General features: G+C 33.5%; 25 protein-coding genes across 40 annotated transcripts; 8 read left to right on the top strand and 17 right to left on the bottom strand.

Annotated features, from left to right (window-relative positions):
* Positions 1-3,736: 3,736 nt before the first annotated feature.
* LOC108858677 (photosystem I chlorophyll a/b-binding protein 2, chloroplastic) lies at positions 3,737-7,644 on the bottom strand (the record flags this gene model as incomplete). The annotated part of the gene is given in 5 exon segments (XM_056985826.1): positions 3,737-6,092; positions 6,186-6,355; positions 6,358-6,660; positions 6,758-6,883; positions 7,605-7,644. Coding segments are annotated over 5 exon segments (657 nt in total), but the record flags the coding sequence as incomplete, so codon positions are not given.
* A 12,110-nt stretch (positions 7,645-19,754) lies between these two features.
* On the top strand, positions 19,755-20,537 carry LOC108863284 (brassinosteroid-responsive RING protein 1). Its single transcript, XM_057010341.1, has one exon. It carries the CDS (start codon positions 19,825-19,827, stop codon positions 20,338-20,340), a length of 516 nt encoding a protein of 171 aa, XP_056866321.1. The 5' UTR covers positions 19,755-19,824; the 3' UTR covers positions 20,341-20,537.
* Positions 20,538-22,621: 2,084 nt separating this feature from the next.
* Positions 22,622-24,621, bottom strand: LOC108860370 (syntaxin-73). The gene is made up of 9 exons (XM_018634259.2): positions 24,272-24,621; positions 24,077-24,202; positions 23,841-23,997; positions 23,528-23,613; positions 23,375-23,443; positions 23,238-23,282; positions 23,099-23,161; positions 22,949-23,025; positions 22,622-22,854 (listed from the first exon to the last, which is right to left on the bottom strand). The coding sequence occupies exons 1-9, from the start codon at positions 24,428-24,430 to the stop codon at positions 22,842-22,844; spliced, it is 795 nt and encodes a 264-aa protein (XP_018489761.1). The 5' UTR covers positions 24,431-24,621; the 3' UTR covers positions 22,622-22,841.
* Positions 24,622-26,694: 2,073 nt separating this feature from the next.
* On the bottom strand, positions 26,695-28,648 carry LOC108863440 (bifunctional L-3-cyanoalanine synthase/cysteine synthase C1, mitochondrial). The gene is given in 8 exon segments (XM_018637862.2): positions 26,695-26,971; positions 27,061-27,145; positions 27,219-27,278; positions 27,370-27,449; positions 27,555-27,909; positions 27,994-28,051; positions 28,121-28,230; positions 28,310-28,648. Coding segments are annotated over 8 exon segments (963 nt in total). The 5' UTR covers positions 28,475-28,648; the 3' UTR covers positions 26,695-26,921.
* A 551-nt stretch (positions 28,649-29,199) lies between these two features.
* On the bottom strand, positions 29,200-30,953 carry LOC108863438 (aquaporin PIP1-1). Its single transcript, XM_018637860.2, has 4 exons — positions 30,545-30,953; positions 29,900-30,195; positions 29,642-29,782; positions 29,200-29,558 (listed from the first exon to the last, which is right to left on the bottom strand). Exons 1-4 carry the CDS (start codon positions 30,870-30,872, stop codon positions 29,463-29,465), a joined length of 861 nt encoding a protein of 286 aa, XP_018493362.1. The 5' UTR covers positions 30,873-30,953; the 3' UTR covers positions 29,200-29,462.
* Positions 30,954-33,160: 2,207 nt separating this feature from the next.
* LOC108856972 (SKP1-like protein 21) lies at positions 33,161-36,296 on the top strand. Of its 5 annotated transcripts, XM_057011416.1 has the most exons (11): positions 33,163-33,520; positions 33,759-34,013; positions 34,219-34,327; positions 34,413-34,443; positions 34,536-34,727; positions 34,815-34,925; positions 35,027-35,096; positions 35,251-35,339; positions 35,421-35,596; positions 35,720-35,835; positions 35,972-36,296. In XM_057011416.1, exons 3-11 carry the CDS (start codon positions 34,305-34,307, stop codon positions 35,992-35,994), a joined length of 831 nt encoding a protein of 276 aa, XP_056867396.1. In that variant the 5' UTR covers positions 33,163-33,520; positions 33,759-34,013; positions 34,219-34,304; the 3' UTR covers positions 35,995-36,296. The 5 variants fall into 5 exon arrangements, with proteins under 5 accessions (XP_018486390.1, XP_018486389.1, XP_056867396.1 ...); XM_018630888.2 differs by having other exon boundaries at positions 33,161-33,520; positions 34,219-34,443; positions 35,923-36,296; XM_018630887.2 differs by having other exon boundaries at positions 33,161-33,520; positions 34,219-34,443; positions 35,917-36,296.
* A 131-nt stretch (positions 36,297-36,427) lies between these two features.
* LOC108856974 (U-box domain-containing protein 33) lies at positions 36,428-38,153 on the bottom strand. Its single transcript, XM_018630890.2, has 6 exons — positions 37,609-38,153; positions 37,411-37,532; positions 37,212-37,333; positions 37,013-37,117; positions 36,677-36,944; positions 36,428-36,562 (listed from the first exon to the last, which is right to left on the bottom strand). The coding sequence occupies exons 1-6, from the start codon at positions 37,799-37,801 to the stop codon at positions 36,467-36,469; spliced, it is 906 nt and encodes a 301-aa protein (XP_018486392.1). The 5' UTR covers positions 37,802-38,153; the 3' UTR covers positions 36,428-36,466.
* A 1,387-nt stretch (positions 38,154-39,540) lies between these two features.
* Positions 39,541-41,829, bottom strand: LOC108860220 (U-box domain-containing protein 36). Its single transcript, XM_018634123.2, has 7 exons — positions 41,499-41,829; positions 41,113-41,207; positions 40,894-41,015; positions 40,708-40,812; positions 40,395-40,614; positions 39,991-40,320; positions 39,541-39,906 (listed from the first exon to the last, which is right to left on the bottom strand). The coding sequence occupies exons 1-7, from the start codon at positions 41,740-41,742 to the stop codon at positions 39,718-39,720; spliced, it is 1,305 nt and encodes a 434-aa protein (XP_018489625.1). The 5' UTR covers positions 41,743-41,829; the 3' UTR covers positions 39,541-39,717.
* A 6,053-nt stretch (positions 41,830-47,882) lies between these two features.
* LOC108862684 (uncharacterized) lies at positions 47,883-50,557 on the top strand. The gene is made up of 4 exons (XM_018636897.2): positions 47,883-48,232; positions 48,308-49,401; positions 49,489-49,666; positions 49,761-50,557. The coding sequence occupies exons 1-4, from the start codon at positions 48,100-48,102 to the stop codon at positions 50,393-50,395; spliced, it is 2,040 nt and encodes a 679-aa protein (XP_018492399.1). The 5' UTR covers positions 47,883-48,099; the 3' UTR covers positions 50,396-50,557.
* A 204-nt stretch (positions 50,558-50,761) lies between these two features.
* Positions 50,762-52,044, bottom strand: LOC108862687 (uncharacterized). Of its 2 annotated transcripts, none has more exons than XM_018636900.2 (4): positions 51,922-52,044; positions 51,433-51,538; positions 51,201-51,280; positions 50,762-51,106 (listed from the first exon to the last, which is right to left on the bottom strand). In XM_018636900.2, the coding sequence occupies exons 2-4, from the start codon at positions 51,499-51,501 to the stop codon at positions 50,869-50,871; spliced, it is 387 nt and encodes a 128-aa protein (XP_018492402.1). In that variant the 5' UTR covers positions 51,502-51,538; positions 51,922-52,044; the 3' UTR covers positions 50,762-50,868. The 2 variants fall into 2 exon arrangements, with proteins under 2 accessions (XP_018492402.1, XP_018492414.1); XM_018636912.2 differs by having other exon boundaries at positions 51,433-51,550; positions 51,922-52,036.
* A 118-nt stretch (positions 52,045-52,162) lies between these two features.
* Positions 52,163-53,861, top strand: LOC108862693 (pentatricopeptide repeat-containing protein At3g61360). The gene has a single exon (XM_018636909.2). It carries the CDS (start codon positions 52,180-52,182, stop codon positions 53,644-53,646), a length of 1,467 nt encoding a protein of 488 aa, XP_018492411.2. The 5' UTR covers positions 52,163-52,179; the 3' UTR covers positions 53,647-53,861.
* LOC108862686 (voltage-dependent chloride channel 1, chloroplastic-like) lies at positions 53,800-55,297 on the bottom strand. Its single transcript, XM_018636910.2, has 4 exons — positions 54,594-55,297; positions 54,350-54,517; positions 54,053-54,259; positions 53,800-53,976 (listed from the first exon to the last, which is right to left on the bottom strand). Exons 1-4 carry the CDS (start codon positions 55,251-55,253, stop codon positions 53,800-53,802), a joined length of 1,212 nt encoding a protein of 403 aa, XP_018492412.2. The 5' UTR covers positions 55,254-55,297.
* A 1,747-nt stretch (positions 55,298-57,044) lies between these two features.
* Positions 57,045-57,275, bottom strand: LOC108858670 (uncharacterized). Its single transcript, XM_018632556.1, has one exon. The coding sequence runs from the start codon at positions 57,273-57,275 to the stop codon at positions 57,045-57,047; it is 231 nt and encodes a 76-aa protein (XP_018488058.1).
* Positions 57,276-60,550: 3,275 nt separating this feature from the next.
* Positions 60,551-62,699, top strand: LOC108856428 (AT-hook motif nuclear-localized protein 11). The gene is made up of 5 exons (XM_018630221.2): positions 60,551-61,314; positions 61,655-61,722; positions 61,812-61,943; positions 62,020-62,181; positions 62,267-62,699. The coding sequence occupies exons 1-5, from the start codon at positions 60,888-60,890 to the stop codon at positions 62,513-62,515; spliced, it is 1,038 nt and encodes a 345-aa protein (XP_018485723.2). The 5' UTR covers positions 60,551-60,887; the 3' UTR covers positions 62,516-62,699.
* Positions 62,658-65,732, bottom strand: LOC108856363 (multiple C2 domain and transmembrane region protein 8). The gene has a single exon (XM_018630142.2). The coding sequence runs from the start codon at positions 65,727-65,729 to the stop codon at positions 62,697-62,699; it is 3,033 nt and encodes a 1,010-aa protein (XP_018485644.2). The 5' UTR covers positions 65,730-65,732; the 3' UTR covers positions 62,658-62,696.
* Positions 65,733-66,113: 381 nt separating this feature from the next.
* Positions 66,114-69,201, bottom strand: LOC108858669 (uncharacterized). Its single transcript, XM_018632555.2, has 6 exons — positions 69,028-69,201; positions 68,086-68,672; positions 67,410-67,605; positions 67,004-67,068; positions 66,704-66,914; positions 66,114-66,496 (listed from the first exon to the last, which is right to left on the bottom strand). Exons 1-6 carry the CDS (start codon positions 69,199-69,201, stop codon positions 66,131-66,133), a joined length of 1,599 nt encoding a protein of 532 aa, XP_018488057.2. The 3' UTR covers positions 66,114-66,130.
* Positions 69,202-70,722: 1,521 nt separating this feature from the next.
* LOC108861529 (uncharacterized) lies at positions 70,723-73,533 on the bottom strand. Its single transcript, XM_018635409.2, has 6 exons — positions 73,198-73,533; positions 72,302-72,879; positions 71,967-72,159; positions 71,710-71,774; positions 71,372-71,582; positions 70,723-71,290 (listed from the first exon to the last, which is right to left on the bottom strand). Exons 1-6 carry the CDS (start codon positions 73,366-73,368, stop codon positions 70,925-70,927), a joined length of 1,584 nt encoding a protein of 527 aa, XP_018490911.2. The 5' UTR covers positions 73,369-73,533; the 3' UTR covers positions 70,723-70,924.
* Positions 73,534-77,100: 3,567 nt separating this feature from the next.
* On the bottom strand, positions 77,101-79,418 carry LOC108858668 (uncharacterized). The gene is made up of 6 exons (XM_056985825.1): positions 79,238-79,418; positions 78,418-78,985; positions 78,082-78,274; positions 77,927-77,991; positions 77,627-77,834; positions 77,101-77,481 (listed from the first exon to the last, which is right to left on the bottom strand). The coding sequence occupies exons 1-6, from the start codon at positions 79,416-79,418 to the stop codon at positions 77,101-77,103; spliced, it is 1,596 nt and encodes a 531-aa protein (XP_056841805.1).
* Positions 79,419-79,949: 531 nt separating this feature from the next.
* LOC108862065 (uncharacterized) lies at positions 79,950-82,399 on the bottom strand. The gene is made up of 6 exons (XM_057011251.1): positions 81,928-82,399; positions 81,291-81,817; positions 81,027-81,219; positions 80,852-80,916; positions 80,554-80,764; positions 79,950-80,473 (listed from the first exon to the last, which is right to left on the bottom strand). The coding sequence occupies exons 1-6, from the start codon at positions 82,078-82,080 to the stop codon at positions 80,111-80,113; spliced, it is 1,512 nt and encodes a 503-aa protein (XP_056867231.1). The 5' UTR covers positions 82,081-82,399; the 3' UTR covers positions 79,950-80,110.
* A 1,398-nt stretch (positions 82,400-83,797) lies between these two features.
* On the top strand, positions 83,798-85,151 carry LOC108862071 (uncharacterized protein At3g61260). Its single transcript, XM_018636097.2, has 5 exons — positions 83,798-84,005; positions 84,300-84,353; positions 84,450-84,537; positions 84,627-84,708; positions 84,793-85,151. Exons 1-5 carry the CDS (start codon positions 83,837-83,839, stop codon positions 84,985-84,987), a joined length of 588 nt encoding a protein of 195 aa, XP_018491599.2. The 5' UTR covers positions 83,798-83,836; the 3' UTR covers positions 84,988-85,151.
* A 496-nt stretch (positions 85,152-85,647) lies between these two features.
* LOC108862124 (transcription factor MYB17-like) lies at positions 85,648-87,008 on the bottom strand. Of its 3 annotated transcripts, none has more exons than XM_018636164.2 (4): positions 86,817-87,008; positions 86,564-86,705; positions 86,334-86,463; positions 85,648-86,262 (listed from the first exon to the last, which is right to left on the bottom strand). In XM_018636164.2, the coding sequence occupies exons 2-4, from the start codon at positions 86,694-86,696 to the stop codon at positions 85,656-85,658; spliced, it is 870 nt and encodes a 289-aa protein (XP_018491666.1). In that variant the 5' UTR covers positions 86,697-86,705; positions 86,817-87,008; the 3' UTR covers positions 85,648-85,655. The 3 variants fall into 3 exon arrangements, with proteins under 3 accessions (XP_018491666.1, XP_018491665.1, XP_056842669.1); XM_018636163.2 differs by having other exon boundaries at positions 86,564-86,710; positions 86,817-87,006; XM_056986689.1 differs by having other exon boundaries at positions 86,564-87,005.
* A 1,514-nt stretch (positions 87,009-88,522) lies between these two features.
* Positions 88,523-89,671, bottom strand: LOC108858667 (DEAD-box ATP-dependent RNA helicase 12-like). The gene is made up of 6 exons (XM_018632552.1): positions 89,633-89,671; positions 89,261-89,360; positions 89,078-89,166; positions 88,920-88,993; positions 88,678-88,825; positions 88,523-88,603 (listed from the first exon to the last, which is right to left on the bottom strand). The coding sequence occupies exons 1-6, from the start codon at positions 89,669-89,671 to the stop codon at positions 88,523-88,525; spliced, it is 531 nt and encodes a 176-aa protein (XP_018488054.1).
* Positions 89,635-91,211, top strand: LOC108862070 (LIM domain-containing protein PLIM2c-like). Its single transcript, XM_018636095.2, has 4 exons — positions 89,635-89,948; positions 90,043-90,142; positions 90,225-90,253; positions 90,336-91,211. The coding sequence occupies exons 1-4, from the start codon at positions 89,814-89,816 to the stop codon at positions 90,717-90,719; spliced, it is 648 nt and encodes a 215-aa protein (XP_018491597.1). The 5' UTR covers positions 89,635-89,813; the 3' UTR covers positions 90,720-91,211.
* On the bottom strand, positions 90,892-92,789 carry LOC108862123 ((+)-neomenthol dehydrogenase). Its single transcript, XM_018636162.2, has 5 exons — positions 92,628-92,789; positions 92,279-92,531; positions 91,797-91,862; positions 91,547-91,717; positions 90,892-91,455 (listed from the first exon to the last, which is right to left on the bottom strand). Exons 1-5 carry the CDS (start codon positions 92,645-92,647, stop codon positions 91,075-91,077), a joined length of 891 nt encoding a protein of 296 aa, XP_018491664.1. The 5' UTR covers positions 92,648-92,789; the 3' UTR covers positions 90,892-91,074.
* A 915-nt stretch (positions 92,790-93,704) lies between these two features.
* Positions 93,705-106,287, top strand: LOC108862068 (uncharacterized). 9 transcript variants are annotated; one of them, XR_008945944.1, is made up of 7 exons: positions 93,705-93,910; positions 95,309-95,935; positions 103,987-105,134; positions 105,222-105,328; positions 105,524-105,583; positions 105,817-105,859; positions 105,959-106,287. XR_008945944.1 is itself a non-coding variant. In XM_018636093.2 (3 exons), exons 1-2 carry the CDS (start codon positions 93,752-93,754, stop codon positions 95,933-95,935), a joined length of 786 nt encoding a protein of 261 aa, XP_018491595.1. In that variant the 5' UTR covers positions 93,705-93,751; the 3' UTR covers positions 98,618-98,777. The 9 variants fall into 9 exon arrangements, 1 of the variants encoding a protein (XP_018491595.1); XR_008945941.1 differs by having other exon boundaries at positions 105,811-105,859; XR_008945942.1 differs by having other exon boundaries at positions 103,987-105,138; positions 105,811-105,859.
* The last annotated feature ends 1,091 nt before the right edge of the window (positions 106,288-107,378 follow it).

The following is a 107,378-nucleotide window of genomic DNA, read 5'->3' as shown; positions in this document are numbered from 1 at the left end:
TATTTCTATAAACATGTTCCAATAGAAATCAAAACAAACATGTTCGTGTGAATTATTATCCAACATTTTGTATATACATAGTTCGGTTCACAACATAAAGAAACAAATTCTGTAAATTCTTAACCATGTAAATACCAATGTCTTGGTTTAGTTTGGTCTGCAAAATTCAAAACAAACGTGTTTCCATATAAAATAATACTCGGTTAAATATTGATCTACAGAATCAAAACCAATATATCATTAGATATTCATCTTATTGGTGCACTAAATCAAAACCAATTTAACTCCTTTGATTCCTAACATTGATAATATTCTTTAAAAAATCCCCTTATTATGCAACCATCTAAGAAGAATACAACCAACACAATCTACATATAAACTTGCAAATCACGTTTGGCTTATTTACAAATAAAAATATTCTGATAATTATGATGATTTAATCTAAAAGGAATGAATATTAATTAATTCAAATTCATATCTCCAGTGAAAATCGATTTGCTTATAGTATTCTATTTAAAATGCTGGGTTTAAAATTTTAATTAATATATAAATAAATAGCTAAATAAACTTTAAAGATATATCAAAAAGTTTTTTTTTATTTTTAAAAAATTGCAAAAAAAAGAAAACTCGGAGAAAACATTATATTTTTTTTTAAATTCATTTGGATAGCATTCCAAAAAATAGGTTTATTTGGAAACATGAATATTAGTTACAAAATAGGTTTCTTTGAAAACATGAATAACAATATAAAAATATATAATATTGTTTGGAAACATAGATAACAGTATATTAAAAAAAATGAATTTATGTTATTAAAAAATAGAAATCTATTATATTATGAGAAACTATCTATTTGTGTCAACTTTAACATATACAAAATGAGCTAATCTAATTATCTAAAAATATCATTCGTCTAAAATAATCATAAAACAAAATTTAAACTTTATATATTTTTTTCAAATCAAAATAATAATTTAAAGTTGATTTATATCAAAAATTGATTTAAAATAACATATATTCAAAAAATTATTTTTAATAAAATATTTTCCAATAACCATTATTAAAAAATATTTTCATTATATGTGATTATTGAAAATATAATATATGTGATTATTTATATGATAGTACGTATAAAATACAATTAATTATATGTTTGATGTGTTTTTAAAGAAAAAAAAGTAGATTGTGAATTAGGGGTGGGCGTTCAAATACACATTCGGGTTCGGTTTAGGTTGTTTGAGTTTCGGGTTTTCAGGTTCAAAGATTTATGTCCCATTCATATATTTCAAAATTTTGGTTCAGATTCGATTTGGATCTTTGCGGGGTTGTTCAGGTTCGGATAACCCATTTAAAATTGTATACTTTAAATTTCTCAAAATATATAAACAAAATAATGTATTACATATAAACTTGAATAACATATATCAGAGTAACTGAACTTAACATATAAATTGGTTTGATTTAAATATTTGGACAAATAATCAATAATCATGTTAAGTATTTTTGGTGATTTGATTATACTTTAACTATTTTAGATATTTACATTTGACTATTTATATATATTTTCAATTATTTAAATTAACTTATAAGTACCATATATATTCTGGATGTTTTATATACATTAAGTCTTAAAATATAAAATATATATAAGTATATAAATCTATTTCGGATACATTCAAGTATCTAAAATATTTCGGTTTGGATCGGATTCTGTTTCAGTTCTATACATACCAAAATTTTGATATTTTAATCAATTTCAGTTCGGGTATTATACTTCTTTTTAGATCGGGATCGGTTCGATTTCTTAGATTCAGATTTTTTGCCCAACTCTAATATTAACATAAAAACAACATATTTTATAAAAAATATATACCCGCACGGGCGTGCGGGTCAAAATCTAGTTAAGCTTTTATATTTCATGAGAGCTGATTTTTCTTTTGGTTTATATGCAGATACCCTATTATGACGATTTCTCCACTGGAGCTATATATGATTTGATGGTACACCTCTTTGATATATCATTTTGATAACATCTTTGTTCCTCAATCTGGTAAAAAAAATTTCTCAATTTGATAACATCTCTAAGCTATATCATTTCAATACCTTGTTTTTGTGCTGCGAATACTTTTCTTTTTTTATTAGTAGATTTATATTACTGTTTAGAATTATAAGCTTATATATACACATTTTTTAATTTGCTGATTGTAATTTTGTTTTATATTTTTTCTTTGATGATTTGAGGGAAGTGTTCATAATTTACACCTCTAAGAGTTCACCATTCCAATCCTGCAAAAGATGTGCGATTAGAATGGTATTTTCTCTATTGTACAATAAAATTTGAAATATTCTAAATTTTTTTATTATATATAATTCTAAACGAAATTTTCTCTTTAGGAAGTATTTTTTAATATACATTTAATTGACAAATTTTAAAATATAATTTTCGTTAAAATATATGTCTATTAAGTAAATTTCTTGTTCTTTTTTATGTCATTTATTAGGAACTATATACATGTGATATTGCATTAAATGTGTTTGGTGATTTGAAATTTAGAAAAGCCCAAAACTATTATCTTCATTATATATATATATATATATATATATATATATATATATGGATATTAAAAAAAGAATTTACCTTGATGTTTCTAATTAGTTAATTCGCGTAAAATAACTTCTTTTATTTATGATTACTTCCGCAAGTTGATGATGAATCAATGATAGTTTAAATGTAATTTACCTTTATGTTTTTAGTTTATTAATAACCTAACTTATTTTGAACACAGATTACCTGTTCAAGTAATCATATTTATCACATCGTTTTAATGCAATTTACCTTAATGTTTCTAATTTGTTAATTCGTTTTTAAAAACTTACCTTATTTTGAATATGATTTAATTGCACAAGTTTATATCATATTTATTGTAAATCATCTAATTACAATATGACTTTAATATTTTTCTTTGAACTGTTTCGTTATTTATTATGAAAATATCCCCTAATAACACAAGAAAAAAGGAAGGTAGACTATATATAAATAAGACACCTAAGGGATGTGAATAATAACTTATTAGTGTATTTTTATTAGATAAAAAATTAAATTTATAAATTCTTACATTTGTTTGTTTTTTTCTATTAACAGATAAATAACACAGACAAAAGACCAATTGTAGTTGACTACAAACCATTTTCAGTCTGTTTCAATAGCGATATGCAAATTTAATAACAAGGTAAGTCTCAATAAAATTTTGAAATCTATCAAATTATTTTATATTGTACAATTGCTAACAAAATATGACAATTTTTTGCAGGTTTCTATGGGATTTTTTTAATTCATAATTGTTCTTCTTATTTTATATTACTTATGGATTATATTTAAAAGATTTATCACATTTTCTTTTCAGATTTCTATGGGATTGTGATACCTGTGAGATTTTTATCACATTTTTTTAATACATCACTATTTCCTATATATTTTTCTTACATTTGTTTTTATTAGTTAACTTTTATTAAAAACATACTAATGATGTTGATTTTTTTTACTTTAGTTAACATTCATTTGTTTTATTCTTATATACTTTTTGTGACTTTTTTAGTTTTTGTTTCAGTTTTATATTGAATTTAGTTCACATAGTTTATGTGTACATAATTTATGTTTTAAAACATAATTTAGAAAAAAAAAATTAAACGACAAAGAGCCTAATTAAACCGATCAAAAAAAACACCGAACCAAGTATAAACTAAACCGGACATAAACCACACTGAACCAGACTAAATATGGTTTACTTCAGTTGAAAAAAAATATTAAAATCGAACTAAACAAACCAACCGAACCGAAAAAGTAACAAATTCCACACATACTGCATCTTGGAGATTTGCGCAAATCATGTCTCAGCATTGAAACTTTCACGTGTTCCACATTCTCCTACATTTGAACTCAATCGATATTATACAATATTTTTATATCCGCACAGGATGCGGGTCGGTCACCTAGTTATGATTAAACAGTTTCTTTAGTGAGTATTTTCGCCTTCCTACATATATTCAATTTGGAATTTTGAGTGATTTATACTAATATTATTCAAATATTGATTTTAAACTCTTTTCAAAATTTCGTTTAAAATTCAATATTATTGGATTGGTAATTTCAAAAAAAACATCTAAACATCCGATGTTATTACAGATATTTATAATTTAGAAATTCTAGTGATTTTGAAGTATCAAAATCGAATGTTTAGATGTTTAGATATTTATAATTGAAACAACAAACAAATAGAAGCCAGTTTTTAAAAAAAAACAAATTTTAATATGAATTAGTATTTGGGATTTTGTTCATTATTATGTTATAAAATCATATTATATCAGATGAAGAAATTTGTTTAAAATGATATAATTATAAATTATTTTATTTGAGATTATGTATATATACTCTTATATAACTATTTCTTAAGTATATGCATTTTACTTGAATCCAAAAACTAAAATGAAACCAATATGGAAATACATGTTCAGGTCATAGATGAAGTAAAATACCTATTGGGTTTTGTTTTTGGACATGTAGATATCTATTCGAGTCCGGATATCCAAAATATCCGAAATATTTTGTGCATATTACATATATGTGGGTATTTCAGATATGTTTTATGTATTACAAATATATTTTTGGAATTTTGAGTGATTTATACTAATAATTATTCAAATATTGATTTTAAACTCTTTTCAAAATTTTGTTTAAAATTCAATATTATTGGATTGGTAATTTCAAAAAACATCTAAACATCCGATGTTATTACATATATTTATAATTTAGAAATTCTAGTGATTTTGAAGTATCAAAGTCGAATGTTTAGATGTTTAGATATTTATAATTGAAACAACAAACAAATAGAAGCCAGTTTAAAAAAAAAAATTAATATGAATTAGTATTTGGGATTTTGTTCATTATTATGTTATAAAATCATATTATATCAGATGAAGAAAGTTGTTTAAAATTATATAATTATAAATTATTTTATTTGAGATTATGTATATATACTCTTATATAACTATTTCTTAAGTATATGCATTTTACTCGGATCCAAAAACTAAAATGAAACCAATATGGAAATACATGTTCAGGTCATAGATGAAGTAAAATACCTATTGGGTTTTTGTTTTTGGACATGTAAATATCTATTCGAATCCGGATATCCAAAGTATCCGAAATATTTTGTGCATATTACATATATGTGGGTATTTCAGATATGTTTTATGTATTACAATATATTTTTGAAGTTTTGAATTTGAATTTTTGGTTATATTTTAGGTAATATAATCATTTTTATAATTAATGCATAAATGTTGTAAGTCTACATTGAGAATTAAATATGGTGTATATCAATATTGCATAACAACTATAATGTTAGGTGATAAAGTATTTTATAAAAAATTGTATCACATGAAATAAGGAGTAATAAATAATATGATTTATTTAAATATTTAAAATTTTGTATGGTTAGAATAATTAATAATAGGATCAAAAATAATGAATAGTTACACATTGGTCTAACAACTTTTTATTGTATATTTTTAGAATGATTCTTTTTAATAGTATAGATTTCTTAGCTAAAAAGTAAAAACATAAAAATTAAAGTCTCATAGTTTTAAATTATTTTTATAGTAATTTAATTAAAATCAGATAGCTTTCCTATTTTATCAATAATCATCAAAAAATTCCATTGAAAACCAAATCATATCAAATTCATCATTCAATATACCTAAATTAGTCAGGTTGGGTTTTAAAATATTTCTGCATTATAGATTTTGAGTATACTTTTTTTTTGATCAACTGATTTGAGTATCCATATGATATATTATTTTTTGCTTTGTATTGTAAATGGCAGCTGTTACTTGTTAGAACTAGAAATGTGTTTCATTCTCGCAAGATTGATTTAACCAACAATGAATTGAAGACATCCACTCTCATGTAAATGCAAGCTATGAGCATTTTAGTCAGGAAAAGAGCAGTGTTATATTCGACCACTATTTCAATCAGTTAAATACAATACGAACATGATCTTCCCTTTTTTGACGTCTCACTTGGGTGTGAAAGTCTGTTAAAGAAGAAAAAAAGACAGAAGCTAATCAATAAACAACTGTCTAGCTCAGACCATACCAAAACCAAAGTTGATTTGGATCGCACTTACAGCGAAGATAGTGGCGTGGCCAGGATCAGCAAGATGTGCAAAAAGGTTATCAATAGGACCAGTCCTCCGTGTAAATTTGTTTTGGAACCAAGCACCATCACTGCCAACATAGTTGTTCTCTTTTGTCCTCAACTCCTTGAGCTTAGCCGGGCTACCGGATCCCCACCCAGTGGGTCGAACCACAACCCACCCGGGTATCCAACGTCTGTGCCCGTCAATTTGTTGTTTGGGAAGATTGGATCAGTATTGACGCTACGTCCCTCAGCCCATCAGATTAAGATGAGCTCAACGACGAACAATATGGTTTTATCCGTGAAATATTCTTGCTCTCCGGCAGTGTAAAACGACGGCGTGTTGAGGATACCGATCTTGGTTAGAAACTCCGGTGTAAAAATCCTGGCAGCGCCGAGCATTTCCCACCGACAGTGGACTAGCTCTGCTTGTGCGTTCCATTTTAAACTATCCGGGTCAGATGCTGACACATGCATATACGCTTTGTCAATATTAATTAGGTTAAACGAGTTATGAAAATAACCTAATAAAAAGCATATGGAGAAATAAATAACACTCACAAAGACCAAGAGGATCAAACCCGAAGTCACTAGGGAGGCTACCGTTGAGCCACTCTGGAGGAGTGCTTACAGGGAACCAGATTGGTCTATTGGGATCTGCTGCCACAGCGCCCAGACGCAGGCGATCTGGAAACAGCTGGAACACTCGATAAAAGTAATCAATTTCTACTATGAAATTATTGTTTACTTTTTACCAATTTAATCTAGGCCATATTTGTATGTATTTTTGGATAATTAATTGTTAAAATAAATAGTATAGCCCGTTCTTTTAAAAATTATCATATTAACTTTTTATATACAAAATAAATAGTAATTTTAAAACAAAAATATAATACGTTAACATAAAATATTTTGAGAATCCAAACTTTTTATAAAAATAATAGTTTTTTATAATTCATATGAAACTAATTTTAAAATTAAATTATTAATATGGTGTTACATTTTAAATAAATAAAAAATAAGTTTTGAATATATGATTAGTAAAATTTCATCACAAATACATTTCAATATATATACAATTTTCAAAATAATATTTATTTACATTTATCAAAAATTGTTAATATATATATATATATATATATATATATAGTTTATTATATATTTTTAAATATTTTTTTGAAACAAAATATATCCGTAGGAAGTGCAGGTTAAATTTCAGTAAACCGTTGTTCTTAAATGATCAGTATTCTTTTTACATTTCACACATGCATGCACACTCAAATCATAAAAGAGGGACGTCACCGATACAATTTCTACGTTACATGGATCACTATTCTAGCCTTGTAAACTAAATTTTTAAGAAACCTTAAGTTAATTTTATCAGAGAGGAGAGAGCAAATGAGCTTACCTTGGAGAAGAAATGGAGGTGATGGCAGAAGAAGCACAAAGAGATGCCATTATTCCCGACGTTGTTTGACCTTCTTCTTCAAGACTCAAGTGTTAGAAGAAGAAGAAACGAAAGAATGATGTATAAACTATAAAGCTCTATGATGACAGAACTAGGTTATGCATATCTGATCATCGAAGTGAGGTCTCCCATTGGTTATTTATATCTCATGAATTCTAACGCAAAATAAAATAAATGAGTATTTCAAATGTTTAGATATTCTATCAAAAAATGTTTTAAGTATCTCATTTGAAATACTTTTGACGGGATATCTAAATATTTAAGATACTCGTTTACTTTATTTTGTGTTGAGATGCATGAGATACTAAAATATTGAAAACTCATTGATAATTGTGCTCTCAGATTCTCTATATCAAAATAGCTACTATTAACTGAATTTCACCAAAAAAAAAGTGATAAATAGTATTTCAAATGATTGGGCAGAAAATAATACAAAAGCCCCAGTTAAGAGTGTAGGTTCTGATATGGGCAATAGAAAATATGAAAAATTTGCGTCTGTTTAAGGTTACGTTTGCAACGGATTGTTCACAATTGGTAAAAATGGTTTCGGAACCAGAGAAATGACCAGGTTTTACAAGTTATTTGGAAGATATAAAGACCCTCAAAGATGGCTTCATCAACTCAAAGATTATTCATGTACCAAGACAGTAAATATGCAGGTGGATCGTCTACCACGCAGTGTCAGGACACAACCGTCTTTTGTTGTCCACATGGATGCAGAGTTACCGGCATGGTTTTCAGAGACCGGATGAGAATATGTATTTTATGCTGATGACAAAAAAAAAAAGAGTGTTGTTACAAAAAAGGCCATAGTTAAGAGAAAGCTATGGGGCGTCAAGAAAATATCCCAATGGTTTTCACTTTTTATATTTTCAGGACCTGATGTAATACATGTACCTTCTACAAATTCAATGCACTCCATTTTCTCATGAGATTACAAATGAAAACATGGAGTGGTACCATGGTCCAAGGACAAAAATACATGAAGTGGTACCATGCGACGTTTACGATAAAGACAAGACGACACCTGTTACTACAGTTACTAGCAAAATTATTAGGTTTCTATGAAAATCATTGTGTAATTTGACGAAATCTTTTTATAACGATGCATACATATAATTCTTTTTCAAACTACCCTACTTAATAGGAAACAATACAGTGAAACACACATCTGTAAACAAACTGTTTAGCGAACACTGTTTTCTTCTATCATTCACATATAAGGCTGCACTACCTAATTACTTTTATTTCCAACACTACACATGTAAAGCAACACAACAAATCATGTTATTCAGGGAATATATATATGTAATTAAGTAAAATTGCGAACTGAGAAGAAACTTTCTTTTTTTTTTAATTGAAAACTGAGAAGAAACTTACATACATGAACTCCAATAATTAAAGATTTGATCGTACTATTCAATTATAATTGATTTAATCGTGTAATAAAAAAATAAAAAAAAGACAAAAATAGCACTAAACCAGGTTTTTGTCACAAAATAGTATCAGAAAGAAAAAAATGACCAAAATAAGTTTTATTAAAGAGTAAATATGCATTTATAACTCTTGGGTTAATTAATTTACGACTTAGGGCTTAGAGTTAAGGAGTGCGGTTTTAGTAATGTGTTCAAATATTTAAAAATAAAAAAAAAAATATTAAAATTTTCAAAACAAAAAAGTGTTATTTTGGTCATTTTATTTTTTGAGTGATATTTTTATGACAAAAACTTAAAAAGTGCTATTTTAGAGATTTGCCAAATAAAAATCAAGAGGGCCGGAGTAGTGGCATTTGAAAAATAATTCCAATACCGTTGAATTCTCAGTTCGATTTTTATTGGCCACGTGAATATTAACTATTGCTTTCGGTCCATTTGAAAATTCGGTATCCATCAGTAGGTTACATATTTTATCAAAGAATTACGACTGTAATTTCTTTAATAAATATGAGTTTAAATCTTTCTTCAAAAAAATATTGTGTAATAAAATATTTATTGCCGTGACTTTCAGCATCTAAATGTTTTTTTCTGTTGCAAATAAAGTAATGATTGAACCTCAGATTCCACCAAAACATCATTTGAAAAAAATCAAATATTGGATCATGATGTTGGGGATTATCGTATAAATTAGTTTATAAAAGAACAAGAAAAAGAGTCAATCAAGTATAATCGTATCGTTCATGATGGGACTAGAGAAAGAGATGGTGTGAGTAACCAAAAACTAAACAGTGACAGGACAATGAGAAGTGTGGGATAGATTGGAGATGAGATGAAAGGCATAGAAGCGAGAGGGCCATGTGACTGTCTCGGCCTCATTACAACATTTCCTAATCGACACTCGATGATCCATACCTTTCCCTTATCGTTTTAGAGCTTCTTTTTCTTCTTCGTCTGATAAATTGGACCGACTGTAATTGACAAATTCCTTGTGTATTTGTCGTGTAACATACATTAGAACATGCATGTTCGGTGACTCATGACTGGTTATGATCAAGGTTCGGTTTGAAACTCGTTACATTATGTCTGCAAAATTGTTTAATGTGTATTGATATACTGTAATGTGTAAGTGTGTATTACATCTCATTCTCGTGTAAAACTAACTAAATAGTCTTGAAAATATATGATATACAGTGAAATTATATAAATTAATAATGTTAAGACTATAATGATTTAATGATTAAAAAAACAATTTAGATTTATTAATTTCAAAATGTAAATTTTTTTTTAAAATAGTTGGTTTTACTGTATATACATTAATAAAATTTTATAAATTCAAACTATAATTTACATATAATTTTACTAAATATTATTAAAATATATAGAAAATATACAGATAATTGTGAATATAAAATAAATAATTTAATTTTTATCATAGTTATATAGATTATATATATATAAATAATTTTCTATTTTATTGGAATTCTATATTTATATGAGATTTTTTATATATTATTTTATCTATTTGTGTCATATTTTGAATCAGTTTTAACTTTTTTTTTGGTCAACGATTTCATTTCATTTCATTTCATAAACTCTCAAAACAGAGTAAACAAAGAACATAGTCTGGATACAACATTCATAATAAAAGCAACAGCTAAACAACAAGATAGTGAAGTGAAAAGAGTGACAAGGTTCCTGCAAGGAGAACTTGTGATCTTAATCAAATCCAACCATGAACGCATGGCAGAGAAAGGGACAGTGGAGTCCAAAAATAACTGAAGACTTGAGAGTCTATGAGTCATTGCTGATTGAAGAGCTTCAAGCATTGTTAAATCTTCATCACCAAGGGACGAGCCTGCACACAAGCTAATAGAGGAGCTTTGGGAGTCAGGGGCTTCACCCTTTCCACAGATAAACCACCCAAGACCTCCACTTTTTAAGCTTCAAATCACGTTCCATTCACCGAAACAGTCGGCACGATCTTAACATGATAGGTTGGGGACGTTACAACTACAAACTCAGAGGCAATAAAACCCCACTTTATGAAGTCTGAAAGCTGTGAAGAGCACCATCCTCGCCAAATGAGTAACCCTAAAACAATTGAGACCAATACCACCAAGGCAAAGGTCCAAATAACCAATACCACTAAGGCAAAGGTCCAAATAACCTCACACTGAGCTAAAGAACTGGTACACAAAAGTGTAATATCCTCATACTGAGGTAAATAAAGTTTCATAAAAAAACTCACAGAGACTGTAACATCCTCAAACTGAAGTAAAAAGAGCTGCAAAGAAAGCACAACATCCTCATTCCAGAGTAAAAAGAGACTCGAATTGAGAAAATCAAAACCTAACAGAAGGCAAGGTTCTAAGTAGGGGTGGGCACTTCGGTTATTTTATCGGTTCGGTTCGGGTTCGGTTCGGTTTGGTTAATTCGGTTCAATGATTTATCCAACCAAAGTAAACCATAGTTAGTTCGGTTTGGATCGGTTTCGGTTCGGTTTGAACTCAGTTCGGTTTGAATTCGGTTCGGTTTTAAAACACAAACGCATGGTCATAAAATCATCGTGTTGACGATTATAAAAAACTAAATTATGTTGACTAATTTCAATATAAAACCGAAAAAAACTTTTAAAAACACAAAACATTTATAAGAGCACAATCAAATCAAGTTAACTATAATAAATAGAAAATTAAAAAAACATCATTAATAATACCTATACAAATAAACTATGTAAACTAAATATAATGTAAAACTGAAACAAAAACTTTAACAAATTATAAACATCAAACAAAAATTAACTAAAGTAAATAGAAAACTAAAAAAAATCCTTAATAAAATTAACAATAACTTTAGTCTTAGCATTTTAGTATATTGTATATTGTTATATGCACATTGGTTATGGGTTCGGTTTAGTTTGGTTCGGTTCAACGTGGTTCGGTTCGGATCGGGTTTGGTTCGGTTGGTTCGGGTTGGGAAAATCTTAAACCTAACTGTTTGATAATAGACTTTGGTTCGGTTCGAATCGGTTTCGGTTCGGTTGGTTCGGTTCAATCGGTTCGGTTTGGTTTTTTTGCCCACCCCTAGTTCTAAGATATGTGATTTACTCCAATAGACTGAAGAACCCAAACCCGAACGCTAGGTGTAAGGAGTGAAGGGTCCAGTAAAAGGTAACCATGGGTTCTCCCCGAGAATAGTACTAGACTGAGAACTGCACAAAGCAGTAGATAGCTTCACTCCAGAAGACTTAAGAACTGAACCGTTATAGCCAGGACGAGATCTTCGAGAGCCAGTAGAATCTGGAGGTTCTGGAGGTGGAGCCACAACAAGGAGATCTGAGAGGAAGGTGAAAGGCGGATCTGGATCTGGATCTGGATCTGGGACCGGACCCATCGAAGATAAAAACCGAGCAATCACCGTCGTAGCCATGGTAGAAAGAAAAAGGAGGGAGTAAGAAGGTTCTCGTCGGCGGACGTGAGGTCACACCGACGGCGGAAACACTAACGACGAAACCCTAATCGCCTTTAATATCGCATCTCTCTCACTCTCTCTCTTTTTTTGGGGGGGATGCTACTTTTGAATCAGTTTTAACTTTGAAACTAATTTTTAATTAATGTATCGTATTTATTATTATCAAATATTGATTCAGAGGTTTCTATTTGAATATCAATGTTTCAATATAATACACCACTTACTGTCAAAACGACATTGAAAAATTTTAATATAGCAACCCTAAAATGAGCTCAAAGTTGATACTTTATGAGTTTTGCTGAATTTTTGTGCGTTTCCGTGGAAGTTCTTCATAGGCTAGAAACAAAAGCTGAATGCTATAGTACAAAGAATAATCATTTACGGTTTGTGGAATTTATAATAAGACATCATAGATTGCTGGTTTTCAGCGGGGGAAATTGTTAAATTAATTAAGACATCAACTTCAAACAAAAATAAAATAAAAAGAAAATTAAAGTAAGACACACAACTTCATGATTCATGAATATACCAAGAGTATCAAATTTATTTAATTATCTATGGTTCTTATTGTGTCTTAGAGTCTCCTATAACAAGCCATACTTGTATGAAATGCATCTTGTGAGAATGTGTTCATACATCAATATTATTAAAAAATATCATCACCAATTGAGAAAAATTATGTTCAATTATTATCTTCTTTTATTTAAAAATAAAGTTGACTAGAATAGATTTTGATTAATATTTATATATAAATATGACTATAAAAAAATATAAATATTATTACAAAGAAAAAATAAATATAAAAATTAAATTTCAAAAAAGTAAAATAAATATATCTGTCTTTTGAAAGGTGGGTCAGAATTTAATACCCTATTAGATTACAATATCATACGATCACTTGAACATCTAAAATACGATTTTAGTACTGATAAACCTAAAGTGTGGCTAGTTTCGTATCAACTCCGGCTAAAACGACATTTGTCCGATCAAAGTAGAGCCATGAACCATTGCCGGTTGGTGGAAGGATCATTACCACCGACGACTTGTCTCCTATATCTCTCTTCGGCCCACCACTCGGTTAAACAATTGATTTTCTTTCTTTATATCGTTTTCGAAATGGAGAGGGTCTAGATAAAGACTGATTCTTCTTCTTTATTAATCATCTCTATTCCCTCTCTTTTAAGTGTCCATGACCCACCACCACACACCCTTGGCCTTCTCTCGTTTTCTTTACTCTCTTCATTTTTAACTTTTGCTTTTACTCGACTTGATGTTTTCTTCCTTTACAGGATAGATTTCATTCAATTTTTAAACATCTATTGGCATAATATCATGATTTTCAAATTTAAATTAAATATTTTTAACATTCCAGCCTGATACATTCAGCCACATTTTGATGTATATACATATGAAAGTACATTTCTATAAACAAATCTATTCAGCAAAACTATCATAAATTGAACATGCCTACTGCACGTACAAGGTCACAACAAATACGTATAACAAAAAAATCAGCTTATAAATATAGTCTAATTCGTTGATATTTACACTTCGACCGATACCAACACAGAATCACAAGAATAGTCCATATTTTCTGCTGTGTGGAATATCTTCTTAAATGTGTAAACCCGTTTGAAAAACAATACAACCTAACAGTTACAAGACTACCAGATGTGATTATAAAATAAAACTGTTTTTTCCCCATATTCCCTTTTTTAAGATCTTCAAATTATTATTTTTGGTTTTTAAAGAATTACAAGTAGGGGTGGGCGTTCGGATATCCGTTCGGATTCGGATCGGGTATTTCGGATTTTCGGGTATTTCGGTATAGGAGTATAAAACCCGTTCGGGTATTTCTGTACTTCGGTTCGGGTTCGGGTATTTTTAGTTCGGGTTCGGTTATTTCGGGTCGATTTTTCGGATATTTAGATTTTGCAAAAAAAAATTAACTTCTTCATTTCTCAAGTTTTTTTCTTTTAAAAATATAAATTTTACTTAACTGATATTTTATTTTTAATATATTGAATGATTTGAAGATAAAATCTTAAAAATAAAATACACTAATTTGATTATTGTTTTAAAATTTTAGCTGTAGCTTTTGTTAATGCATGAAACTAAAATTTGGACATGCATTTTAAGCATTTTAAGTGAGCAAAAAATCACTTTTCTTGCAATTATATGTATATTATCTAATTTTAAACCATGTGTATAATTAATACACTACAAGAAAACATGGGGATACTGACGGACAAATTCGTCAGAATGTCGTCGGAATAGGCATATTTTGACGAATTTCTGACGAAACCGTCCGTCGGTATCATTTCGTCGGTATTTTCAATTTCGTCCGAATTTTGTCAGACATACCGACGAACTTCTGACGAATACCGAGAAACCATATACTGACGAACTTGCGACCACATTCCGAGAGCATTTTCGACAACATGTTTCATCGGAAATCAGAAAGAACCGACGAACCAAGTCCTCGGAAAATACCGACGACACTTGGTTCGTCAGAAAATACTGACGGACTAAATCCTTGGAAAATACCGACGAACTTGGTTCGTCAGTATTTTCTGACGAACCATATGTCGTCGGTATTTTCAATTAAATAAATAATTAAATTTTTCATTTTTAAATTATTTTTATTAGAATTAAATTTTGCAATTTAAAAAAAAATAATTAAAACAAATCTAAAAGTGAAAATTAATAATATTATAGATGTCAAAATTCATACAAACCGAAATAGAAAAAAAACATTCAGAAAGTTTTAAAATTCAGAAAAAACTAAGAACTGATCGAAGGAAACAAACGGTTTAGCTTCTCCATGATCTCTGCGTGGTCTTCTTTTGCGATGCCAGCTCAGAAGGATGGTTTGGTTCTCGGTAAGGATAGTGGCGTTCTGCTGCTCCAATGCCACAATCCGTTCATCTTTGTCATGCAGCTCCTCGAGAATCATGGGAACGGCATACGGAGCTTGCGAAGAAGATGTCGGATACGAAGAAGCACGGCGGGCCAGCCCAACTAAACGGTCTCCTTTCCTTTTAGGAATGGCCTACAAAAATATTTAAAGTTAGTTATAAACTACCTTATAAAATAAACTTATTAATTTTGAAATTTACCTTTCCAACCATCTCATTGATTTGCAATCGAGACAAGTTGGTTGACGCTCCTGTAGAATCGCCGTCATCAGAGAGAGGCTGAGACTAAGACTGAGATGCTATTTCAGTTTCCACCATCTCAACGACACCTTTGATGACAACGTCTTGGATTTGACCCGTCTTCTTGTTAGTGTGAGTCACCTTGATGAGTTGGAGATTATCAACGGGATTACCCTCATTTGCTTCGATCAAAAAACCGCCATTATTAAACATGATTTATACATATATATGTATAAAAATTATAAAATATTAAAAATTTATATATATATGTGTATAAGAATTATAAAATATTAAAATTTTATATATATATATATATATATGTATAAAATTATAAAAAATTGTTAAATTTTTTATTATACATGATTTATACATATATATGTATAAAACTTTATAAAATATTAAAAAATATATATATATATATATATATATATATATATATATATGTGTGTGTATAAAAATTATAAAGAATTCTATATATACTGTAAACTTGAAAAACGTTTTGAAAAAATCATAAAAACATTTTTAAAAATCATATACACGTTTTTAAAAATAAAAATATATTAAAAAATCAAAAAACGTTTGAAAAAATCAAAAAACGTTTGAAAAAATCATAAAAACGTTTTTATAAATCATATACACGTTTTTAAAAATAAAAAAACGTTTAAAAAATCAAAAAAACATTTTAAAACTTGAAAAACGTTTTGAATTTTAACCAAAACACCAAAAAAATCCAAAAAAATAAACAACAAACCAAACAACAATCCAAACATATATATCCTAAACTATCCATTCAATCCTAGAATTTACAATCAAACAACCTAAAATTCAGGTTTACAATCAAACAACCTAAAATCTAAAAACCAAAACCCTAAAAACTTGAGATTAGATGAGGAGGGGATGATTCTTACATGATTAGGGGTTTGGAGAAGAGATATGAGGATGAGGAGGTGATTCACCGGTGAAGGGAGCTTGAGTTTGGCCGGAATCGCCGTCAGAAGGAGAGGAATCGCGGAGAGGTTTGAGAGAGAGGCGGTGATAACGAAGAAGAAGAAGAAGAAGGGTTTTTTATATTTAATAATTCTGACGGACGAAGTTCGTCAGTATTCCGTCAGAATCATTAAATATATACGAAAAGGCGGTTCGCGAAAATTTTCACGCGGTTTGGTTTTCCCGGGGAAATTAGAATACCGACGGATATATTGTCCGTCAGTATTTTTCGACGGAATACTGACGACCCATTCTGACGGAATTCCGAAGACTTAGTGTTTAGGGGTTGGTTTCAAGTTTTTAAATGTAAAATCCAAATCTTTGATAAGAAATATAGTATTTGCATAAAGATTTAACAATAAATATATTTTTATAACATGATTTAACACAACAACATTTTTTTGTAGTGTAAGATTATAAATATGATTGTATAAGTATATGAATGTTAAGATGAGATGTTGTGAAAACAATGATATGCATACATAAATATTTAAATAAGTTGTTATATTTGAACGGTTGCGATCTAATACTATACTAAAGACTTATTATGTGTTATTTTCATACTTTTGGCATATAAATTTGTAGATTTTTATGTTTAAAATTTTGTAGAAACACATGTCCTCGGTAATCCGTCAGAAAATACCGACGACATTCTGACGGACTGGACATGTCCGTCGGAATGTCGTCGGTATTTTCTGACGGATTACCGAGGACATATCGAAAATTCAATGAAACCATATGTCCTCGGTAATCCGTCAGAAAATTCTGACGGAATTCCGACGACTTAGTGTTTAGGGGTTGGTTTCAAGTTTCTAAATGCAAAATCCAAATCTTTGATAAGAAATATAGTATTTGCATAAAGATTTAACAATAAATATATTTTTATAACATGATTTAACACAACAACATTTTTTTGTAGTGTAAGATTATATATATGATTGTATAAGTATATGAATGTTAAGATGAGATGTTGTGAAAATAATGATATGCATACATAAATATTTAAATGAGTTGTTATATTTGAACGGTTGCGATCTAATACTATACTAAAGACTTATCATGTGTTATTTTCATACTTTTGACATATAAATTTGTAGATTTTCATGTTTGAAATTTTGTAGAAACACATGTCCTCGGTAATCCGTCAGAAAATACCGACGACATTCCGACGGACTGGACTCTGACGGATTACCGAGGACATATCGAAAATTCAATGAAACCATATGTCCTCGGTAATCCGTCAGAAAATACTGACGACATTCCGACGGACATGTCCAGTCCATCAGAATGTCGTCAGTATTTTCTGACGGATTACCGAGGACATATCAAAACTTTTATGAAATCTTATGTCGTCGGTATTCCGTCAGAATACACCGACGAATTTCCGACGACCCCAACGGTTATATATGTTGATCGAAATATCGTCGGTATTCCGTCAGTATATTCTGACGGAATACCGACGAACCATGTTTTATCAGAATGTCGTCGTAATATCGTCGGAATATACCGACAGACCTCTTTTCCTCGGTATTCCGTCAGAATATATTGACGGAATACCGACGACTTCATATTTTTCGTTTTCGTCGGAAATCGGTCTGAAAGTCGTCAAAAACATCCGACGACTTTTGTGTCCGTCGGAACCGCCGTCGGAATTCCGGGTGTTTTCTTGTAGTGATATAAGTATTTTGAATAAAATTAGAGAAGTAAACTATGAATATATGGTTAATAGTACATAAGTTCGGTTATTTTCGGATATCCATTCGGGTTCGGGTATTACCCGTTCGGGTTCGGATATCCAATCTCTTATAATTCAATACCCGTTCGGGTATTTTGCTACTTCGGTTCGGATTTCGGTTCGGATTTTTCGGGTCGGATTCGGGTGCCACCTCGGGTATCGGGTAAAGTGCCCACCCCTAATTACAAGGTACACGTAAGTTTCAATGTTGATTTAAAGTCCTATATTCCATCCTTTGTTGTTTTTTTTGAGAATTATATTCCATCCTTTGTTATGAAGTAAAAGAAAAGAATGAAAGGAACCCTAAGAGGAAAAGCAAAATTCTCGGTAAATGCTAATAGAGACTGGGCATCAGACAGAACTCTTTTGACGTATGATTCACGTAACGTAGCCCAGCCGTTGGATTTTTTTTTCTTCACTAAACTAGTAGTTAACGATGTTGATCATATTAACACACTTTGTTTTCAAATATAACGATGCATTCTTTGTGGTTCGATGAAATAAATGTCCAGATATCGAGGACGTACGTACCCGGTCTTTGATCTTTCTACTGTCTTGGAGTAAACTTCACGTGTAAAATAGCAATATACAACGAATACCAAACCACATCCTGATTCAGCCGAATAGTAATATGCAATGAATTTCATATAAAACAATGAATAATAGGACGAAACCACATCCACATCAACCTCTCCTATCAACCGCACGTACCACGTGTGCCGGTCGTCGTGCAACTTGCCGATGTTTATATTCCTAAACATGGTAACACAGTAGAGACGCACGCAGACGAATAAAATAATCTAATAACGTTGGTGACAGATTCACATCTCACGGACCAATCTTTGTTCCCTTTGTTGCTTTTCCCATTTTAGGGTCTCGTTGGTATTTACTATTCAGAGTATAATAGTGTAAAAAATAGGTGAAAAAAGAGATGTAGTATATGTTTTAAAAGAAATAAGGTTTGAGTGTGTATTTTTCTTGTTTGAATAATAATTAGAGTAATATGATAAAAGGTTATTTCACTTAATTGTTAAAATTTTGGTCAAACCAGAGTAACACAAAATATACTTAAAAAAAAATTAGAATAAATGTTCACTCAGAAAATATTGTGTTCGAAAACAAAAACAAAAGTTCACTCACAAAAAAAATACAGTCAAACTCTTACCTTCCTTTTCCCTTCACGTAAAAACGTCACACTCAGTTAACTTTAGCAAAGCGGTCCTCCCTGACACGACGTCGTTTAATCCCTTCTTCTTCTTCCTTTTCCTCTCACCTGCTCTATAAAAGAAACTCTCTGTATTTTATTAAAAAACTCAACCTTTATTAACCAGAGCTCACTCACCCTCTCTCTCTCTATTCTCCCTCTAGCTCCGATGGGCTTTCCCGTAGGCTACACAGAGGTCTTCATCCCGAAGCTCTTCGTACAAACACTCTCCCTACTCAGTTTCATCAGAACCGTCCTCTTCTCTCTCTTCCGCTTCTTGGGCCTCTCCGACTTCCTCGAAATGGACCAAACCTGGCCCGACCACACATCTCACCCGACCCGAACACCCACCGAACCCCGCTCCCCCTTCTCCGCCCTCCTAATCCGCGAGATCTTACCCGTCATCAAGTTCGAAGACGTCTCCGGCGAGGATCTGCCGGAAAGCTGCGCCGTCTGTCTCTACGAGTTCGAAGGAGAGCAAGAGATCCGGTGGCTGAGAAACTGCAGGCACATATTCCACCGGAGCTGTCTCGACCGTTGGATGGATCACGATCAGAAGACGTGTCCTCTCTGTAGAACGCCGTTTGTTCCGGATGAGATGCAAGAAGAGTTTAATCAACGGCTGTGGGCTGCTTCGGGTGTTCATGACTTCCACAGCGAGTACTGTCCCGTGACGGAACTATAGAGAGAGACGGCTTCTTTTCCCTCCTCCTTGTGTCTTTTTTCTTTTTGACTTTTCACCCCTGTACTTTTAAATTTGCTTTTTTCACCCTTGCTAACATTAGATTTGCCACGCTTTCATGTGTTTGTTAGATATACATATGAATGATATGAGCAATAAACATTACCAAATCAAAAAATGAAATCGAAGTAGTTTGTTTACTTTTTAGTATATAATAGAGATGATTTGTATAAAATCTTATTGCAACCAAAAAAAATTGATATTGAAAATTTAATATATGGGTTGAGTTATCCATTTAGATAAACTGTGCGAACCAAACTCAAAAACTGAAGTAAAATACAAAAAGTATCTGAAAACCTAAAAACAAACTAAAAGCAAAATAAAATATATCTGGATAAACTGATCTGATCCAAGTTTTAGTCTAGTCAAATATATCTGAAATTTAAGTTCATAACTTTCAATCTGCAAATAACACTTGACTAGACTTTTTTTTTTTTTTTGTTGTTCAAAAAAAAGTCTAGTCAAGTGTTATTTGCAGATTGAAAGTTATGAACTTAAATTTCTATTTATGGAAACTTATCCTGTTTTAATTAATTCTGATAGTTTTTTTTTTGTCACAATAAATTTTTTTTTTGTCACCAAAAAAAAATTTATTTCTGATAGTTATCAATACATAAATGGAGTAACATTTAATTTAGTGATAAAATTAACTTTTTAACAGGAGTAGTTAAGATCGTGTCAGTACTTGTTTCTGACCACTGAGCAATGAGTGACCACATCTGTATTATTTTGTAAATTATGGTAATAAATATTTCAAAGTCATTGTGACAAAAAAAATTCAAAGTCAGTCTCACTTGTTATCTTTAGATTTAACCAAAAGTATCTGTGTTACAAAAAAAAAACAAAAGTACTCTAAATTCAATGGATCATGGTAATGTGTAAAGGCTTGGTCTGCAGATCGAAATATGCTTGGTCTGCAGATCGATCAGTCAATTTCAAACGTAATAAACTACTTCTCATTCATTAACTAATCAAACATGTTTTATTTCAACACAAAATATATCAAAAAATCCATATACCTCGAAATCCGACCACTTCTGATTCATTGACTACGAATCTAATCGTGATCCGAAATGAAAACCCTGGTTCAAGGACCAACCTAAAAAGAAATAAATGCATATTTCTATCTGCATAGGTAACTGAAATAAATGGTAACTGAAATAAATGCATATTTTTTGAGTGTGAAAGAGTTTTTAAGTTCAAATATGGTTTAAGTTAAAAGAGTTTTTAACATTAGTACCAAAAAGGTTTGCTTAGAAATTCATATTATATAATATGAAAAACCGTCTCAATGTAGAACAGGGTGATATTATGCTTTTACATGATAAATAAAACCTGAAATTAATAAACATAAAATGAAAGTTAATCCCAGTCTTAATGTTCTGAAATTCATCTTATAACTGAGAATCAGTATACGCAACATTTTACTGCACGTGTGGTTGAAATTTGGCAGAGAGAAGAGAATACTTTGAAATCTTATGTAGAGAAAGACAATTGAAAGTGGGTAGGTTAAACCTGGATCAAGTGGCATTTAACTATTTGGGCAATGATTGAAAAGGTGACTATTACAAATCATCATCATCCTATATCATGGAACTGCTCTAGATTTTATGTACTAGAGAATCTACTTTCTAATCAACCTATCAAACAGCAACAACAAAGCAGTTTGAGTTACCCTAGATGGTAGTAGACTCCTAGTCCATATATGGTGTATATACGCGCACAAACAGTCCCTATAATATGATGACAATATCTCTAGACTCTAGTATAAACAATGGTTGTACAAAAACCTCACCAAAAGTTAGAACCCGTAGCGGAGTGGTTGCCTCCACTTAGGAGTCAATATTAATTACAATATTGCTATCATCTGGATCGCATTACCATCTGGACTTGGCTAAGATTTGAAATGACTCTGCTGGGATAATTATGGGATTTTTTTTTTGCAATCTATGTCAAGTATTCTTTTTTCTCGTAGAGTAGGAGCTCATCCACTTGGATTATGTAATGTATTCTCTCATTCAATTAGTCTACATGAGAACAAGTCCATACACTCAAGCTTGTCTTTGCACATCAATATAATATCTAGAGACTTGCGTAGGAGACGTAGAGACTGCTGATCGGGTTACTCAAAAAGATTTGTCCTCTTTTGGATCATGTTAAATATTAGTGTTTGATGCCTTGGACAAGAAAAATAAAATAACATATCTATATATGTGTTACTATGCTCACAACTGAATAAAATTGAAAACCGAAATAACTGAAGTGAATTGATCATAAGTTGTTAACTGGAATATTATATTTGGTTTAGTTTAGCAGACACCAAAGATAGATTATAATGGCTGTATAATAAGACAGATGAAAACTGAAAGTTCGCTCATTTGAGTCTTAACATGAACATGCTTCTATGCGTGTGCATGCATTGTGTCATGTGGCATTACCAGCTTTCATTTTACCGAGCTGCAAAATCCCAAACAATTATAAGGGAAATGAAGCAAGATTTCAAGTGTCTAACATTCTAGTCTCAAGATCGTTAGCAGAAAGAAGCCGTTACTTGTAAATGAAGGCAGCGATTCCAAGGAGTATGCATAATAGGGTAATGTCTATGCAGAAGTTGCGGCTCGATCTCAGCTAGAATCAAATAGAATACAATGAGAAATTTTGTGAAATACATTTTACTTTGATCTCGATCTTAGGGTATTACCTTAGTTACAGTATCCTTGAGCCTCACATTGGTGCTTTTCAAGTCAGTAGCTGCCCTATCAATCTGAATGGTATACCAAATCAATAAAAAGGAATCTTGTTTGGCAGCGATACTAGATCAAGAAATGTTGTTCACTAACCTTTGAATCTATTTCATCCACGAGTGGTTCTTGTCGATCAAGTTCCTGTAATGTATATATCATTAAGAAAAATCACTACGATATATGATCAATAAAAGGGAACCAAAAACAGCAACAAAATAAACAAAAAAATCAACCTCATTGATGTCTTGAGCCATGTTCTTGAGTGTATCCAACCCTTCAGCTATGAAATCCAATCCTTGATCCTGCTTCCACACTAGTTAGACTCTTGATATATATCATTACACACCAAGTGATGATAACATGCAACACACAGACCACAAACTTGCCTGCTTCACTCTTCTCATCTCGTGTTCTTGTTTAAACTGATCAGACTCTTCAGTGCGCTGGAAATATTCACTATCGACTCTGTCATCTGATACAGTTGAACAAGTCTTTCTTAACTACAGAGACACTTATAAGTTATAAAATACAAGAGAAAACGATATTGTCATGCTCGTTTGCATATGGTATCGCAGGTCGCGTAAATTTTTAATTTCTAGTCCTTATTTTTTCTTTCGCGACAGTAAAACGAACAACAACCTTAAAAAAACTGCAACTGGCCTCAAAGGAATAAGGCCTATATATATATATATGTATTACCAGAGAGATTCGCGTCGAATCTGATGTTAGTGTACGATGTTGAAGCAGTCCAACCATTTGCAGGAACAGAGCCTTCTGGTAAATCCTCAATCTTCTCTCTCAACGACAAAACCAAATCATTTCTAACATCAAGCTCTTCATGTGAGAGCCCTTTAACCTAAAATTAAAAAAAAAACATTCTCATTTAGACGTAACACAAGATTCAAAACTATTAAACTTGTGAAAATGTACGAAACCTTTTTGAGAGCAAGCCTCTGCAGTTTAGGAACACCTTCGAGCAAACGAGCTTTCGTTCTTCGTATCTCCGCGTTCATCGCTACAGCTTTTGCTCTGTTCGTCTCAGACGAGAAGTCCTCCGTTTTCTAACGATTTAACGTTTCATCAGAATCATATGGTTACGAGACAGAAACGTTAACGAGAGAGACAAGAACCTGAAGAAGAGTTTCGAGTGCAGATTCGAAGGAGGAGTAGAGACGAGAGAAAGCATCGTCGTCGCCGGAGATGTTAGCTTCTCTCTGTTTGTCGAGATCGTATTTCTCGTACTTTTTGCAGATTGAGTCAACCCTAGTGATCAAATCAACCAACCCCATTGTTCAGCAAAACGCTTTAAGGATATTCTTCTGCAGACAAAAGAAAAGAAAAAACTCTGTTTTGAATGTGAGCAAAGCAGTTACAGAGTCAATATTTCGTGGCTTCTGTATATGAAGAGAGAACGAGAGATCTTTTCCTGGCCGTTGGATCTATTGCCACGTGGGTATGCTCTGATTCGCTTTTATTTAGTTAGGATTATTTTCCTTTTTTCAAGTCAAAGTGTTTTGATTCTGTAGTGATGCTATTGGTCAATGATCATTTTTTTTGTTAGTGTTCACTTAGTTCTCACTTGTCAAATGAAATAGAATCATTTGTTGTGTATGTAATGGCTGCTCGTGACAGGACATGAGTTATGGACCGGTGCTTAATGTCCTTCCTCAAACTATAAACGTATAGCAATACTGGTAAACAAAATTTATCTTGTGTTTTAACTTATTTGTCCTTTTTGCCTTTAGAATGTATTATAGCCAAAGAGTATGCATATTGCTCCTTTTGGGACAAATCCACACTGGTTGTAGAAGCTATGAACTATGGCTTTGTAATTTACTTGGAATGCAGCTTTACCACGTGGGCGCGCAGGTGTTTATTTTTCATAGTCATGTTTTAATTTTTGAAAATAAGATAGATGTAATTGTTTATACTTAGTATGTTATAGATTAATATGTTATTTAAGTTTGACATTGATGAGTCTTTGTCCAATGTGATTAGCTTTTCATATATAAACTATGAGATTGTGTTATTTTTATTGTATATTTTCATTTAATTTATTTTATAAATTCAACAGTAAAATATTAGAGGTATAAGTATACTTGTGGGTTTTATTAAATCATATTATAAATAATTTTTTTCAAAGAGTTTTTAAAAATTTTAAAAACAAAAATGGTATATAGAGAAACTAAAATAATAATGAAACCAAGTAAAAGAATGCATTCAATCATAAGAAGAGATTAAAAGTAAAAAATATTATAAAAATATTATAAAATCTATTATAAAACAAAATATGTGTTTTGCGTCCATGAATATAAACATTTCGCTTTTGGTTTTCTTTGATATAGTTATAGTTATTATTTATTATCTAGACCATATAGTTATTAAAAGCCCAAACAAATACAAACTTTTATTTCTAATCAAACAGTAGAAATTATGGGTTTCGAAATAAACTGGATTATCAAGTTAATGAAAAACTTATTATTGAATATATTAAAAACAACGTGTTTTAATTAGAGTGGCATGAAATAGTATTTTGTGCAAAATTAAAAGCTAAGTATTATTTATACTTCAGTTTTAATAGATTATATTATTCTAATATCATTAATATGTAAATAAAATATCTCAGAATGATATTAAATTCATATTACTCTTCAAATTTTTCAATTTAGTCTTCACATATTTCAAGAGCTTCCTTATATCAGAATCTTTGTATACAAATTACATATGTTGCTATCCACTTTCTTTCCAATATATACTCCTCACAAGATAAACACAGAATGCAAAACACAATATATTGAATTAGAATTACACCATGTTTATTGTGGACAATATATATCAAAGATGGACAGTCAATTTCCATGGACATAAGAAATAAGATCATAAAACTCTACAACATGTTCCTATTCGTTGAATTGACGTATGCCATAATTAGAGTTTCATTTCTTATTGTGATAGCAAATTAAAATATTAAATATCATATAATATTTCTAATCAATAACCATAATATAATAGGCCAAGAAAGAAAATGATCATTTTGTGCATATTGTTTCATATTGTTATTTCCCTTTCAAATTTTCAATGTGTTTACTCATAAATTTGCACTACAAAATCAATTCAAAATGTAGTTAGACAACATTAAAATGTTCTTCACAATTTGTGTAATATGCTCACATACATCTATACATAGATTTTCATCTAATTCTATATAACATCAAAAACATATCATACAGAAACCAAAACATTCTAAAAACATAAATTCAATAGTCTAGAAAACATAACTGATTAAATATATTGCTGAAGTAAAATAAAAATATAAACATTCAAAATGACGTTATATATGATTCATATAATCATGTTATAATAGAACATTGGAATGTTGCATTTGTAGTTTTGATTTGATTTGATTTATATCTTCCCTTTTTGGGTTTATACAATTATTGGTTTGAATTTTGAACAATACTCTCATTTTCTCCCAAAAAGTATTATAAGTATTGTACTCGCATTACCAACATAAACTCAATGGCTGCATTTTACCAGCACAACAATCTCTATCTGAGCCACAAAATGCTTTTATTTCCAATATTCCTCATCAACATAAATTATTCTTCCAATGTCTATAAAATAAACACAGTACTTATAACACTTTGGTTTTTGGTGGGTTATGTCATAATATTTTGCTCCCAAGATAAGATATTATATAGTGAAGAGTCTCTTCATCAACCAAAACCAAATCAGTCCACCGAAACTGGCTTCATAGCTTCTGCTTCTTTCCTCAGCTCATCAAACAGAACAGACGACAGATATCTCTCCCCAAAGCTCGCATGAACCGTCTGTTCAATACAATACACAAACACAAATAAAACATAACACATATCATAAAAGAACTCAAGAACAGTTGTTTGTTTGTTTCCTCTCTTACCACAATGAGTTTGTTTGCCTTTGTTCTCTGGCATTTTCGCCAGTCTTATTGCTGCCACGGTGTTAGCCTCCGATGATATTCCAACCTACAAGTTATGTTTCCATAGTCAGCACCAGAAAACAAACACAAACAAACTAATCTCCAAAAAGAAAACTCACCATGAGACCTTCTTTCGATGCCAATTGTCTAGCCATTTTTATAGCATCCTCACTACTAACCTGTTCCTCTCGCACATGTATACTCAAACACGTAAGCATTTCACAAGTTGATTAGAACACAAACGCATGGAACCTTATCAGTAACATTTACCTCAAGAACGCTCTCCATAACATCCATATCCAAGATATCTGGTTTAAATCCAACCCCATTGCCTGTGATAGCATGTGGACCTAACTCAAAAGTTTAAAACTCTAACCATCAGCAACCGCATATACTAGGATCTTCCATTAACTTAAATCACAAGCAATCAAAGAGGATAAACAAATAAAATGCACCTGGCTTGCCACCATTGAGTATGTTACTTTCAGCAGGCTCCACTCCATATATCTACATGACCTAATGATCTACTAGAACTCTTTTGAGTACCTGAGTGTTTGCAGGATTAGCAAACTGTTGCAACATATGAGCATCAGGAGTACTCTCAAGAAGATCATAAGCTTTCTTAACGGTTCCACCCATTCCTTTGGTTGGATCAGTGAGAACAAGCTCAGCACCAAAAGATCTCATCGTCACTCTCCTCTCCATGCTGGTGTAAGAAGGCATTGTCATTATAATCTTATATCCTTTCATAGCCGCCACGAAAGCCATACTTATTCCCATGTTTCCTGAAGTTGGCTCTATCAATGTTGTCTGAAAACAAAAACATCACTTATATAATAAGTTAATTCACCATTAAATTTGAGATTTAAGTATGAAATACAAAACGATGATTACTTTTCCAGGAGTGATAAGGTTTTTCTTCTCTGCATCTGCAACCATAGCTAAAGCTGGTCTGGACACAACAGAACCAACCAAAAGTCAACGGTTATTATGTCCTAAGATTATGAGTTCAGAGTCTCACCTGTCTTTGACGCTACAAGTAGGCTGGAAATGTTCTTGCTTGGCCGCAATATAAGCTCCACATCCTTCAGTGACTCTGTTGAGGAACACGAGTGGAGTTCTTCCGATGAGCTACAACACAAGACAGATTTGATCAGTCAACATCGGAAGAAGATCATATTTTCAAGCAACAAAGTTTTTTTTCTTTTACCAGAGAAGCATCGCGTTTGGCTTGAGTTGCAGGGAACTCTTTGGGAAGGTTTCTGAGTCTTTCAGCGAAAGAAGAAGATGCATCGGTGGAGAAGAGCTTCCTCGTGCTTTGCCTGATGCGGGGGATCGTCTCTTTCGTCAGCAGCCTCCTCCAAACAGTAGCCATTGGTGAATAAACAGAGCAGGAAACAAAGTTCGAAGAGAGAGAGAGAGAAGCCAAAAGTCTATAGCAGAGTAGGAGAAGATGAGTCAAAGGTGGAGAAGCAAACCAATCATATAAATGGCTCTAAATACGAGGAATTAAGACAAATATAGTAGAATCGTCCTTTCTTGATGTTTCAGCTAGTTCAACCCACAAAAAAAATCTCTACTTATCAAAATGGGTAGAGACAAAAGTGTAGGCGTTATCATTTACGTGGGTAATACATCATTCACGTGGGTAATACAATGATTCTGTTTGAACTGAATTCTTATTGGGTGTTGAGATTCACTTCTTATCTTGTAAATATATTTTGAAAAGAACACTAACATCGGTGGTAAGTGAAGGGTTGTTAATATTTGTTTTACGGAAAAATATGAATTATCGAGCGATCCTTGTTTCACGTTGAGTGTTATGCAAATGTAATATCGGTGGTAAGTGAAGGGTTCTTGTCAGATATCTATACAAACTAGTCATGCATCTTTCACTTATTATGCTGTCAACTGTTGCAAATTTTAACTTCTTTTCTTATACAGTTAAATTAATTATTTGTCATGGAATCTTCTGGCTTTGTTGTAAAGCATGTGATAAGGGACACCCGGGACCATTTTCCTTGGCGAAGTAGGTGACACTACAGTCTATCACGTTTAAAACGAAAACAATTTGACCTAAAAACCTAAACTAAAACTAAAATAACACTAAATCTGATGAATTTTGAAAACGAACCATTTTGATTCTAAGAAATAAAACATTTCATAACTCTCAAGAATGATTTATGTTGAACTTTTGAGATGTTCTTCTTTGTTTACAAGTTACATTGATTGCCTTAAGCAATAGCAAAGGAGAGGGCACGCACATACGTTCATACATACACACATTTTACACATATGGAATAACAATATAAGCAACTTAGGACACTGGACCAGAACCAGAGGACTTGATGTTTTGTTTTAACTTAGTTTCTGGACTTGAAGGGGATTGCTCTGATGACAATCACATGGTAAAGAGCAGCAAGTGCAGCACCAATGAAGGGTCCAACCCAAAACACCCACTGACATGGCCAAAAAAAATTGAAATTGTCAGAAAAAAATGAATGAGACCTAGTTTGGAATGAGATTGGTATATAAAACTCACGTGGTCGTCCCAGGAATGGTCTTTGTTGTAGATGATTGCAGCTCCAAGACTTCTAGCTGGGTTGATGCCTGTGCCAGTGATTGGGATGGTTGCTAAGTGAACCAAGAAAACCGCAAACCCGATTGGGAGTGGTGCAAGAATCTGCACAAATTGTCACAAACAAGCAGATAAGCAACAATATTTACACTTAAAGCTGTAAAATGTTAAATCATTTCATCTTGTTTATAGGAGCAATGTTCCGTGGACTTGTTTACTTACAGGGACATGAGAGTCACGGGCGTTTCTCTTGGCGTCAGTGGCTGAGAAAACTGTGTAAACGAGGACGAATGTACCGATGATTTCAGCACCAAGACCACTACCTTTGGTGTATCCATGAGCCACAGTGTTGGCTCCTCCTCCTAGAGCCTGGTATTGATTAGGCTGGAAACCTTTAACCACACCAGCTCCGCATATGGCTCCCAAGCACTGCATCACTATGTAGTACAAAGCTCTGGTGAGTGACAGCTTCCTAGCTAAGAACAGACCAAAAGTGACCGCTGGGTTGATGTGTCCACCTGAGAGTGACATAAAAAAACACTCCAAGATCAGGCAAATGGACAAAATACTAATATATACTTTCTATGTTCCAAAATATAAGATGTTTTAGGTGAAATCACACATTTTATGAAAATTACTTTTACCTAAAAATTTCATTAAAAATATAAATTAAATCAATTATAAAATATATTATAAATATAATTGGTTATACAGTTTTTAATAAAATTAACAATTAACTCGAAGACATCTTGTATTTTTAAACATCAATTTTTTTTTGTAGAATTAAACATCGAAAATTGTGTTGAACATATTATATTTTGAAACCGAGGGAGTTTATATCAAACCAAGTTAAGTTGAGTGACTTACCGGAGATACCGGCGGTGCAGTAGACAAGGGCAAAGATCATACCACCGAAGGCCCAAGCGATACCTTGGATTCCGACGGAAGCACACATGTTTGGTGATCTTTTAACTCCCATGACGGTCAAAACAGTGATGTAGAGGAAGAGGAAAGTAGCTATAAACTCAGCAATACCAGCTCGCCAGAAGGACCATGAAGAAAGCTCACCAGGCTCGAACAGAGGAGCCGGTGGTGGCTCGTTGTAGTCCTTGTCGCTCTGAGCTGAAGTCCCGATTGGTTGTCTCTCTGGGAACTTGTTAGCTCCAACTCTAACATCTTCTTCCTTGCCTTCCATCTTTTGTTCGATCTCTCTCAGACAAAAACCAGTAGTTTTGATTTTGGTTTTCTTCTCTGTTTGTGGTGAATTTTGACAAGTGGAGTGGCGAACTTTATAGTTGGAAGATAATGCAAAGAAATGGCAGAAATAAAATAAAGACCATGACAATATTGACAGTAACATTAAAGTTGTTTATGTTATCTGCACAGTAATCAATCATCATGCAAATGACAAAACTCTATTATTGGGTGAGTGATATATTATGCGTTTGGACAGAGTTTTGGGTGTTACATTCCAGCTATTTTCTGGTTTAATAAAATATTTAAACTAAGTATTAAGACAATGTATAGATCAATGTCGATTGTTTTACAAATTTCCCATAGTTGTCACTAAATAATTGCTTAGTTACCAACTGCTACATACAGGCCCACGAACACAACTTGTGTTATTAAAAGAGAATTGAAAACAATAGCGATTGTCCAGCTTAGATGATCTGGCGCTTGCGATTGAGAGGATAATAGCATCTGAATATGGCCTCACCATCATGCATTATGCTTCATTTTCAATACGGATGGTAGTAACTAGTAAATTATCAATTCTGTACTTCTTCCATTCATAAAAAGGGCTCTATGGGTGTTATTATCTTTACAGGGTTGACTAATAAATAAATCTAAGAACAAATACATGTTATTCTGCTCTAAATCATAATCCTAATTTCTATATTAAGATTTCATTATTATTAAAAAAAACATGTGTATAAAATAGAGTGGTAGTGTACTATTTGCCAAATAGGAAAGACAAGGTTGAAGAAAACAAAAGAAAAAGCTAAGTGGTTGCTAATTGCTATATTGTTTTTCAAGTGGGGCTTCAGGGTCAGGGCCATTCTTGGTTACCATTTTATTTCCTCCAAGTTCTTTATCACATTGGCATTAGAAACTAAGATAGTGTTTCAGAATTCAAATCGACATTGGCATAGTACATCCAAATTCTAAACCAAAATTAAAGTTGAAACATTTACCTAAAATTTCTGACCACTAGAAAAACGACCGACCCATTTTTTTTTTGTCAACTGGTCACATTTGGACCTTTTAATCCTTAAACTGAGGTAAGTAGGGGTCGAACCTCCGACGTCAGGGTCCGAAGGCAGAGCTCAGCAGCCACTAGGCTACGAACAACCCGACACGACCGATCCATTAATAAGAAAAAAAGAATGTGTAAAATATGGTTTTGGACTTTTTGTTGGAGAATATAAACTCAATTATTCATAGCCGTCCAGTCAATCGACGATAAGACATGTTACGTAAAGCCGGCGCCTTACATTATCCAAAGCCGTCCATTCACCTAATGCCATTTGTCCTTTCTTTCAATATATTTTATTTTAATAGTTTAGAAAAATATATTTCTCGTTTGCTATTCGATGATTACATGGGCACCTCAGCCAGCCAGCCAGCCACCCCCACTATCCCCGTGTTACGTCGCGGTGCCATTTTCCTAATCAATAAAAAATGAAAATAACTCACTAACCAAAAGAACACAAAAGAACGAGCGACAAATTAGACATACAGAACAATATAGTAGCTAACAGTCTCTTAACAACATATATTAGCCTTGTAGAGCCTCACTGACTCCATTAACCAATCCTAGCTTTTTGTATATCTCCAGTGTTTGTTTTTTAGGCTTAGGGTTTAGCCAGTAGCCTTTATTTTTCATAAGATGAGTTTACATGACCACGTTGTTAGTTAGTTGTTACATCATATATTCTTGTAACACATTGTGTTTTTTATTTTGGTTTGGAATGTTATATTTGTATCTATGTTTGACTGAATAGTTTGATGATGATGAACCTCTTTTATCCTTTTCTGTGGCACATATGAAACACAGATGATGAACTTCTGTTTCTGTATATGGTTTGAAACTGTTCATGTGGACTAATCCAATAAGTGGAACAAGAGGTTTCAATTGTCTGTGCTACTATGGAATAAAAATGTTGGATATAAACATTTTAGAATGGTCTCACCGACAAAAAAAAAAAAGAAAACAGAATGGCCTCACCACCAATGCACATATAATCTGTATCGGCTCCCTTTGGGCTTTTCCCAATTATAATTGTACGTGACGATTTATTTTTGAAAAAGTCGTTAGCTTGGGCTAGTAAATGGGTCAGGTATATACGGGTTAACAAAGCTCATAAAATTCAACCCAAATATAGCATCTTCTTAAAATGGCAGGCCTTGGATAATCTCCTGAAGAATAAATTAAATACCCAATTTTTTTGAAAAAGACAAAACACAAATAATAAAAAAAAAAAAAAGAAGAAAAAGACAGCGACGGAACAAGCACACCACACAGCCTTGCAAAGTTGGAGTTAAGGAGCTTCACAACGACTCCATCAACAACTTAACTAACCCTAAGTTTCTGTTTCCGCGTTTTAACCATCTCGAGCCATGAGCCATTCCAGCTCCTACACGTGGCTTTAATCGCGCCTCTCTCTCTCTCTCTCTCTCTCTCTCTCTCTCTCTCTCTCTCTCTCTCTCTCTCTCTCTCTCTTTTATCATCTCCCGTCTCTTTGGTCTGTTCTACCGCCGTCGTCGCCGTGCTCTCTCCTCCGCCAAGATTCACTTCTCTCTCCTTCACCGCCAGCAATCATTACCTCCTCCGGTTGTAAGGTAACAACGACACGTCCGTATCTCTCCATCCGTCGTCTGCTTCTTCGATTATTATTATTATTATCGTTTAGATATTATCAATCTCTATATTACAACTTTAGACTTTGAAATGAAATTGCCAATTTAGACTTGTGTTAGATGCGCATGTTGATTGATTGATTGATTAGCCAATTTGCCAGATTCAATGTAAAGTTCTCCCAGTGATTAAGTATTGTGACTTTCTTCTCTCTTTTACCAGTTTTGGTGTGAAAGTTTCTGGACACTAACTGCTTCAGCTCAATGCTCATTGACCTGCAAACGTTTTGGCGTGCCAGTTTAAGAGTTGAGAGAAAGCTTCAAGAGAGCAACAAAAGATATATACACTTTGTATTGCGGGAAGTGCCATAAGCGTTCAAAGCTTGGCAGTACTGTAATAAAGATATTAATAGCTCAAGACTAACTAAAAGTCTTCCAATCAATGTCGGAAAGTGATATGGCCATCATTAAACCAGATGTAAGCTTTTTTTAAAAAAAAATTGTGATTAGTCTTTAGTTTTCATCATATGGGTTTAACAACTTAACATGACCTAGTGGTTATGTAATGTATTCTTGCTCTATAATTTTTTTTTTGAATGTCTAGTTGATTTACTTTATACATTGGACTGAGTGAGAGTCTTAATTACTTTTATATTTTCTTTCTGTGGCATATATCAACACAGATGATGAAATCCTATATATGGCTTGAAACATCTGATGGATCAATCCAACAAGTGGAACAAGAGGTTGCCATGTTCTGTCCCATGATATGTCACCAAGTGCTTCAGAAGGGTGCTGGATCTTCTAAGAACTCTGCAATCTCTCTTCCCCATAAAGTCAATCCTCCCATGTTAAGCTTGATTTTTGATTACTGCAGATTCCATCAACTACCTGGACGTTCTAATAAGGTTGGTTCACTCACTCACTGTCTTTCAACTGGAGATCAAAATAATAATCAATCATTTTTGTTCATAGACAGAGTTTGTAATTTACTATTTAGGAACGTAAAGTTTATGATGAGAAATTCATGCGGATGGATACAAAGCGGCTATGCGAGTTGACCTCAGCTGCTGACAGTTTACAGTTGAAGCCTTTGGTTGATCTTACTAGTCGTGCCCTTGCTCGGATTATTGAGGGCAAATCCCCTGAGGAGATTCGTGAAATATTTCATTTGCCTGATGATCTTACTGAGGTATGTTATGTAACCCATCTCTTTTTTAAGGATGTTACATTCTCATCTCCGTCTTTATTTTTTATTTTTTGGTAATGATTTTATCAGGAGGAGAAGTTGGAGCCTCTGAAGAACACCATGGATGATCCACGTATTCGACTCTTGAATAGATTGTATGCTAAGAAAAGAAAGGAGTTGAAAGAAAGAGCAAAACTTAAGGTTTGCTTAGCATTTTTTTACTTGAAAAATTAGTTAGGAACTTGTTTTGTTTAAAGATTGAACTTTAGCTTTATACTTCTTTTTTGGTATTTCCATGGCAGAGTATAGAGGTTGAAGAACGTGTGGACGAGCGTTCTGTGGATGACCTTTTGTCGTTTATTAATGGCAGGGGTACTTCATATCTCTCCATGATAATCTCTTGAACTATTTATTGATCATTTTCCGTGTTAATAATATACTTCTTGATCATTCTCATTCTCACTGTCTTGTTCTGTAATCTCCTTGTTGATGATATCTTGGGTTTATCTTTTTTTTTTTTTTGCAGATCACAAAGGGGTCAATACTTCCAAGAGCAAAAAGAAGAACAAGAAAAGGAAGGAGCATAAAAATGGAACATGCAAAGTTTTCAATAAGGTTTTAAACTAGTTTCTCTCTTGATTGCTCTTGGTTGGTAGTAGTAATCAAAGTATCTGAGTGTGTTCCCTTGTGCTTTAGGATTCACATAATTTGCATTCCAAGCAACGAAGTGTTGAGGAGACTTCTTCGTCTAGCTTGGGAAGGGTATCCAACTTGCATAGTATGGAAGATGATATTTTTTCAAAGAAGGCTGAGTTTGAAGATGGTTATATAGATGATGAAATTGATCCAGCTTTGAAAGAAATGCTTGATAGGTATAAGTTATCACCTTTTTAGTTTAAACTATTCATTGTCTGGTTCAAAGAAATGGCTTTCATTAATCTCCTGCAAGTTTTAGTAGTAATTAATAAATGGTGGAAATTTCATGTAAATTACAGGGAAGTAGAGGAGTTTGCTAGGAGACTCAACTCAAGTTGGGTTTTGTCGGTAGGACAAGAAAGGCAGCCTGTGCACTTCTCCATAAACGGGAACGGTGATACAAGGCGATTGACAGGTACAAACACACACACACACACACATTGCACACACTCTAATGTAACAATGGGAGATATACCATACTGAATCTTGGATATAGCTATAGATGACTGATGGGAGATAGTTTGGTTTTGCCTCCGTTTTAAACATTGAAGGTCCAGCTGCAAGACACAAATGAAGAAGATGTTAACGTTAGCCCAATGGCTGGAACAGTTTTGGTGATCCCCACATTTAGATTTGTAAGCAATTAGAGATAATGGTGTTTGCGTTCCTCCTGTAATGTTTTTTTCTTCCCACAGTATGTTTTCTTTTGTTTCTTCTTCCTTAATCCTAGAGCCTAGGATGCAGTTTTGCTCTTCTTTTTTTCTTAATGATCAATCTTTGTATACCACTTCAGAATGGCTGAGAAAAATCAGCTAGTTGGTTATCTTTCTGTATTTTCTTAAACCAAAGAATAATAATATTAAGTTTCTTTAGTCATCATCATCACAAGCTTTCTTACAAGATGAGAAAGAAAGTAACTCAAAGCAGCTTCACCTCACACGAAAGGGTTTTACAAAGTATATACAGATGTGAAACAAGATCTTTGCAGCTTTTTATGTTCTTTTTTCTTCTTCTGTAAGCTTTCTCAGGTAAGGGATGGGTGAGGGTCACTCACACTGTTTGTGGTTTTGGATTGCACGCTTATGCCAGAGTTTGGTGGAGTGGATCAGGATGCTTATCATGCCTAGTCCCATCCCCGTGCACTGGTGGATCAGCAGCGTAAGCAAACAATTCACGAGTCAGGTGAAATGCAAAAAGAAAGAAAAAGATAATAGAGAAAAAGGACTTGTCTCTTTATTCAGGATCGTAGTGCTTACAGGTAAAGAAGGAGGAGGAGATGAGTGGTTTGATTTCTCATCTGTTATACTTGGTGAAGCCTCAGATCCTCCAGAGTATGACAAGTTACCAACAGACCGAGAAGAGCTGGTTCTTGATGTTCTATCCTCCTCCTCCACCTCCACCTCGCTTTTCCCCTTTAAACTTTCACTCCGCATATCTGAATTGGAGCTGCTTTGCGAGTACACAAGCCTCTGAAAGTCCGATAATAGAGCTGAGAGAGCTCGCACTTCATCCATTCTACCTTCCCTACATTATTAGTTGCATCAGTAACAAAGACATCTACCATTGTCTCTCTCTATTGAAAGGATGACAACCTTGTATGGATGAGATGGCCTTTGCAGATAAACCGAATGCAACAAGTCGCAGATGCGTGTCGGCATACAAAGATGGCCTTCCTCGACCTCAGTTCCTCCATTTTCCTGCAAGTTCACCACCATTCACCACCAATGTCAGATTCAAGATGAATAAAAAAGTAAACAGGTGAAGCAGCAGCAAGCCTAAAGACAACAATACGTTGAATAGTGTTTGTCTGCAGCTGCTCCCATTACAAACTTCCTGACTCTCTTCTCAGATAACATCTGCACTATTCCCTTCTCTATGGAGTCCATCTCAACGCAAAGCTTCTCTGCGTGGACCTGCAAAGAAAAAACAATCTCCTTAGAAAATGGTAAAAGCTTCATATTTCATATGTGTATGTAAAAAAGCTACATACCCCTTTCTTCAGGCAAAATGTAAGGTACTCATCAAGAATCTTGTCTGTTTTCGCCTTTTGTTTCTCTCTATATGCTCTCACTAACTCTTCATCTACCGTCGCAGCATCAAATCTGGTACCCACTGTGGAAGGAAAAACTTTCGTGGCATAGCCATTGACTCTTTTTGGATTTGTAGTGAGGGGAGAAAAAGAACTTACAAACAGGAATCGTATGAGGAGGTTGGTGAACAAGAAGGATGCAGATCTTGTTCCCTTGGGAGTTATCTATTGCCCATGTTAGATTTGACTTGTTCTTCGCAGTTTCTCTCCCTACTGCAACATATATTACCTCCTCCATCACTGCTGCTACTTCCTCCTCCATGTTCTTCTCTTCTGCTCCTTGAAACTCCATATTCTCTCTTTGGGAAACGTGTCTGAAAATCTTTAAGAATGGCTGGTTGGTTTGAGACAAGAAGCTGTTGTTTTCGCAAATGTTCAAATATATATTTGGAATCAAGAAAGAAAAGATCCAATGGATTGGAGGGCATGTGTCATCCCTTTCTTTCTGGTGTTACTCTCTTCTTTCGAATATTCCATCTGGACTTCGTCTGTGTATTATTATTTTCTTGTGTGTTTTTTTAAAATAATGCCATGCCCTTTGAGCGTCAACGACCTAATCAAACTCAAGGAGGTAATCAATGGAAGCCAAGCTCCTTTATATATTTTTCAGCTCTTCGGGACCATTTCGTGCTTGTTTCCCAAAGTCAAATAGTGTCTTATTATATATTCTTCTCTGTTTCAAAATGATCTTTGTTTGAAGAGAATATTCTAAAAAAACATTTTCTTTACATTTTCATTACATTTAATTATTAATAGTGGTACATTGTTAATTTTGAAAAATAATTGTGTTTATTAAAAATTTTATTGGCTAAAAATTGTGAAAATATTTAATCGCAAACATATTTTGTTATAATCAAAATTTAATATACTTTATTAATATACATAAAAATTATAAACACATGAATTACTTTGAAAGGGAGGGAGTATTTTTTTATGAGTTACACTAAATTTTTGATGGTTTAGTTACATTACTAATTTACTACATTCTCCTAATATCAATACTGTCATCTTTCTAGCAAAAGGAAACAATTTCCCATCTTTATTTTTGTTTTAATATGACAAAAAAAAAAGATACACCAAACGTGTATTACTAAAAATAATATTCCCACCAAGTCTAGCCTAGGTTAGGCACGGACATTCGGGGTCCCAATCGGGTTTCGATTTTATCCAATCAGGTTTCGGTTTTTTGGTTTTATCAAAATCAGCTTCATTTGGATTATTTGAAAGTTTGGTTTGGGATCGGTTCGGATCAGGATTAGTAAATCTTCAAAGAACCGGTACAATCCAATGTACTTTCGGATTCGGATCCCAATCGATTCTTCGGTTTGAAAATATCTGATTTGTACCTACTTTGTAACCAAAACATAAATAAACTTAGTTTGTTTTGGTTTGAAATACCTAATTTATACCTTTTTGTAATTAAAATATAAATAAAATCGATTTAAAAATAAGAAACGAACATCAACCATAATCATTCAAAATCAAACGAAAGAAAAACATATTTATTGATAAAAAGAACTAAATGAATGAAATCATAAAACGAAAACTACGACCCCATGAAATGAGAAACATTGTTTAATGAAAACAAATTCTAAATCTAAATATTTCAAAATTCAACAGTCACTTTTAACCATCAACCTTTATGTAATAGAACCACCAACATTTATGTAATACATAAGTATTTTAGATGTTCAATATATCTTAATGTATTTTGAGTACATACTAAGAATTGAGATCATGTTTGGTATAAAATCTTTCTAGGGTTTCGAATGTTTCGGGTTCTATCGAATATCCATTTAGATTCGGGTTCGGTTCGGATAATACTCATAACCCAAAATATCAAAAAACAAGATCCATTCGGTATTTATGACGGGTTCGGATCGGTTCATATTCAATCGGATTCGGTTCGGATTTGGTTCGGATTTTCTGGTTTGGTTTATTTGCCCAACCCTAGTCTAGGCTATATATAACCTGTTAATTTATTTTATATTTGAACAAAATTTATTTATAGTACAAATAAAAAATAGGGATCATGATTTCACAATACAATATCATAATGAAAAAAAGAATATTACAGAAGACTGACTGACTCATACCAAGTACCAACAACAACCGGCCAGTGATAGGAATAGGACACAAATATTACAAAACGTCAAAAGTCAATACCATACCAAAAAAAAAATACAAAAAGTACAGAACAGAGAGGATTCAGGAGCTTGAAGCTTGAAGCCATTCTTGGATTGCAGATCGAAGAGCAAGATTTGGAACCAAGCTTGTGTGAGGAAGCCTTTTGTTTGTCATCGGAGAAGTCTCGTGTCCTCTATTAAACCAACCACGTATGGCCTCTCCTTCATATGTAAAACCATCTGCTGCTACATATGGATCCTCCATCACATCCTACAATCATAACATTGATTTTAAAAAAAAAAAAAAATTCTTATGATTATATAACATTTTGATCATTTACAACGTTTCTTTTACCTGCGTAATGGGACATATGAAGTACTGAGGCGGTTCACGGTCCTTAGAGTTAGAGGGAGACGCTTCCTCTTCCTTGCACTTACTCTTCAGCTTTAATACTTCGCTAAGCTCTCTCTTCAACTCTTCTTGTTCATCTCTAAGTCTCCTCAACACTTTCATTGATAAGCTATACTTTCCTTGGAGGTTTCTAATAACCCTATTAGACTCGGCAGTTCGTGTCTCGGCTTCTGATCTCATCTTCTCAAGCTCTTCTTTCGTTTCCTTCAGTGCTTTCTCTGTTTCTTTCCTACGCTTCAACTCAATGAGATACACATTCTCCGATTCTTTAGCCTACATTTTATGGCCATACATAAGAGTTAGAGAAGGTTATAACAAACATGTCAGATGAACTTAATTTTTAATACCCTTTTGATTGCATCAGATGCAGTTTTTTCAGCTTCTTTACGCTTAGACACCTCTAAGCGTGTTTCCCTATTTGAAGTGGCAGCTTCTATGAGAGCTACTTGGATCTGAACATCATCTTTAGCCACCATACTCGAACTTGCAACACTTTCAGTTCCTTTGGTTGCTTCGGTTTGTGTCAAAGAACTTGACGATGTACCTTTGTATCTTCTTGTAGCTTCTCTGCATCAACATTATACCCAAAAAGGAAACCACTTGTGTAGTGTGAATCACAAGCAAACGTCAAAGACCATAACTAAACGAAATTGGCCAAACCTTGTACATATTAGGTATCCATTGCAGGTAAACCATATATGACAAGTATCTGGCGCTTCTCTGCTGATGCAAATAGCTTTCTTGGAGCGTAGATCTTTCATTGTCCTGCAAGATTGTGAAGTCTTTACTTGATCAAGAAGTCCATACTTAAGATAGCTAAATCTCTATGCTAAGTAAACCACTTACATTGTATAGCGTCTATCAGCTGCTGCTCCCATGACAAGTTTCTTAACTCCACACTGAGAAATCAATTGGAGGATACCTTCCTCTACTGAATCCATTTCTATATATATCTTCTCCGCATTGACCTAAATTAATTCACAAAATTAAACTTGAAGCTCAAGAAATCAAAACATCTCTTGTACAATCATAAAACATATGTGAATGGTAAAGATAAAATCATACGTGCATTTGCCTGCATATGTTAAGGTACTTGTCCAGGTTGTTATGTGCTTTCTCCTTCTCTTTTCTCAGTTTCTGTTCTTGGAACATCGCTCCCGCTTGAAATGAACAAAACAAGAGCAATCATCTTAATCAAAACATATCTATAAACTCTTGCACAATAGAGAATCAATTATACTATACCAAGGAAAATTTGGTGTAGTGGTTAAAACTCTTTTACTAAACCTTGAAAGGTTTAAGGGGTCATAGGTTCGATTTTCGTTAGGAGGAGTCTACTCTCCTAAGAACAGTCAATTTAACATGGTTTCGGTATGAAATGTACGGTCTTTGGATCCAGAATTTCCTAAATATAAAAAAAAAAAAAAATAAGAGAAACTGATTATACTTACAGGCTGAGATGCGCGTCGGTTGATGAACATAGACGATGCAGAACTCTCTAGCTCCGGTGTTCTGTATTGCCCAAACGAGACTAGACTTGCTCTCAAGATCTTTCCCTGTCACTGCTACATAGACCTTCTCGTCTGTCACCATCTCTCTCTTTCTAACCACCACTGGTTCACTCTTATCCCTGCCACACAATCTTAAAGAGCCAACCAATTTCACCGTTTCTTGGATCGGAATCTTTAACGTCATGGTCACTCCTTTCCATATAGAAACACACACAGAACAGAAAAAATAATAATAATACGTTTGATAAAGATTTGATTTAACACATTACTTGATGAGCCAAGCTAGTCCCATACCCATATAAGTTATATAGAGAGAGAAGAGGGAAGGTTTTGGATTATAAATCACAACACGTTACTTAATCACGTATCCGTGTTGACACGTTCCATAGCCTTATCACAGAAGGTGAAATGAATAATCTATATTAGAATAATGGATAATTGTTTTGACTTTCAAACAAGACTATCCACGAATATGATGAATGTGATAGTTTCTGTCTATGTCAAGAGTAATGTCGACATAATGAAAGCGATATCAAAACTTCAAACAAAAGTTAAAGACAATCTCAGGCGTATTCTATAGAACTAATGTCGTCAAAGCTGCGTATGCATGCTTACTTCAGCTCTTCTTCTCTTCATGTGTTTTACGGTTGTGTCCATGACAGTTAAACCGCTTAGTAACGACCTGATCTTCTTTGCCGCGTAAAAATTAGCCTTAATCTTTAAGAACTTAATCAAGCAGACCAAGCTAACTTCCACAATTCTTGATAATTTAAAGAAATGGTTATTTTATTTCATGTGAGAAGGATTGTTTTGATTACTTTACATGTAAAATTTCCAAGAAAAAACAGCATCAGTGAGATCATCATTTCAAAGTTAAATAACTTAGTTTACACGACCAGTGTATAGTATAGACCATGTCTTTGGTATTACAATAGAATCAAGAGAAATTTTTACACACAAATGTACGCGACTAACAATAAGTTAAACGTAAGTGAGATCACCAATTCAAAGTTTACCACGCGACCAATGTACATACAATGTTTTCACACTAGAGAAAATTTTAAACACAAATCTAGTACACAAGTTAAAACTAGCCCTTTAATCACTCTATAAACTTTAATTTAAGTCCCTAAACTTTGTGAGCTTTTTTTGGAACAACGTGAGTTTATTACGTTTAGTCCTCTATTTTGGATTTAAATTATGGTCCCTCCCTAGGCTTTTCTATTTGAAGTTTTAGTCCTATGATTTTTGTTTTGATTTTGATACCGTTAACTTTGGGGATAAGAATGTAGTAAATGGGCCAGGCCTCCAGAGTATGTATATTTCTTTTCTTTTTCTCAGCCCATATATGGGCCGTATGGGACATGCTATTAGTAGCAATAAGCCTTCTGGAGGGACAAAATTGCTACTGAATTTTATGTGTCAACCAAGAAAGACCTTGCATTTCCAGAAGTTTTTTTTTTTTTTTTTTTTTTGAAAAAGGGCTTATTCCAGAAGTATATTTTTATCACGAAGTATTCTTTTTGCGCACAATATTATGGTGTCTTACATTTCAATTGTTGGATTTTCAGTAATTCTTTAAACTTTCTTATGCACAAGCATTATAATTTTCGTGCCAAGCAAAAATAAAAACATAAAAGGATATTTAGTAATCATTTATTTTTATGTTAACCAACAAAAAGATTTACGATAAAGTTAAATATAGGGAAAATCGCATAAAAAACTCTCAAAATGTCACTTACTAGCACTTTAAACCTTGAAGTTTTTTCACTAACACTTTTAATCTTCAAAGTGATTTTTGTATCATAAAAAACCTCCAAATCAAAAAGTTGACCTGTTCAGCAGGTAATTTTTCAAAAATAATTATTTAATTAATAAAATAAACAGAATAAATAAATAAATCCAAATAATAAATAAAAATCGAAACCTTAATAAAATTCACAAAAATGAAAATATAATAAAAAAATTGAATAAATATATTTTTAAAATTAAATAATTTTATAAAATTTTAACAAAATAAAAATAACTAAAATTGTAATAATAAATATGATTAAATTTAAATAGAGAAGAACTAAATACAAAGTTCAATTTTAAAAAAAAAATAGAAAATTCAAAATTGATTTTTTTTTTAATTATAATATTTTTTCAAAAAATATATCATATCATCGTGGACAACAACAATTTCAAATATATCAATAATGACAATGATGGTTTCTGACTTTTATTTAATTATGAGTTTTTATTAAATTTGACGATTTTTGTTTATTTTTTTGATTATTTTACTAATTAAATAATATTTTAAATAAGTAAAATAAACAAAAAAATAAAAAAACCAGAAAATTAAACAAAAATCGTAAAATTTAATAAAAACTCATAAATTAAGTAAAATTAGAAAAAATAGAAAAAATCAGAAATTAATTAATATTTAGAAAATTAAAGTTCAAAAATAAATGAGATAAAACTAAAAAACATAAAAATAAAAAATTCATATATTTCAAAAAAAAATGAAAATTCAAAAGTTTTGAAAAAGATTTTTTGTCATTTTTAACGATGATGTTGGAAACTATCATTGGAGATATGGCAATTATCGCCATTGTTAATGGTTATGTGAGAAACCATCATCGTCACTAGTGAATTTTGAATTTTGAATTTTCTATTTTCCTTTTTTTAAAAAAATTGTGAACTTTTTGTTTTGTTTTTCTCTATTTAAAATTTAATTTTATTTATTATTAATTTTTAGTTATTTTATTTTATTAATACTTTAGAAAATAATTTTAAAAATATTTATTCAATTTTCTAAAATTTTAATTTTTTTTTTAATTTTTTAATTTTTGTAAATTTTATTAAAAGTTTCGATTTTTATTTATTTTTTTGGATTTTTATTTATTTATTTTGTTTATTTTATTAATTAAATAATTATTTTTGAAAAATTACCTGCTGAACCGGTCAACTTTTTGATTTGGAGGTTTTTTATGATACAAATGTCACTTTGAAGGTTAAAAGTGTTAGTGAAAAAACTTCAGGGTTTAAAGTGCTAGTAAGTGACACTTTGAGGGTTTTTTATGCGATTTTCCCGTTAAATATCTAATCTATTAATTTAGGGATTGGTTTTTATCTACTACTTATAGTTGTCATTTAGATTTGGACTCTTTCATAGTTGTTACTAAAATATATCAAGCCTCCTATAAAATGAAACCTACCAACTTAAATTAAACCAAATCTTAACCGACATAGATAAATTGAACTTAACCAATAACATCTTTAAAATATTTTTGGTTATCTCTTAATATTATTAGATCATACAAAACTTAACCACTCTTAAATCAACAAGTTCCAAATCATTCCAAACATAAGAGAAAAAAATGTCTGACTCGCAAATTATAACACCATTCAATTATATATACATTTAATAAAATATTATATATATGATATATATATATATATATATATATTATACAAAAATATAAATAATATTATATATATATATATATATATAAATATTATACAAAAATATAAATAATATTATATACATATATATTAAAATTAAAATTTGACAAATCAATTTCCGCCTTTTAGGGCGGGTCAAAATCTAGTATACAGTTAGAAACATAGTTGGTAAGACTATGATGACCATCTTCTTCCAATTCTAGTATTTGTCTTGTTCGTGGGTTTAAAAATGTTATAGATTTGTTAGTCGACACGTACATTTATTATATTCTATTGCCATCTGGATATAAAAAAGTATTAATGACACTAATAATGTTTTGTGCTACATATTTAATGAGTACTTTATACCTGTTTTAGTAAGAAACATATACATCGCACAAACCTAACTCAATTATTTACGGACTTTTCTCAGTCTTTTAATCTTGTTATGTACAACAGCGGATATATTATAGAGCTATAGGATCGAAACAATATTGAAATAAGCATATATAATTTATATATACTCAGCTAAGTTAGTTGTTAATTAAGTGCCTGTATCAACCACATTATCTGACATATTATAACGAGGATGGCGTTAATTTAATTGTGGGTATGCTTCGAAAACAGCCAATTTCGGAGATTGCGAATAAGATAATTAACAAAAGGTTATATAAAGGAATAATTGATTAGTGGAAACAATATGAAACGGTCCACTAGTGATGTTTTAGTTTCAACAGAAAAAGTATTCACTCTCCGCATTTATATCATTTTCCGGACATATACGCAACCATGTTGGTTGGATCGATTGCATGCTGATGACATATCATTTTTTGTAATGAAATTGTAAGTGCTTATATATTTATCGAAAGTTTAGTCAAATATGAAGACTTTGAAATTTTAATATATCTTCACCCTTTTCTGTTATATATATTGCAAAGTTTAAACCATTATACTAAATTATATCAAAAGTAAACAAACTTAATTCTAGTAAAATTTTAAAGGTTTATATTTGTTGGATACTGTAGCGTTATAATGTGCCTTTAAGACAAATTTAAAAGCAGTCTAAAAAGACAATTTTAAAGGAATTGGGGTTTGGGGGGATCCAATGTGGAAAAAATGATTGGTATATCAATTTTCACAACATAGCTTTGTTTTCTCATATATTTCCTTTTTACTTTGTTTTTCTCTAAAGAAAACACCGTCATTTTTTTTCTAATATGTTGGCTAATGCAAAATAAACCTTCGTAAATCGCATATCAACTTAAAAAGGTACGGATATATTCACTATAATTTAGAAGTGTGGGTTGCGTACGTGTCTGAAACTGTCGGCATATATTTCAGTTTTTTTTTTTGTAAACTCATAATTTCAGATTTTCAATTGATTATAAATGATGTAAGGGTATATCTTTCATTTGATGGGATGATCATTATAAAAGATTATAAATGATATAAGGAGTATTATATTTCACAATGGACATTATAACTAGTAGTGCATATAGTGCGAAATAAAGCTATATACATAAAATATTTGCATTTACATATAAGAAGTATATTAAAAATCAAAGTATATTAACTAGTAGGTGATTAGCTAGTAGTTGTCTAAATTATCAAAGCTGAACATCGTTGAATATTTTCCTTTTCTGCCGATTATAGTATACGTCAAAGTCGTATCATAAATAAAGTTTGGTAAGTGCTATTCAATCGTCTTTTTAAGAATCCGAACTTAATTTATGTGTAGTAATTATAGTACTTTTATCTTAAAAGTGAGAATTAAAATCTAGATAAACTAGGTTTGACAGTTTAAATTTAGATAAACTAGGTTTGGTGAATAAGAGAATTAAGACATTTAAACTATCAACTTCAGCTTACTAACTAATAAAAAGCTTATATATTACGTCCAGAAAGATGAATTGGAATATTACATTTTATCAGCAAAATGTGTTCATAGTGGAAGATACTGGATGTCAATATGTCATCTTTGACTTTTTCTTCATTTAATCTCTTTTTTTCCTAATTTTCTGATAACTATTTTGACTTTGCAATTTCCGTCACGATTGAAATTACTATTCTACTCCCGACATATTCGTGACGTACGTTCCTAGTTGTGAATCCTGTAGAGGACCATAACCTACCTGCTTCAGCTTCACCAAACCTTATCTCTCCTATAGATAATAGTACGTACATATACGTAACACAAATAACACATTCATAACAGTCTCGTGAATGCACTAACACAGTCACATATATATACAATGACAGCGAAAAAGTGTATGCCTATATATATCAAAATACAGTTATTGGTGAGTTCTACGATGGCTGCCGCACCTTGAAGTGAACAAAGACTACTGACATAAAGACTTGATCCTCACTTCGTCATAATCTAAGTTTTTTTTTTTGTAACTGAAATAATCTAAGTTTTGTCCTTTCTATTTTCCAAAAAAAAATTTGTCCTTTTTCTGATATATTAAACTCGTGTGACTTTATACCTAATTCTCTAATTTATACTAATATTTTTTTTAAAAAAATATTGATCTCTTTTTCTTTTTTCCTTTTTTCTTATAAAATCTTCAAGAGTGGTGGTTCCATTTTTCCGGTGAGAGAAAGCAGCAGGGTCTTCTGCTAAATCAAAACACTGTGTTCAACATCTCCCCCTCGTATTTCGAGCATCCGTTACGTCTTAATTTCATCACAATTTTCCAACAAATAAAGCCGCAATTTCAGCTAAAGTCCGGTGAAAAAATAAGTTTTTCTTTTTCTTTTTGTGGAAAACAGCTAAAAAGTTGTAAAATGGATTTTTAGTAATCTTCTTCCAGCAAGCATAGGATCAGATTCTAAAAGGTATACTCTTTAATCTTTCTTCTTCTTTTTGTTTTTTTTTTCTTTTTTTCTTTTTGTTTCCTAAAATGTTCACTTGCAGACCACTCAAAACAGTAATAATAATCACAATGCATTTGTGTGAGTGACTGATGGAAAAAAATCATGAAAACAGAGTTTTAACAGATCACTGCATGATGATTTGAACCATTATAAAAAATATTATTACTCTTCATTATTAATTCAGACATGATTTATTCTTTGCTTCTATCAACAGTTTCTTTTTAGTGTGAACAGTTTTATGGAGAAAAATTGTGGGAGAAGAGAAGGAATAAATCAAATAGGATGTATGTGGATGCTCATCAGCATCTTTGGATCTAACCAGAAACGTCTCTCGATGGATAATAAGAAGCATAGAAGCAAAAGATTTACAGGTTTTGGTTTCATTAAACATAGTGTCTTGAAGACTCTTACCTTACTTTCTGCTAACTAACTAATTGATGATGCAGGTAATAATGAGAGTGTTCAGAAACTTATTGAAGAGGATATAGATGTTTCTGTTGCTGGAGACGAACTTGTGGAGAATAGGGCTTTTAAAGATGAATCTGAAGAAAAGTTCAGCGAGATAATCAAGCGGTTGATAGCTCGGAAACAAGGAGAGATCCAAACGTGTAAGGACTTGTTGGAGGCGTTTCATGTTTTGGATTCTGAAGAAGAAGAATCTCTCCTCAAGAAGAAGAGTTCACATGATGAAGATGATCAAAGCTTGGGAGATTCAAAGAGAGTGGAAGAAGAAGAAGAACAAGACGCTGTGGTATTATTACCGAAGAGGAAATGTAACTTCTTCAGCAAGAAATGGAGATCAGAAGAGAGGAAGAGAAACAGAACATGTCAGGTTTCGAAAACGATTGTTGTTTTGAAACCTGCTGCTCCAAATAGCTTGGATGTTGTTGATTCTTCTTCATCAAGCAACAAGTCCAAAACCGGGAGAACCTTTTCCCGGTTTATTATCGGTTTAATCAAAAGAAGACTGCTACAATCTGCCGTTGGAAAGAAGTCATGTGATGTACATGTTGATAAGAGCCGGGACCTTTGCGTGGAAGAAAAGATACAGAGTAAATACGGGAAGCACGTTTCGGATGAAGAAGAACCGTTATGTAGGGAGACTGATAAAGAGGAGACTGTCCACACAAGCGAAGAAGATTCAAAGAAGATTATGTCTGGTTTGTATATTGCAGCAAGGAAACACTTGTCCGAGATGCTTGCAAATGGAGATATAGATGTGAACTTACCTGATAAGGAAGTACCAAGAATCTTGGGGAAGATTCTTTCTCTCCCTGAGTTCTCATCACCAGGAGATACCCCTATATTGATCCCTTTTAGCCAAACAACCGAGGAACCAGAGATTCTGCAATGCAGTGAAGATTCAGATAAAGATGATGATGAGACATTGTTTACCATCGATGTCTCTGTTCCCATAGATAATTCAATGCTTTCAGACCATGCCAAGGAAACTGGCAAGGCAGAGATAGAGCCATTATCTGAAACTAGCAGCTCTTCCATTTCCAGACAAGACGACGGAGATAAGCAATCATCAAATAAGGTAAAAACAGCTTTGTGTATTATGTGATGAGTGTACACATTCTCTATTTCTGTTGACTGAGGTTTCATGGTTTCTCTTTGTTTCCAGGAAATGATGTTCAGCCAAGTGCATTCAGTATCTTCTTCTCCAGAATCTCCAGTTAAGATGTCTGAATGCAAAGAAACTGCCAGTGATGTCCAGGGAGAGTTAAGTCCAGTATCTGTGCTGGAGCCTCTGTTTACAGATGATGAGAGTAGCCCAACAACAAGCACAAGATTCAGTTCAGGTAATGTTGTATGCATTGCATTGCATTGAATAAGATCGTTGATTCTTCATCAACTTGGTTTCTTACTGCTCTTTTTTTTCTGACTCGCATTCAGCTGAAATGAGGATACAGCCACTCTGCATACGATTCGATGAAGCTGATTCTCCAAAACCAGACAAACCGAACTATCTAAAAACAAGCATGGATGATGATGATGACAAGGAGTTGACACTTGCATACATTGAAGACGTTGTGAAGTCCTCAGGCTTGAGCTGGGAAGAGCTTTTGACGAGACCCTTTTACTCTGAACGGCTTCTTGAGCTAGAAGAATCAACAGATGACATAGCTTTCTGCTCTACGCAGCTCTGCGACGATAAGAATCTCCTCAACGACTGTATCAATGAAGTTCTTATGGACTTTTGTGAGAATGAATTGAATCCAGGGCCTTGGATCTCGTTCGTGAAACCTGAAGTCCAACTAATCTCAGACATGGAAGTTGCAGCTAAAGTGGCACAAGAAGGGGTTTACTGGCATCTCTTACCTTTGCCTTCTCCTCACACTTTAGATCAGATAGTGAAGAAAGACATGGCTAAAGCAGGGAGCTGGATGGATCTCCGGTTTGATATTGGTTGGATTGGTTCCTGCACGAGTGAACTGATCCTTGATGATCTAGTAGAAGAGATCATCAGAAGCTGCACAGACATGGTTCAAGTTGAACCAATGCAAGAACAGAACAGCAACAGCTTGTGACAAGGCCCTTTGTTTTAAGATTTTATCTTGTACAGTTTAACCGCCATTGCAAAGGTCAAAGATCTCTAGTTGACCTTTTAGTGCAATGGCACAACCAGAGCTTTTTTTTTTTTTTAACATTGGCTAATAACTTCTACTTCAGTACTCTGTTTTTGCTTTCCAGTGGCTTCTGTAGTTTACTCAAGCCAAGAGAGCTTTGTATGAGTATAGAGTAGGACTAGGCAAAATAACAAGAACATAAACCGACCCAAAAAATAGTATCAAATCCAAACCAAAATATCCGAACAGATCCAATATTTTAATATATGAATAACCAAAAACCAAAATCTAAAACCAAATCTAACCTGAATAGAAATATTTCAATCATGTTCCAATAGTATTCAAATAAATTATAAGGTTTTTAGCTCTTCACCAACAATGGAACCAAATACAAACAAGCCCATGATTTGAAGTACACACCACATCAGAAAATACTAACGAGGCGTACTTGCGTTTGGTCTTTTCTTTCCAAATGCTTTGCTTTTACTTTCTGATTCGTCATCATCATCCTCGCTGTCATCACCAGCGTTCTTGCTAGAACCAGCAGCCTCTGCCTCAGCTCTTGCATGTTTTCTCCTCCCTGCATCAAACTTGGCCTGTAGTTTTTGGTCAAGAGGGTCGTCTGAGGGTCTACGCTTCATTTGCTTTGACACTTTAGCACCAAGTCCAAGCCTATGCAGTGGGGGTTAAACGATATTTATATTCAGCTTTGTATTCGCAAACGAAATGCAAAATCAACATGTGAAAGAATAAATATTCCTTTCACCTGTGTGGTCGAGCTTCTTGCTGAGCCTCAATAGGATCATCCTCTGCAGGCGTCGTCATGTTGGCGACCCACTTCTCAGCCTGGAAAACGAGCAAAGACAGAGGGATGAGATGAAACCAAAAGATATCAATGCAAGTAAAGACTGCTAATCCAAACATGGTTTTCTAGAGAGATTAAAACTTCAGATTCTTCAATCCCAAAATCTGGTTGCTTAAAAGGAGGAGAAACTTACAAGTCTTAGTGCCGTATCTTTCTTGAGAATCTGTGGAGCTCTCTTCTTCTTTGCCGTTTCCGTTGTCATTGCAACTAGAGTACCACCACCACCAGTAACAAACTTCCTGCTTACATTACTCACAGCAGTAAGAAAAAGAAAAAAAAAAATCATAAGTAAGCTCTTGTTAAATCTTAGTCACACTCACAGAGGGAAATCACTAGTTAAATGCAACAAGTTAACCTAACAAGTTCTTCTTACTCCATGAACCTAGAGCCCTAATAAGAGAATAGTAATAAGAGAAGACTTTTCCAAGTTAAATCCACCTATAACTCTCTTCACACAATTCAATTTCAATCAACCAAGAATCTATATCTCTCACAGGCAAATCGTCAAACAGCTTAGGCGCATACCCTAAATAACTATACTTTAGCTAGAGAAGAGCGCGTAAACACAGCATACACAAACAAGACAGACACACGAATTTTCGCGCGGATTAAACAAACATACCCAATCAAAAAGGAAGAAACTTGATCCAAGGAACTTTCTCTCTCTCACTGATACCGACGGCCACGGGAACGCTCCTGCTTCTCTCTCTGTAAACCCGAATAGACTCCGAGCCGTCGCTTAAATTCTAATAACCAATATAAACCGAATTTGAACTAAATATTATTTGGTTCGGTTCGAATTGATTAAAACGTACCGGGCACACGGTTCCTTTTAGGTTTCGTATTCTCTTCCGATTTATTATTTTCTTTCGTTGGTAAAATGCTGAAGAAGGCCACCTCCGATTCGTATCGTCTCCTCGCTCCGGCGACGTCGATAAACAGAACAGAGATCGAACGCATCACAAGAATCATCAACGACCACCCCTTCCCGAACCATCCGATCCAACCAACTCTCTCCAAACACATCCCTCTATCATCACTATCACCGACCACCGTCTCCGAAGTCCTCGGCCGTCTCTTCGCCGCTCACTCCAACGGCCTCAAAGCTCTCGAGTTCTTCAAGTACTCACTCAAAACACCTCCTCCCCCGACCTCCGACTCCTTCGAGAAAACACTCCACATCCTCGCTCGGATGCGCTACTTCGACCAAGCCTGGGCTCTGATGGCGGAGATGCGAAAGAGCCACCCTTTCCTGCTCACGTCAAAGTCGATGAGCATCCTCCTCTGTAAAGTCGCGAGATTTGGCTCCTACGAGGAGACTTTATCGGCTTTTCGGAGGATGGAGAGAGAGATCTTCAAGAAGAAGTTCGGCGTGGACGAGTTCAACGTCCTTCTCCGAGCGTTCTGCGCGGAGAGGGAGATGAAGGAGGCGAGGTCGGTTTTCGAGAAGATGCATTCGAGGTTTAAGCCGGATGTGAAGACGATGAACATTCTTCTCCTAGGGTTTAAGGAAGCTGGCGATGTAACCGCCACTGAGCTTTTTTATCACGAGATGGTGAAGCGTGGGTTCGAGCCTAACGCCGTTACTTACGGCGTTAGGATCGATGGGTTTTGTAAAAAACGCAACTTTGGGGAAGCGTTGAGGCTCTTCGAAGAGATGGGTCGTTGTGGGAAGGTTGCAGTTACGTTGCAGATAGTTACTACGTTGATACACGGAGCTGGTGTGGTGAGGAATAAGGTGAAAGCGCGCCAGCTGTTCGATGAAATTCCTGAGAGAGGGTTGAAGTGTGATTGCGGAGCTTATAACGCTTTGATGAGTGCTCTCATGAGATGCGGAGACGTGAGTGGTGCGGTTCAGGTGATGAAGGAGATGGAAGAGAATGGGGTTGAGGCTGATAGTGTGACTTTTCACTCCGTGTTTATCGGAATGATGAAGTCTAAAGAGTTTGGGTTCGACGGTGTGTGTGAGCTTTACCAGAAGATGAAGGGAAGGTCTCTGGTTCCGAAAACACCGACCGTGGTTTTGCTGATGAAGCTGTTCTGTCAGAACGGTGAAGTTAACTTGGGACTAGATTTGTGGAAGTATATGCTGGAGAAAGGGTACTGCCCTCATGGCCACGCGTTGGAACTTCTTACAACTGCACTCTGTGCTCGGAGAAGAGCTAACGATGCTTTTGAGTGCTCGAGGCAGACGGTGGAGAGAGGAAGGTGCGTGAGCGAACCAGTGTTCAGAATGTTAGAGACCTCCTTATCAAGCAAAGGCGAACTGGAGAAGCTAGAGGAACTCAAGAGGAAGATACAGAAACTGCATAGCTTTTTGCCGCCTCCTGGAACACAGTTAATTTAGAAGGTAACTTCAGTGTAATCGGTTTTCGTGTATGTGTTCAATTGTATACAACAATGTAGTAATTTTTGATAGAAGATCAAACTTAGCTGATGATGATGATGAAGTGTTGTTTAAAGTGTTGTTTCTATACATTGTATAAACGTCAAAGCTAAACTAAGATCTATACCGACCATTTGGTGAGTGCTTGAATTCATGAAGCTTTATCTTTTCAACGATCCGGTTGCGTATGATAGTCTCAGATTTAACAGCTTCTTGGATGTTACTATGCACAAGATCACAGAGCTCGTCTAAGGCCAGCATAGGGAATGGCTCTTCTATAAGAACACCCACCTGCACAGTCGAAAGGTTTTAACTTTCAAGCAAAAAGATGAAAATATTAACTGTGAGAGTGAGGAATGTTACGTACTTCTTCAATGCAGAAGAGAGAAGCAGCACTGATGAAAGTAGCAGGAACAACAATCCAATGACATTCATCCCAGAGAATGATTGGTAGAGTTAGATGCCAAAACACTAAAAACCTCGAGGTTAAGCGCGTGTAAGCGAGAGGAATAGGTATGCCCATTAGCTGTTCACACACACCAATGCCTTCGTGTAAGTGTAGCATCTTTGATTCCTGCAGTGACCCCCAAGGAACATGTTTTGGATACTAAATACACTCCAAGACTCATAGCAAGAAGAGAGTTTAAGGATTCGAGAAAGCTACCAACAGATCTCTCTTTGTATCCTCCAGTTTAAGCAGCCTAAGGCTCTGAGAAATGAACTCTATCACACAACGTGGACGATGCTTAGATTCAAGAATCAGAGACAAATCATCAGCTTCAACCAAGCTCTGGAGATCTCTCGCGACATCTGAACCATAAGTAACATGACACTGCAGCAGAATCACATATACACAAGTCCCACAAAACCAAAAGCCAACATTAAGAGACACAAACAGATGCTTTTACCTTAAGAGCCACAGGGAAAGCTGCAACGTTACGAAGAAGCAAATCTTTAATAACCAACTCATCACCAGAGCCATCAACAGAACATATCACTTGCCTAGCTAAATCATCAGTGCCAGCAATGATCCCAACCCAAGCTTTCCTCCCTTCTTCATACCTAGAATACGAAGCTTCCGTGCGGAACACGAGAAGCAGAGCTAAAGCAGGAGCCGTGAGCTGATACGGAAGAGAAGAGGATCTGAGGATGGGGAAGATGCCAGGAAGCCAGTCCAAATCCACCGCAGAGTTGTAGCTTGCGATGAAGACGGCGACGGATGTGAAGAAGAAGACAGGAGGGATAAGAGAGAGTATAACGCGCGAAGAGAAGCTGGAGAACAAGTGGTGGACATGACGGAGGGAGCTTCTGTGTTCGACCCATTTCTCGTGAGTGTAGAGAGTGCGTTTCTGCTGCATCCCACGCTCTTTGATCTCGTCGGCCCAGTCAGGGACGGCTCTGAGGAGCGAGATGAGGTTCTCGGTTAGGGTTTTGCTGGCCGAAGCGTCGGATTCAGGGCCTGATGAGACGCGGGGAGGCTTGAGATGGACGGGTTTGCGGAATCTTGATTCGAAGAGGGATCGTTGAGTGAAGTTAGAAGAAACTGATAGGTTCATGGATTGATACATTGGTGGGGAAGAAGATGATGATGATGCAGAGGAAGAGTGATGAAAAGGAGACATGAGGTGGTGCTTAAAGTTAGTTTAAAACGGTTGCTTTCCAGGATTGTTTTGGCTCCGTTTTAAAACGACGCCGTATTTCGCATTCCATTGGGCTTAGTTTCATAAGCTGGTCTTAACCGGTCGATAAAAGTTAATAGTTTGAGAGAAAGGAGAGATCCATTGTATGAAGAGTAGTTCTTGGTCTAGGAGGGTCTGTTTGATTTTGTGTTATCAAGATTGATGGTAGTGAGTGTAAAAAGAAGACACTGAATACGTAATTGATTCTAGCTGGTAAAGTTAAAGCTGTTCATACAATAGGACACTTGACAAAAGATATAGTACACCTTCTTTGGTCACACTCACATATAATAGCACACTAGTTTGCAATTACATCATTAATATGATGTTCCACTAGTCTTGGAAAGCTTATATGTATGGCTCTACCTTAATGTTTATATGTTTAAGATTTTGCTATCACAGAAAGGATTTCCAGATGGCCATTGACACTTGCACACACGTCTTCAACACTAAAACTCATAGGAAGATTCTCACACTTATGTCCATTTTGTGATTTTGTGGCATTTTCTTTGAACAAAGACCATTGATTTTTGACCCCACAGATACCTTCTTCTGAAACGGAAGCCTCTGCTGTTTGCGGTTAGGACAAGCTGAACATTCCTTATATGATGCTCAAGTCTGCAGAGAACTAAAACCTGATTGGTTTAAAGGATGTTTCCGTGAAGGTGTTGCTCTTCGTTTGCTACAGGTAAAAACCATCTCAATTCTATTACAAAAATCAGATGTCTTTGAACACTGAAACATTATCATTCACTGAGTTATCAATGAATCTCCAGAGATTTGATGAGGAAGCCAATGCTTTTTTACGAGGGAGTAAAGCAAAGAGATCATTGACGAGTTCATGTTTGTTTGAAATCCTCATGATGTTTTGTTAATAGATTTTTTTGTATTTTTTTTTTTTGCAAAGAGATCTCAAATAAACAAGTTTTTATTCTTAAATTAGCATTCAATGCACAAAATGACTCTGTTAGGTTTCACTAAATGATCAAATTACTATTAAACCCTTTTTCATACTTCTCTAATTATGAAAATGAAAAGCAAATAATAGTATCTTCAAAAAATGTAAAATACAACATTCAACTAAAACTACTTTTTACGTTGGTGTTTGTATGTTTCATTTAGCAAACACCACTCACCAGCTACTTTAAATTCACACCATTTATTTTAATTGAAAATGCAAACAAAATATCTTGGACTTTTAAGGTTTTAGTTATTTATATTTATACTAAATGGTAAAATTTATTATAGAAATTTTTGAGAAATCAATTTTTGATAAAACATGGCACAATTTTATCTTAAATCATAATTGCGAAGTCAGTAAACCAATTATCTCTTTTATTTTAGTAGTTTTGTTTGTAAAATATTGTTTTCCTTTATCTTTATTTTATGTCCTTTAATAGTTTTATTTATTTTATAGGACTTATAAATTAGATGCGGAAACATGAACTTAGAAATAATTATATTATTATCAATATTTTAGTCGTTTTACATGAACTTGTGACTACATACATGATCACAAACTGTCTATATGGTTTTTCTTTTATATTTCTTTCGTTCCACGAACTTCCACATATGACATCTCTTGTAAAGTTCTGTTAATGCAAATAAACCATATATATTTTGTGTTAAACAATAATAATACATAATATAAGAATATTTCTAGATAAAAGGATAGAAACATTAATACCGTGCGGAACTAGGAGGACGGAGGGGTCTTCCAGGACCATGAGGAGGGTTCGGGCCACCACATTTAATTTTACAACGTTCAACACAATTACCGTCGTGAGGATTACAAGGTTTAGCACATTTGCGAATACATTCCGTAAATTTTTTGTAGTCATATGCTTCTACTGTGATCGCAATAGCAATCACTACCATCATTATTAACACTATCGCATTCAATTTTGCCATTCTAAGATATTGCAAAATCAAGCTTGACCCTGCCTTTTTCTCTTATTTTATCCTTTGATTGTTATATAATTTCCCAAGAAATCAAATTCTATTTATAATAGTGTTATTCATCTTTTAGTTTTCAATATTTTTTTTTATTATTTTGTCTTAAATTGTTTTCTATTTTCATTTCTCTATCTTTAAATTTTATATTCTTTACAGCATTAAATTTATTTAAACAAATAAATAGATAGGACAACATATAGATATTTTAATAGATATGATCTATTTAATTCTTATTTTAAATAAATTTATTGGGATTGAATATAAGTTTTGTGTAATATAGTTTTTTGTGGAAGTTAATTTATTTATTTTTTCAAAAATTTTAGTTTTACTTTTTGTAATTAGATATTTTATTTTAGTAAAAAAAATTAAATGAAGTATTTATGTTAATTAAATAAAGGTTAGTATTAATTTGAAGCTTTACTCTCTTTTTCAGAAAAAAAGATTTGATATTTAACATTTTTTAACTGTTACTTTTCACAAAAATACTTTAGTTTTATATTAAATATAGTTTATTTTCTGGTTAACGACATTAATAAATTTTGGAATAAGGTGATAAATTTAGAAACAACAAAACATATTTTGGTTTTAATAATAATATATTATATTTGTTAACTAATGTTGTTAATAGATAAGTACATTTTAAAAATGCATAGTTTGCAAATATGATCTCAGCTAAACACAACCCAGTGTGATAATACTCTATGACATGCTCTTTTTACACATCAAGAAAAAAATCTAATTAAAACTGTTACGAACTAAGGAAAAATTAAAATACTTTTTGTCAGTTAAAATAATATTCAGTGTACGATCCAAAATATTTTCATTTGAGGTTTGTTAATGTTAGTACTTAGTAATTTACTAACACTACGGCTTGAGTTTTATATCTGAAATATGTTCTCTTAATCTACTATTTGAAATTAAATATCAAAAAATAAACAAAATATTATTTTTAGTTAATTATTAAATCCTATAAATAGTTTTATATTTTATTTTCCTATAGATATTCAAAAGCGTTTTAAAGAAATGAAAAATAGTTAAAGTATGTTGGTTTATTCTCCATAACAAATTGTTTAGTGAGTATATCATGTGTGAAAGTAAAAACAAAGTATTTTATTAAGCTCAAATTACTAACATAATAGATATATGTCAAAATGTCAAATTTAAGCTCACATTATCAACATAAATAACATAGCTTATAATCCATTTTGCTAACATTACAACAATCTTTTGTAGATTTTGAAAACTAAAAAACATAGTATGCGTTTTAACGCAAGCGAGTACTATTCTTGTTGTTATTATAAATAGGAACTAGATTTTGGTCCGCACTTTTAAAACGTGGATATATTTTTATTTTAATAAAATTTAATTAAATTTTTAATTTTGATTAGAGAATAAATAATTTTAAAATTTTCTATTTGTGTGTTCAAAAAAATTGTTCTATTATAATAATTGATTTTCAAGCGGTGTTTTCATATCTAACCAAGACCTATAATTGAACCGATAAATCCAGTGATATGTGTATAATTCAGTTCAATTAATAAAAAAATTATAATTATAATCTTAGAAAACCTGGTAAAAATCTAAAAATCTGCTATTAACCTAAGATCCGATATGAGATGATCCGCTGAAAACCAAAAAAATAAATAATATTTTTGAAATGTTTATTAAATAATTCATATTTCTTAATATTATATAAAATTAAAAAGTAACTATTTAGACTTTAATGAGATTTTTATTATGTCATTTGAAGAAAATGAAACAATGGTAATAGATGTCAAAAAGGAAATTTTATTATTGATATGAAAATATTATTTTATTTTTTGGTTACTATGATAAGTTTGTATTTTTATTTATGTTTAGATCTAAAACTTAATTTTAAGATAAGCTTAAAAATAAATGAACACTCAAAATTGACATATCATTATTATGTAAAAAATGGCATTAATATTTTTTTTTTAATTTGCATTATATATTCATATCCGATCTTTAAATAATATTATAGATGAAAAATGATATTCAAATTAAATAAAAAATATATACTGCATAAAAATTAAAATTATTATCATTTACAAAATATGAAAATTATTAATTACCATAGTTATAGAGAATATTATATTTTAGTTTAAATTAAATGTCAATAGGAAGATTTATAAATATATTGAAATGTAGAGGCAGAATCCTAAATTTTTAAAATATGATTATGCTTTAATAGTATAGATGCAATGTATCTTCCAAAACAAACTACTATCATCAAATCATTTATGGATTCTAATATGAAAATAAAAAATCTCTGAGGTTTAAATGTTTATTACATGTATTTATAAATTAATTAACTTTGGCATATATAAAATTAGAATATTATTAAATTTATTGATTAGAAGTTTACCATTATAAAATCTTTTAACAGTTTAATTAATATTTTGTAAACATGAACAGCCATTTGAAAATAATAATAAAGAAAGATGATATTATTATTAAAATTGTCTGTAAGCAAACATACAATCTATGAAAATATTAAATTAAATATATATTAATTAATTTTAAATGATATTTTAAAAATAAATTATCCTGCTTTTTAAAATTACGGATCAAAATCCAGTTAAATTTGGTTAACCAACATGTATTGTTTTTGAGAAAAGTTGGAGATTGTTTTTTGGTCAAACTGGAGAAAAGTTTGATATTCAGAAGGAAAAGTTTTGATTCAGTTCTTGTATACTATATCCCCAAGTATTTATAGTGAAGTATATAGTTAGAATCTAAAGATTAGATCCATTGAAAGAGAAAAGAAACAGAAGTTTTGATAACTTGAAAGCTTTGCCAGTTTTTATCAGCAGCATCATCATCAGCATCAATAAGCTATGAAGTGGAATCCAGAGAGGAACAAGTCTTTGACTAGATGATCACATCACATTCTCCCACTCTCTCTTGAACGTGAGCTTCACTCTCTGAACTCTCTCATGTGTCGTTTGACACACGCGCCTTAATCAGTAATCTTTGAACGGAGCCAACACTCCTAGACATTGCTAGATGCTAGAAAGAAGTCTATGAGTGAGAGAGAGAGAGAGAGAGAGAGAGAGAGCATATAGTCAAAGTCAGACATCAAAGTTTTTCTAATTTTTGAATTTGAAACTAAAAGAAATCATGTTATCCACAGTAAATGCTTTCAAGTGTGAAGGGATCTGATTGATAGTTTTTTGTTTTCTTCTGTTTCCCTCTCTCTCTTACCAGCAAAGCAAAAAAAAAAAAAAAAGCAACATCACATTCACACAAGAACCAGACAGAATTAGAGAGAAAAGAAAAAGAAAACCCCTTTCTCCACCATTGTTGATGGAGGAGAAAGCTTCTTCGACCTCTCTCCCTTTCACTCCTGGATCTACTACGTATACTAAAGAAACTTACTCTGTGTGTGTTGATAAGCTTTGAGAGAGATTTTCAGTTTGCATGTTACCTTACCCTCCAAGTCTATTATATCTTTAGATTCTGATTTGCTCTTTATCCTTTCATGAAAAATTCACATATTTTTGTAAGCCATTAGCCACAAAGTTCCAACCTTTAATAAAAAAGTCTATGGATCGTAGAGAAGCTATGGCGGGTTCTTACTATATCCAGAGAGGCATGCCTGGCTCTACTCCTCCTCCTCCTCCTCCTCAGACACAACCCACGTTTCACGGATCACAAGGGTTTCACCATTTCTCCAACCCCAACTCTCCTTTCGTCTCAAACCCAAACCTGAACCAAGTAGGCGGCGGCTCCACTGCATTCGTGTCTCCTCCTTTACCAGTTGAGTCTTCTCCGGCTGACTCTTCAGCGGCTGCTCCTCCTCCTCCTTCTCAGTCTGGTGAGAAGAGGAAGAGAGGACGGCCTAGGAAATACGGACAAGAGGGTCCTGTTTCCTTGGCATTGTCTCCTTCAGCCTCCATGTCCCCAAGCTCTAACAAACGTGGCCGTGGTAGACCTCCTGGCTCAGGCAAGAAGCAAAGAGTTGCTTCCACTGGTAAATACCCCTCTCTTTGCTCCCTCTTCCTCTTCTTGACAACTATGTATGAACGGCTCTCAAAACAGTGGAAAGTTATGAGCTTGATTGAATTATACTATATACTATAGTTTATGCTTATATACTATAGTTTATGAGCACATTGGTTGTGAAAATGGTGGGAAGTTATGGAGCTAAATCCAGGTGTTATATCCTCTTTTAAGGATTAGTTTAAGCTTCAGAATATTTTAATATGTCCCAAGTGTGTAAAAATATAATCTTTTATTCTAGGGCCACTTGTCTTAAAGCTATGTTCACTCAAATTATGTTCTAATGTTGTGATTTTTGTTTGTTCTGTAAGGTGAATTGATGTCTTCATCATCAGGGATGAGCTTCACGCCGCATGTAATCGTAGTATCCATTGGTGAAGTATGTGATCAAACTCTCTTCTTTTGATGCTTTTCTTGAGATGATCTTTAATCATCTCATCACTCTTGTGTTTTGTTTTTTTTTCTCAGGACATTGCGTCAAAGGTTATGTCTTTTACGCAGCAAGGTCCAAGAGCGATTTGTGTCTTATCCACTACCGGTGCAGTCTCTACCGCAACTATTCTTCAGCCATCACCTTCTCATGGAGCTATTAAATACGAGGTTTTAATATTATAATCCTCAATGCTTTAGAATACTAATAAAACACTACTTATGTTGGTGTACCACTCTGTGATAGGGTCGTTTCGAGCTCTTATCTCTCTCAATTTCTTACATGGACGCAACTGAAAATGACAACTCAAACCGCACTGGAAACCTATCCGTCTCACTCGCTAGCCCTGATGGTCGTGTCATCGGTGGTGGAATTGTTGGGCCTTTGATAGCAGCAAGCCCTGTTCAGGTAAGCTGCTTGTAAGTTGTAACCATCAATCAAATCTAGAGTTTGCATTGTTTCTTAAGATATGTGTTGCCTTCCTTTTAACAAGGTTATCGTTGGGAGCTTCCTTTGGGCGGTTCCAAAAGGGAAGATCAAAAAACGAGATGAAGCTTCTGAAGATGTCCAAGACACTGATGGTTTGGAGAACAACGACAACACTGCACCAACATCACCTCCTCCTCCTGTTCCTCAACAAGGCCAGCACCTTGTTCAGACTCCTGTAGGGATGTGGTCAACCGGTTCAAGATCGATGGATATGCATCATGCCCATATGGACATTGATCTAATGCGTGGATGATGATGATTCATGTGTAGTAGATAAGCATTGAAATCTAGGAGATGAAGAAAGCTAACCTCTCTTTAAGAAAAAAAAATGTCTTTTGGTTTATGTTTAGGACAAGAAAAGACTTGTAGTGATTTTTTTCAGAACTCATGTGTGTTTAATCGATTTGGTTTCATATATAACATGTTATTGCATTCTACATCATACAGTCTGTTTTAGCAGGAAGTCTTTTGAAGAAGTTAACAAGACCAGGAGGTGTCTTTCGCCTGAATCTTGGATGTCTCATGATGTACAATCCACCAAGAAGAACAAAAACCTTAAACGGCACAACATACAAAACCACGGAAGAAGCCAAACAAAGCACCATGAAGATCGAAGTTGCTCTTGGATCTCTCCAGCTCAACAAAGCTTGAACTCTCTCTCCTTGACCTGCTATATCTCCCACAACCGTTTGAGCTCTACTCGCTATACTCCTCAACCGCTCGTACCGCATTTTCACAGTCCCAGGGTCTTGAGAAGAATACGGAAACGTGTCGAACTCTTCATTAAGCTCCTCTGGGTGAACGTTGTCTGCGAATGAAAGTCTTGTGTCCATGTGTGGAGGCTGTCTCGGACGTAGTCTGTAGTTCCACACGCCAAGCATGAACAAGCAAAGAGATGTTATGGGAAGAATCATCTCTGGCAAACACACAAACGCTAAGTAGAGTACATGAACCGCTGCAGACGCTACCGGTTTCTTCCAAGTGCATATATCTTGAAACCATTCTCCCGTTCCGAGTAAACCGGAGAAAACCGATTTTAGCCTGAAGAAATTCGCTCTGCTTTTCCTTACGCTCCAGAAATGAGAATCCGAACCGGTTATGTATTCGATCACTTCTTTTCTAAGAGGCGGCTCGGTTCTACTTAACCGAGCCGCCACTAGGCTAACAGCATACTGCCTGAGAATCTCCTGATGCACTATTTTCAGCGGTCGAACATAATGCATCTTGGGAAGAAGTGGTTTCCAGTACTGAACCAGCATCTGAAACATGGATGTGCAAGTAAACCGAATCGCCAAATGTAGTTCACCCATGTTCTTGACACCCGAAGGTCGAAGAACAAGAAGTGGATAAGAGTTAGTGTAGAGTCTTCCTGATTCGAGAGTTGAGATTCGAACTCTGACTTTCCCAATCTTCCCGTCTTTGTTGTTACCACCATTGATCTGATTGTTATCGAAGACCCCGATTGTGATCACAGTCGCTGGCTCATAAACCTCCCACGTGTACTGCTCGTTGAACCGCGGGTTAAAACAGTTGGTAACGGTCCTTGTCCTGACCCATTTGGTCCCATACTTAGCCACACAGTAAGCATCTACCGTCTCTTTCTTTCCGTCACGGCTCACGCTTAAACCTTCAACTCTAAGAATACCTAATTCAAGAACACCGATCGACGGCTGCTGACGTGTCCATAGCTCTTTCATCGACGGTCTGAAGTCGCTGCTGTAGTAAGTAGACTCATCGAGAACATGATAGCCTCCTTCCAAACAAACATTCAGCAAAAGTCTAGTCGAAGCGACTCGGACTCTCCTTTGGTTCTCAAACTTAAGACTAAACCAACGGTTAGGTACTATCCGGTTATTATCAACCCGTCTTTCGATTGTACCGAACGGTATCTTAACCGATCCCAACGTTTCCTCTCGGCTAACCCCCACCCGGTCTTCGATTGAGATTTCAAGATCTTCAAACTGTTCAGCCGCGACAAGTGTAAACTCTTCGTTCCATCTCGGATTAAGTAGCTGGTTCGGTTTGGTTCGAACTATTTGGTTACCTAACTTGATTTTAACATATGGATTTGGAGCCCGAGTCCGGTCCGGTACGATAACCAAGTCTTGTGCCTCGATGACGTTAACGCGAAGGTACCACAGCCTCGGAGAATGGTAGATTTTAGAACGCAAGCTCGATTTGTTTACAGCGGTTAAAGCGTCCGAGTACGTCGCCTCTGAGAACGCTTCGTCGGCTTGTGTACCGAACCAAACCGACAGCATAATCTCGCCTCCTTTCTCCACGTTGACTACGTACCATTCTGGAGCTAGAGGACTGTCTGGTGCAACACGTGTCGGAATCTCATCGAGATCGAACCGGATCGAACCGACGAAGTCGTCTTTCATTATGTCTTTGTCCATGACGATGACTTGGAGGAAGTTTGATTGTTGATCTGATTTGGAGAAAGCGAAGACTTGGTTCCAGATGGGGTTTTTGTTCTTCTCAAAGTGTTTTGTTTTGGCTGTGAAATTTCCGAGTTTGACTTCCACGTAGGGGTCTAGACTTCCGGTGGGGTCCATTGTCGGGAGATTCCGAGCTTTCATGATTTTGACGTAAAGAAACTCCATTGGCTCGACGAGATCGTGAGCTCTGGTGTTTCTTGCTTGTTTGCCTCTTCCAAGAATCGGATTCGTCTCTTTGATTGAATAATCTGGTGGTGGAATAAGATCAACCCCCATTGATGTCGGTACCGGAGAACCGAATCTCGCCGCTTGAAACATAGAAGCTCCGATAACCGGCGGCGGTTGAGGCGATTGCATTTGAAGCGGTAGCGGTTGAGGCGATTGGGGTCGTAGTTGTCGAGTTTGAGGCGTTTGTGGTTGCGGTTGAGGCTGTTGTGGTTGTGGTTGAGGCCATTGCGGTTGAGGCGGTTTTGGTTGCGGCCGAGGCGGTTGCGGATCTTTTTGTTGGCTAGGTTTACTAATCTCCGTTGTGGGGATGTTGTGGAACTTGTTCCTTGGCTTAGAAGTAACCTTCTTTGTAGGGTTTATAATCGGTACGTTGAGAGAAGGGCTATCGGTTATATACACTTTTAGAGCAAGCTCACCTCTAACGGACGAAAAGAAGAGGCTCCGTTTCTCTTTCTCAAGAGGGTAATGCATCCCCACAGCTTCAGAGTAAGGCACGAACGCAGTTCCGAAGATCCGGATCTTTCCGAAACATGACTTCGTTATGCTGCTTGTTTTGTTGTAAACGTAAGCCTCAAGAATCAGATTCGATAGATCCTCTGTATCGGAGATGTTGAAGAAAAACTTCTCGTTCCAAACAGGACTCGGATCGTCGAGCTTTGTCGAGGTTTTGACTATCTGACCGTCGAATCGTAGCTCCACGAAGGCGTTAACACCACCATATCCATCTCCGTGCGCTCTCTCCTCTCTAGTTTTAAGCCTTGCGCTTATGACTTCAACGCCAAGTTTTAGGTCACTCATTGACTTTTTGCTCAAGAGAAATCGACAGAGGACAAGATGTTTTGAAAGTTTCTTCAACACTTTGTGAGATCGTGGAGACTTGTCTTACTAGGCAACTTGGCAGATGTTTTTTCCGTGGGGGAATTTGTTTATATTAATTAACCGTTGACCATGTTTAATTAAAGATTACGCAACACGCTTATCTGTAATTGGTCGTGAGTCGTGACGCCAATCATTACTTTTGGTATTAAATAAAAACATTAGTTGTCAACAATTCTGATTTGGAGTGGTAATCATGTAAGATATGTAATGTTATCGGAATTATGATATCACCCTTGTTTTCATGTATGCATTTTGTTTTCATACAAAGCAAACAAAAAACAGAAGAAACGTAAAGTTTTCAGGATTGAAGAAATTAAATCTTATTCCCGACTTCTCAAGTTCCAGTAGTCATCGGTCCACTTCATAACCTTTCTTTCTGCACTTTGTCGTTTCTTAAGAATCCTTTTGAGCTCATAATCTCCGTACGGCTTTGGCAAATTACAAGCCGCCTTGACGCTCGGAGACATAACCAACGAGTCATCCATGCACTGCCTCATCAGTCTACCATCAGTGATCGGACAAGCCATCGTCTCCGAACACACTTCGGTCGCATTTTCAGGCACAGTCACATCCAACTTCATTAGTTTCCCATAGCCTTGCAACACATATAACATGTAATCGTAGACATACTTCATCTCTACATTCTTCATTATGTAATCACTTCCTCCCCTCCCTATAACTTGTGCCTATATAATATGAGTAAGACCATCACAACTTGGTCAACATATAATTGAGTGATGACAATGCGTTAATTAGTTATAATATTATTGTACGTACTACAAGATAATTTGTTAGTCATGATTCTTAATTTATATGGACAGACACTGATCACTGCTTTGAATCGAAATAAGGCATTATAGTTCCCATTTAGACGTTTTATAAATATTGCTCACCTTGTCGGTGTTGTTGTTACCCCATTCAACAGCGAATTTGAGGTCACCACATTTGTTGTTTTGTCTAATAGGCCAGTAATGCTTCATTGGGACCATACTTCTTATGAAAAAATCGTAGTACTCTGGTTTAACCAACAAAGTCATACTATCACATGAAAGTATATATTTCTCGCTCACCGACCACGCTTCCCCTTCTATGTAGATCTTATATCTGAATGCCAAGTTTCAGATGAAAATCAATATAGAAAATTAACAGAATATGAGAATATACGTGATTTACAAGATATATTTTGTATATACCTATGAGTGCATTGATCTTCTAGGTTTGTTCCTTTAAACCCCTTCGTGCTCACATTTCTCCAATCCTGAAACAACATGTGAGAGTGAGACAAGAACTGCTAGGTTTGACGTTATATAAATGACTACATGGTATAAATTGTAACAAAATGAAACACACTCGTTATTTGAGAATGCATGTAAATTATAAAGTCCAATTTCAAGATTCAGTGTAAATTGGTTGCAAAATGGAATACACATTCAAACTTATATAGATGGGAGATGTGTGTGTGTGTGTGTTTTTAATAAGAAAATATTGGATCCTAAGGCGAGAGTCAGACCATGTTAAATTAATTCTATGATCCCTCCCAACGTAAATCGAACACATGACTTCTTATACCCCATACAATGGGAGATGTTATGCACATACCTGAGCATAGAGTCGAACCATAGGGTCATACTTGTCGGAGAAGTTACATCTCATGAGATCTTTTCTTATTGGAGTAGAAACATGAGTGTTTCCTTTCCAGTAAGCGTATGGAATTCTATCTTTCCATTTCACCCTTTTGTTCCCTTCTTGTAGTGCCACAGATAACTTCTTCCACTCCTTTATATTCACCTCCGGCCTATTAAAAACATACTAATATTTACATACTTTGGTGGTACATGCCATCATACACTATCGACCGACTTAAAAAATATAAATAGATTTTTATAAACAAAAATTGAAAAAAAAATATTTATAATATTATGATAGTAATTATGAATTTAATTATTTATTTAAACAATGATAATTTTTTTAATTATCAATAATTATTTTAAAATAGTAAATATCTTTACAAAAAATTAAGTGCAATAGTGCATTATATTTAAATGATATAAATTGTAACTGTAAGTAATGACTAATTTATTTTTAATGAAAATTTTAGTGATAATTAAATATAATGTATGCTTTTTGTATGTCACACAGAAAAGCAATTTTAGTTTTAAAAATGTTTGTATTTTAACAAGAATTTTTTTTATAAAAGGCTTTCAAGATAAATTAATCTTGACAACCATTAACTGAGAGAAAAGAAAGAAAAGTAAGTCTTATGAGAAGGTCATACCAACCCCAGAAGCTCCAATCAGGGAACACGATGTCGTATGCATCACCGTGACCGCAATAGCGAAACAAAGGCGGAGGAGGCCATGTGTCCTTTCTATTTTTGGTGAAGTCTCTTTTCCAGATGATGGGTTTATCATAACAGAGGAAGAAAAGCTCAAGATCAGGGATTTGACCAGGATACATTCTTAGAAGTTGAAGTATTCCCCAAATTGTGAATACGTCTCTCGTCTGATAAGCTTTAACATACTGGTCAACATACAATCTCCCTGACTTTATCACTAGCCTGAAATGAGCATTAGCTTTTGCTCTTTCTAGTGTTTCTCTTGTGATCCCTGTCTCTTGCCACACCTTTAGGTCTTGTTGGATCCATCGAAAGTAATCAGGACAAGTTTCCGAGGAAGAGATTGTCGGCTCGAACTTGGTTGGATAGTTTGAAGGACATGTTTGTGTAGTAGTGTTGTTGAGGAGTGTACAGTTTAATGGGATCTTGATAACAGTCCTCGGAATATTTGTTGTTGTGGTAGCACTTTTGTTGGTGTTTCTTGTGAATGCTGATGTTACTTGGAATCTACTATCACCTAATACAAACTATGAATAACACAAAACAAAACAAAAATATTAAGATTATAAAGTTTTTTTTGCTAAAAAAAAGATTATAAAGTTTATAGGTTCCATCACTACAAGTATGTGAGTAAATGTATTTCTTTAGACACCTCAATGGACAATGGTATAGTCTTTCTACAATCACTATATAACATATAAAGTTATCATCTTTCTCTCTTTTTTTTTGTTTGCTAACAATAGTTATCATCTTTCTCGTTAGCGTGTCGTATGATATTCTCATAGTCATATGTATCAAGTCTATCAATCTTTCTAAATTCAGTTTTTCCACCAAAAAAAAAACAAGAATTAAGTGTTATCATGACAAAGAGAAAAATATTACCGTAAATATCCAAGAGAGAGAAACACTAAGGAGGAAGATGAAGAAGACTATAATGTGGATTTTGGCGGTGACCCATGTCTTTGCTAGTTTAGAACTTAAACTCGTTGATAGCTTATGCTGTCGCTGATGATGATGATCTTCTGTGGCTTGAGCCACGTGTATGTTCTTTCTCATCGTACCAAACACAACAGAACATGAAATCCACAGAGAGAACTTGCGAAGCAGAGCTCACTGTTCATGATATCTTTTATGGGGGTGAAAAATAAATCTTTAAATTCAAGATATCTTTACTGTATCTGAAGATTTTTTTCTTAAATATTAAAAGTTCGTAAGATATTATTTTTCATAGTTTTTTAATTGGCATCTTTTGATAGTATATTATCTGATAAAATCATCTTCGTTATTTTTTACCATTCTTTTATGTTATATTTCAAACTAGTTTATTATTGATCTTCTTTATAAATTTTATTTGAAATTTACATGTCCTTTAAGACTCTTTATTTTCATCTATATTATGATATTATTCTCAAAACGTCTTTTTATTTGAAATAATTCATTTGAAATCATTTGAAATTTTATATGTTCTAAAAAATCAATAACTTTATATGTGAATATTAAATATTTTGGAGAAATTATCATGTAGTTTTCTTAAATGAACATAGTTTTAATCTTTTGTACATTACACTCATATTAGATTTGTTTTATTATAGCCTAGTTGATTAGTTTTATGAAATCTGTGAATGTAACTGAATAAAATAATTTGTATCGAAACATAAGATAATACGTTGATTAAAATTTTAATTTTTAAGTAGTAAACAAATTGGTACTTTTTGGTTGATGAAAACAATTTGAAAATAATAACTAAAGTGTTTCAACAATATGTGTTTTACATAAGTGGTTTACTCTAAACATATATTTTATTGTTAATTAAGCTCTTCACGAAAATTTTCAATATTATGTAGTTTAAATCTTTTGTCATTTAAAATATTTATATCTTTATTCTTAAAAGGTTTGTATCCTTGAAACAATCTTTTCTGAATTTCCGGAATAATACATTTGTTACATTTATTTTCTAATGTTTTAGAGAGTTTTAAAAGAATTTTATGAGATACATAATTTATTTTATTTTATTTGGAAGAATTTTATTGGAAATCTTATTATCTTAAAATATTAACTAAAATGGTGATTTGATATAATTTTTTGATATTTTAAATTTATTCACCAAAATATGCAAGATTGTGTAGTTTCAAAATTTTAAAATCTTATGTGACTTAAATTATTATAGCCTTTATTCTTACAAAGTTTTTCTATCTTTTTAAAAAATGTTTGTTAATTTTATGCTAATTTTCCAAAATATATATATATGTCAGATTGATTCCTTTCAAAGGATCTTTTTTTAGCTTACTATATTCTGTATGGACTTTTAAAGTTATTTGTGATTTAAATTATTATAGTATAGATTTTGGAAAAAGAATGTATTCTTTTAAAAATATTAATTAACTTTATGTTAATTTTCCAAATAATATATTTAATAATAAGGTATTGGAGAGAAATTTGTTTTAATGATTTTTATTTTTCTTAGTTTATCTCATGAAAGTCTTTTTCCTACAAAAATCACTATAATAATAAGATATTGGAGACAAAGAAAAGAAGATAAAACTCATTAAAATTTCAAATCACTATATTGAAAAATCAAGTCATGTCCTTCGATTATTAGTATACATTTATTTTAGACTTTAATTTTAGTTGTGTAACTAACTTAGTTTTCTTTAAAACACTAGCGTTTCATCTATGCATCCGGCAGATTTTATTTTATAAATAAGTATTTATTTTGTTTAAGTGATAATATATATTTTAAAAATTTATCTGTATATTTTCACGATCAAAGAAAATAATCTTATTTCCCACTTCTCGCGGTCCAGTACTCATCGGTCCACTTCCTAACCCTTCTCTTTGCACTTTCGTGTTTCTTAAGAATCCTTTTGAGCTCATAATCTCCATAAGGCTTTGGCAAATTACAAGCCGCCTTGACGCTAGGAGACATAACTAACGAGTCATCCATGCACTGCCTGATCAGTCCACCATCCGTGATCGAACAAGCCATCGTTTCTGAACACACTTCAGTCGCATTTTGAGGCACAGTCACATCCAACTTCATCAGTTTCCCATAACCTTGCAATACATATAACATGTAGTCATATACATACTTCATCTCTAGATTCTTCATCATGTACTCACTTCCTTGTCTCCCTATGACTTGTGCCTATACATAACATGATTAAGACCATCACAACGTGAGGCATTACTTCTCATTATAGACGCTTTTTTTTTGGTATTTGCTTACCTTTTCAGTGTTGTTGTTACCCCAGTCGACAGCGAATTTGAGGTCACGACATTTGTTGTTTCGTCTAATGGGCCAGTAATGCTTCATTGGGACCATGCTTCTTATGAAAAAATCGTAGTACTCTGGTTTAACCAACAGAGTCATACTATCACATGAAAGTATATATTTCTCGCTTACCGACCAAGCATTCCCTTCTATGTATATCTTATATCTGCATGCAAATTCAGAAGTAAACAAATGTTTAACAGTATAGCAAACTAACAAATACATGATCTGATACCAGAAAAAAAAAACGAGGATATACGTAATTTATGAAATGTATTAAAATATGCCCATACCTATGAGTGCATTGATCTTCTAGGTTTGATCCTTTAAACCCCTTCTCGATCTCACTTCTCCAATCCTAAAACAACATGTGAAAGTGAGACAAGATCATAAATTTCTTTTCAATATGATGATGTTACATAAATCACTATACATGGTATAAAATTTTAACTAACTATACCTTATCTAGACCCGAAGTAAATGAAACTCGTTCTTTAAGAATGCTTGTAATTAAAAAGTAACTAGATGAATATTATACTTATACACATACCTGAACATAGAGACGAACCATAGGATCATACTTGTCGGAGAAGTTACATTTCATGAGCTCTCCTCTTATTGGAGAAACATTGGGGTTTCCTTTCCAATAAGCGTACGGAATCCTGTCTTCCCATTTAACCCTTTTGTTACCTTCTTTTAGTGCCACAGATAACTTATTCCACTCCTTTATATTCAGCTCTGGCCTATAAATAAGATAATAATATTATATACTTCATTGTTACGGGCCATCTACGTTATTGACCAGACTTTTAAGATATAATTAATTTTGATGAATAGTCAACCATTAACCAAAGAAAAGAAAAAGTCTTATGAATGGGATTATACCAACCCCAAAAGCTCCAATCAGGGAACACGATGTCGTATGCATCACGGTGACCGCAATAGTGAAACAACGGCGGAGGAGGCCATGCGTCCTTTTTGAAGTCTCTTTTCCAAATGGCAGGTTTATCATGGCAGAGGAACAGAAGCTCAAGATCAGGGATTTGACCAGGATACATTCTTAGAAGTTGAAGTATTCCCCAAATCGTGAACACATCTCTTGTCTGAAATGCTTTCTCGTATTGATGAACGTATAATCTCCCTGACTTTATTATCAGCCTGAAATGAGCGTGTGGTCTTGCTTTCTCTAGTGTTTCCCTTTTGATTCCTGTCTCTTGCCATACCTTTAAGTCTCGGTGGATCCACCTGAAGTAGTCAGGACAAGTTTCTGAGGAAGTGATGGCTGGTTTGAACTTGGTTGGATAATTTGAAGGACATGTTTGTGTGGTGTTGTTGTTGTGGAGTGTGCAGTTTAGTGGGATCTTGATGATTATCTTCGGGATATTTGTTGTTGTGGTAACACTTTTGTTTGTGGTTCTTGTGAATACTGATGTTACTTGGAATCTACTCTCACCTAATAGAAACTATAAATAACACCAAACAAAAAATATTAAGCTAATAAATTTATAGGTTCCACCACTACAAGTAATCTAATATATATTTAAACGGTTCATAAATTTTCAACGTGGTGAATAAATGTGTTTTTTTTTGTAGACTGAATAAATTTGTTTCTTCTCACCGAACTCCTCAATGGTATAATATTTCTTTAATCACTACATAATCTTTATAGTTATCTGGTTAAAAAAAACCTTTATAGTTATCATCTTTCTCGTTTTGTTTTGCTAGGATCATCTCGTTAACGAAAGTAGAAGGTATTATCATGAGAAAGGGAAAAATATTACCGTAAATATCCAAGAGAGAGAAAGACAAAGGAGGAAGATGAAGAGGACGAAGATGTAGATTCTGGTGGTGACCCATGTCTTAGTTAGTTTCGAGCTTAAACTCGTCGCTAGGTTTTGTCGCTGATGATGATGATCTTTTGTGGCTTGCTCCACGTGTATGTTCTCTCCCATCGAACCAAACACACAAGACCATGCGATCAACAGAGAGAACTTGTGTAGTTTACAAAAAGGAAAAACAGAGAGAACTTGTGAAATAGGGCTCACTGGACATGGATCTCTTTTATGGGGTAAGATGAATAATTTAATAGTTTTTGGGGTTTTAATTTTTATTAATTCTGAGTTTGATACACAAAACAAAAGTCTATATATAAGTGTGAATTTGCGTCAAACCACAAAAGCCTTTACATATGTGTTGATTAATTAATTGCTTAGATAAATAACTTGTAGTTTTTTGGAATAAAGTAGATTTATTTTTAATGAAACAGCGTTGTGGAACCCGTGGTGTCATGAAAGCAATTAGCGAAAAGTATAAAATTTTGAAATCATGCGTTTTCAGTAGTCGTAATTGGACTGTCCGATGTTATTCTAAATTTTTCTTTAGGTTCCTTTATGAAATTTTGTGTAGGTTTTTAATCTGTAGATGAAATGAAGCATTAGAGTTGCTGTCAATATGAGCAAAAGAATTACACTTTTGAAGGAAATGAAGAAATAAAATTGAAATGGTCAAATAAAATTGGCAGGATGTTGAAAAAAGGTTTGACAAGATAAACCGAGATATAGTAGTTCCCGTTATACTATTAAGACTATGTACAACGGAGGTGTTAGAATAAAAGATTAACAATTGAATCATTACAATGGAAAAATTGAAAAAAGAATTTTAATGATGTGAAATAATTGTGGTGAAAAGATTCAACTAATTGAATAAAAATGAAATGGAAACCACTAACGACACATACACTTTTCTAATTTTTTTTTGACATTTTCATTTTTTCTTTGTTTTTTAAATCAATTATTTTATTATATATTAAAAAAATTATTTTTATTTTTGATATGAAAATCTATCATTTTAAATTTTCTATCAATAGAGACTAAGTTTATTTAATTTGGATATTTAAAAATAATCACTAATTTATAAATGTTAAATTTTATTAAACAAAACTATTGTAATGTGTAAAAGTTAAATATGTGTTGAATGATGAGATGTAAGAAAGAGAAGATGATGTGGAATGTAAAGAGTATTATTCCCGAAAAATATGTATGTAATCAATTTCTTTTTACTTATATATAGAACTAGGTGGACGTTCGAATACTCATTCAGATTCAGTTCGAGTCTATTCGGGTTCAGGTTTTTCGGATCAAAAATTTTAGTCTTATTCGGTTTGAATTCAGATAACTCATTTAAAATTATGTTAAAATTTTAAAATTCATTATATACTTCAAATTTCTCAAAAATTATAAACAAAATAATATATTACATATAAATTTGGATAAAATATGCTGAAAAACCTAAACTTAAAATATAAATTGGTTTAGTTTGAATATTTGGATAGAAAATCAATAGATATTTTAAGTATTTTTATTGTTTAGAATATATTTTAGCTAGATATTTTAAATATTTTTAGTGCTTCAGTATACTTTAGATATCTTAGATATTTATTTTTGATTATTTATATATATTTTCAAGTATTTTAGACAACTTAAAAGTATCATATATATTTTGGAAATTTTCAATATATATTAAATCTAAAAATAGTTAATATATTTAGATATATAAATCTATTTCGAATACATTCAGATACTCGAAATATTTCAGTTCGGGTCGTTTTCGATTTTTTAAATACAAAATTTTTAAATCCATTCAAATATTTAGTCAATTCCGATTCAGATTTGATACTATTTTGTTTAATTGGATTCGGTTATCGAATACGGATTTTTTGGCCAGTCTTGACAGAACAATATCGATGAAGCATTTATGTTCCACAGTTCTTTATATTATTTCAATCTTATTGTATGTAAACTAACTAATCTAATCAACCAACTTTTTTTTGGCGCGACTAATCAACCAACTAAAGAGTCATTTGCAAACTAAGTGCATAGAAAAAAGGTTAATAACAATTATACCGCATAAAAGTCAAAGATAAGACCACTACATATGATAAGTCATATTTTGAATACTTGCAAGATCTATTTAACTTTTTTTTTTATCAAAGATCTATATAACTTTCACCATATATTAACTGGACACGGCTGGGGATGGCTAATATTTTAATTCTCGACAGTGTGTCAAGTGATTATGGTATGGTAATACGTGTAATTTACTTAAGACCACTGTTACATCAGTCATCGAACTTGTTTGACGCTGTCAACAAAAATAATCTAAACCACTTTGAGGGACCTAACCTAATCACAGGGCCTGGGCCAAGTCTTGATTAGGCCGTCGTTCGAATATTTTACAACGGTTCTTTTTGGTTCCTTCAATAAATTCACCTGCTTTAATCTTTTCGACTCTAAAATGTTACCGTTGCACAATAGCTTACTTAAACATGGAGAATCAGCAGAAGAGTTACTCATCCTGCTCGAAAACCAGATACCTTACTTCATCATTGAGATGCTCTACAATGCAATTCGCCCTCATAGCAGCCGGAACGAGAATAACCAAAAAATGAGGAATCTAATCTCCTGTTTATTCGACTTTCAGCAGCGAATTGGAGAGTATTCTTTTGCACATTTCACTGACCTGCACAGGTCAGTTCGCTTGCAGAACACCCTCCTCATGAACACAATCACAATCACGAGATACAGTATGTGTATAATGCGGATAAGCTGCAGGAGAGTAGGGGAGTGAAATTTGAGGCAGTAGGAGAAGAGGAGTTCTTGAATGTAAGATTCCAAACTGGTTGTTTGAGGATGTCTCCTATTCACGGTTGATGACCAATTTGACACCATGTTTAGAAACATCATGGCTCTGGAGCAATGTCATTATCCTCGCAATGCCCTCGGAACCAACTACATCTCATTCTTAGATTACCTCATTGAGGGTGAAAAAGACGCTGACTTGCTTATCAAGAAAGGTAAGCGCTTCTCTCCTCCTTATTTTTATATACATTGAATGACATGTGTGGTGGTTTTGGGTTTGAATGAAAGGAATCAACAAGAATTTGATTGGGGATCTCGCTTCAGTAGCCGGAATGGTGAACAAGTTCGGGTTGGGCATAGCTGAGTCTGAGTCTTGCTATTACTATTCTGGTATAGCGGGTCAAGTCAACAACTACTCTGAAAACTGGGTGAACAGGTCAGAGGCAGTATTGAAGCATGTGTATTTTGGGAACCTCTGGACTGGGACAGAAAGAAGAAACAAGGTATTGGAACGACGGGCTAACAACTATGCGGCCGTCTGTTAATGCAGATGTACGTAAGATGTTTTATATTCAGTTTTTGGTTACATTGGAAACCTTCCTGAAGTTTTTGACTTATCACCATTGGTTTTGTGAAACAGTTGGATTTGTTCAAAAAAGAAAAGAAGAAAAGCTATTGAAGCTTTGCTAAAGGGAAGAAGAACACAAAAGATAAAAGAGGCTTCTGTCTATGTACTACTGAAAAATTCTCTTGTCACTTGAGGAGTCATTTTTAAGAGGATCTTAGCCTTAAGTTGTTTAGGAATAACAGTTCTCACAAGTGTGGTAAGTTGTTTAGAAAAATTCACCATTGTTTTTCTCTGACATCAAAGCAAGTCATGTTCAAATGTCTTTTTTTTTTAAATCTATTTGTGCCAATACCATATTCCGGTTAGAGAACTGTGTGCAGGTTTTTGGTTGAATGAACAGAACACCTTTTTTTTAATCACAGGGTTTTCACAAAAATTTGGATAGTTAGAAACATCTTATAAATTGCAGCGATTTCCAATTAGATCACTGCTGAAATTTTTTTGTTTTGGACCTCCCAATACTCATCGGTCCACCTCTCGACCTCTCTCTCTGCATTTTCTTGTTTCTCAAGAAAACTCTTGAGCTCACCATCTCCATAAGGCTGCGGCAAATCACAAGCAGATTTGACACTCGGAGACATAACCAACGAGTCGTCCATGCACTGCCTGATCAGACCACCATCAGAGATCGGACAAGCCATCGTCTCCGAACACACTTCGGTCGCATTTTCAGGCACAGTCACATCCAACTTCATCAGTTTTCCATAGCCTTGCAAGACATATAACATGTAATCATAGACATACTTCATCTCTAGATTCTTCATCATGTACTCACTTCCTTGCCTCCCTATGACTTGTGCCTATATATAAATTAAGATCATCACAAAATAATAATGAGCTGTCAGCTGATCGACATAAAGTTTCAAATTACATAATTTTTTTTTTCTGAACACCACATAGTTAAATAAGATTCAAACTAGATTTTGGATATAATTGTTTTGTTACCTTGTCGGTGTTGTTGTTGCCCCATTCAACAGCAAACTTGAGGTCAACACAATTGTTAGGTCTAATGGGCCAGTAATGCTCCATGGGAATCATACTTCTCACGAAAAAATCATAAAATTCTGGTTTAATCAGTAGAGTCATGCTATCACATGCTAGTATATACTTCTCGCTCACCGACCATGCATTCCCTTCTATGTAAATCTTGTACCTTATTTACCAACACCCAAATCTCAAGAATGTTATTATATTCTACAATCTAAGATCAGGGAAAATAAAAATTACTATATATCTTCTGCACACCTGTGAGTGCATTGATCTTCTAAGTTTGATCCTTTAAACCCTCCTCTAGTCTCTCTTTTCCAGTCCTGAAATAACGACATGACTACTATTCATCTAAAGCTCAATAAATTATTACATTATGCTTGAATATAAATCAAAGTCAGATTTATATATACCTGGACAAAGAGACGAACCATGGGATCATACTTATCCGAAACGTTACATTTCATGAAGTTTCTTCTTGCAATAGAAACCATAGGGTTCCCTTTCCAATAAGCGTACGGAACCCTATCTTCCCATTTCACCTTTTTGTTCCCTTCTTTAATCGCCACCGATAACTTGTTCCACTCCTTTATGTTCACCTCCGGCCTATTAGCAACATCAACTTATTATGATCCATATAAAGATGGTTTGTATTATTGCCATTACTTTTTTACTCATTACAATATATTAAAAAGATTAGAAATTTTTTCAAAATTGGTTAGAAGCAGTTATAAAAAACGCATACATACCAACCCCAGAAGCTCCAATCAGGGAAAACTATGTCATATGCATCACGGTGACCACAGTAATGAAACAACGGCGGTGGAGGCCATGTGGCGTTGTCCTCTTGTCTAAAGTTTTTTTTCCAGATGCCGGGTCTATCATGGCAGAGGAAAAGAAGCTCAAGATCAGGGACTTGACCAGGATACATTCTTAGAAGTTGAAGTATTCCCCAAATTGTGAATACATCTCTTGTCTGATAAGCTTTATCATACTTATCAACATACAATCTCCCTGACTTTATCACTAGCCTGAAATGAGCATTAGGTTTTGCTCTCTCTAGCGTTTCCCTTGTGATCCCTGTCTCTTGCCACACCTTTAGGTCTTGTTGGATCCATCTGAAGTAGTCGGGACAAGTTTCCGCAGAAGAGATTTCTGGCTCGAATTTTGTTGGATAGTTTGATGGGCACGTCTGTGTCGTGCTGTTGTTGACGAGTGTGCAGTGTAATGGGATCTTGGGGATGATCTTAGGGATAGCTGTCTTGTTAATATTTTTTGTGAATATTGATGACTCCTGGAGTCTACTTTTACTTAATAAATCCTGTATATAAAAAACAAATATTAATATCAAGATGCATAGACTATTGTTCTGTTGCAAATTCAAAAGAGTCAAGAAAATATGGTATGGAAAAACACGAGTGGTAGATATTAAATATGTCTAGAATCGTGTGTTTCTATTGCTCAAATTTCTTAGGACTACTTAACATTGATTTCTTCATGGCAATTTTTAACATTATATGAAAGTAAATGATGGATATGTGTATACCATATCCTTCCAACAAAGAGTTCTAAAAGTGTATACCATTTCCAGCCTAAAATGAGAAGCACCAAGGAGGAGGATGAAGAAGACAAAGATGAAGATTGTGAAGGTGATCCATGCCTTTGCTAGTTTAGTGCATAAACTCACAACTGATTGTTGTTTCTGATGCTGGAATCTTGTGGATCGAACAACATATCTGCTCTCTCCCATCGGGCAAAACAAAAGATCTAGAGAATGAAAGAGAGCTAGAGAAGAACGGATAAGTTTTGTTAACAAAGCTCACTTTCATGAGTCTATTTATGAGGTAGAAAACAAGATTCTTTAAGGAGAATCAAAGCGAAACCTTATTAAGTCAAAGTCTTCCAGCTTTCTCTACGTTGCGTCTCAACTAATTTAAGTTACCGTAATGATTTACTTCATTTTTAACTTACTTTTGAGAAGGGGAACAATTTGCATCACCTTGTAAAGTAGGTCCACTTTATCATGACTGAAACCGAGGTCCGGGTTAATATTTATAATTAAATGTCACAGTCACGTGATTAAGTTATTGTAATTCGTATTATGAAGCTTAAGATTGTCAACCCCTCGTTGATTGCAACTTAAGCATGATATTGTGATCTAAAAACTTGTGACAAACAAATAGCAACATATACAAAAGCTTCTAAAAATCCAACATTTTTTTAATTTATTATTTTTGGTTAATCCATTCATTTGTCATATTTAAACAACTTTGTAGTCTAATATAGTAATCAGTGTTATTGCGACTATTTTCATGTTATAACCGGATTCAGATCCGAGAGACTATAGCATCTGTAAGAATTATAGATAGAAACAAATAATGTGATTGCCACAGAAAACATTAGGGAGATGTTAATACTCAATACTAATTCTTTTTGTATAGATTAAGGTTTGTTGGTCAAATCATGAAAGTATTGGTCCTCCCACAGCGAAACTTGACGTGTTAAATTAGCTTTTCTCTCAAGAACCTCTTTTAAAGCTAGACGGTCATAAGGAGGAAGCATCTCACAAGGAAGCTCTTCACTTGGAGACATTACCATAGACTCCGCCATAAAATCTCTCCACCGTTCCGTCGCCGGACATCCCATACTATCCGGCGTGATCTCCTCCGCATCCAAAGGAATCTCTGGTTTAAATTTCAAGAGCTTTGCGTATTCATTCAGCAAATGAAACATGTAGTCGTACACATACTTCATATTCACTTCCTCTCTTATAAATCTACTCCCTAACTCTCCAATCTCACGTGCCTACACTGCACAAAACAAGGGTTAAATTTATAGAAAAACAAACTTCAAGGTCAACTGCGAGAAACCTTAAATCAGATTACCTTGTCCACATGGGTATTGCCCCAATGTACGGCGAACTTGAGAGAAGTACATTTGGAGTCGTCTCTGATTGGCCAATAGTGTTGAAGTGGCATCATTCCTCGTATGTAAAAATCGTAGAACCTTGGTTTCACGTACAGTGTCGTTGAATCACATGCCATTATATATTTCTCACTAACCGACCATGCCCATCCTTCTATGTATATTTTGTATCTGTTATAATTGTTACGTACCAGTTAACCTTTACTATAATAAAAAGTAACTTAAATTCAATGCAAAGTATACAAATTTTTTTCTTACCTGTGCGTGCATTGGTTCTCTAGATTAGAGTTCTTAAACCCTTCTTTCGATTCTTTATCCCAGTCCTTGTTAACAATTTCTCAAATTCATCAGATACAAATAACTAACCTACAGTACATATATCATATACGCATGTGTAGGTATATAAATTAAGGTATTTTCTAATGGTTAAAACCTGAATATAGAGTCGAGTATTCCAGTCTTCATGTTCCGAAACATTACACTTGAGAAGGTCTTTTCTCGTGGGGTCCACATCAGGATTGCCTTTCCAATAAGCGTACGGCACGCGATCCTTCCATTGCGTTATGTTGTTCCCTTTTTTGATTGCCTCCAGCGACTTACCCCATGGCTCAATGTTGATCTCAGCCCTGGCCCATTAAAGCCAATATTACAAATAAGGCCTTCTAATAAATTAATAATAAGCCCACTAGTAGCTTACCAGCCCCAGAAGGACCAATCAGGAAAAACGATATCCATGCTGGCATCATCAGAGCAGTAACGGAAAAGCGGAGGTGGTTCCATGTTTTGGCCTTTAAAGTCATCAGATCGGACGATGGGACGATCGTCAGCGTCGAACATAAGCTCGAGATCGGGCAATCTCCCAGGGTACCACCGCAACAGCTGCAGGATTCCCCACAGAGTAAAATCAGCTCTTGTCTGAATCGATTTTTTGTATCTCTTAACGTACGCTTTGCTACCGTGGATCACCAGTCTAAAATGCGCCGTCCTTCCCGCTTTCTCGACCATGTTTCTAGTTATCCCCGTTTCTTTCCACGGACGTAGATCTTCGTGGATCCAACGGAAGTAAGAAGGACACGCGGGGTGTTTTGAACGGTTGCGGTTTAGTCTCGATGGGAGATTCTGAGAGACGTGAACTTGATGTGATTGGTTTTGTACGGCGTCGCATCGGTTAGGGAATTTAGGCTCATTTATCTTTGTTATTAGTTTGAAGTCTTCAGAATCATTCTGACAAAGTAACAAAAGGCAAAGAGTTAACTCAGGTTTAAATATGATACTGTCATCAATTCATCATGCATTAAGAAAAATAACCAAATAAAAAATATTTCAAAACTTACAAAATGGAGATAGCCCAGTATGAATAGAGAAACAACGATGAAAATAGTTGCTTTCACGATGTTTTTCCCCAGAAACGACACCATTTTGTGCTGTTCATCGTTGTTATTCATCTTCATACTTCCTTTTCCCCGTTGATGCATGAATCTGTTCATAATTTGTACTACGTAATAAAGAATTTAACGAAAGAGATATGAAAAAAAATAGAGGATCGGACAATGACACAAAAGTATAAAAGAGAGAAAGTCCACCCTTTTGTATTGTGATTCAAGTAGGGGCCTGGTTGGTTAATGATCACTAGACAGTCTAGACTCCACACTGTTGTTTAGTTTCCTCCCTTAACCTAACCCTATACGCAGCTCTATTCTCTAGAGACTTACATGCATTGTTTATAACAACTGTGTCTTTGGATTTCAACAATTGACTAATCGTACTTCAAATTCAACTATAAGTGATAGAATGTTTTAGGTTTACGACTTTTTAATATGTTAATATTTTTTTTATTTTTTTTTGCTTAATATGCTAATATTATAGATTAAATAAAATGTAGTAATACTCAGCAGTCATTTTCTATTTTTCTGTGCTGTTTAGTTTGTCAAAAAAGATGTATCATTTTCTTTCAAAACATTTAATGAGAATAACGTAGTTCGTTGTAAGAGGTTAGTATTCTATTATACACAAAATAACTACGAGGGAACGTGTCCAGTTAGACGTTTAGTAGCTTATCTAACCTTGACAAGTCTCAGACTATAGGCACACCAAAGGTAAAAAAAATAATTAGGCACATCAAGGTCAATAGATAGTTAGGCACATTCTGGTTGCTAATTTTTCATTCGTCAATTAAGCCGTTTGAGATTATTGTTTTTTTTTTTGAGAAAGGTGGAGATTATTGTTCTTAACTTATTTTAATAATGATAACCCCTTGAATTTTTAGTACGTACAGTACTTACTACTTATAAAGGTACTCGAATCAATAAGATTGACATCAATGAGAAATGTTATCAAAGTAAACGATAGATTTACAGCTAAAACTCTTCTTATGTTTGACTACAAGAAAAAAAATTAGAAATTTATGCTTAGGCCTTTCCTAGAGCCTAATTCTTTCTCCAAATAAATTTAGCTTATAAAATATGGTTACCAGACAGATGGTCAAACTAAAACTTTCTATAAGAAAAGAGACAGAAATGGACATTAATATAGACAAATGTTATACAATCTGCCTAGAGGATATATCGCTGTTGTTTGGTAAACAAAATCTTCTCGGGTAGTTTAATCTTTGGTCAACAAACTTTGTCAGATAGCTCTTTGGACCTTTTAGAATATGAACTTATAAAAATGGAAGTCAGCCCAATAGATAGAAGCCCATTATATATAGCGCGTCTCATCAATCGAGCTAAGAAAAAAAAAGAGAGAAAAGGTAACCACCACGCGTCACTAACGTGCGTGTGGGGTCAAAGACAACTCAGAAAGACAACATCCTCTTTGTATCTGTCTCCAGCGCGTGTCCTTCCTCCACGTCACGCTTTTGTCCGAAATATTATTATTTTAAACAGAAAATATATGTATTTTTTTTAAACAGAAAACAGAAAATATTAATTATTCACAGAACAGTCTGTGTTGCTTAAACAAAACAAATATTATTACGTGGCTTTGTCAACAGTATTACCTGTCTGTCGGCAAGATGAGTTATATATTCTGCTGTACCGCAGTTTACGTGATCAACAACGGACTATTCGCTTCACAGCCGTGGGATCTGATGACTTCTAAAGATCAACGGACAAGAAAACAAGTGAATTCTTAAACAGAAAAACGCGGTTAATTAGCTTTACGGGTATTACTAAAGTATAAACCTTTAATCAGTTTTTTCATTATCGTCTAATTCGCTGTTTTCATATTTGGCTGAGAGAGACTATGGCTGAGGAACAGAAGATAACGTTAGACACAGCACCTCCGGCTCCGGCTCCGGCTCCGGCTGAGACTCTTGCTCCACCTCCGGCTGCAGCTGAGACTCCTTCTCCAACTCCAGCTCCGGCTCCGGAAAAAACTGCTGATGACTCCAAAGCCCTTGCCATCGTGGAGAGTAAGTTCTCTGACAATCTACTGCTTTGATGATGAATTAAGAGGAGAATTGTTCTTAATCAGGAAACTTTGATATGTTATTCTACGATTATGGAATGAACAACAACAAACCCAAAAATAGTAACTTTATTACACGATCAAGAGACCTTGATATATACAACAACCCAAAATAGTAGTTTTATTACACAATCGAGAGATTCTGACATATAAGCATGTGTGATTTTCTCTGTGTGTCAAGACTTGGGGAACTTCGATGTATATGTTGTTATTATAATAGAGTGAGTTTCTTTTACAGAACCTTTAGAGCCTTCACCAAAGAAAGCTTCGTCTGGTGGTTCGATCGATAGAGGTGAATTTGAAACAAAAAATAAATAAATACTACTTTATGTTTTGTGATTTTTATGGAAGTTACTGAGTGGTGTATATAAAATTGGGTTGGTGTTAGATATTAAGCTAGCTGATTTGTCAAAGGAGAAGACATTGGCTTATGTCAAAGCATGGGAAGATAGCGAAAAGACCAAAGCAGAGAACAAGTAATACATGTTTTATTACATAACTTGTTTGAAATGTTTTTATAGGTTTTCTTTGGTTTAATTTGCTAAACAATTGAAACATGGAACAGAGCTGAGAAGAAGATGTCTGATATTCTTGCTTGGGAAAACAGCAAGAAAGCAGCTGTTGAAGCCCAACTCAAGAAAATCGAGGTATAATAACTAATAATAAACTTAATCAAAATAAGAGAGACTCTTTGTAATGTGATTGATAAAGGAAGTGGTTGTTGGATGTAGGAGCAACTTGAGAATAAGAAAGCAGAGTATGCAGAGAAGATGAAGAACAAAGTTGCAGCAATTCACAAAGAGGCAGAAGAGAGAAGAGCCATGATTGAAGCTAAGCGTGGAGAAGATGTTCTCAAAGCTGAAGAGATGGCTGCTAAACACAGAGCCACTGGTATTGTCCCCAAGGCAACCTGTGGTTGTTTCTGATCTTTATAAATTTGCTTTCAAATGATTTTTTTCAAACTGTAAAGTGTAAACATTTCACTCGTTCTCCTATTCAGTGGCTTTGTTGTAATATTTGTTTGTATATTGACTTTTTGTGTGAACATCAGAGTGAGAAAAAATGTGTTTAATTGTTCATTCCTTGCAAATTTCTGAAGCATCATGATAATAATAACTAACCAAATGCTGATTTTACATAGCTACAATATCTGGTTTGGATAAGGTTTTAAACAACATTATAATTTAGAAATCATGGACACAAACAACAGGCATTGCCCCAAAGGCAACCTGTGATTGTTTCTGATCTTTAAATGGCTTGTAATGTGTAAAGTGTAAACATTTCACTCTTTTCTCTATTCAATGGATTGTAATCTTGTTTGTGTAAAATTCAGTGTTAAAATGTGTTCATTGTTCATTCTGAAGAGAGTTTTTAAACTGTAAAGTATTAACATTTCACTCTTTTTCTCTATTCAATGGGTTTGTAATGTCGGCTGCATATTGATTTTTAATAACTTTTTGTGTGGAAATGTGTTCATTCTCTTGCAGTTTTCTGGAGCATCATTGAGTCATAAAGAGGATTGATAATAACTAACTAATGATGATTTACATAGATACCATATCTCAACTTGGATATGTTTTTTTAAAAAATATGATCAGAATTTAGAGTAGCTACCAACGTTCTCTTCCAAGAAGCTCATGTCATCATCACTTATGGGGAAGTCAAGCAGGAGTTGAAGAGCAGAGTCTGATGAAACATCTTCAAGATTGTTGGAACATGGAGAAGAATCAGAGCCATGAGTAGTCTTCACAACAATCTCTTTCCCGACACAAGAGTTTATCGAGCTCTTTGGAAGTGCAGCAGACGAGGAAGATGTTGTCCTAGAGCAAGGGCTATGACTAGTAGTAGTAGTTGTTTCATCAAATGGTGCAAGGTTTCTGAAAGAATCACCAATCTCTGAGTTCCATATGCGTAAGAAGTGATCACAATCGGTCTTGCCACCTCCTAGAGAAGAAGGATTAAAAAGCATCGACTCTCTAGAAAGCCTTGCCTCAGCTTCAAGCCTAGCACTTTCCCATTGAGCCATGTGGCGAGTTGTTGGTGAAGCTGGAGCTTGTATGGCTAACCCATATGAAGGTAATGGCTCATGGGTTTTGGGATCAAGACCCATACTTAGCAGACGTTTCTTCAGGTGAGTGTTCCACAGGTTCTTGATCTCATTGTCTGTTCTCCCTGGAAGCTGTGCTGCTATAGCAGCCCACCTGACCCAAAAAAAAAACAGAGGATTCAAAAAACAGAGGAATCAGACAATGTAGAAGAAAGCTAAAGAGACCTGTTGCCGAGAATGGCGTGAAGTTGGACAACGAGTTTCTCTTCATCAGGAGTGAAAGGACCTCTCTTTATGTCTGGTCTTAGATAGTTAGTCCATCTCAGTCTACAGCTCTTTCCACAGCGAAGTAACCCTTTTTGCAAAAAAAAGATGGAAACTTTGTTACTTGTGAAAACTATCTCAAGAATCAAACTTAAAAGTCCTAAAGAGGAAAGAATGTGAGTTGTTGTTACCAGCGTTCTTGGGAAGAGTTCTCCAGCTTCCATGGCTGTTTTTCTTGATATACTCGACGAGAATCTCATCTTCTTCTGGAGTCCATGGACCTTTCTTCAAACCTTTCTTGTCACAGCATGGTGTTCTTCCCATTTCTGCTCACTTCTCTAACAAAGAAAACACTCTTTGAAGGACTTAAGGTTAAACGAAGAAGAAGAAACACAGAGAAAGAGAAAGAGTGTTAGAGTCTTATCATAGAAGAGACATACAAACCTCAAAGTTCTAAAGCAGAAGATAGGAGTAAAAGAGAGAATTTTTGAAAAAGGTGGTAAAACTATTAATGTTTTTGGTTTGGTCTGGTTTTAATGTCGTAGAGATGAAATAAAAAGCCAAAGGGGAGGAACCAATGAGTTAAAAAGATCGATGATTCTTTATGGAGTATATATAATAGGATAATATATAAAATAAAATAAAATAGGAGGAAGCATAAGGAGAAAAATGAAATAAATACGATTGTGTGTGGAATAGAGAACTGAGAAAGGACGATCAGCGAGAGCTTCGAGCTGGCCCTGAGCATTTATTTCACGCAAAACTCGTACAACATTTATTATATATTGTATTTAATGTTTATGACAGCAACAACAACAGGTCGTAAAATCATGATTGCAAATATTCGGATTTTTTGTATTTTTGTTGAGAAATGCAAATACAAAAAGGGTTTCCTATGGACCTGCGGTATCTTGCAAATCCTACAGTTTTCAGATTTTGATTTATAAATGAGGTGACTAATTACATCTTGAATTAATTTTCTTTTGACATAATAATATAATTTCATTGGACAAATATTCTATTTTTGAAGGTGTGTGAATCTGATTGATATTATCCTCATTAGGGTTTGTCGAAAACAGCTAAGACAAAGTAAAGAAGTGGGCTAGGGTTCTCAGATTCTCAAATTGCAAGAAACAGGAAATAAACTGAAAAGAGCATTAATGACGGATCTTACGTGACATCCTTCTTCTTTTTAGCCGGGAAACAAAAATCAGAGTGATACATTTATTATTGGTTTTTATTACAAAAATTATTGAACAAGTTATTTAAGAAAGGAAGCAGAAGTTGAAGTAATGTATACGACAGTGACTTTGTAGACTAGTAGAGCCAAGAGGAGAATCAGTTTGATGCGACAAACACGTTTTAAATTAAAAATCAGTAAGTAAAAACGAGAACAATGGCCATTTATACATATATTTTCTTTTCTATCCTGAGAGTTATTTTTGCCAAAGTTTTCTGTGGTGAGCTTTTTTACTTGAATTTTACTTATTGCTTGTTTTCTTATAAAAAAATTACAAAGTCAAATAACAAACCAGTAAAAACACGACATGTCATGCATCTAGGCTTAGGGGATCACAAAGAGTCAAAGAAAGAGAAGATACTGTTGTGTCATGACCTTCCAGACAATAGGTGGGGTCCTTTTAATATCTCCATAAATGTGGTCAGCTACAAGTCAAAGTAGCAGTTTCATTATCAATAGTATCTTCAATAATTATTGTTTCAGTATTTCATATTTATGCTTCTTTCTCTGCTACATATGTTTCATATATGTTTATTTTCATGAAAGAATTAAATGCTACAATATCTTTTTTTTTTATCAACAAATGCTACAATATCTATTTATCAAATAACAAATATCAAGTTAGCACGCTGTGCCAGATGTTCCCCTTCAGCTATGTTTTATGTCGATTCTATGCTTTCGGTTTGGTTCTCCGAATCAACTGAACATAGATCATAGTTAGTTTTTTTTTTTGTTGTCAAAAAAAATAATCAAATAACGAGATATCTCCCCAACAATATCAGAATAAATTTGTTATTTTGAAAAGAATTAACTTCAATGGATGGATAACACTAAGGAAAACAAGGTTAAAGGATTAAGGAATAATATAGCAAATCTAGCATGACAAAATTTAATTTTGAAATTTAACTCGTTAAAACTCTATGTAACGAGTCTGTCTGTACATGAACCACCAAGTATCTGTTAACGCATCCCCTCCTAGCTTGAGGAACACCTGACCGTTGCGGCACATAAGTATTAAGATGCAATCAATGTTGTTTTTGACAAAGCTAAGAGGAAAGATTTTGCCTCACCATTTTTCATCGAAGCTGTATCTCGTCGGGCGGTAACATTTTCTCGTGCGAATACAGGGTTTACTAGCTGGTAGTAGATTGCTTGATCGATATTTGAAGGAATTGGTTTGATTTTGGTGCCGAGTTCCTGCTCAGTCTGATACCTGTTTTCAAAAACATATGATAAATGACCAACTGAAAAAACTAAAACAAAGACAGTAAACAAGGTAAAAACAGTGTACAGAAGGAGCGACATACATTTTGAAACGGTCCTCATATGTTACCAAGTTCACAGCCAACCCAAGGTGTCCAAACCGTGCTGATCGGCCCACCTGAACCATTTCACAATATGTACTAAGGAAAACGAGGTTGTAACAGAGAAGCTATATCAGAAAAGAAGATTTGTTTCGGCTTACCCTGTGTAGATACGACTCGGAAGTCCTAGGAAAATCAAAGTTAATCACTACATTCACAGCTTGAATGTCAATCCCACGAGTAAAGAGATCTGCACCAGTCATTTTTTTCAATTTAAGTCATAAACATTATCCTGTACACTTGATCATTGTTCAAAGCACATGCTCGAAGGACATAATGCATACCAGTGCAAACCACTCTGTTCCTATGGTCTTGAACCATCTTCGCACGAATGTAGAAGCACGAATAACCAAGTTCTGTAATTTTCTTGACCAACAAATCATGCTTAAGAGTGATAGGTATAGGTCATGTACGCTATTGTTAAAAACCCAAGTCTTGCAATTGTAAGGTTAGGACTTAGGCATAAAGGTCTTCATATATATATATATATATATATATGTGTTTGTATGAAATAATAACATCTCAAAAATCGGCAAAGCTAATTTATATATAAAGCTTTGCACCATAACGACATGTTATCGTGTGTCCCTTGATTATACTTCAGAACAAAATATAAGAGGTTATGAATAAAAATGAACTACCCATAATTAGATTACAGAATATAGATGATTAAATATGTAAAGGGTTCTCCTCATTCAAATCTCAACCATTAGAAGAAAAAAACTCAATTCTGGATTTTGAACAAAGGCAGAAAGCTCATAAGGATTGAGAGAACGAACTTGAATTTCTTTTGTGATCCACTGATCTGAAAGCAAAGAAAAAAAGAGAGAACGAACAATGGCGTTTACAGGGACACTAGACAAATGCAAGGCGTGTGACAAGACGGTATACGCTATGGATCTGATGACTTTGGAAGGTATGCCTTACCACAAGTCATGCTTCAGGTGCAGCCATTGCAATGGCACTCTCGTGGTATATATAGATCATATTATCTTACACCATCGTTCTTTTGTTTCTTACTGCGGAGAAAAAACAAAAAACAGAACGTTTCTTATTTCTTTCGCAGATTAGCAACTACTCATCCATGGATGGAGTTCTGTACTGCAAGCCCCATTTTGAACAGCTCTTCAAAGAGTCTGGAAACTTCAGCAAGAATTTTCAGACAGGTTACAAAAATCCTCTGTTTCTATGCTCTACTTTTTAAACCTATGTTGTAAAGGCTAACAATCTTGGCTACTTTATGTTAAGCAGGAAAGACCGATAAATCAAATGAAATGGTATGCACATATATTTCCTCTGTTTTTGTTTCTCCTCCCTTTATCTTTTTCAAAAATATGATTTTTATGTTTTTGAATCTAGACGAGGGCTCCAAGCAAGTTATCATCCTTCTTTAGCGGAACACAAGACAAATGTGCAGCTTGTAAGAAAACTGTTTATCCTCTAGAGAAGATCACAATGGAAGGAGAATCTTACCACAAGACTTGCTTTAGATGTGCAACCGGTGGTTGTCCATTAACACATTCTTCATATGCTGCTCTCAATGGCATCCTTTACTGTAAAGTCCATTTCAATCAGCTTTTTCTAGAGAAAGGTAACTACAATCATGTCCTTCAAGCCGCTGCTAACCACAAACGCACACCCGAAGATGACAAAACTGAACCCAGCGAAAATGAAGCAAACCCTACAGAAGAAGAAGCTTCTGGTGCAGTCCCGGAAGCAGGTGAAGAACATCATGAGTCCTAAGTTAATCTTGGTCCTATACACATACAGTTTATACATTTTACCATGGTCAAAAACATTTTTAGGTTAATCTTAATAAATACTTTTGACAATTTGGGAACCATACGACTTATCTATACTACTTCATTAGAATTTGGGGACAAAAACAAATTAATGTTTCATCTGGTCATGTATATCATACGTAAAGCAATGTATTAAGCACACATATAATCGTTATTCTTGTAGACTACTATGTGAATGTCTTTATGCATGCAATGAATTACAAAATAGCATCTAAGCCAGCTCAATCTCTAAGACAATCATTATCGCATTACAATAATTACTTTTGGTAGTTTATAACATTTCTTCATACAGAAATTCAGAACTCTGAAAGTTGCTTGCGATCAAAGAAACAACCAGAAGGAGTTTCTTGATGTGGAAGCGAAGCCAATCTCACGGGACTTGATGCTCCTTCTTCCACAGATAAAACTCCAGTGTGATAATTCATATCCGTCTTGACAAATCCAGGACAAACTGCGTTCACGCGAATCTCAGGATGTTTCTTCGCTATGATCCTCGTGTAACCGTTCAGCCCTGCCTTGGAAACCACGTATGCGGACATAACACTAGCCCAGTCTTTTGTCTTAATCTTTCCTTCTTTGAACTCGTCGAGAAGTTTGTTAATGACTTCGTCGATCCTTTCCTCAGTTAGATTCTCTGAGTCGCTCAGAACTCCTTTCGCCCATTCGTTAAATATATACTAGTAAATATTAACCAAACGTAATAATGTAAAATAGGGTTTCTCTGCCAACAACATATCTCAAAGCTTTCTTGAATTTGTTTGTTCGTACCTTGAGTTGACCCATGAAGGATGATACGTTGACGATTCTAGGGGAATCAGATAACTTCAAGAGTGGAATAAACGCCTCACACATTCTCTTTGGTCCATAGTAATTAATATTCATGCATTCTTTAGCTAGCTCATAGTTCTCAGTGATAGTTTCCTCCCAGTTGAAACCTACCTGCCATGTGGAATCAAGAAGAAATCATTAGACTATGACAAAGATTCACTGATTATTAGTATTTCATAAAGATACTTACTTTCCCTGCTCCAGCTCTTAGAGTTTCAACATCAGTGATTGTACCACCAACCCCTGCATTATTGATCTTTAAAAGCAATCAAAAGATCACTCAACGTTACACAGAAACGGTACGATTCATTATGGAGCTGACTTAAATATCTGTATATCAGTAAAATGCCGCATTATTTAAGTCTTTAGTAGATAAGCATGTCTTCTGAAAAGAGAAAAAAAAATATCAAAGTTTTGAAACAATATAAATATGAATGAAAAGGATTATAGATAATTAACTAATTCTAAAACAGTATTTGCCTTAATAGTGTTTTAGTCTCTTAATTTTCTTTGCTTTTATCAAGGTTAATTCGATTTTTTTCGCAACATGTACAAATTCATAGAGTAGGCAAACCTAACTGGCTTTTTCAAGATTAAGCGTTACTAGAACTGTTAATCTCAAGTCTAATAGGATCAAATTAATCAGAACATAAGTCACTAGCTTAATCATACCAAGATATCGAGTTTTCCAAATTGGGTTTTAATAAACTCGGCAAGGGATGTGACACTAGCAGGATCAGTGACATCAAGCTGATGAAAGACAAGGGTTTGATCAGAAACTCCAGTTTCTTGCCTCAGTGTCTCAACAGCTTCAAGTCCTCTCTTCTCACCTCGAGAGGTCAAAACAACTCTAATCCCATTGCTCGCTAATTGTCTGCAGATCTCTAACCCAATTCCCCTGTTTGATCCAGTAACTACAGCATATCTACAAAACCCTCCAAGAAGAAGAAAATATCTGATAAACCACTAAGATCACAGGTGAGATCAAGAACTGATTAAGGGGATGATGATTGAGACATACCTTGTTGTTTCCTCTGTCATCTTCAAACCTTTTTTTTCTTTTCTTGCAGGGTTTCAGACAAACAGTTTCAACAGTTCGAGTTCCGCTTTCTTCTTGGCAGACAAGAAAAAAATGTGGAAGCCAATGAAGCCACGTAGCTCAGAAACTGATGTTTCTAGATGATAAGGGTGAGTGGCCCAAAACAAAAGACGAGATTCACGTTCGTCGGTGACCATGATCGCCGGAAAGGCCGAGATTCCCGTTGGGCCACGATCTCACCCCTAAATAACTTTTAGGTTCGAATTTTGGTGTTTTCAAAACATTAAGAGGCCTAGGAAGAATTGATCTATAAGTAGATTTTGGGCTTTGCCCAACTCAAAATTCATCTCAGAGTGAGCTTTAATCCGACCCGTTTGCGTGTGTTCACGTGTGCTACATGTTGTTCATGCATGATACGAGACCAGAAACTCCATGGTTCTAAATTACTGGGTTTGGTCTTGAAATCTAACCATAATCATGTGTTATTTACATATTTAATCAACGTATTTTCCAAAACGTCTTTACCTAAAACATGTTTATAAATCTAATCACAATACAGTGTTATACCGTATACGGTGTATATATGATTTAAAATTATGCAAGCAATTTTGATAAATTTATATTGTAGCAATTTATACTCCATTTCTCTTTTCTGTAGGACAAGGTGCGTGACTAATATATTCCTATGTGAATGTGATCATGCATTGTGTCGAACGTTGACTCTATTCGTAGAGAAATGAGAATATTGCTAAAACATTTTCAGTGTAGTGGATTGCGGCATAAATGCGATATTTAATTCTAAGTTATCGTAACAGATACGTTTCCATATTTTGACAAGAACAACAGATTAGCGTTTCCATGGATGTATTCGACAAAGATTTTCTGTATTTTAATTGTGAAAGAGAATCGGGTTTCAATGTCTAGAATCATTATCTCTAAAGAATAAATAAAATTAGGTCCTAATTGATAGTCTAGAGGTACAAGTTGAGTGGAGTATGAGATTCTACTTTTTGTTCCTTCCAAAATTTGGAGAATATATATAAACTCATGAAGCAAAAACGCAATTTATTAACCAGAAGCAACGAGAAAGAAAAAGAAAACAGAAAATGGCTCAAATGGCTACTTTGACAGGAAAGCAAGCTAATGAATACTTGAACGCAAGGCCAACATATCCCACGATATGGTACAAAGTGTTGGCTGGTCGAACCAGCAACCATAAGGTCGCTTGGGATGTTGGAACCGGCAACGGTCAAGCTGCTCTTGGTGTATGTTATCTTTTTCATCTTCTTTGTATGTTTTTGTTCTATTCTTTATACTCATTATTATTGAAAAACGTCGAATATAATATCCACAGAGAACACAGACAAATTTTTCTCCTTATTTTTTGTTTCAATGTATTTTAGATTTTTTTTTTTTGTATTTTAGATTGAGTTATTCTTGGGTTCACCCCTAGAGTGAACCTAGAGGTTCACCCAACCAATAGGAATCACTCATTTCACAATTGATATCTTTTAAAAAAGGAAACAAAATATTGTCAATTAATATATTATGTCTTTAAAATAAATAAAATAAAAACAAATAAAAATAATAATAGTTACAAAAAATGATTTATAAAAAAAAATATTTTTAACATTATCAACAAAAATAAACCCTAAACCCTAAATCATAAACCCTAAACCCTTGAGTATATCCTAAACCCTTGGGGTATACACTAAACCCTTGGATAATCTTAAACTCTAAACCCTAAACTCTAGTACTGTATATGCAAAAAAAATAGATATTTTAACGCCATCATTGAAATACTAAACCCTAGATCCTAAACTGTAAACCCTAAACCTTTGGGTAAAACATAAACACTTGGATAATCCTAAATTTTAAATCAAAAACACTAAACACTAAAACAATAAATCTTAAAAATACTAAACCCTTAATCTTAATCTCTAAACTCTTTTTAGGATTAAAGATTTGGTATTTTTAAGATTTAGTGTTTAATGTTTTTAATTTAGAGTTTAGAGTTTAGGGTTTAGTGTTTTGATGACGGAGTTAAAATATTTTTAATTTTTTATGTATATATTACTATTTTTATTTATTTTTAACATTTTTTATTTTAAAAATATAATATAACTTGATAATATTTTGTTTCCTTTTTAAAAAGATATGAATTGTGAAATGAATGATTCCTATTGGTTGGGTGAACCTCTAGTTTCACTCTAGGGGTGAATCCAAGAATAAGTCTTTTAGATTTTAGCTAGTCCTAAAAGCTATATTTTCTAGGAATAAAGAAACAAAGGAAATTAACATCCAAATCCGTCGAAAAAACGTCGGTAACTAATAAACTTTTCTAATAAAAGGATTATTTCTGTCAGTTCAGGACGGTCCTCAAATTTTAAAGGCTATAGAAAATTTCTAGAAAATGTTAGTATTTATAAAATATAATTTGTGAAGCATATATTCATATATTATCTTTTAAAATTTTAAAAACCATAAACCAATGTTTCACTTTCGTATATTTATGAGCGGTTATGAGTCTTTCTAGTTTGGCGGAAAAAAACCATTAGCAAACCAACATACTTTCTATCTTGAAGCTTTTGCCACATCATTTCCTTCGATGTTCTTGCAATTTTACTAACTAATCATGGTCCCAATTATATATGTGAAAATAGGTCGCTGATTACTACGAAAAAGTGGTGGCAACTGATATAAACGAAAAACAAATCAGTCTTGCAAAGCCGCACCCAAAAGTCACATACCTTCACACTCCAGCATCGATGTCAGACGACGATCTAGTGGCTAAACTCGGTGGAGAAAACTCCATAGATTTCATTGTAGCCGCTCAATCTCTCCACTATTTCGACCTTAAAAGATTCTATGCCATAGTGAGACGTGTTCTTCGTAAAGAAGGGGGTGTGATCGCGGTTTGGGTCTACAACGACCTCGTGGTCACCCCAACGGTTGATTCCATCATGAAACGTTTGGTAGATTCAACGAAACCGTACAGAACCCCGACTATGAATCTGGCGTTTGATGGTTATAAAGCAATAGAGTTTCCTTTTAAAAATATAAGACTTGGGAGTCAAGGAAGACCTAAAGCTCTCGAGATTCCACATAAGCTTTCGCTTGATGGGTATTTAGGGTTTTTTAAATCTTGGCAGCCTCTGGTGAAGGCTAAGGAGCAAGGAGTAGAGCTTTTAAAACCTTCGATGATTAATGAGTTTAAGGAGGCTTGGGGTGATCAGAATCAAGTCAAAGATGTTGCTTACAGGGCATTTATGCTCGCTGGAAAACTTTAGGTACGTAAAGTTTGATTAAAAACTATGTAACATATAAATATAGTTTTTAAATTTCTTATCAACTGCAGTGAGAGTCGTTTTGGTTGTTATGTGTGTACTAAACGAAAGTAAATAGTATCAGCTCTCAAAACTAATGTTCTACATAAATAATGCGCTGGACCGCAGAATAAGAGAGTATATACTATATAGTTCTCATACTAGCTATTCCACTTTGCAATGTTTGAGTATCCTTATGAATCCATGAATAATGATACAATCAACAAACATCATGCTTTGCATTGACTACTTGAACACCCATCGCAGTCATGTGATCTAAGGGCATATTAGCGAGACGGATCAAGATGACGTATGCGTTTATGATGTTGCTATCTTTGTTCCATTAAAATCGATAGCTTAGTGAGTCAGTAATTGTAGTTGTCTTAATTATTATTAAGTGAATACAAGTTAGTTTTGCTTGTTTCGCAAGCTTCTTCGTTGTTGATCGCATATGGGCTTTTCAGTCATTTGCTTTTATGAAAGGTCCAATTGGCGTTAGAGCATCGGGTGAATATGGGAAAAGGGTTTTACACAAATAATATTAATATATTTAAATGTAGAACTGTTTTTTTTGTCATATGTAACTGAATTATTTAATTTATTTTTAATAGTTGTTTAAAGGTTGAACCACTCACAATTGTGCACATAGCATAAAAGTTTTTTTGTGGGGGTTTTTTTTGGTCGACTTTTGTGGGGTTTTAAACATGTTGTTTAAGATACTATCGTGTTTCTTTTCCTAATTTCTGTAATTTGTTTTTTCTTTTATAGTTAAGATTTTATATGAAGATGTTCTGATGGAACTGCTCTTACGGTTTTCATGGTTTTTGAAAATTAGAAAGTTTTTAAATTTTAACAATCAGATTTTTGTGGCATTTATTTATTTTAAGTGGTTAAAATCACTTTAAATAGCTCTCCCCTTTTTATGTTGTATTTTCTAAAGCTAACTAAACATGACTTTTATAACAAAATTTGTGTTTTTATATTAATTATTTTTGTCCTACAATAACTATATAATCGTCACAAAAATATATATTAATTTTATCATGGATATTTTTAGTGAATAAATTTTAACTTTTTATTTTTATTTTTATTCTTTTAAAATGTATATTGCATTATCTTCGAGTCATATTTTTATTTATTTCAGTACTAGTATAATTTTACATAATTAAAAGAAATATTAAAGTAATATTACATATTCATTATGTCAAACTGTCAATTAACTTTTTATATATATTTAAATTAACTGCCAAATTTTGTAGAGCTAAAATTTCTATAGGCATATTCTAAAGTCAAAGTCTAAAATGATAATCATTCAGATCCTAATTAAGTCAAAGTAGATTAGTCATACAAATTGTTGTTGGTAGTTTCAAAAGATACATATCAGTAAGTGTAAACCTAACTCACAGTCAAAAATTTGCTAATAAAAAGAAATATAATTGAGTCTTATTGAGTCACAACAAGATTAGTCATTATTTTATAGGCTAGATAGATAAGATCATTTCCAATATATTTTTCTATTCATATTTTTAAAATAGAAAACTATATAATAAAGATGGGTTTTTACTCCAATGTATTTTTTAAAAATAATATTATAAAGATAAAAATAAGAGTAGATTAGAAATGTTCTAAAAAACTTAGACTTATTCTTCGGTTCACCCCCTAGGGTGAACCTTACCAACCAATAGGATTGTGTCATTTAAAATTCAATATCTTTTAAAAAAGGACACAAAATATTATCGAATTATATTATAATTTCAAATAAAAATTAAATAAAAATTATACTAATCACAAAAACAAAACTTTTTAATCTAAAACAAATATTTTCAAAAAATATTTTTAACGCTCCCAACAAACATTAAATCTTAGACTTTTGGATAAATCTTAAATTTTAAGATTTATTCAAGAATTTCGGATTTACCCAAGGGTTTAGGGTTTACCCAAAGGTTTAGGGTTTAGGATTAGGATTTAGGGTATAGTTTTTTTGTTGATTGTGTTATAAATAGTTTTTTTTAAATCAAAGTTTTATAATTTATCCAAAGGTTTACTAAAGGATTTAGAGTTTAACATTTAGAGATTAGTGTTTTTTTGTGGTGTTAATTTTTTTTTTGAAAAAAATACTTATTTTTTTGCATTTAGTATTATTTTATTTATTTTTACTTTATTTTTTATTTTTGAAATGTAATATAATTTCGCAATATTTTGTTTCATTTTTTAAAATATATCAAATTTGAAATAATTAAATCCTATTGGTTGGTGAACTTAGAAGTTCACCCTATGAGTGAACCCAAAAATTACTCAAAAACTTTCTACGTGGATAATCATCTCCTAAACTTTAACGATGGACTTTGATACTATATTAGTAAATATAAATCTAATTTACGTCCAAAATCTAGCTAATAGGAAGATGTTTATCACACATTTATACATTGGTCCATTACATCATATTGTCCTATGTGACACTGTTGATAATATACAAACAAACTTAACTACATGTAAGGGAGATCGGGGCGAGACATGAAACAACTTTGCATGTACATACGAAGATTACACATGATGATCCTATGTTCTCACTTCATGTTTTGAGTCTCACATACATTATATCATCTCGCAACCTCTCAACAACCCTTATCGTAATTCTGGCTCCAGAATCAGTGGCGTGAAGATCAAGCGCTCTCCGCCGACGGGAGACAAGTGATAAAATAACATTCGCAATTCTCCTTTGCTTTTGGATCTGTACTTTCCAAGTCGTTGCGTCTAATACTTCTATATTAAACTCAATAATCTATGTGCAAGTTGTGCATAATCATATTTCGTCTAACGAAAGATAGGTAAGATGTATATCATGACGTCACTGGCTAGTGCGTGTAACCGCAACGCATACATGGCTGCGCATTATCTGACATATATGCAAAATAAATTACAAAATGGAGTAGAGATGTGGAAGAAGTTCATGGAAATTAATTTAGGATAATTACAAAATGACTTTCCTGTTAGGTAATTATTAGGTCAGCTTCTTTAATGATAGCGTTTCGGATATATCTGCAACATCAGTCAGGAAGTTTCTTCCAAAAAATACTAATAAAAATTTGAGAAGATCATGAAATGACAACTGACTAGGCTCTAACCGGTGAAATTCATTTGGAGGAATATACCAGACTATAAGCTTGGATATGAAAATGATGCTGACATATCAATTCATCATGAATATAATCTTAATTAGCATTTTCAGGCAATCACTTCTTTTTTATTTTGAAATATGGTCTACAGTTGAATAACTATATATAACTGAATAATCTATAATGGCAAAGTATATGGTGGAAAAATGTGTTGGCAACTTTACCATAAGAATTAAAGAATATGTGATGAATTATTGTATTTCAAATCAAAATTAACTGGTAGTCAATGGAGAAGATGGTATATGTCTATCTTTTAGGAAAAAAAAGATCGTATATGTCGTCTCAAATTGTTTTTAAACTTTGAGATTATATGCACTAGTTTAGAAGTATACTTCAAAAGAATTCTAACTTTTACATATATTTTCTTAAATATAAAAACTTTTTAGGATTGATACCATGTTTGATCACACTACTTGCACATATTAAAAACGGCCATGTTCATATACAGTATGTTTAATATTTTACTACTGAATTGTTTTTCTACTGAAAGAAGATATTCTAAAAGTTTTTAGGCCATATTGATTTAGATTTACTAGGATCAAATTGCATGTGGAGTATTATGAACTTTCACTAAAATTCAATAAATAATAAATAAATAAACTCACATTTTCATATACTCATGTTACCACTCAACTTGATTGTTAGTATTGTAATACGTGGTAATACCAGAGGGATTTGTTTTATTTCACTGTCTCCCAACCACTACAGTTTTAATTTTTAAACATATATATTTTTAAAATATTTTTCGAATCAAATTCGGATCCTCATACTATTATAATTTCCATGTCGTATATGTAAAAACAGTATTAAAATGCCTCGTCACAAACACATGAAAGTGAACTCGATCGGTGACTTTGTTTATAGATGGAGTAACTCTACACTCTAAGACAAAAAGGGCACGTTGATTTTATCAGTAGAATACTTAGGACCTGACTGGTTTTTCAATTACCATTCGCAAACATAGCTTTTATGCAAAAGAATAAATCACTTCAAACCACTCCAAATCTTTTAAAATCAAAAGTTAGTTCCAGATAGTGTTTGTGTTTGCGGGCGGTTGCAGAAAAATAAAAAATTATAAAATTATTTTTCTAAGAATTTTAAAATTTAAAACTAAAAATGAAAATATTATAAATAAAAATATATACACATTTTATATATTAATTTAAATTCACAAACAGTATCATAATTTGTTTTATAAAAACTTTAAATTAGTTATTCATTAGATTTTCTTAAAACTAATATACATACATATATAAAGATATACACATATATAAAACAAAACATAATATTTTTTAAAAAGTTTTAATATAAATCATCAAAAAGATATATTAAAACTATAACTTTCAACTAATTAAAAAATTAAATAAATAAAGATAATACTATTATTAAATAATACTATTATTAATCATATTATATTAATAATTTTTATATTTTATCACAATAGTATGTTTTTATATTTTTGTAATGTTATGATATGTTTATATTAGTAATTTATTATTAAACCGCTGCAATCTCTCATAATTAACCAGTCACAAATAACCCGTAAACGCAACAATTTTTAAATGTTATACCAGTCATACAAAACGCTATATAACGCTTGAAACCACAACCATTCGCACCCGCAAACTCTCATACCTCCAACTGCAACCGCTGCGTTTGAACCAGTCATGCCCTTAATAAACAACAGATGATATGGATCTGGATATCCAAAAAAAATTCTTAAATCTAGATCTGAATCTGAATTGTCAGATGTAATTTTAGTATCTAAATTTGGATCTATGCTTTTTGAATTTTGGATATTCGTCCAAATATTATATTATCTCAGAGTATTTGAGTTTATATTCAAATCCGTAAAAATTTAAAACAACTTTTAAAATAATTTAAATAAAAGGTAAAATACTAAAACTCTAAAATAATATATAAATTAGTTATTTATACAAAATTTATTAAAATATAGAAATAAAATTATAAAAAATAAATATAAGATATATATATATATTATTTTTTGATTAACATGAGAGTATTCCAGACCCACGGAGAGACTCAAACTAATCTCCAAGTGGAGGTATAACCCACAGATAGACCATCTCTCTGGACTCTGGGTATTCAAATGGGTCTTAAGCATAAGTCCATATCCGCGTAAGGTGACCAGTATAATTGTGACTTAGTTTTGTGCAGCAGGTGGATCGAACCTGAAAACATGTTAGCGTCTCAACCCCATCTCTGTACCATTCAACCACAATCACCCAGTCAAAAGTAAATGAATATGAATATAATATTATAAGACTAGTTTTAGGTATAATATTAATATATAAATTATAGTTATTAATAAAATTTAAAATTTAATATGTTTAATATCTGAATCCAAATATTTGAACTTAAAAATTAAGATATTCAAATTCAAATTTGAAAGATTCCATATTTTACTATTCGGATCCAGATCTATACATTATGTATATTCTATTTTCAGAGCGGATTAAAATTAAATTTCAGAACATATCCGAATTGAATCTCAGATCGGATCCCGAATAATAATTCCAAACCCTATAGTAAAGTACATAGCAATGAGCAATGGAATTGAACAGGTTGCAAAAACTGATAAATTACGAATCTAACTATGATTATAAATATTAGACATCACGGTTTCCCAAGGAAATATTTATAAAATAAATTATAACTATGTTAAGTACGAAAATTGGGTATCAAAATGGTTACAAATATTTTTTTGATTAACATGAGGGTATTGAGAGGGTCTAAACTAATCCTTTAAAGGATATGTAACTCATGATTATATCTAGGGTGGGACAGATCCGGATATCCTGAAAATTTTGGGTTATTCAGATCCGTGAATTCTAGTATCCGAATCCGCTTCTGGATAATTGAATTCCAGATATCCGTCTATATATCATACTAGTCGCGGATATTTAGATCCGGATCCGGATTCATAAAAATAATTAATAAAAATAATAATTTTTAAAATATGAAAATTCTAAAATAATACATAAATTTAATATTTATACAAGATTTATAAATATAAATATGGATATAATATTTAAAAACTAAAATATAGTATTATAAAACTAGTTTTATGAACACATATTAATATATCAAATATAATTATTAATAAAATTAAAAATTTTAATATATTTTATAAATATAAATCCGGATCCGGGTATCCAAATCTAAAAATTAAGATTCCGGATCCGGATTTGATTTTGACGGATCCTTAATTTTATTATTTGAATTCGGATTCAGGCGTCTCTAAATATTCTATTTTCGGGATGAATTCCAAGCGGATTTCGAATAGAATTCGGATCCTGGATAATAAATCTCAGACTTAACTATATCTTTTTCGGATATTAAATAAGACTCAAATTATGTCTCTACATCTATGTGGTCGCACGTATTAAGTGTCGTGGAGTTAATTCGAATCAGCATCACTTGGCTTTCTGGAATTCACATACCACTAGTTAGTGGTTAAGTTGTTATATAATCCCTCTATTTTTATGTATATGTATAGTTTTAGTTGAATACACAAAAATTAAGAAAAATATTATTTGTTTTAAAATTAGCATTTGATATATAAATTAAGCATAGGTAAACTAATTATAAATAATTCTATGTTATTTGATTGGTCACACTATATCTTATAAAATTAAAAATTACATAGAATAACGAAAACTATTTATATTTTAAAACAAACATTTTTTCTTAAACTACTTATAAGTATGAGAAACATATGCAGTATATTTTACTATGATATATACTTAGATTATTATTATTATTATTATTAGGAAGCACTTAATTTATTAATTGGCATTCTTTTCCACAAGATCAGCTAACGTATAATGACGTCTTCCTACAGTGATGCATGCATGCATGGATGCATCCAACAGAAGCAATAAGATTCGAAAAAGTTTGATGTATGTTCAAAATAAAATATTCTGTCCATGCACCTCAATACAAATTTTTTATTATAGCATTTTAGTTTACAAAAATAGCATTTTAGTTTACAAAAGAAAAATAAACTAAAATGCTATTTTTAACAAAATTGGGAAATAACAAAAGAAGAAGTTTAAAAATACTATGGCAAATCCATCTTAAATTAAATACAAATATATTCAATCACCTCTCACACACATACGGTTTAATTAGAAACACAAGTTTTTCAGATACAAAATTTACTTCATAGCTTACAAATAAATAAATAAATATTATATATAATATGATCGTGATAACTGTGTGGCTCTCGAGTGTTGTGAGACGTTAAATTGTTCTTCCCCCATATCGAATGGACATAAAAATTGTAGCTTTTCATGTTATGGGAAGCTTTTCTTTTATATTACAGACTTTGTATTCTTGACGCATTAGTTGGAAATTTGAAACCACTTTAATAGTCTTTCTTTCTACACTACTCATAACTGGATATGATTTACAACGTGACCAAACATTTCAAGGAAAAGGAAAAGAGAAAGCAAAGCTATACGGAAGCTAGTTATAGATGACTATATATATTTCCAATATGCCCATGCGGAATTCGATCTAGAATGCGAGGGATGTCGAAAGTCCTCTCGAGATAATACTTGATAGTTATGAATGACTATATGCCTTTTGGCTTTTTCGTAAATGACTCATGTAATGCAGTACAGTACACATTTCAAAACAGAAACTATAAGATATAATCATATATCTATTATCTAGTGGGTTTTTTTTGTGTGTGTTTGCGCTTGATAGTTACTGATTCTTCTTGGTAGGGAACATAATAAAATATAATTTAATTCAGCGTTTGTAGTCTTTTTCAAATTCTGGGAGTTTTGAGTTTTTGTCCCATAATCAAAGGATTACGGAACTGCACAAGTATACAAGTAGAGCATACAGTGTACGCTACACGCCGCGTCTACGACTTGTACAAACTCAATTTCACACGAGTCTTCGTCTCCATCGTCAATGTGAAAGTGATTATCTTTACTTATTTAAATTCTATGTATATTCTAATTTCATATCTATAATTTCCATTTACCCAAAGTCACGATATATTTTTCAAATGAGTTGAACGATTCTTGGTGAAATTGGTAAAAAACTTCTCATAAGTTGATTATTCGAATATCAAGAAAAGTAACTTGATGTTATTATCTTGAATCTGCAAGTCCTAACTAAGAGTTTTATTCATGACCCCGTCAACAAAAAAATGTATAAGGCTATCGAGCATGATAACTTTTCAAAATATTATACTATGAAAATTCATAAAACTAACAAAGTCTATGTTAAATATTCTAAAATGATAATGTATATGGAAAGTATAAAGCAATACACAAGAACATTTTGATTTTTATTAGAGTACAAGCCCAATCGGATTGATACACTCTCATCCTCTGCAAACTTTGACCACTTTGCGATAATATATCAAAATTAGAAACTTTTTTGAGTATTTGCAGTGTACACACAAGAATTATGTCTTATTTAGGTGGATACCCATTCACGATTTTCGACACTTTCTTCAAAAATTGTTGGACGATTATACCCCTATTTCTGTTGTCACACAAGTTGATATTTTTTAATAATTTAAATATTTATTATGAATATTTATCATAAAATACAATTTTTCTCTCTCTATCTTAAAAAAAGAATCTAACGAAAGGCATCTCACTTCTCCTTACTACCATCCTTTCCACCCCCACCAGCACCACCACACTCCCACCACGTCTCCGCCGCACCTTCCAGTAATGATAATTTTCCACAACCTAACGATGTATCTTCTTCTTCTCCTTCTCATCTCGCGGTTTACCCTCACTCCGCGCCGTCGTCTTCAGCTCTGACGGCTCCGATTGAGCCCAGTCAGGAGAAAGAAAAGTCGTCCCAGGAAGTACGACACCCGGTGCAAGCCTTATCTGCTAATAAATTGGCATCTTTCGCCACCGGTGAGCTTTGGTATGGACCTGTTTGGTTCAGCTTTTCGCCGCCTGTGAGCTTTGGTCTTCCTCCTCCGAGTCAGTTAATTAGATTTATATTTGTTTTCATCTTTCCTGGCGCTAGAGTGTTTGTTTAAAAATTGATTCCTTCTTTTTATTTTGCAGAAAATTATACCAGCAATGGTTCTATTTGCACCTGTGTAGTGGTGGACTGAATCAAATTTTATTCATAAAGATTGCAGACACTATGTTTTGTTTTGACCACCAAAGATGTGTGTGTCCCTTTTTTTTTGGATTTCGATTTGCACATGTTAGCAACATACATTTGCTCACTACCTTGCTATGAATTTGCTTAGCTTCTATTTATGAATATTGCCCTCATTATGGTCTGCTTATAATCTACAAACTGCAAAACATTTTCTCGTTTTTTCATATTTTTAACATTGTTATTCAAGTAAATGTTTCAGGTTCTAGTCGCCGACGATCATGAGGCTGAAGAAGTCTCTAAGGGTGACGGGACCGACATTGTAAGACATCTTCGTTTTTTTCCCAGAACTGTCCAAATAAATTTGGATTTTGAAGTACTAACATTAACAACAATGCACTCTACATTACATTGCTACGAATGTACTTAGCTTTTATTCATAAAGATTGCAGATACTATGTTTTGTTTGGATAGCTAATGATGTTTGTGTCCCTTTTTGGTTGTTCTGCTTCTACCACACTGTTTGCTAATTTTGTCATTCTTGTCAAGGTCCAGCAAAACAAGTTCTAGACCTGGGAATTTTACCCTGACATTCATTGTAAGTCTCTGATTACTCTGCTACTTTTATAAAAATCCCGGTCACTTATATGTTTAGCTGTCTAACTTAATTATGATTGTTTTTCTGTTACAATTACAGTAAATCTAACAGCTACACATCATAATAAGAAACAATCTCCTGCAGACTTTGTCAACCAACCAACATCAGCTTTAGTGCACCGCGATGCCAATTCAGATTTGGTTTGTAGTTTTGCTTCTCGCCAATCTCTGCATCTAAACGACGGACACTCTCGACACGAGACTTGGAGCCCTCTGAGATTTTCTATTATCTTAATCGTGTTGTTATTTTGTGATGTTGTCTGAGCACCCTTTGGATGTTTCTGGTTCTCGCTTTTGATGTATTAATGAACTACGACTATGTAATATTGAACCTTGTTTGAGTTTTGAAACATCTCTGTTTAAACACAAGTGCATTGAAGAGTTTTTACAGCTAAAATAATCCTTACTTGTTTAATATTATTTTAAACCGGTTACAACTATTTCTAAATCTAATTTAATTAAAGAATATTTACAGCTAAAATAATTCTTACTTGTTTAATATTATTTTTAACCGGCTACTCTCTGACTAAAACCTAGTTTAATTGAAGAATCTTTATTGCCAAGATAATTCTTACTTATTTAATATTATTTTTAAACAGTTACAACAATTTTTAAATCTAATTTAATTCAAGAATCTTCATAGCTAACATAATCCTCAGTTGTTTAATATTATTTCTAGCCGTATACAACTATTTCCAAACCTTATTTAATTGTATATCCTTGAGGCAAATTCTGCTCAACTAAATAAACAAGGCACATAAGGAAAATTCTGAACAAGTAATTGTATATCCATGAGGCAAAATTATGTACAACTTAGTAAAAATGCTTTTTGAATCGGCCTTGTGTAATTTTCACCAATATCTAATCGAAAGTAACTAAACTCATGAAAATGGCCTTTGGACCAGAAATGGCCCTTATCTATACCAAGAAATTAAAGTCTGCTATTTTTGTGGTACATGTATGTGAAAGACCACGTTGCATACCTGCTTTTATGGACAGATTTTCCCCTAAACTTCCAGTCTCTCTCCTCAATACATATTTTATTGTATGCGACGTGTGATTGGGGAGGTAAATAAATTTAGGTGAATCATTACTAAATCTAGGGGATATTTTTTAGCACTCTTTTATATGGCTTGATAAATACGAAAAGGGTCTTATCGTCATTTTGCTTCTATTACTGACACATTAAAGCCCACATAAATTTTGCCTTAGGTAGTTTGCTAATTAACAAGTTATTATAGGATTTTCACCCAATTCACTCAACTTTTTTTGCACAAAGTATTTGACTGTGTCTCGATATAACAAAAAGAAACAAAACACGACCATAACTAAAGTGAATATATATCCTATAGAATGAGACGTTTCAATCAATCGGTACATAGTCTTAGCTTATTCTATACGACAAGTACATATATACTGTGCATGCTAAGAAATCTCGAGATAGACAACTAGTGTGTGAA

Source organism: Raphanus sativus, chromosome 5, assembly GCF_000801105.2.
Source record: "Raphanus sativus cultivar WK10039 chromosome 5, ASM80110v3, whole genome shotgun sequence".
Lineage (NCBI taxonomy): Eukaryota > Viridiplantae > Streptophyta > Magnoliopsida > Brassicales > Brassicaceae > Raphanus > Raphanus sativus.
Note: the sequence above shows the minus strand (reverse complement) of the source record. Positions and strands in the feature narration are given on the sequence as shown.

Bases quoted from the DNA above. Each gene is read 5' to 3' on its own strand.
- LOC108863284 (XM_057010341.1), top strand. From the start codon at position 19,825: ATGGGCTTTCCCGTAGGCTACACAGAGGTCTTCATCCCGAAGCTCTTC.
- LOC108860370 (XM_018634259.2), bottom strand. From the start codon at position 24,430: ATGGGGTTGGTTGATTTGATCACTAGGGTTGACTCAATCTGCAAAAAG. The intron at 24,203-24,271 runs GTTCTTGTCTCT...TTAAATCGTTAG, and splicing joins CACTCGAAACTCTTCTTCAG to AAAACGGAGGACTTCTCGTC. The intron at 23,998-24,076 runs GTTTCGTACATT...TTTTAATTTTAG, and splicing joins AGAGGCTTGCTCTCAAAAAG to GTTAAAGGGCTCTCACATGA.
- LOC108863438 (XM_018637860.2), bottom strand. From the start codon at position 30,872: ATGGAAGGCAAGGAAGAAGATGTTAGAGTTGGAGCTAACAAGTTCCCA. The intron at 30,196-30,544 runs GTAAGTCACTCA...TGTCACTCTCAG, and splicing joins CTGCACCGCCGGTATCTCCG to GTGGACACATCAACCCAGCG. The intron at 29,783-29,899 runs GTAAGTAAACAA...CAATTTGTGCAG, and splicing joins CCCGTGACTCTCATGTCCCT to ATTCTTGCACCACTCCCAAT.
- LOC108856972 (XM_018630886.2), top strand. From the start codon at position 33,978: ATGTCGGAAAGTGATATGGCCATCATTAAACCAGAT. The intron at 35,340-35,420 runs GTTTTAAACTAG...CTTGTGCTTTAG, and splicing joins CATGCAAAGTTTTCAATAAG to GATTCACATAATTTGCATTC. The intron at 35,836-35,971 runs GTACAAACACAC...TAAACATTGAAG, and splicing joins TGATACAAGGCGATTGACAG to GTCCAGCTGCAAGACACAAA.
- LOC108856974 (XM_018630890.2), bottom strand. From the start codon at position 37,801: ATGGAGTTTCAAGGAGCAGAAGAGAAGAACATGGAGGAGGAAGTAGCA. The intron at 37,118-37,211 runs GTATTGTTGTCT...GTGAACTTGCAG, and splicing joins GCAGACAAACACTATTCAAC to GAAAATGGAGGAACTGAGGT. The intron at 36,945-37,012 runs GTTGTCATCCTT...CTAATAATGTAG, and splicing joins GGCCATCTCATCCATACAAG to GGAAGGTAGAATGGATGAAG.
- LOC108860220 (XM_018634123.2), bottom strand. From the start codon at position 41,742: ATGACGTTAAAGATTCCGATCCAAGAAACGGTGAAATTGGTTGGCTCT. The intron at 40,813-40,893 runs GTAAGTGGTTTA...ACAATCTTGCAG, and splicing joins GCTGATAGACGCTATACAAT to GACAATGAAAGATCTACGCT. The intron at 40,321-40,394 runs GTATTAAAAATT...CATAAAATGTAG, and splicing joins CATCTGATGCAATCAAAAGG to GCTAAAGAATCGGAGAATGT.
- LOC108862684 (XM_018636897.2), top strand. From the start codon at position 48,100: ATGGAGAAAAATTGTGGGAGAAGAGAAGGAATAAATCAAATAGGATGT. The intron at 48,233-48,307 runs GTTTTGGTTTCA...TTGATGATGCAG, and splicing joins TAGAAGCAAAAGATTTACAG to GTAATAATGAGAGTGTTCAG. The intron at 49,667-49,760 runs GTAATGTTGTAT...ACTCGCATTCAG, and splicing joins AAGCACAAGATTCAGTTCAG to CTGAAATGAGGATACAGCCA.
- LOC108862687 (XM_018636900.2), bottom strand. From the start codon at position 51,501: ATGACAACGGAAACGGCAAAGAAGAAGAGAGCTCCACAGATTCTCAAG. The intron at 51,281-51,432 runs GTAAGTTTCTCC...CTCGTTTTCCAG, and splicing joins AAGATACGGCACTAAGACTT to GCTGAGAAGTGGGTCGCCAA. The intron at 51,107-51,200 runs GTGAAAGGAATA...CCCACTGCATAG, and splicing joins CAAGAAGCTCGACCACACAG to GCTTGGACTTGGTGCTAAAG.
- LOC108862693 (XM_018636909.2), top strand. From the start codon at position 52,180: ATGCTGAAGAAGGCCACCTCCGATTCGTATCGTCTCCTCGCTCCGGCG.
- LOC108862686 (XM_018636910.2), bottom strand. From the start codon at position 55,253: ATGTATCAATCCATGAACCTATCAGTTTCTTCTAACTTCACTCAACGA. The intron at 54,260-54,349 runs GTAGCTTTCTCG...GGGTCACTGCAG, and splicing joins ATACAAAGAGAGATCTGTTG to GAATCAAAGATGCTACACTT. The intron at 53,977-54,052 runs GTACGTAACATT...TCGACTGTGCAG, and splicing joins CTCTCTTCTGCATTGAAGAA to GTGGGTGTTCTTATAGAAGA.
- LOC108858670 (XM_018632556.1), bottom strand. From the start codon at position 57,275: ATGGCAAAATTGAATGCGATAGTGTTAATAATGATGGTAGTGATTGCT.
- LOC108856428 (XM_018630221.2), top strand. From the start codon at position 60,888: ATGGATCGTAGAGAAGCTATGGCGGGTTCTTACTATATCCAGAGAGGC. The intron at 61,723-61,811 runs GTATGTGATCAA...TTTTTTTCTCAG, and splicing joins TCGTAGTATCCATTGGTGAA to GACATTGCGTCAAAGGTTAT. The intron at 61,944-62,019 runs GTTTTAATATTA...ACTCTGTGATAG, and splicing joins ATGGAGCTATTAAATACGAG to GGTCGTTTCGAGCTCTTATC.
- LOC108856363 (XM_018630142.2), bottom strand. From the start codon at position 65,729: ATGAGTGACCTAAAACTTGGCGTTGAAGTCATAAGCGCAAGGCTTAAA.
- LOC108858669 (XM_018632555.2), bottom strand. From the start codon at position 69,201: ATGAGAAAGAACATACACGTGGCTCAAGCCACAGAAGATCATCATCAT. The intron at 66,915-67,003 runs GTATATACAAAA...CTTGGCATTCAG, and splicing joins GAAGATCAATGCACTCATAG to ATATAAGATCTACATAGAAG. The intron at 66,497-66,703 runs GTGAGCAATATT...CATATTATATAG, and splicing joins GTAACAACAACACCGACAAG to GCACAAGTTATAGGGAGGGG.
- LOC108861529 (XM_018635409.2), bottom strand. From the start codon at position 73,368: ATGGGAGAGAACATACACGTGGAGCAAGCCACAAAAGATCATCATCAT. The intron at 72,160-72,301 runs GTATAATCCCAT...TCTTATTTATAG, and splicing joins GATTGGAGCTTTTGGGGTTG to GCCAGAGCTGAATATAAAGG. The intron at 71,291-71,371 runs GTAAGCAAATAC...TGTTATGTATAG, and splicing joins GTAACAACAACACTGAAAAG to GCACAAGTCATAGGGAGACA.
- LOC108858668 (XM_056985825.1), bottom strand. From the start codon at position 79,418: ATGGGAGAGAGCAGATATGTTGTTCGATCCACAAGATTCCAGCATCAG. The intron at 78,986-79,237 runs GAACTCTTTGTT...ATATACAGGATT, and splicing joins GGAAATGGTATACACTTTTA to TATTAAGTAAAAGTAGACTC. The intron at 77,835-77,926 runs GTGTGCAGAAGA...TTGGTAAATAAG, and splicing joins GAAGATCAATGCACTCACAG to GTACAAGATTTACATAGAAG.
- LOC108862065 (XM_057011251.1), bottom strand. From the start codon at position 82,080: ATGAACAGATTCATGCATCAACGGGGAAAAGGAAGTATGAAGATGAAT. The intron at 80,917-81,026 runs GTTTTAACCATT...ATTGTTAACAAG, and splicing joins ATACTCGACTCTATATTCAG to GACTGGGATAAAGAATCGAA. The intron at 80,474-80,553 runs GTAATCTGATTT...TGTGCAGTGTAG, and splicing joins GCAATACCCATGTGGACAAG to GCACGTGAGATTGGAGAGTT.
- LOC108862071 (XM_018636097.2), top strand. From the start codon at position 83,837: ATGGCTGAGGAACAGAAGATAACGTTAGACACAGCACCTCCGGCTCCG. The intron at 84,006-84,299 runs GTAAGTTCTCTG...TTTCTTTTACAG, and splicing joins AGCCCTTGCCATCGTGGAGA to AACCTTTAGAGCCTTCACCA. The intron at 84,709-84,792 runs GTATAATAACTA...TGTTGGATGTAG, and splicing joins CCCAACTCAAGAAAATCGAG to GAGCAACTTGAGAATAAGAA.
- LOC108862124 (XM_018636164.2), bottom strand. From the start codon at position 86,696: ATGGGAAGAACACCATGCTGTGACAAGAAAGGTTTGAAGAAAGGTCCA. The intron at 86,464-86,563 runs GTAACAACAACT...TTTTGCAAAAAG, and splicing joins AACTCTTCCCAAGAACGCTG to GGTTACTTCGCTGTGGAAAG. The intron at 86,263-86,333 runs GTCTCTTTAGCT...TTTTTGGGTCAG, and splicing joins CACGCCATTCTCGGCAACAG to GTGGGCTGCTATAGCAGCAC.
- LOC108858667 (XM_018632552.1), bottom strand. From the start codon at position 89,671: ATGAGGAGAACCCTTTACATATTTAATCATCTATATTCT. The intron at 88,994-89,077 runs GTAAGCCGAAAC...GAAATGGTTCAG, and splicing joins CCGAGTCGTATCTACACAGG to GTGGGCCGATCAGCACGGTT. The intron at 88,604-88,677 runs GCAAAATCTTTC...CGCAACGGTCAG, and splicing joins CTTCGATGAAAAATGGTGAG to GTGTTCCTCAAGCTAGGAGG.
- LOC108862070 (XM_018636095.2), top strand. From the start codon at position 89,814: ATGGCGTTTACAGGGACACTAGACAAATGCAAGGCGTGTGACAAGACG. The intron at 89,949-90,042 runs GTATATATAGAT...TTTCTTTCGCAG, and splicing joins ATTGCAATGGCACTCTCGTG to ATTAGCAACTACTCATCCAT. The intron at 90,254-90,335 runs GTATGCACATAT...TTTTGAATCTAG, and splicing joins CCGATAAATCAAATGAAATG to ACGAGGGCTCCAAGCAAGTT.
- LOC108862123 (XM_018636162.2), bottom strand. From the start codon at position 92,647: ATGACAGAGGAAACAACAAG. The intron at 92,532-92,627 runs GTATGTCTCAAT...AGGGTTTTGTAG, and splicing joins ATGACAGAGGAAACAACAAG to ATATGCTGTAGTTACTGGAT. The intron at 91,456-91,546 runs GTACGAACAAAC...AATATTTACTAG, and splicing joins CCTTCATGGGTCAACTCAAG to TATATATTTAACGAATGGGC.
- LOC108862068 (XM_018636093.2), top strand. From the start codon at position 93,752: ATGGCTCAAATGGCTACTTTGACAGGAAAGCAAGCTAATGAATACTTG. The intron at 93,911-95,308 runs GTATGTTATCTT...ATGTGAAAATAG, and splicing joins ACGGTCAAGCTGCTCTTGGT to GTCGCTGATTACTACGAAAA.